The sequence below is a fragment of the Chelonia mydas genome, chromosome 4, assembly GCF_015237465.2.
Source record: "Chelonia mydas isolate rCheMyd1 chromosome 4, rCheMyd1.pri.v2, whole genome shotgun sequence".
NCBI classification, from domain to species: Eukaryota; Metazoa; Chordata; order Testudines; family Cheloniidae; genus Chelonia; species Chelonia mydas.
This window is the reverse complement of record NC_057852.1, coordinates 55,215,225-55,359,403: the sequence shown is the minus strand read 5'-3', so window position 1 is coordinate 55,359,403 and position 144,179 is coordinate 55,215,225. Positions and strand designations below refer to the sequence as shown.

Here is a 144,179-nt window from a genome sequence, read left to right as displayed (position 1 = left end):
AATTATGTTTTCTCTGAAATGCTTTTGTTTTGAATAAATAATAGTTTGCTTGATGAGAGTTGGCTAGTCACCAAAACATTTAGAGAACAGGATTGTAAGTGCTAAATTGAAGTCAGCCCTGCTGAGGCAATCACAGCGAATCACAGGTTTCAGAGTAGCAGCCGTGTTAGTCTGTAGCCACAAAAAGAAAAGGAGTACTTGTGGCACCTTAGAGACTAACAAATTTATTTGCTCAAATAAATTTGTTAGTCTCTAAGGTGCCACAAGTACTCCTTTTCTTTTTACAGTGAATCACATGACTCTAAAGCCATTGAAGAGAGTGAATCATGGGATTCTGCCATGAGAAATACGATGGCTAGAGACCTGATACTTAAGTGGGAGGCCGCAAAGGGTCAGAGGTACAGTTAACTAGAGATATGTAACAATATCCGCTATGACAGTTAAGTGTGAAAGTCATAGGACAGAGATGATGTTACCCCTTTTGACCCAGTTAGCCAAAATTTGGGATCTTGTGGGTTGTACCTGTGAGGAGGAGAAATTGACAGGATCAGGTGGGATTTTTGGTTTTGTTTCAGATCCTGTTTATTTACAAAGAATGTATATAGGGACCTGTTTTCCTGAACACAGGAGGAATCAAACACCAAGAGACAGTTTTTTAGTCACAGTTCCAAGTCTTTCTGCTAGCACTTTACCCAAACAAACTCTCTCTTTTAGGTTTTTCTCAGGGTCATACTACAGATGCATCCCTGGATGTCTGTGGGGCTTCTTTGCTTCCTTCTCTGGGTGCTTCTCTGGTATTTTTCTCCTGCCTGTCCCTCACATACACAGACACAACTGCAATCAACCCAATCCCCCACCACTGTGTTTGTTATCAGGCACCCAGTAAAACTCTTGTACCATATGGTCCAGCTACTGCCTAGGTTGCATGCAGTCCAGTTCCTGGGTGGTGGTCTTCCATTGTTTTGGCTATCACTAAATGAAGGGGTATTTAATTGTTTGGCCTGAATGGAAGGTGGCTGGCATGCCTAGCAGCCAACCCACAGCCAAACAATGCATATTGGAGTCATTGTGCAGAGCATTCTCATGGCTAACACACCACATGTTTCAAAAATAATTCAGAAGCTTTGGGATAAAACATTCAGAAGACATCAAAAGTTACATTTGGGTTTTCCAACCACTCCAAAATTCTTTATCCCTGCCTTTTATTCTCTTATGTGTCTCAGGCCATGTTACCATGTCTACACTACAGGCACTATACCGACATAATGATGGCACCATAGTTATGATGATGTGGCTCTGTAGTATAGACATAGGCTACAGTGACAGTTTTTCCCAGTACTGTAGGGTTACCGCCTCCGCTACTGGTGGTAGCTAGTTCAACAGAAGCATTCTTCCAGCCACCTAGCTGTGTCTACATAGCTAAAGCACTCAGGGGTGTGGATTCTTCAAATCCCTGAATGCAGTAGCTATGTCAACCAAAATTTTACACTTAGACCAGTCCTATATATCTTACTTAACTCCTGCCCACACAGCAGTTTTCGAAATATGTAGCACTTCCTTCCCTCCGCCCCTCCGACCCCCGTTAATTCAGAAGACCATACAAAATAAATGGCTCTCTCTTTTTCACTGTCTCTCTCTCATATGCACACACACTCACAGAAAAAGAGTGAACTTCTAAATATATAACCGTAAGATGCTAAGTATGAGTAGCAGTATTTTTGACGACTATGGCTTTTTTGAGTGAGATCAGGGACTTAGCAGGGTGCCTCTATATGGGCATAATTTACAGAAATGGAAGCTTTATTTCTCCTTATCCCACAATTTAAAAAGATTATACCTTACATATGGGCTGTGTCTACACCTGGACCTGGGGATGTGATTGCCAGCTTGTGTAGAAATACCCACGCTAGCTCTGCTCAAGCTAGCATGCTAAAAATACCAGCCGATAGGACTAGCCGCCTGAGTATGAGTACAAAACCTGCAAAGTTTTGTACCGGGATGGCGAGTTTGAGCAGCCACCTGCCTACGCTGCTATTTTTAGTAAGCTAGTTTGAGCAGAGCTAGCATGATTTGTCCATGTGGACTGGGACTCACAAACCCAATTCCAAGTGTAGATCTGCCCCTTCTGTTGTTGCTGGTTTCTTGCAGTAAAAATGTGCTCTCAAACAATAGATCCAAGAAAATATTCATTTCAAAGAATGAGAAAGGCGCATACAAGCCAAATAACGTACATGATTTTAAAATGTATAAAAATCACTATAGAATAAAAAAAAAATCGAATGTTCAGCAACTTCATGTAAACACTGAAGTCACTAGAATCAAAACTATCTTTGACACAGAATCTTTGACACAGTAAACAAAATAATCTGGTGGTTGGTAATTTCCACTCTATAAATAATTTCTAACACAATTAAATTATACAAAATAAATGTTAAAGGACTGAACAACAATATAAGAAGACCACTCTTTGGGCCGTGAAAACCAAGGGTCTGGGTCTGTGTCTTCTACATGTGAACATGCCTCAAGAAGGAACTTAGCAAATATATTCAGGTAAATTGGTTCTACACCCCACAGGTCTCACTTGTCATGTCAAACAAAAGAGGAGTAGTAATCATTATTGCCAAGCACGTACTATTCTAATTAAAAGATAAACAGATAGACAAGGATGGTAGAATCATGTCAATTAAGGGTTCAGCTGGAGGCAAAACGTTAATTTTGGAAAGCATCTGTGACCCCAACGAAGGTCAACTGCCTTTTTTCAAAAACACTTTCCTAAACATTGGAAGAGTTTGGTGTAGGGGATGTTGCAATTAGTATGTTCCACAGACGGAGCATAAAAGAGGATCTTCTATATAACATGTAATTAAAGATGATGGAGTGGGCAAAACAGGGATCTGTCCACTGCCCCTGTACCTATGCCTCACAACAGAAGAGTGATAGATCTGTAAAAGCACACCTGTGCATTGTTCATGTCTAGTTAGCCCATTCAACTCATCAGGAGACACAGTTAGATTCCTCTTGATAGTCACTTTCACTATTGAAAAAGAACCTTTTTGTCTTGAATGTGTTCTCTATAACCTATTCACTAAGCAGCATTTGAAGTCACTAATGAATAGCCATAAGATTCTTAAACACTGTGGTCATTTTTAGGGCAAACCATGTAAATTAGTCTAAATTAATGTTACATTAATGGGAGGAATCAAAATTCTGACTAATTTTAAGCTACTTAATCAGCATGTGAGTAAATGCTCTTGGAAATTTTAACTGTCACATGGTGTTGCAGATCCTTAATAATAATCTCCTGCTGCATTCATTTGGCTCTGGTAAGGAAGGGTTAAAGCACTCGCGTATTTCTGTGCCTGAGGGAAAGCATTGGAACTCAACATTTCACAGATTTCTGGGAAGTTAATAAGACGTCTGGGTGCTGCTGCATGCCAAGAAATGGGGAAATGGCATCAGAAAATCATTTCAAGTCAATTCAGAATCTTTGTTGAACCATATCAGTTTCAGTGTGTGTGTGAGCATGTCTGTGTGGATTCCACATCAAACTTAAACTACTAGGAAGGATTTTTGCCTGTCTTAAATATTTTTATAGCTAATTTACAACAGCTGGCTAAAATACAAAACAAAGTGAAAAGTGGAGACATAAAACTGTGTGTCTGAAAATCTATCATGGCCAATAAATTAATGGAACCAAACCCATTTGCATGAGTGGCACTGCCAACCTGCAATATTTTCCTTATAGATTGTGTGTAAAATGGTGAAACCATCATCAGTACAGACAAGTCAGAATTATTACAGTATACAGTTTCTACTATTTCATTTTTGTTTTGTAACAGAATAACGGAATAATCTGTTATCATCCATGTCTTGTCTGTTTTAGGCCAAGATGGTGGCTTCAGGCATAGCCCTAAGCAAGGAGGGGTATGTATACTGCATTACACCAAGGGTAGGAGTGGGAGGCACTGTGACTCAGAGATAACCACTCTGAGGCACAATTCCATCCTGGCTTTCCCCATGCTCCATGGAAGGAGGTAGTCACTTGCTGCTTGCCTATAGAGCAACAATTACGACACCCCTCTGTCAGCTCACCTGTGCTGGCTGGCTTTTTAGGGAGACAGACCCAAAACTTCTCCCTTTCCCTGCTTCTCCTTGTTCACTCTCTACCCACCTGTTAGTGGCGGGGGGGGGGGGGGGGGGAAGGAGGGGGAGAGAAGGAGTTAATGGGCACACAGCACCCACTGAATCCTGCATGCCTGAATTAAAGGTCCCAATATCCAGTTCAGGGTAAAGGGGTGGGGGCACATTCTGCATCAACATAAGTTTCTGGGTTGATTTCAAGAAGGAGCCCAATGCAAAGTGCATTTCAATAATCTACTCTTGAGATGATAAAGTTAGATAAACAGGTCTGCATCCAAAAGAAACAGTAGCAATCTCCTGACCAGACTCAGATGGAAACTAAGCCTTCCTAGAAACTAGTGCTATATGATTGCCTAACAGCACTGGGGATCTAATAGTTCCAGACTGAGAGTACTAGCCACAAGTGGCAGACACACCTCCTCAATGAGAAGAGTAGATACAATCCTTCCCTGATCTCCTGTTTGCTTCCCTCAACCTACCAGTATTACCTCAATCTTATCAGATTGAGCTATCACTAACTATCCCTCTTCTATACCCTGACCTAACCCAGACATTTGGCAAGACTTTCAACCGTGTTGACTGAGTCAAGAGAAAAAGAGAGAAATACAGGCCTGAGTGTCATCAGCATACTGAAGCATTGTAACCCAGGTCCCCTTCCCCACCAACAAAAATCCCCTATGCATATGGGACACAAAGGCAGGCAAGATAGAACCATATACAACTTCACAGGACAGCACCTCCAGGGATGGGGAGCCACTGCCCACCATGACTGACTTTTTGGCCACCATGAGCAGCCCTGTCTCTCCTGCTACAGTTGACAGATGGCCTGTATTAGATCTAAGAGTGTAATTTTATAGGGGTACTAGTTGGACACTTTCAACCTCACTTTTTTGTTTATTATTATTATTATTATTATTATTATTATTATTATTTATTATATTTATTTATGAATTTTCCTTTGCTTTAGCAAGTGCCAACAGTTTAAAGTCAGTTTGGCATATAAACAGATTTAGGGGAGGGGAGATCATTCCTGCAGATTTTAAAACATCCACAGGAGGGGTAAGTGTGGGTGTTATTGGGGTAGTTGACCGTGAAGAGAAATGGAGGGAGCAAGGAAGAAGCTTTTACCCACAAGGAAATTGTTTAATGTTTTTACATCTAGAAAATATTAAGCTGTGCTTGGATGTAGTGAAGAATCAGGACCTGTAATGGGAAGCTCCTCTCAACCTTACCACTCCCATTTTTTTAATATAGTTGAAGGTGGGCCCTAGTTAGGTAGAGTATTTCTCTGGAGGGGTTCATTCTGCCAGAGATTATTTGTGTATCCTTAGCTTATAAAGACACTTAGAATAATGGAATATAAAAGTTATAGATGGAAACTCTTATTAAGTCATTTAATCATTGCTCTGACAATGCAGGAATTATTCCTGTAGTACGTTTTGTCCAGTGTAAAGGCTTCCAGCCCTTCCCTTGGGAGATTAGTCCACAACCTATAAAACCTCTCAGTCAGAAAGAATTACCCAATATTCTGCCTAAATTTGACCTTTAGCACATTTTCCAAGTTGCCTCTATTAAACTGCATCACTTCTAAATATCATATTTCCTGTTAGTCTTCAATTTTCATATGCTATATATTTATCTCAGGCTCCAGGAGTAATCATTTGGCCCCATTTACACTGCAATAATTTCTGTGTCAGGGATCCAGTTAAAACACAGTTACTCTCTTAAGGTGTGTCCACACTAGGAAAAAAGGTGTGTTCTTACCTGGTATGACTGCGTAACAAAATGGCAGATGAAATTCAATGTTGATAAATGCAAAGTAATGCACATTGGACAAGATAATCCCAACTCTACATATAAAATGATGGGAACTAAATTAGCTGTTACCACTCAAGAAAGATACCTTGCAGTCATTGTGGATAGTTCTCTGAAAACATCCACTCTTTGTGCAACAGTCAAAAAAGTGAACAGAATGTTGGGAATCATTAGGAAAGGGATAGATAATAAGACAGAAAATATCATATTGTCTCTGTATCAGAAGTGGCCAAACTTATTAACCCTCTGAGACTCATACAATAATTTTCAGACTTTCAAGAGCCTCTAGATATGCACAACCTGCCCAGTAGGGCGGCACCTGCTGTGGTGCGGGGCTTCTGCCCCATATCCCTCGCCCCCGCTGGGCTAAAGCCCTTAGACCCCCTTTTCGGCAGTGCAGAAGCCCCTTGTTCCACCACTCTGCTGGGCAAAAGCCCCTAGTCCCAGCACCCCAACACAGGGCAGAAGCCCCGAGCTCCCCACGCTCAGTCTTGTAGGCGGAGAATGGGGTGTGTGGTTGCATAGGGGGCTCCAGGAGCTGCACTTTAACTGTAAAAGAGCCACATGCAGCTCACGAGCCACAGTTTGGCCACGCCTGATCTATATAAATCCTGGTACGCCCACATCTTGAATACTGGCTGCAGATGTGGTCGCCCCATCTCAAAAAAGATACATTGGAATTGGAAAAGGTTCAGAAAAGGGCAACAAAAAATGGTTGGGGTATGGAACAGCTTCTATATGAGGAGAGATTAGTAAGACTGGGACTTTTCAGCTTGGAAAAGAGACGACAAAAGTGGGATATGATAGAGGTCTACAAAATCATGACTAGTGTGGAGAAAGTAAATAAGGAAGTATTATTTACTACTTCTCATAACACAAGAACTAGGGGTCACCAAATGAAATTAATAGGCAGCAGGTTTAAAACACACAGAAGGAAGTATTTCTTCACACAACACACAGTCAACCTGTGAAACTCTTTGCCAGAGGATGTTGTGAAGGTCAAGACTATAACAGGGTTCAAAAAAGAACTAGATAAATTCATGGAGGATAGGTCCATCAATGCCTATTAGCCAGGATTGGCAGGGATGCAAAACCATGCTCTGAAGTGTCCTTTGTCTCTGTTTGCCAGAAGCTGGGAATGGGTGATAGGGGATGGATCTCTTGATGACTACCTGTTCTGTTCTGTTCATTCCTTCTGAAGCAGCTGGCGTTGGCCACTCTTGGAAGACAGGATACTGGGCTAGATGGACCTTTGGTCTGACCGAGTATGGCAGTTCTTATGTTAGCTAAACATATGATAATTAACATATGGTAAAATCCTAGTGAAGACACAGCAATTTGTAGTTTTCACAAGTGTTAGTCTATCAAGGGAAAAACTATGGGGGAGTCTAGCGTTTAACCATGATTTGCTAACCCATCTTCAAACCACACTGGGTCTTCACTAGCATTTTGCTTCTTATTAGTTACCATTTGTTAACTAAAAGATGGGCAGAACATACCCTTTTTCCTTGTGAAAACAAGGCCTAACAGTTAAAATATGATGACATTTTGCAATGTGGGCAGAAATGACCTGTGCTTCCAGGTTGTGCTAGGATAGGAGCTGCATCTCATAAAAGTAAAGGGAAAATCAGAGGCCCCTTAAATGTTAGCAGGGGACGAACAAGACTGAACTGTGTTCAACTACCACATTGTTAACAGACCTCCCTGTCATTTCTACTGTGTAGGTAGGACCTTTGTGGGATACAACACCCATGGAACTTATCTTGAGAAAATTCACAGGAAAGCATTCAACTTTCAGTGTTTTCTTTGTCAGTATCCCATAAACTATAATTAGAAGATGATTTTAAAATATTTTTCTTGTAAACAAATAATTAATCAAAACCTAACCTTTAATGTCATGTTGTGAGGTTTGCTGCCTAACAATTGCAATCCTGGTCTAGTTCTTACAAGGCAAAGATATATTTTTTCCATTAAAAAGAAGAAAAAGCAAACTCTGCATAGATCAGAGGAATTTTATACAAAACCTTATTCTCAGGTGGATAAAGATGTGTAAAGTCTTCAAAATCAAAGGAAGTTGATACCCAGGAGGGCAAGGCAGCCAAAACAGCCCATCAGCTACTCAACCACATGAAAGACCACAAAGAAACTCCAAAGCCACCCACACAGCTGCCTGAGGAGTCTGCAAGGAATGAGAGGCTGTTGTTTAGCTCATGTTGCTGCTGGAAGTATGTTTGAAGAGTTTGGCAATGGCATCTGGATTTTATGAGTGGCACACAAAGATGAGAAAAAATGAAAAGGGGTGGGATAATGTGCCACAGTGCATTAGCAGTGTCACATCTGAGTTAACTAGCATACATTGCAAGAAAATTGAATGGTATGTTGCATTTATTCCTTCTATAAATGTCTCAATTACATGTTACCACTTTAAGTAGAAAGTGAATAAGACAGAAATGCAAACAAGAGTACAGTCTTGTCATGATACCCCAGCCTGCTACATACATTTTTATTGAGGCATCATGAGAGAGCCTTTTTAGGAGGAATGAGAAGTGAACATTCAGGGCCTGGTTCTCTCCCTTCCACCATTACAAATATAGAGTACGCCATAGATGTCAATGGAGTTACAGGAGCATAAAACCAGTGTAGGTGAAAGGAGAGCCATGCTCTTCATTTTCATACCTTTCCTGCGGCTTATCTGTGCTTTTGGCAGTGTTGCCATGTCCCCTCTCTCTATTCATCAATATTTTCTAGTGATGGAAGACATAGGGAGGTAAAGAGGCTGGCTGCCTTGCCTCCCCACCCACAAATCTAAAATGCTTTGGCTCCCCAAATTAAAAAGGGTATTGACTGTGCAGAGTGTCACATGACACTTCCAGCTTCAGAATATTTGGCAATAAACACTCAAAATGTACCGGGCCAAATTCTGCTCTGCATTACAACATTGCAGACCCCTTCTCCAATGAGATTTTTAGAGTGTTTTGGAAAGCAGGTTTTGACTGATGAGGAGACAATACTTTAAAGTGAGTTTTAAACAAATCTTTTTAGCTGCCTTCAAATATTTTGGGGGGACTGACACATATTTTTATTCGTCTTAAATGCTTATTATATGACTACCTTTTGTTTCGTTTAATTTGTGAGTCTGAAGTAAAATGCAGAGGATCTTGAGCAAATGATGTATGCTCCTTACTCATTCTCTGTTTAATCTTCAGCAACACTTTGTTTAAATTTGTGAGTGACTCATAGCAGTGGCTTGAGCCAAGCCTAGTGCAGACAGATTCTGTGCATGCCCACACAACTCTGCTGAGGCATCTATTCTCGGTCCTGGCTTGCAAGATTCCTACTACTGTTGTCTTGGGCTTCTTCTGAGTAGAGATTGTTCATTGTGGAGAACTGGGCTGAAGTATGTAGTGTTTTTCTGATGTGAATATATGGAGACAAGGGACTGTATAAACTCATTCACATCTAAAATCGGAGATTATTTTTACATTAGAGAAAGCAAAATAGTTGTGCTGTATGTTATGCTCTTCCATAGCTTGATACTGCTGCACTTACACTGAGTAGTACCTTGCTTCACAAGTAGCTTTATGAATTACTTGTGGTGAACACTATTCTGCGTAAAGAAGGCAAAAACAGCCTTCTGTGATTGAAATAATGACAGCTGAGGTTTTCTTCTCCATGTATGTTCAAATACTACATTTGTACCAATGGATTCTTCATAAAATGGTAAAAGAGGAAAAGAGAGAGGAAACTGTTTGGAACTGTGTTCAATATGCACATAGCCTTCCAATGCTCAATTTGTAATGAAAGAGGTGCCGGGGCTCAAACAATTAGGTGCTAGGGCTCATGCAATTTCTTTACATTCATAACTGATGCAGCAAGCTCAGAGGTGTCAGGGCGAGGAACTGCCAAGTCTAGAGGTGCCAGGGCTCAAACCTGGCAAGCCCTGGCAAAAATTAAGCACTGCAGCTTTCTCACACAAGGACAGAGAAACCCTTTCTGCCATATGATGATGTCTATAGTGGACTAATATTTCAGTTCTAGTCCTTTTTGGCAATAAGAATTTATAAGAACAGGAGCTCTTAAAGGCCCACATCTTTAGTTTGTGTGTCTGTCACATGAAGATTATCAGGCTTGTATGTGTGTGTGTGTGTATGTTTTTAAAACATTAAACAAAAACAAATTCATGGGGATCAGCTAATTGTGACATTTGTTTATATCCAAACCAAATTCTTTATGTCTTTAATTTGAAAGGCTGAAGATACTGGAGTGATGTCAATGTATACCAGCTGAGGATCTAGCCAATTATCTCCAGTATATGCCAAATCACTATGAGGGGATGTTAATCTGATTCTGTTCTCAGTTATACAGATGGAAAACTGAAGTGTGAGGAGAATGTGACCCATAAGGTGTAACGGCATTATAGCTCACAGCTGTCTGTGCCAACTCAGAGAAAACAACCAATTCTTGAGTCTCTCACTAATGACAGTGCAGTGTGAACGACTGCAAACTCACAGATGCACAAGAAAGTGTGCGTGTGAAGTATTTTTCATTTCTGAGACAGCTTTTCATTTATCTGGCAATTTTAGATCATGATCAGGACCACAGAATTATATATTTCTTTTGGGGGAGATCACCATTAAATGCTTACACAGAACTTCACAACTAAATGCAGAGGAAGGTGCCCATAATCCTTACATATTTTTGACTTTCCCCCCCATGCTTATTGCTCTCCTATTGGCAGTTTTAAAGGTGCAGGACCTTTTAGAGAACACAAATGTGGCTAATCAGGATGTTCCCCAAATGAGAGTATCTACATGGCATTAGCTACCAGCCCTTAACTTATCAGGCCATTCAATGGGGAAACCATAGTGACCAGATTGATTTGCTCATCAGCCTCTGCCAGTCCAATGAAGAGCATGAATCTTGTCGCAGCCATACATCAATAAGCCTAGAGTGCCCTTCATTGTGCAATTTGCCATCTGGCATTAAACGATTTATTCTACATGTCCTGCATTATAGTGGCACCTGAAGTTCTTGCAATAATTAAGTCAGAATCATTGTTTCTTCTATAACTCTTATTTTTAAGAGTTCATAATGCAAATGTAAGGCAAGGCCTGACTATCCATTAGGCCTACAAGGCCCATGCCAAAAATCCTAGTGGTCTGATGTGTGTGTTAAAGACTGTTCTGCTGTACTCTATTTAAGTCTAACTGCAGTTCCGGCTTGTAGGGTGCTGCTGCTCTTTGTGGAGCTGGATGATTCTTGTCTCAACATCCTTGCTCCTCTGTGCTCCATTTCTGCAAGAGTCTTCCCTATACGTTTTACACTGCAGATGTGATGAGGTGCCACTGTTGAGATCTGTACTGAGACTAGGATTAGGTTGTGGGTAAAATGGAATATTGGGATTTGAGGCCAAATTTGAGGTAAGGTTTGACGATGCTGAAATTTCTTTAAGTGCTTTCTGTGAGGTTTTGGCTCAAACCAGTGGATATTTTGATGGATTTCTACCATCCTGAAACATATCTGAACTGGATCTGATAAACAGGCTCATTCTAGTTCTGAATCTGTGTCAGACTCAAAAACATAGTGTGGGTTTGGATTCAGGGGTTGAAATCCAAGCCCTTTCCCCACCCTGTGAAATTCGGTGGAGGCAGGTCAGATTTCAGGTTCCAGATTTCAGCCCTATTCTACTTTGTACTTACATAGGTAAGCCAAGAATGTTACAAAAGATCTGGGGGATACCCAAAACATTAATAAAATTGGGTTTCATAAAAATTCATGAAGATTACAATAGTCTAGGACAGCGGTTCTCAAACTGTGGGTTGGGACCCCAAAGTGGGTCGCAACCCTATTTTAAGGGGTCGCCAGGCCTGGCTTAGGTTTGCTGGGGCCCAAGGCAAGAGCCGAAGTCTGAGCCCCACCACTGGGGCTGAAGATGAAGCCCAAGCCCCACCAACCGGGGCCAAAGCCCAAGGGCTTCCGCCCTGAGTGGCGGGGCTCAGGTTACAGGCTCCCTGCTGGGGCTGAAGCCCTTGGGCTTCAGCTTTGGTCTCCTGGCCTGGGGCGGTGGGGCTCGGGCTTTGGCTTTTGCCCCACCCCCCAACTCGGGGTGGAGGGGATCAGGCTTTGTTTCATGCTTTGGTCCCCCCTTCTGGGGTCATGTAATAATTTTTGTTGTCAGAAGGGGGCCGTGGTGCAATGAAGTTTGAGAACTCTGGTCTAGGATGAGGCCTGGGGAACACAGATGAACGTCTAATAAAAGGGAATTTTGAAAAAATTGGAGTTTATTAAATCAAGGTTTCTCTGCACTGTTTCTTTTCTAAAGATGTCAAAAATATGTACAAATACAAATCCTCAAAATGCCACTGTCAGGGTGATAAATAATACTATGCACTCTACAGATGGAGACACTGAGACATAGAGCGGATACATCTCTGCGCTTCAGTCATACACACCAACATCATACACAAACAAACAGAACCCAGGAATCCTGACCCTCCCCCCACAGTCCATTTCTCTATTAATTATATGACATTCACTCTGCCATATCTATTTCTATAAGTTTGATTTATTAATTGCACTGGAATTTTTGTTTTTTTATATAAGTAGTTTATATAAGAAACCTAAATTTGATATAAAATAACATTGTACAACATAGCATAGAAGGAGTGACAGTAAGGAAAATATCTGAAAGGCATTCATTTGTTTCACCTCTTTACCATATGTTATATGGAGACACTAACATGTAAAATGAACAAAGCAAAAGACTAAAGTCCCTGTGAGTCCAACCAATTATGTCAGTCTTCCTTCTGTCCAGTTTTTGGCATTTTGTTGCCAAAAAAGGTAGATAAAGAGATGTGGTTTTGCTATTTTCCTTCTGGAGAGATCCTTTTCCTGTGTTTTCATTGAATGGTAAGTAGGACAATAAATAATAATTGGCCAGTATCTTTCCTGGATAATTTAATTTTATTCCTAAATACACTATCCCATATATGTTTAACCTACGAAAAAGAATCCAAGGGAAAAGGGAATCTGATTATTGTGTACTGGAAATTTATACTTTTTAATATGAATGCTTCTTTTAATAAAGAATTCATGTGAAAGGGCTTCTGCATATATTCAGCCTGGTTTATAGAAAATGTTTCTTTTTACAAGGTTATTACTGCTAGTTTCCTGTATTACCACTTCAGTCCATACCCAGCAGTCAGCTTCATCCTTTACAAACTACTGAGGAGACAGGAAAAAGTACATAAAACTCTTTGTTGATATCAAATAAGCTTTGGGTTCCACATCAGTAGTACTGCATCATTACAACTATGTGTTGCATAGTGAAGGGGGAAAGAAAAGGAAAGCATTTTCAAATTTTAGTTGGTTCACATCATCCAAATGTCTACCATATGGGGTTCTAACCAGCCTGGAGGTCCCAGCTAGGGAGTTACAATTCCCCCAGCCTATTAGAGCAGGATCATTTGGATGAATGGATTCTCTGTGTCACCTCTCCCTAGGCTGCAAAATCCAGCTGATCACATCTGATGACAATCTTGTTGGACTATTGGAGGAGAAATAAATGGATAACTCATAGATACACGGAAAGCGGCTACAATGTTTCCTAAATTCTCTGGTAGTTCCCTAAACCATATCTCTTAGATTACTTATTAATACTCTGGGATTAGAAGGTGAGATTCTGTGTTGGGAGAGGGAAGGATGCTTTCAATAGCTGCATGGATATTAGTGCTTTCCTACCAGCTAATCCAGAGGGAAGGCCAAATATTTCCTTCTCACCCAGAGTTCAGGAGTCATAATGGGAAATGAGTACAAAAAGAGTTGTGTGGGAGGTCAAAGTGGAAAGGTTGGCCAAAATGAAAAGGCAATTATCTAGGGAAATGTTACCAGAATTACAAAGCTTTGTTTTTTCACTCATGTAATCAGAGCTGCAGTTATTTTTCCAGTACATATAAGGAGGGGCTGGTGCTTACAGTCAGCAGGTGTACAATTCCTCCAAGTGATCATTAGAGACCAGCAGGCTCAGATTTTAATTCATTCATAGTATAGAGAATGTATTCAAAAATCTGCAAAAACTGCTCTTTATACTCTCAGTATTCCCCATAAAGTATCTCAAATGTTTTGTCTCTAAACATTTTGAAAACAATAGAACTAAAAATAAAACTTTCAGCTTGCTCACACATATGGTTTTGTGTGTGTGAGACCAACTGTTTTGGTTTGTGTTTCATTTAGGACTGAAAGTCTACCTGTGTACAATTAATTCCTGGGAATTTGTTGTGGTTTTTTAGCCCAGGTAAATGCAGTAAAATGAGAGGTGGAAAATGTAGATAATTTCTTGGTAATAATAAACCCAAATAATAACATCAAAAATGCAGTAGGAGCTCCTGTGCCTGTCTGACCTGGATCTGGAACCCAATGGCACCTCTTGTGAACTGAGAGACTGCCTTTAGTATCCTGTCTGTGAGCAGTAACCAGGCAGTCCCTCACTCCAATTAAATATAGCTTGAAGTTATACCGCTCTGTGCTCGGATCCAGCTGACAGCTCACCAGCTAAGCAGGGTCAGGCCAGTTCCACATTTGGAAAGGTGGTTTCCCACAGCATCTTGGTTACAGGGATGGAGATGCTGATGACGCTCATTAAAAAAAAATGCGTTAATTAAATTTGTGACTAAACTCTCCCTTGGAGGAGAATTGTACATCCCCTGCTCTGTTTTACCCACGTTCTGCCATATATTTCATGTTATGGCAGTCTCGGATGATGACCCAGCACATGGTGTTGTTCGTTTTAAGAACACTTTCACTGCAGATTTGACAAAATGCAAAGAAGGTACCAATGTGAGATTTGTAAAGATAGCTACAGCACTCAACCCAAGATTTAAGAATCTGAAGTGCCTTCCAAAATCTAAGTGGGATGAGGTAAGGAGCATGCTTTCAGAAGTCTTAAAAGAGCAACACTCCAATGTCGAAACTACAGAACCCGAATCACCGAAAAAGAAAATCAGCCTTCTGCTGGTGGCATCTGACTCAGATAATGAAAATGAACATGCATTGGTCTGCACTGCTTTGGATTGTTATTGAGCAGAACCCCTCATCATCATGGACGTATGTCCCCTGGAATGGTGGTTGAAGCATGAAGGGATATATGAATCTTAAGCGCATCTGGCACATATATATTTTGTGATGCCGGCTACAACAGTGTCGTGAAAAAGCCTGTTCTCACTTTCAGGTGACATTGTAAACAAGAAGCGGGCAGTATTATCTCCTGCAAATTGTAACCAAACTTGTTTGTCTGAGCGATTGGCTACACAAAAAGTAGGACTGCGTGGACTTGCAAGCTCTAAAATTTTACACTGTTTTATTTTTGAATGCAGATTTTTGGTACATAATTCTATATTTGTAAGTTCAACTTTCATGATACAGAGATTGCACTACAGTACTTGTATTAGGTGAATTGAAAAATACTATTTCTTTTGTCTTTTTACAGTGCATACACTTGTAATCAAAAATAAATATAAAGCGAGCACTGTACACTTTGTATTCTGTGCTGTAATTGAAATCAATATATTTGAAAATGTAGAAAACACCCAAAAATATTTAAATAAATGGTATTCTATTATTGTTTAACAGTGTGATTAATCACGATTAATTTTTTTAATCGTGCCCTTAATCGCAATTAATATTTTTAATAGCTTGACAGCCCTACTAGAAACTAACTTTTGTTAAAGGAAAGCTGAGACTTTGATGTAATCATAGGATCTTAAAAGCTGGGGCTGTAGAAATGGGCTTATAATGCCGGTGCTTTAATCCATCCCTGGCTGGTTATCTATGAAGTGGCATTCTTCTCTCCGACCAAATCCTGAATTCAGAAAGTTGTGTGAGTCTGGAAGTGTCGTCTTTTGAAGATGATAAAAAACTGGGTTCCTGATCACTTGTGGTCTTTAAAGATTGATGTTACTTTTTGAATGAGTAGGGGTTTATTTCCTGCTAAACCAAACAAATTCATTTGGATAATTACATTCAGTTGATATACTGTTCTTTATTTCTGGTTATAAACTGTTATGTATTACTGATGTGCACTAATAAACATCTACCATATTTAATCCCAGAAATTTGCTGGATTTGTGTTATTAGATTAAAAAATGATTCACGTATCTCTTTTAAACATTGACTGGGAACTGTGCTGAAATACCAAGATAAAGAGTGAATAATTCCAGTGGTAGTTCCAACCCAAATGAAACCAGAATGTACTTGAAATCACACAAGGGTTTGTTGTTTTGAGGTTTCCTCCAGCCTGATTTCCAAATCAGAGGGTTCAGATGCCTGTCAGAGAAGAATTCAAGCTTCTGGATCCTCATTGAAGCTGAACCTGTAAATCTGTTAGGGTTAGAGAGATTTATCTCTTTATTAAAGCAATACCAGAACTGCTGTGATTTAACTTGATATTTGTACTGTCCTTTGTTATATACTCTAAGTAGACAAGAGCAAGAGCAGGCAACCTCTAAAAGTTTATTTATTCCAGTTACTTGTAACTAATAACAAGGATTGTCCTTCAATCACATTAATATGATCAAAATGTATGATCTAGAGACATCTTCTCTGTTGTGTATTCCTTTACTAAGAGTTCAAATCAAGAAGGAACAATTTCCAGGAACTCCTGCAGACCACAGTTAAGCTCTCAGCAGTGGAGTACAGCGTGGCAGTAGCTATTAAAATGGGAAAAAGAAAAGGAGTACCTGTGGCACCTTAGAGACTAACCAATTTATTTGAGCATAAGCTTTCGTGAGCTACAGCTCACTTCATCGGAGTAAGCAGTGCAAGACTGAACTGATCGGTACCTCAGAATCACTTTTCTTTCCTTACTACTGCCTTTACTTTTAGAATTTACTTTCTCCTCCCCTTCTAGTTCACTCTTTTGGTGTCTCAATGTTATTTTTTTCTTTTCCAAGTTGAAACACAATTTAAAAACAAAAATGAGAAATACTGAGGAAAATACTGAGGATACCTGGGGCACTTTATGGTAAATATTGTTTCATTTAGACAGAATATTTCTCTGTACTAAGGAGGTTTCTCTTACTCTATTTGTTGTTACTCTTATTTTGTGGGAAAATGAACTTCCATTTGTATTATTGTGAAAATTACAGTGGTGCTGTACTCTTTTGTTTTGTTATGTCTGCACCTGTTGCCCAGATTTGCCTATGTTTAGAGACCCCAGGTCCCTCTAAGAAATATCTACTTTGTATTTTGTGGGAATAAAACTTTATTTTATTAAAGTTTTGACTGGTCTGCAATCTGAAAGAGAGAATAGAACCTAGTTGTTCAGAGGTTTGTCAGTTAGGGGCTGGCAATACACTTGGTGCTGTACAAGATGCAATTAAATGGTCCTGCTCAAGGAATTTACAATCCAAAAGGCAGACACAGACACAATAGGATGCATTGAAAAACACTAGTTATCAGTGAATCTACATGGAGGAGGTTAATGTATTTCTAATTTTCAATTTTCCATGTATAGACAAAAATGCACATGTTGATTTATTTGGCTGGTATTCATTTAACAAAATTCCTGTCGCCTGCTTTTTTGATAAACATGAAGCATCTTTAAGCAAACTGAGTGCTAAACTGAGCAATTCAATGACTAAGAATGATGAGGGATGTAATGACTTGTTCCTACACCTGGATCACACCAGTAGGCTGAGTGAATCATTATGGGTTAAGTTCTTGGAATGTGCAGGAATTAAAGAGCCCATGAAATGGGGAGCCGTAAAAATGTTGGCACTTCTCAAAGGAAAAGATACAGTGCATGGCTTGAAAAAAAGCACAAAGCTGACAAAAACAGAACAAAAACTTTCATGCCCTTTTATTAGGACAGGTGTTCCATGCCTCATTTAATACACCTGGAAGAATCGTATGTATCCTAATAATTACTGATGAAAATGTATTCAGATGGGGATGGGAGAAAGCTGCTAGGTTAAAGGTGAGGTTAGAAGGCAAAGTTTCACTGCATCTAATGAGTGCAAGTCAAACTTTTACAAGCAGCAATCAGGGGAAAAATCTCTAACTGAAGGCATTCTTAGAATCTCTATTGCTGGTGATTTTAATTGTCAGAAACCGTCTCTGGGCTAGATTCAGTGCTGTGCCTCTCAGGAAGTGCAAGACAAAAGGCATGTCTCAAAAGGAAGGTAGCAAAGATGGCTTTATTCCACTTTTTATGTCTCCCAGGTTCTGGGCTATCTAAGGTATTTACATGTTGCCCATTGCCATAGTATCTGAGAGCCTCACAATCTGTAATGTATTTATCCTCACAACACCCCGAGAGCTAGAGAAGACCCGAGTTCCCCATTTTACAGATGGGAAATGCAGATGGAGAGAGACTATGGGTCAGGTTTTCAAAGGTATTTATTTAGGAATCTAAAGATGCAGAGGGATGCCTAATGGGATTTTCAAAAGTGCCTACCTTGCTTAGGCACCTATCTACATCTTTAGGCACCTAAATACATTTGAAAATCTGGCTGTGACTTACCCAAGGTCACACAGGGAGTTTATGGCACAGCAGGGAACTGAGCTCAGGTTAATGCCCTGACCACTGGACTATCAATTCCTCTCTTCCAGCTACTGGGGCTAGTCCAGCCCTCATGATAAGTAAGAATAGGCACACAGGCTGCTCTCGCAGCAGCCTTTCTACAGGTATCAATGCGGTTTTCTGCAGGCCAGAATAATTGGATCATAGCACTCCTGTCCCTCACCCTCTCACCCTCAGCACATCCATATGACAAGGACTCCTCCCACTGTGGCCACTTTATGGCCCCAGCTTACCGCCAGAATGGCATACAGGGGACAGACTCTGGCCCACTTATTATAAGAAACCAAATGAGTGTGACCCGCCACATAAAATCATCTACTCATTCCTTATTTACATAGATATGTGTAACTTAAAAATACCTCAAAATGTTACAAGCAAGGAAGAAGGCAGAGTTCTTAGAGGATTGTGACAATGAAGCAGCTATTTATATTATTGCTATTCAAAAGAAACAATGAGAGGAACTTCTGGACATAACAAGTGAGTTGTAGCTCATTTTTAAAATAAAAGAAACCTAGGCTCAGGGGGAAGATCTCAGCGTGAACAGCAAGTTGTCTGAATAGCCAGCTGGCTAACCAAAGAAATGCAAATCATGGCTCAGAAGAAGCTGGAAAGGCATAGGGAGTTAGGATGGATATGGACTGAGATCTCAGCTTATCCCTGCATCTCAGCTTATCTCCCTGCCTCTCGAGGACTAAGGGTGAAGGGGGTCTTTGTGAGAAGCAGAATAGAGGAAGTAGGAAGGCTGGCTAGACAGTGTAAGAGAAGAGGAATAGATAGTGGATATACATATATCCATTGGTTTTTCTTAGCTCACATGAAAAAGTTTGATGAATACGAAGGATTCACTTTTTCCTAACGAACATTGGAAAAATATCCTGCATCTGGGATGGGATGATAACAAATGTGTGGACTTTTGGCTTTGTGGTGACTAAGAGGTGAGAGGAAACATAACCTTAGCTATGAAGTCTCTACTGCTACTCCATCTACAGATATATTTCAGTATGGAAAGAATCTTTTTATATGTTAGTTATATGTTATGCAGTAGGGCCCTGATTCAGGAAAGCACATGCTTAAGTCCTTTCCTGAATCAGGGCCCTAATTACTAGCACTGCAAATGATGAGCAGGAAGGACATGCCATATTGGTATCAACAAGGTAATGTTCCCATTCTAACTGAATGCCTCTCCTTTGAGAGAGAAAGACACACACACACACACACACACACACACACTTTTTCTGGTTATTCATGCTTAAATAATATTAATACAAGCTTGTATATTCAAGACATCCATAATACTGTATTAGCAAATTTAGCCAATGACCTACGTTATTTCTTTAATCCCAAATTGACTCCCAGTCTTATTCATTAGCAGGTTTAAATAAGCTTATGATTCAACATTTACAGAAAATGTATTAGAAAAGTTATAAGGCCAGTTTCACAACAGTCTATATGGAATGCCTGCCTGGAAGCTGTGAATAGGAACAGAGATAGAGCATGTGAGCTCTAGCTGAAGTGAGGGTAGAAACATTTATCACATTTCAGATGTTCCAAACTAATAATAGTCTATGACTGGCTTTCAGAGAGAGATATAGCTGTGCTTAGAAAGGGTGAGAGTCCTGTGTATAATTACTGTAAATAAAAGCTATGGTTTCTTTCATTCTATTGCATTCATCACCCAGACAAAATTACTTCACATGTAGTACATAATAATTTGGCAAATCTAACGAAAACTGTTAGCTATAGGCTGACTGTAGAGCACCAAACCATTAGTATAGTCAGCAGTGTACTGTGGCTTACAGATGTGATTCCTATAATAGTAAGTGAGCTCATCCACAGTGTAGAAGATTATTCATTAGGGAGAGAATAATGTAAGTGATATGATCATTACATCACCTTTTCCTGTACATTATTCTCACTACAGCTGACAGGGAAAACATCTCCCAGTTTTAAGTTACATCATTTTCAAATTTTGTAGAATAATGAGTCTAGATACAGACTGCTTTGAAACCACATCATTTTTTAAAAAGTTTCATTTGATAACTTTTAGACAATGAAAAGCTAATGCTAAAATGTTGGACTAGTTGCCTTTATCTGTTTTCTTAGATAATTTGTTCACAGTATTATAGCAGACTTGGTTTTCCTTTAGCACCCTTTTCTTAACAACTGTCATTTTTATTCTCAGATGACCATTTTGGAGAAAACATTTGAGTTGTGTATAATGAAGGCTAGTGGCTAAAGAGCTATATATTTTAAAAAGCACTGTGAAGGGATCAAGCCTTTCAGATTAAAGTGAAATAGATCTTCATAATAAGTTTTTAAAAGAGAAAATAGTACCATTTTCCATTCTAGGAAAATCTGTTTGGATTACACCAAGTGCAGGTTTTATTATTTTAAAAGGTGTCTATGGAGCCAATGAAGGAGAATAGGTGAAAGCTCATCTTTCCTTTCTCCTTGCTTTTAGAAATGGAAATTTACATCCCTATACTCAGGGATAGGAAGGAAAGCATCCATTAGGAGCATAAGAGGGGGTTGATCACGATAAAGGGTGTGGCGGACCTGAAACCACCATATAAAGAGGTGAATAATGTCAGGTAATGGATATCCTCCTGGTTTTCAGATTGCCTGGCTCTTCAATTTTTGATTTCGCTACTGTTTGTTCTATTCAGGCCCCTAGTGCCCAGTGTACTAAGCACCTCTTAAAACTCCCATCAGAGCAGGAATCATTAACAACCTATTTTAAACACTTGTTGCCTATGGAAGGGATGTGTATACATAGATGTATATTCATGCAAACAGCTTGACTGTCAGAAGCTTTCACTAATTCTAAGTGCTGTGTTTATTTTGGGGTGCCCAACTAGAGATGTCTAGTGCCAGATTTTCAGAAGTTGGACCCTCAGCTCCCACAAACTTTTCATTTATTCAATATTTGGAAAAGAAACAACAAATCCAGGAGATTCATAAGCACAAACATTAAGCATGTTTGATGTAGGCAGCTAACAAAGAAAAGCCTTTACATGAATATGTTTAATATAACTGATAACCCTCTATGGCTCAATCTCATATTTTTATCCTGTTATGTTCTTTTTCAGATAACTCAGGATTTAATTCTGCTGCTTGCACCTGTATGTCTATTTAGTACTTCTTTGCATGACCCTTTATCATCATTAACATTTTTTTAAAAAATTGCTCACCTTTTGGCTTATCATTGGAAAGTGAAATTAATCCAAATATTCAATTAAGGGAAACCATCACTAAATATTTGTCTTCTTTTCGTCTCCCTGGCTGCATACTTACGTACCTGGTGTATTATCTTTTCCATCACCTCCAATACTTTTGTGAACCAAGATGTTCTAGTAGATGGGGCCTTTTGTTTCCAGTACCATGCTGTTACTACCATGTAAACTGCTATCAGCCAGTGCAGTATCAACTCACTTTGCCAGCTAACTGCCACAGCATCATTAGGCAATCCACCAAACAGGACCAAGTGGTGATCCAAATTGTATGTGGATGTCAAAGTCTATCTATTTATTATCGTATCACTAACCACAATTCCCAGATGCATGGAATAGGCAGGGTTTTGTTTTTTTAAAATGCAGACAAAGTAGGCACTACTGTACAATCACCCTTGATGACTACTGTCAGTTGTCTTTCAAGCTCTATGTTAAATGGATGTAAGATACTCATTAACTGAAGATATTATTACGATGTACGAGGTCTATGGTTATAGAGTTGATACTCTCTAAATGTAGGTTTACATGATAGGCCAGTGGTTCTCAAAGTACCCGTGGTAGGAACAAAAATAGAAAATATGGTGGGAAAGGTTGTGAGCATAGGTGATTCATGAAATTCTCTCCTCCCTTAAAAGGGATTTTCCAACTACTGAGATAGAAGGAGTGCACCCCCCCCCATTAAAAAAATCAAACAATTGGGATCAATTTTGTCAAATTAGAGCCTAGACTAAACAGATCATCCAGATCATGTATATTCCAAAAAAATTCTAGATATTTGTATTTATATAATAGACCAACAGTTAAAAATACACGGCCAAATTCTATTCTGCAAAGCATCCAAAGGCAGAATTTGGCCCATAGCATGAAAAAAAATTGCTCATGCCTCATGTATTTTTATGAGCAGTAGTTTTATACATACTCTGACATTACCAAAGTATATATGGAAATAAAAAAAACATGCACCAAAATATCAATCCTATATGCTACATATCCCCACTATCAGCCTGAAAACAAAATTCAGCACATTAACCCATTTCTTCACCTCCTTGTGTTTTTAAAAGTTGTTTTGCAGTCCTGCTTGCTGGCTATATTTTGACACCCCAGAATTAATCAAATTGTGATTAAATGGCTTCTAGAATTCTCTGAAGGAACATATAGTCAGTCCACAAGAAATTAGATAAATTCATCTTTAATATAGAAATAAAATGCAATTTTCATTTTTTTTTATTAGTAGGACATACAATAGACAGACTAGTGAGTAAAATCAATAGACACCAAGTGAGAACAAACAAAACATACAAAGTAGATTTATCATCCCATTTTAAGACTCTGACAGTTTAATTTAGTGGAATTTAAATCTGTGATAGCATATAAACAAATAAACTATTAGTTTTCAAAATGCACCATTAAAATTACAGGGATGGCAGAAAGGATGTGCTACAAAATATGCAGAACCTAATTTAAGATAAGATTGCAAGACCTAGAAATACCAGGTGAACTGGCAGGGCCCACCTTTGGGGCTCACCCTGAATTGTGTGTCCCTTTGCAGTGTCAGTGCTGATCAGAATTTCCCTTTTCACAGGGAAGTTTGATTTATACTTTGAAGGCTATCACTAGGATTGAAAGTTTGTCATTGGAATTTTTCCTTAAAAATCATTGGTTATTTACAGATCAGTCCCCCAAGGTTGTTTTTTGGAGTCACAAAGCCACATTGCCATATGTCTTTGGGGGTTTTATTGGTGTGGGGAATTTGTAGGGACGCTTCAGTTAGGCTTGTTCTGGCAGTGTTAGGGCCTTCGGTTATCTGAAAACTCTCAGTTACCAACATGGTCTACAGCCATCGAGATGGGAGGATAGTGGAGGTGATGGCTTATCTTCAGGTTGCTGGTAAATGGGGTGAAGATGTAGCATGAACCATAGTAAAAAAAGGCTGGAAGGAAAGAGTAGGTTGACAGTCACCCACAGGTCTTTCCTTTACCCTTTTTTATTTAAAATGCACCAGTTAATTTGATAGGATCCCAAAATGTATCTTGCAAGGCAGGCCCAATAGTATTTGGGGTCCCTTTAGCATCAGTGACAAAACATGAAATAATGTAATTGTGGAACAAAATTTAGTTTGTAGAGCACTTTCAAAATGAAGAGCTAACAATGATAACGACTTTGTTTTTTGCACTGTGAAAAATTCTGAAATGTGCAGGGTTCTGTGGTTTGTGTGGGAAAGTTGGTTACTTTCCTCAGCCCTGAATTGAGCAATTGTTCCAGAATTATGCAGGAGTAAAAGTCTGACATACAGGAGTACTAGTAAGAAACTGATTTTCATTAGCTGGCCCCAGTCATATGGGTCAGGATTACAACAGGTTATGGCAAAGATTACTATCCACTCACTCCAATGGTTACTGTGACAGATACTAGAGAGGAAAGGCATTATGTATGAGAAAGTTGTACCCATTTTTCTAAATTTGTTTAGAAACTGTTTTAAATAGGTACAACTCTGTTGTTTGGCACACTTATTTCAATTTAAGAGTGTCATATCAATATAGTTTAAGTTTTCAGCTTCAGGAATTTGGGCCTTTTAAAGCACCTAGGTATACTGGACTGATCCACACTTTAACCGCTAAGGTGGGCTACCATTTAAAATTAGGTTGGGAACCTAGTTATATCTACAGGGCAGAGAGAATTTAAAACTGAAAACTTTTGGAAAATATTGTAAATAAAATAGCAGCTTGCAAGGGTGGTTAACCAGTGGGTGATCCAAGTACTAAAGGAAGTGATGGATTCACCATCTCCTGCTGTCTTCAAATCAAGGTTTTTACATGTTCTATAGTAATACAAATAAATAAGAAGACTAGATACCTCGCTGGAAGAGATCAAACCATTGAACTCAGTATAGGAGTAACTGGGGGAAATTTAATGGTTTGTGATATATAGCAGTGGTTCTCAAAGCCGGCTGTGGGAAGGGTGGCCAGCATGTCCTTTGGCCTGCGCTGCTTCTTGCAGCCCCCATTGCCCTGGAGCAGCGAACCATGGCCAGTGGGAGCCATGATCGGCCGAACCTGCAGACGCGGCAGGTAAACACACCGGTCCGGCCCGCCAGGGGCTTTTCCTGAACAAGCAGCGGACTGGCTTTGAGAACCACTGATATATAGGAAATCAAACTAGATGATCCAATGACTCCTTCTGGCCTTAAAATCTCTCATCTATGATAACAGATCTGTGTAAAATTGACACTTCTGATTTGCAGTGGATTAAAGCATCCATTTACTTTGCTTATTTCCATCTACATGGGTTTGCATCCCAGAGAGCCCCAAATGATACAAACACTTAGCTAGACAGAATCCAAAAAGTAACATATGCATCATTGTGGTATAAAAAATATTCAAGGCAAAACTTAGATACACCTGTAATATGCCTCATTTGGGACTGAAACCATGAAAAACCAAAGGGCTGGGGGGTGGGGGTGGGAAGAGAGGAAATATTGGAGAGGAGATTGATGAAGGAGATATAAAGAAAGTTAATCATGTCATCTGTTGGGTCTTTCATAGGTCTTCATGGTAAGAAGAATCTAAGCAGATGTATGCTTATTTTTATTTCCGTGACAAAAAGTAACTAGATTACTGCTAACCCCATATGTCCAAAAATCATGAATCAGGTCCCAAAATAATCATAACATTCGTGTAAAAATAATGATTGAAAAAATATTTGGCATTCTTTTCCCTTGTCTTTTAGCCCTCAGGGTTCACATTTTCAAGCTTTTCTCCACAGCCATGAGAGCCAGAATCTTACTTTTATTTTTTAAATGAAAGCTGAGATTCTCTTGTAATCACCTGACACCAGGATCTTGGCTTTAAGAAAAACATCAAAAATTTTGAGGCTCATGATAAAAATCACAAGAGCTGACAACAGGGAAACTACTCACAAAAATATTTTACAAAATAAATTGTTGGTCATCTTGATATCTGGGTTGAAATACATTGAATCCTATGTTTGTAACCAATCATGTAAATCTTCACTCATGTGAGTAATGCCACTGAATTCAACGGTCTTCAGGATTGGGCCTATTATCTAAATAAAAAAAAGTGTATTCAATCAATCCCCTTTTGTCTGTTTAGCGTTTAATAATGTGTACTAAGGCACTTATAAGGCTTCCTTTATTGTAGCAGCTGAGGACCTCCTAATCTTTAATGCATTAATTCTTGTGACACCCTTGTAAGGTAGAGAAGTATTATTATCTCCATTTTATAGATAGGAACTGGAGGCACAGAAAGACTAAGTGACTTGTTCAAGATTCTAGCCTGGAACCCATGGTCTCGTGGTCACTTTAGCCATTGGACCATCCTTCCTCCCTCATTCATTTAGCCCTGGTCTACATTGGGGAGAAAGGGGGGAAATTGATCTAAGTTACGCAACTTCAGCTATGTGAATAATGTAGCTGAAGTCGACATACTTAGATCGACTTACTGTGGTGTCTTCACCACGGTGAGTCGACTGCTGCTGCTCCCCCGTCCACTCTGCCTGCGCCTCTCGCGGTGCTGGAATACAGGAGTAGACTAGACGCGATAAATCAATCCCCACTGGATCAATCGCTGCCCGCTGATCCAGCGGGTAATGAAGACATACCCTTAGTGAGCTGTACACACACACACACACCCATCATTCTGACTAGTTATATCTATTTTGTTAGTTCAATAATAATATTAACAGTAAAATTACTGGGAAACCAAATATTGATTTAAGCCCCAGCACAAAGATTTTTAGTTGCATCTGTATATTAAAAATAGTTGGATTAGAAATCGATTTGGATGTGCGCATTGCTTCCATAGAGCTTACCTGTCTCTTAACTTCCTTTCCAATTTTCCCACCTTCTTTTTGCCAGAGACTTAAAATGTTTCTTCCATTCCTCCGAGACAAAAGGCAGTGATCAGCATTAATTAGCCACCTGCACCCACAGCAGAAAACTAAAACTTGTTTGTCTTACATGGTTTGTTGAACCCCAGGGGCTCCACCGCATGTGTTGTTTTAACACTTCAACTCCAGTTCCTCCAAGAGATGTTTAATATCTTATGCAATGTTTTGTACTATTAGAAGAAAAAGTCTCTTCTTACTTCTATATACAAGGAGGAGGATATACTCTATGGATTCCATGGAAGAATGAATAAACACTCTACCTCTTATCCCCTCCCCCCCTTTTTTTTTAACGTTTTCCTTCGATTTTCTCTTTTCCTATTGTCTATCTGCATTTATAATGCTAAGTGACATATGCCATGAAGGTTATTAGCTGCACCACTCTTCCTTTAACTGGAACTGTTGCCATGAAAATATGGGCCTTTTGCAGATAAAACTAATACTTAACATTTATGTAGCTCTTTCCCTCTTCAAAGAGCTTTATTTATGTTAATCGGATGTAAACACCGCACTTTGTTTTCACTGAAAATATTAAAAACAATAAGAAATAATAAAACAAGTGTCGTTTTAAATCTTTAACAGTGACATTTAACCAAGTTCTTAACTCTCAAATAATACCTTTTTAATGAATAATTGTATAACAAAGATTATTTGTTGGAATATTTATAAACATCATTTTTCACCTGGTTTGCCATTTCTCATTACTGCAGCAGGTTAAGAATGATAAAAACACATTATTCTGCTGGGTTTATCTCTTAAGGACCTGATCCAAAACCCACGGAAGTCAACTGGAGTCTTTTCAATTACTTCAACAGACACTGAATCTGACCTGAATTGCAACAATTTACTTGAATCTGGGGCAAAAGCTACAGACACAAAAACAAATTATTTGTGTGTTACTGGATTACTGGAAGTGCAATTTATGATGTCAGCGTGACGCTGGCAGACCAGATGTCAGCTCTTGCCAAGGCTTTAGACCTCAGCCAAACACTGACAAATTCATTGCTGGAACCCAGTCCAGTCAGTCTTCACCTGAGTGGTAGTATGGTTATGGTGGGTTTTGAACTTATAACTATGTTTAGACTTTATGAAATCCTTGAAAGTTGCTACATGTATTAATCCTACTTACAATATCTGTATCCCACGCTATAAGGGAATACTTAAGTGTTTGCTATATAGCTGTAAAATTAACTATGTAACTCACCAAACAAGAAAAAAACATTACCTATACAAAATGCTAAATCCCTTTGGGCGGGTCTATACTACGGGACTTGTCAACCTAAGTTATGCAACACCAGCTACGTGAATAACGTAGCTGGCGTCGACGTACTTTAGGTAGACTTATTGCAGTGTCTACACCGTGCTGGGTCGATGGGAGAAACTCTCCCGTCAACTTACCTTATGCTTCTCATTCCGATGACTGGAGTCAACAGGAGAGCAATCGGTGGTAGACCCACTACATAGACCCCCGAGTGGATCGATCCCCCAGTAAGTGGAGACAAGCCCCAAGAAAGGTATAACCTCTTGCCCATCAGGAAGGACTACCAAAAACTCAATAGCCATTGTGGAACACCACAATACCAAGACTTTGCCCCTGAACACCTATGAAGAAGCTATGTGCAAAAGTGCTTGTCCCATCAGCTTGAATTCTGGAAGAAAGAAATAAAGATAGTTGATAAGAAAATTTTTCTTCTGTTTGCTATAAAGGACACCAACAGGCCAGAACCATGAAACAGAAACAGAGATCCCCAGGGTCAACCTGAGTTAGCCCTAAAAGACATTCCGAGCTGACAGATTATTACAACTCTGTTACCTTTTAAAACCATAGACTGTGACTCATTTGTGTATATACATTTGCTAGCTGTAACCTTGTTATAGCTCTCTCATTTATTTTTTCTAATTCAGTGGTTCTCATCCCACGGCCCAATTAGCACACAGCTGCGGCTCAGCTGTGTGCTAAAGGCCGTTGGGCCTATGGGGTCAGGAGTGCGGGCTGCCCCACCACTTGGCACAGCGGGGTCCATGGCCCCAGTTGCCCTGCCTGGCAGGGTCTGGGGTTGGGGCTGCCTTGCTTCATGCCCCAGGGTCCGAGTTCAGGGCTTCAGGGCTGCCTTGCCCCATGGTGCGGTCTGGGGTCAGGGCTGCCGAGCAGCCCTGCGCCTGGGGTCTGCTCCTGGCCCCACTCTGTGAAGGGGTCTGTGGGCGGGGCCGGGGCATTGGGGTTCTTAACCTACAACCCAGGTAACACATTGTGGGCTGCATAGAGAGTAGGAGATCATTTTCCAGGATAGGTTGTAGATTGCTGATGATGCGCTGGAGAGGTTTTAGCTGGGGGGGCTGTATGTGATGGTCAGTGGCGTTCTGTTATTTTCCTTGTTGGGCCTGTCCTGTAGTAGGTGACTTCTGGGTACCCGTCTCGCTCTGTCAATCTGTTTCCTCACTTCCCCAGGTGAGTATTGTAGTTTTAAGAATGCTTGATAGAGATCTTGTAGGTGTTTGTCTCTGTCTGAGGGATTAGAGCAAATGCGGTTGTATCTTAGCGCTTGGCTGTAGACAATGGATCGTGTGATGTGTCCTGGATGGAAGCTGAAGGCATGTAGGTAAGGATGGCAGTCAGTAGGTTTCCATTATAGGGTGGTGTTTATGTGACCATCACTTATTTGCACTGTAGTGTCCAGGAAATGGATCTCTTGTGAGACTGAGGTTGATGGTGGGGTGGAAATTGTTGAAATCCAGGTAGAATTCTTCAAGGGCCTCCTTCCCGTGGGTCCATATGATGAAGATGTTGTCAATGTAGTGCAAGTAAAGGAGGGGCGCTAGAGGACAAGAGCTGAGGAAGCCTTGTTTTAAGTCAGCCTATAAAAATGTTGGCATATGGTGGGGCCATGTGGGTACCCATAGCAGTGCCACTGACTTGAAGGTATAAATTATCCCCAAATCTGAAATGGTTGTGGGTAAGGACAAAGTCACAAAGCTCAGCCACCAGGTGTGCCGTGGCCACATCAGGGATAGTGCTCCTGACAGCTTGTAGTCCATCCTCCTGTGCAATACCAGTGTAAAGAGCTTCTACATCCATGGTGGCCAGGATGGTGTTTTCAGGAAGATCACCAATGCATTGTAGTTTTCTCAGGAAGTCAGTGGTGTCTCGAAGATAGCTAGGAGTGCTGGTAGCGTAGGTTCTGAGGAGAGAGTCCAAATAGCCAGATAATCCTGCTATAAGAGTGCCGATGCCTGAGATGATAGGGCGTCCAAGATTTCCAGGTTTATGGATCTTGGGTAGCAGACAGAAAACACTTGGTCGGGGCTCTAGGGGTGTGTTCGTGTTGATTTGTTCCCGTGCTGTAGCAGGGAGTTTCTTGAGTAGATGGTGTAGTTTCTTGTGGTACTCCTCAGTGGGATCGGAGGATTAGTGGCCTGTAGAATGTGGTGTTGGAGAGTTGTCTGGCAGCCTCCTTACAAATTATATCACTGTAGATATATTGCTCAGGACAGTGAAGAATCCTGTACCCTGAGCACTATAGTTAGGTTGGCCTAACCTTCAGTGTAGATATGGCCAGGTTGACAGAAGGATTCTTCCGTTGACCTAGCTACTGCCTCTCCAAGAGGTGGATTAACTATGGTGACGGAAAAACCCCGCTCTTAATACAAGAGACGTCTGCACTGTGGTGCTGTAGCAGTATAGCTGCAGCGCCGCAGCTGTACCACTGTAGCATAGACATACACTTAATCCAAGAGCTGGTGGAGGGAAGTTGAGTAATTTGACAGACAATTAAGTGATTAATCTAGCAGTGAGAAGATACTGGCTGTCTCACTTAGTCACCACGCTTCTGCCTCAGACTAGCCACTGGGATGAGCTAATTGTCCCTATCATGTCAGCAGAAAGCTGTCACTGCAGCAGTCTAGGAGAGGATGCCCCTCTGGAAATGCTAAGAATTCCAGTGACCTGAGCTGAGTGCAAAGACGAAAACAGATTCTAGGTGCGGTTGCTGCCAGAAGAATAAGGATAAGGTGTTAAAGTGGTAAAGAGAATTAGATAGGAAAGGGACTTAAAAATCAAGCTAAAATAATATAAAAAATGAGTGTGTTTTTTTTTAAACTGAATATCCGGAGCCCTATTTACCTAAAGGATGTACTGTCTGTATGGACATGTTAACCAATATACAATGAACTAAGGATTTGTTGGAATCCCAGCTAACCCAGGCTTGCTAAAATCTGTACATCTCAAAATCTGAGTTTGGCCTTGTCTACAAAGAGGAAACTGAGCAGCATAACTATTCTGGAATAACTCCCTCATGGGGACACTTATTCTAGAATAATAGAGACTTTATTCTGGAATAATTACCTCTGCTTTGTAAGCACAGGTTTCAGAGTAGCAGCCGTGTTAGTTTGTATTCGCAAAAAGAAAAGGAGTACTTGTGGCACCTTAGAGACTAACAAATTTATTTCAGCATAAGCTCTCGTGAACTACAGCTCACTTCACATATAAATTTGTTAGTCTCTAAGGTGTCACAAGTACTCCTTTTCTTTTTGTGAGCACAGTAATTATTCTAGAATAAAGTCACTTTTATTCCTGAATCAAGTGTCCACAAGGGATACTGTTTTGATTCAAGCTGCTCTCTACAATACACATATTTCTGTATATTTCAAATATGCTGTTTAACTGTCTACAACATTCAAAAACCAACAAAGTATTAGTATTTATGTTTACACAAGATATTTTGTAAGTACTAAAAAAATGTTAATTTGAGGGATCGAATGGGAATTTAATGCAGATAAAGTAGCATTATATCAGAGAGAAATATTACAGCATATACTATGTAACTAAAAGACAAAAATATTTTGTTTTCATAACCACAGGAAAGATTTTCAAATAGTAAAAATCATATTTTAAAAATCAGAAAGATGCACATTGAACTTTTCAAAATAATTCTATGGGTCCAAATTTATGCCTTGCATAACTTCAGTTAACTGATTTCTTTCTGATTGATTTTAGTGGAGTTATAGCAAGGATGAATTTAGTCTGGGATTTTTATTTTTTGTAACTAGAGCTGGTAGAAATTTTTAAGTGACTTTTTTGGACATAAAATGGCCTCTCTCAGAGTCAACATTTTTTGTGAATTTTTTTTTTTTTAACTCAACTGGAAAAGAAAAATCTGTGTCTGGTTTTACTTTCCTCCTTTCTCCATTTTTCCACCCGTCCCCTGCTTTTTTTTCAGTGACGAAAAAGGAAGTAGAGGGAAATGGTATAAAAGGAAATAAGGAGAAAAAAAAAAAAGAGGAAAAAAGAAAAAATAAATCCCGCAAATTTTCAAAAATGAAAGTTATTCCCTTTTGAAATCCGTGAACAAAAAAGACTTCAAGAATTTTTTTTTAAGGGGAGGGAGGATTTTTCCTCAATTTCTCTACCACCTGTAGTTGTAACCCCCTCTTACTCACCTAGCCTCCCATTATCTGTTCTATCAGACATGCTGTTATAGCTTATATAGGGTTCGATTCTGTGAGGTACTGAGCACTCTGGCTCTGATCCAATAAAGCATGTGCTTAAGCACATATATAATACTACTGAATTGAAGCAACAGACTGTAAACTGTTTGATGCTAGGGCTTTTCTTATCATTTTGTATAGAACTATAGAAATATTTTTTGTAGAAATTCCATGCAGGACTTGTGAAGAGACATCTTCCCAAATAGAAGTGATTTATTATATGGAATGAAAGTTCTGTCAAAGTCTCAAAAAAGGTTTAGTTAAATTTGGGAGCCAATGTGATCTAGACAAAAAGACAAGGAGGCAGAAGAGTAGAGCATTTTCAGGCAGGGTGAGCCATTGACTAAGTGACTTTGGGCTAATTACTTAACTGCTATGTTCCTTAGTGAAACCAGATGTAATACTGGGTCAAAACATTACATCCACACAAAATGTCATTGAGAAACAGATGCTGAAGTCTTGTTCAATTTTCCAGAGTAAATAAATTACCCCGCAACCCCCCCCAAAATAAAAGAGAGTTAAACATGGCATTAGAACAAGACATTCCTTTAACAGACTTACTGAGCCAAACTCAGATGTAACTGCAAAGAAAGCCAACACAACTGCAGTGTTTTATATCAGAGAGCCAAAAGCCAGCCAGAGATACACACTTCTCATTTGTACTTTAGTTCTAAAATGAGTCTTTCATAATAAAGGGCCAAATTCAGACTGGTGTAAGCAGATGCAACCTCACTGACTTCATGAATCCCAACGAAACCCATGGAGTAGCATCTGATTACATGGAGTCTGAATTTTCCCAAAGTGACACAAAGATAAAAGAAGAAATGAATGCTGACAATGTTGCATAGATTCTTTTTGTGTGCGTTTCAATGCTGTTAGGTCATTTCGGACCTTTAAAATATTGTAAAGGCCTTTTTTTCCAATCTGGACCTAGAAATAGGAGAGAGAATTTCTTAACACTGCAGAGGACTCCTCCACTGCACTGAACAACTGCAGCAGTACGTAAAGACCCATGTTAAATGGAGAATTAGCCTGGCAGTTAAAGCACAGGACTAGGAATTGGGAAAATACATAGGCTCTAAATTCAAATCTGACACAGACTTTCTGTGTGACATTGAACCTGCCAATCTATCTCTTGGTGCTTCAGTTTCCACATCTGTGAAGTGGGGATAACACTTCAACAATGTGCTTCAGTTTTACAGATCTTTGAAGAAGGGCATATTCCTAACTATCATAGTTGGAGTTCTATTCCCCAACATTTAAGGCACGCACAATAGCATATCGTTAAAACAGATTCTTTGTTCAAGGGAGTAGAAAGGTGTACAACATTAAGATCCCTTAAGTGCTCCATCAACTGAATGTATGATGCAATTTACATAAAAAATGAACACTTGAGCTCTATGCTTAGAAAACATGCACGAGTCCAAAATTAAATAGAAATGTCATATACTGGGAAAATAGTTTAAAACTCAATTTTCTAGAAGTGGTTCATACAAGATCATGTGCAGATGCACAACTGTATTTTCAACAAAAGTGTTTTGGGTGTTACACTTCTCTTTGCCATCTTAATCTTGGATCCTACCTTGTGCACCCACTTTACACACCGACAACAGATCTGGACCTACCATGGCATAACCAGCCATTGAAGCATCACTCTGGCATACAAGGAAACTCTGATGGCATAGATCCAGCATAACAGCTCAATATTATGCCTCCCTGCAGCAGACACAGGGAGAATGGCAGGGAAAAAAACAGGGTATAGGTGGGTCCTCCCTGTACTCTGGCAATCCCCAGCTGCTCTATTTGCCCCTTGGGATAGTTAACAATTGGTGCAATGCCTGAGGACTGACCTGGACCAGGATTGTCTCCTCTGAACCCTACACTCCTGAATTGTGCTGCCTCTTCCTTGCCTGCAACCAAGGATCTAGGCCTTTATTTAATACTTATGGTTTCCTGTCAACAAGTATTGGCTGCATTCCTTCCAGCAAAGTTACTGTTGTACTCATTTACCCTGATCTCACACTTCAATGTGGTGAGTGTTGTTATTTTTCTAACATGTTCAAGGATCTAATGCCACCTAAAGGATAATGTATTGAACTGCAAAAATACAGTGCTATTAAGGACTATCAGAACCACATGACCCTAAGGAAGAATATACATCTGCAACCTGCCTACCTGGAACTAGAGATTGTTACTGTGGCAGAGAACAGGAGGAGTGCCAAGAGACTTGACTCTGGGTGTCAACGGGATGAAAAGTACAGTTCTTGTTAGCTAATGAGATTGCCTCATTGGAGTGTTATTTTACTCAGACATCAGGCAACCCTAGAGCTTTATCAGCAACCTGAAATTTCTCCACACTCATTTTAAAAAGTATTAGTGAATTTTACTGCATTCCCACTTAATTCAGCCAAGTCTGTGTTAGCACTAACTGCTGCCCATTTAAATACTAAAAGGAAACAACATCTACACAGACCATATACATTATTTTAAAAAAGCGTATGTGCTATAGCTGTGAGAGGACAGATATAGGAACACAGCAGTCAGAACACAAACATGGGAATCAGAAGCTCTGGGTACTATGTGCGGTTCTGGCGCAGACTTCCTGCATGAGCACTGGCAAATTGATTAATATCTCTCTCTCAGTTTCCCCACCTGTAAAATAAGGATAACAATTCTTAGCTGCCTCTTAAAGGTGCTGTGATCCTTAATTAGTTTGCAGAGTGCTTTGAAATCCTCAGAAGAAAGGCTCTTAAGAAGTGCCTAAATCATTTTCTGTATGTCTCACTAATAGGATACAAGCGAATAAGTTTTTAAAATTTTCTTTGAATCTTGTTCAATTACATTACAAGGCAAACAATAAATATTCTGTAGTGGCATTAGACACAAATATATTTGAATCCATTTTTGCGCCTTTCCAAGTAGAAAGTCTCCTCTAGTCATCTACAGCCTTAGTCTGTGGATAGTCTTAGTCTGTCCATATCTAGTCTGTGGAGAAAAGCAACTTCTCTCTCTTAGCTCTCTACATACATTACCACAATTGTCAAAATTTGTTAGTTCTCAGGTAACTTCCCCGCTCTATAAAATAGGTCCCTGTCCACAAACTTTGGGTACATGGGGGAAGAAACCCTCTCCCCTTGACCTCAACACTAACTACTACAGATTTCTCACCTTCTGTTTCTTATCACAGTACCTGAAAAAAATAACCATCTTCTATCTTATGATCTTACACATCATAATATCCTAGACTGATTTGAGCTGGATTTTTTTCTGAACAGGAACAGAAATAGTTTTTCTCCACATAATTAAGATCATACATTTTGCTGAAGATAACCTCCCTTTTCTCCTCTCATTTTCTTTGGCCTCAATATAGCCTACACACTGTGGAGCATTCAAAACTCTTGGGCTTTCACCATTGCCTTTATAAACATCCCCCCGCCCACTACATGTTAATGGTGTCTTTACTCATTGTATTTGTATAGATTATAAACACCTCTGGGCAGAAAACTTGTCTTCTTTTATGTTTAAAGTGCCACTAATACCTCTAGCACTATATAAATATAAGCATTTCTATCTTGAAATGGCTCTAGAATCTGGTCATAAATAAAGTTTACAGACATAAGCATGAACTTCTCATATCCAGTAAATGCTTAGCTAGGTTTTTTAAAAATTAATATATTCCTTTTTATAATGGCAGTAGGACAACTTTACACAGGATTATTGCTGTTATAAAGTTGTATTAAAAAGATCACTGAGCTTCTAGACAGGTGTATTACAATGAATCTGTAATTTTTTTAGAAATACCTGGGGGGTAGTTTCTTAATGATTAATGTATATTAAAACATAAATAGTACTTACTCCACCTACAAGAAAGTACCACTCATCATATGCCCCAATCAAAACCAAAATAGTTAAGTCTAACCAAATGCTGCTGTGTTTTAATTTATTAGGGATTGTGAAAGGTTACATAGCCACAAATGTGCATATTTGAAATTATTTCCTATTCTTCTGTGAGAAATAATGGCTTAAGACTAGTAGTAAATAGTTATTGATTTTACTTCAGGCTTATACTACATGCTCTTTTCCTCTTTATTAGCCAATATAACATCAGCAAAGGAAAAACCACAGGAAGTGAGATAACCACAAACAGCAGAAGTGCCAAACAAAACCTTTGTCACTTTAGATTTAGGACATGCACAAAAGTTCAGATCTATGCTAAGTTTGGACTCCTCTGATGCTCTACAAGGTAAAAGGCAGTGTTTTTCCTGGCCAATGGTGTACATGTATTCCTCAAACTCTAAAGTAAAAAATTTTCCATGAGAAAAAATGAAATTAGAGTGTCTTTAAGGAATTATCTGGTTTCTTTTTAGTTTTCAGGGAGCTGAATGTATCACTTTTCTAAACTTCAAATACTAAAACTCAAGACATGGTTTCTGATCCTTCCCTTTATTAATACTCTGAACGTAGACACATTATTGATTACCAGATGCTTCTGATTTTGATAAGATGAGAAAAGTAAGTGTGCCTTTGACAATTCAAATACAAGAAAATTACTTTCCCCAAATTAGGGACTGATCATGAAATGGGATCAGACCCTGCTATTCTATTCAGATTCTTACTCTTCACCCCTCACTGTGGTATCAGAGAGAATAAAATTCGGTGACTAGCATGTCACATGTAGTTCTTTTCTTCTCTCTTTTCCTGTCTACTTGGAACATAAGGTGATGATGTTTGTCGTGGTTCTTAGCTTTAACAAGAATTTATTGTACAGTCTTGGTCCTTGTAGTACAGTTTCATTGTGCCCGAGGAATAGAGCTGTTGACTGCAGTGTTTGTCCCAGAGCATTAAGTAATCCTTTAAATATTGCCCAGATCATTAAGCTCCTTAAAAATAAGAACTGAGACCTTGAATTTGATTTTGATATTCTATAGGGAGCCAATGTAGTGAGATGAGAATAGGTCAGCAGTGCCTGCTGTAGCCCATGTTATTGAGGAGGTAAACTCCTGCAGGTTATACAATTAGTAGTTTTCTGAAGGCTGACGGTTTCATATCCAGGTAGAATGCATTGCTGTTGTCCATCTGGGAAGTAACTAAGGTATGCAAAACTGAGAGTACTGTAGGTATTTTTTACCTGGATGGGATACTGACTCCGCAGGCAGTAGAATTATTCTTAGATCCTCTGTTATCTATTATTATCATCAGTAATATGCGGTGTTCATCAATGTAAGCAAGAAATCCAGGCCCTTTATCAAGGGCCTGCCTTCCTCTCTGACAGAATTACAGAAGATGTCAGTGAACACAAAGGCTCATAAATTCTCTACACTGATTGCTTTGCTCATCTCTCATGTTTTAAGCCTGATCCAACACCCTCTGAAGGCAATGGGAATCTTCCCATTGAATTCAATGGGTGTCAGAATGAACCATTTGTTCTACTTTAGAGGGTTATGGTAGGGATTTAATATTTTCCATCAGTTATGTTTACAGTTAATAGTCAGTTAAGAATGGTTTGAGTGTGTGTATGCCAAGGCTCATTCCCCACTCTGGCACTTCGAGTACAGAAGGTGGGGGTCCGCAAGGATTTTAAAAATTAATACTTTCCCCTCCAGGCTTGTATTAAACTCCCAAGGTTACAGCTTTTCTCTGACCTTGGCTTGATAAACCACTCAAATGCAAAACCCCTTTTGGAACCCAGGAAGATGCACTTGGGAATTCCTTCCTGTGGGGTACCCTCAAGCCCTTTCACGCCCCCTGAGGGGAAGAGCTGAGAAAGAAAACAAAGGAAATTAGCTGGTGGCAACAGCTAATTAAACAACATATGCACAAACCTCTCAGGACCCCAAAAATCCAATCCTGTTCTTAAAAAAAAAAAGTGTAAATTTTATTAAAACCAAAAAAAAGAAAGAAAATACATTTGGAACTTAGGCTTTTACTAGATTTTAAAAGAGCAATTCCAAAATTTAAGCACCTAAAATAGCTTTCTTGGGGGTTCAGCTTAAAAGTTACAAGCAAACAAAAGCATCTGGGGTTAGCACAGAGGAGTCCATTAGCCATAACATATAAATAGAAATAACCCTAATTGCATCTTTCTAAAGATTTCTGATCTACTTACACATTTGGGAGTTCCAAATAAGTACTGTAGTTCTAGGTATGATCCAATGATTTATGATCATACCTGGCTTAAAGCTTCTCATAGAATAACTGCTCCCTGTTCCCCTCTTTACGGGAGAAAAAACAACAGACAGGGAAAGTTTTTCCCCCCCATTTTAAAAAGTTCTAGCCTTCCATTGTCTCTTGTGGTCAGGTGCCTTTACCTGCAGGACTTTGTTAACCCTTTACAGGTAAAGCAAGCAGAGAACCACCACCAAGAGGGACTTTATAGCTAGCTGGCTGGGTGTCCATAAAAGGGAGTTCCCAGCCCCCCCCCCCTTCATTTATCACAGTGTGTGTGTACACCAGTTAAAAGTATTGTATAGGGAGAAAAATACTGCTTTTTTTTTTTCCAGTAGAGGATCTCTATGTCATCCTGAGTTCACACAGAGCAACAAATTTTTGGAATCTGTTGCAGACATTAAAACCAATTAACAGATCCCTAATTCACCAAGATGTATTCTTCTGTTGAGGGTCAGTATTCAATAAGAAGAATTACACCCAAAATTTAAAATGAATTCTTCAGATTTGGGAGAAAGATTTTGGGAAAACCCTTGCTTGCTATTTGTTACATTCACAACCGCCTAGAAACTTATGACTAGATAGTGATACCCTTACTCACATTGAGAAATACCTTATTCTAAAGCATGAGGGTTGATAATCCTATTAACATTTTCCTAGGTAGTTTAAATGCTTATATTGGTTTCCACTGCTTTCTTGACTCCTACTAAACTCTTTGGTTCATTAATATTTTGTTGTAGTGAATCCAGAGGTTAAAGACACTTTTAAAAAACAACCAACCTTTTATCAGTTTTAATTTGTTGCTTTTAAAATTAATCGAATGGCCCTTTGTTCTTGTATTAAGAGACAAGTGTGTCCAATTGACCTTCTCAACACCATTCATTATTTTATATATTCTATTACTTATTTGTCTCCTCTCAGCTAAACAGACTGGTCTTTTAGATTCTCTTTATAAAGGAAGCCTTTCACATCTCTAATCATAATCATTGCCTTTCTCTGGATCTTTCCTATTATTTTTTGTCATACAACAAAGATAAAGATTCACAAAGAATCACCTAAAGAAAAAAACCCACAACTATTATCACACTAAAGCTATTCCCTTGATCTCCTGTCTAGAACTTCCCCTAGTTCCATTTCTCCCAGTCTTCCTAATACAGATTTAAAGAAATTGTACATATATTCTCACATTCTTACTGAGAAAGTGCAACCAAAATTAGACAGAGTGCTCAGTATAAGAAGGTACCATCTATTTGTGTAATTACACTTAAAATGAGAAAAGAAAGTTAAGGTTGCAAAGTCAGGTACTCAAAAGTAAAAAATGCCAGATTTAAGGCTATCCATGCAACCTTCATTTGCTTCCTCATTGTTACATTAATTACATAATTGCATACTATCCCCTACCTCCTCATATAATCTCAGTCTCCCACAAGCGTCCTTGCCCCAGTGTGTCTCAATATTCCCATATCTCCCGCTCCTTCTACGATCTCAGTCCTAGGCTCCTTGCCCAGCCAGTCCCAGTCTTTCTCACCTCCTGTGATGTGCATAGTAATACCCAGGTCTTTTTCCTGTGTGAATATTTTTTTAGCATATATCAATCTGTATAAATCGTTAAAATAGTTCTTTCCAATACACGTTACTTGCACATCTACATTGAATTTCATCTACAGTTGCCTTGTCATCAAAACAAACAAAAACAAAAATTTGGTACCTAATGACATTTGTGAATCATCAAATTGTTCACTCTGCTTGTAGGTCATATAACTTCCCCCCAACCCTTTGTCTTCAGCAGGGACTCTTTCTTTCTGTATGTTTGTACCACGCCTAGACAAAGGGGCCCTGATTTCAGCTGGAATCCTGAGGTACCGCTGTAACACAAATAAGTAATAATAAATAGCTTTGTTCCATCCCTCTGGAAAGATGCACACTCTTCTCTAGCCTTGATTAACCTAAATAATGTTTTCTTGCTGCTTTTCACTAATGGCTTGTCTACATAGGAAAGTCATACCATGTAAGCTAAGGTGTGAATTGAAATCAATAGTTAGGCTTGGAAACTATTTGCTAGTAAACATGAATTCCACTGTATCCATAAAAACAAAAAATATATTTCTATAAATAAATATTTAAATGTAGGCAAAAGTAAGAGAACTGCTGCTTGAGAACTTATTAGTTTCATGTAAGGCTATTTACTTAGTATGTTTTGACATGTGATGTTGACAAATTGCGTTTTAATAGTTACAAAGCTTTTACTTTTTGAATCTCAAGATCTACTGTCATTAAGTAATTATTGTCTGACCACCCATAATGTCCCAGGGAAAGGAAGTCAGACAATTTAAATATTTTAAAAAAATGTTTAAAATAAACATAATTATTAGCAGTCAAAGTTATAAAAAAAATAAAAATCAAATTCTGCCAAGCCTAAATATAGCAACAACAGAATAAAGCCTCAGGCAGACACCCAGTCTCTGGTGGAAGAGACTTTTTCCCATTCGAGTTATGTTGTTTCGGAAGGGATTTAAACTAAACAAAAAAGCTACTTTAGTCCACAAGAAGAGCGCGCGCACAGGTGATTATACTGGTCTAACTATATCAGTTCAACTAGTAACACGTGCTCATGTGAACAGCCCCCCCCAGTAATATCGCAGGCCAGGCTAATCCTCCTGGGATCGCTCCGGCTGCTCGCCCCTCCAGCTGAACGCCTCGCCCGGCACTCCGCATTAACTGGAGCGCTCAGCGATACCCTGCGGGAGCGAAGTAGTCTCCGGATGGTACCATTAGCGGCTTCCGCGGGGGTGCGTATAAGACCCGACGCTTACAGGGGAACAACTCGACTTGTCACCACACCCCGGAGAGACATGGTGCAGGCCACAGCCACCAGCACAGGTGCGGCCGGTGGAACAAACCAACAGCAAGCGACGGGGGTGGCGGCAGCATCATAGGAAAGCGACGCGGGAGATTGAAGTGTCTGCGCCGCCGCCGCTAGCCAGGGGCCTCGCGAGGGGGGGGGAGGAGGAGGAAGAGGAGGCGGCGGTGGTGGCAGCAGCGGCGGCGGCAGCAGCAGCAGCAGCAGCAGCCGGGGAGGAGGAAGGAAGAGTCAGAGCCTGCTGCGCCCGCCCCTCCCTCGGTAAGTACCAGTCACTGCGCAGGGGCAATTCAGGGGGCTGGAGCCAGCGCCTCGCCCGGCGGCTCCCCGCCGGCGGGTCCCCCGCCCCCCCGCCGGCGGGTCCTGCTCCTGCTGAGTGAGCGAGGTCAGGGCCCCGCAGTGACACACACACGGCACCCGGTGGCTGCGGGGATAGCCCGGCTAGCCCGGCCGCCGCGGCTCCCGCGCTCCGGCTGTGCCCCAGGCCTAACACACCTGCCCCTCCCGAAGGCGGTGCGAAGCCCTCGCCCAAGCCTGCAGCTGCGCTGTTTGCACCGCTTCAACCTCCGCGGCCGCTGCAGGCAGAGCTGGGCGCTGCTCTGGGGCGGGCCGGGCCGCCGGGGAGCTTCTCTGACCAATAAAGCAGAATGTATTCGTGTGTGTGCTCCTTTTTTGGGGGCGGGGGAGAAGGTGTCACGGTGTTTCAGTTGGTGTTGTCTCTTCCCCCCGGCTGAGTTGTACGTGTGTGTGGACTTGGGTGCTCCAGCGTTAAGCTATTTCCAAGTTCATAGGTCCCCCGCTGTAGGGAGACTGGGCTGCAGCTTGCATGGTCCCGCAGCAGACAGGGTTTATTGGCCTTGGTGCCTAGTTCGATAAGTTTAAAAGACAAAATAAGTAAACCTTAGTCAAATGACATGTTTCAGAGTAACAGCCGTGTTAGTCTGTATTCGCAAAAAGAAAAGGAGGACTTGTGGCACCTTAGAGACTAACCAATTTATTTGAGCATAAGCTTTCGTGAGCTACAGCTCACTTCATCGGATGCATACTGTGGAAAGTATAGAAGATCGGTGGGAGGAGGTATTTTTTCATGCTTTTTGTGTGTATATAATAAGATCTTCTATACTTTCCACAGTATGCATCCGATGAAGTGAGCTGTAGCTCACAAAAGCTTATGCTCAAATAAATTGGTTAGTCTCTAAGGTGCCACAAGTACTCCTTTTCTTAGTCAAAAGGAAACTTGGTCTGGCTCTGCTGGGAAAGTGCGTCTACTTATCCCCACGGAATTTATACTTTGCCACGTTTGTGACTCCAGCCCTTCTTCTGTCTCCTGTGATCACCCCTCAGTGTTCTCAGATATTTTTATTGGTCTCTACGGTCCTATGCTGGCTGGGATTTGCCTTTCCTTTAGGCAAAACTCGAATGTGAGTGAAAACACTTAGGGGAATGAAAAAGGAAGAAAGGTCCTGAAGAATGCCAAATGAAATGCAAGAAGCTTCTAAGGAACTTTATGGGTGGTTATTTGTAATTTGCTAGGCCTCAAACCAGTTGAAATTTAAGAGTACAATACAGCAAAAATGCAACGTACCCTTTTGGTAGAGGACTGACTGTTTTGCATTGCTGTTTGAGAGCACAATACTTGGAATATCACTAATTATTGACCGAGGTTAACTTACTTTCCAACTATACTACCTTATACAAGTTATAGAACTGAAAAGAAAATTGACCTTTCCAGTTCTCTTGCTTCTGTTTTTTTTATTTTTTAAATAAGACTTGTGAAATGCCACATGAAATTTAAGCCACTTAATTTGTAATGGGAGTTTAGCTGAGGAACTATACCCAGCTTGTAGGACAACCCCAGAAACGCATATGGCATTTCTGATTGATCCAAAGACATGATTATCAGAAGTCCCAGCAGCGTTTTGCTGTAAAAAGCAAGGCAGGATCTAGGCAAGGAAAAAGTCTGTGCTACAAGCTACATGCCTGCCCTCTTCTTGTCTCCAGCTATAGACAACACTAATGTGGGAGGAGTAACAGAAAGAATCGAAACTTCAAGTGCACTGGGCAGGTTGCTAGACCAGATAGTGAAACTAGAGTCCTAAACTGTGAAGTATTTAGAAAGAGGGCGGTAGTAGTTTGATATGAAAAATCTAGTTCACTTCGTGGTGTAAGCGTTTTGCATCGGAAAAGGGGATTGTCTCTTCACGTCATGCCAGGGCTGCTGTGGTGACCTGCTTGTACTAAGCACATCGGTCCTCTCCCCCTTCCTACAGGAGCCTTTCTGGCTCGGAGGGATTCCCCTCCTCAACCCCTGTGCTTCTACTTCCTGCTTCTGTAGAACTACAACTCCCAGTAACATCTCCGGCAGCGGTTTGAAAGTGAAAACAAACTGCAGGTTACCATTTCTTGGCAGTAGTAGTAGCAGCACATGTCCTTTCTCTTTTGTTTTCCTCCTTGTAGCTTGGGTGTGTACAAGAGGAGCCAGCAGTGATCGTCGCCCTGAAGAAGGGGTCGGATCTGGATCCCTACGAGTTACTTTCCAGGAGCAGCTGTCGGGCCCTCTAGGGAGGCGAGAAAGCGACTCTCTTTAAGGAGCTTTATGCAGTAAAAATCTGCCGATGAGTCCCACATGCAATTTGCCAACGTAAGGCCAGCTGCTGTTTCTGCTGCTGCCGTCCCGATTGCTGAGGAGGGAAGCACTCTTCACCCCCACCTGCCGCGGCCGTTTCCATTACCTGCCTGTGGGGCAGTCTTGCCATGTGGGGCTAGGAGAGCTGCAGCGATTTTCTGCAGTATTAAGCAGTAAATATGGAGGCTGCTTGCAAAACAGATGGCGGGGAGCAGAGTCATCCCAGCAGCGGCGTGGAGGCTCCTGGGGACGCTTCTATGGACAGTTACTTGCGATCTCAGGGTTTATATAGAAAGCGGGTTGCCAAGGATGGATCCTGTCTTTTCAGGGCTGTAGCCGAGCAGGTAGGTAGTTATTTAATTTAAGTAACCAGAAGCACTTTGCACTTCAACGCTGGCGATACCTGGAGGAAATGGATCCCATTAGTGGGTGTTAATGATGAGGGTGAAAAAACGAGAGAGTGGGGATTAAAGGAACACTAGCTGTGCCAAGGGAAAGCACCACATCTCAGGGAGGGAAGAGTTTGACATATTGGTATGTGTGCACAATCTTCCTGTTCCACTTAGGGAATTTAGGTTGGGGTTTTGAACACCCCTTCTGCCCAGTCCCAGCAGTGCATTTTTAGTGTAAAATTAGCACAAACTGGGATTTGCCACCTTGTATAAAAAACAATCCAGGAAAGATCTTGAAAGCCCTTCCCTGCTTTAGATTGTGTGAATGAGTTTGCTGAAGTTTTGGAGTAAGATCATCATTATCTTCATGTCACACTTTCCCCCTTACTTCAGTGAAAGAGCATTTTGAAAAAATAGTGTCTTAAATACAAATAGCAGTGGGAGGACTAGTGCTTCAGATTCTGAGCCAGGTATCCTGCTCATTTTGAGTGTTGATAATTATGTGAGTAATGTTTTCTTCCACTAAACTAAAATTTGGACTCCAATTCTTTAAAGTTATTCTGATAGTGGGAGTTTTCTTTTAAGGTGATGGTACAGGAAAAGCGGGAAACGAAGTCTGATGGACAGCTAGTACTCTGTCAATAAATAGTCATTTCATATTAAATTTCTAAATTTACTGTAAATTTTGACTTGTCATTTAATTTTCAATAAGTAGCTGATTTAATTTTGTACAATTGTCAGTTTTGAAATAAATATTCATCAAAATTAATTTAAAAAAACTGATTCTTTCCAAGCTTACATTTAACCTATATTCATTACATCATCCAATCGTTAACTTCCATCAAGAGTCTTAAGAAACTGCCGCTTCTCTCTTCCTTTCCCCCTGCCCCGTAGGTGTTACACTCACAATCTCTGCATATTGATGTTAGGAACGCCTGTATAAATTATCTTCGGAAAAACAGAGAAAAATTTGAAGCAGTAAGTAAATGCCATTTTTTTTCTTAAGTATTTTCTTGCTCTTTTCCTAGCTCTGCTCTACTGTTTTGTAGCAGGGTTTCTAACAACTAGATTCTACCTAGGTAGGTGTTTAAAGCAAGTGCTTTAAAAGGAATTGCTGCTTGTTCGCTACGTTGGGTGAAAAGCACAGTCCACACCAATTACTAAGCTTAACTAGTAAGAAAATTTTAGGGCAGTATACTACCACTTTAATGAAGCATAAAGCAAAAATAAAACAGAGCAGGATAGAGCAGTGATCAGTTACCCAGTCTTGGGGGGCAGGCAGGCTGTTTCTGTCATCATGAGATCGGATCTGGTGAATGTTCTGCATTTATCCCCCCTCCCCCCCTTTGTGCCTGAATGATGTTACAGGATATAAAGGATGCGTACATAACAAATTATTAAAGCTACCATATCTTTAAATATTGTCATACGTATATCATAACTGACCCCAAATCCTTCTAATACATTATTACTTATTCTGATAAAACTCTAATTGGCCTTTTCTTATCTTTTTTTCTCCTGTGCTACCCTCCTCCTTACTCAGTCCAATCATTTTTTTCAATGCTTTAATGTGTTCCATTATTTCTTAAAACAGTTGTCTTATTCTTATGTATCTGTTTCTTGTGGCCTTGGAGTTATTTGGTTATTTTTCTCCAGTCAGTATCCATCCTCCCTAGTCTGTCTTACTATGGAGATCCACACCTGGCTAGTAAATCACACATTTGTCTGGTTTGCTTTGCCTCATTATCTACACAGACCAAGAATTCATTGAAGATAAGGCACAAACCATCTTTATGATTTTTTTTTTTTTGCAACCTTTGAAGTTTTTTTTAGCAGATTCTAGAGCTGTGTCATAAAACATATACAGAAAGCAGAAAAATTTGCTTTTACATTTTCTCATAACACTATTAAATATATATCTACTTTTCTAACACCGTTCATTATACATTTCTTTACAACTAATAACTAGACCCCATGAGCTTATTGGAAGATATACATTTCTTGGAATGTGCCCTCCCCCTCTTCCCCCCCGCCCTTTAAAAATGTGTACTAACCATACTAAAATAAAAAGCTATTCAGCTGTAGGTTTCCTGTGGTATTGCTCCAGACTATTAATAGATTGCTGAAGAATGTTCCCACTTACTTTATAGCAGTCATAATATAATTGTGTAAGTAAATTCTCACATTTTGATGAGTATTACGTTTTTACCATGACTAAGACTGAGATATGACTAATAAGGTGTCATTGATACTAATGGATTTTTAAAGTGACTTTTTTTATTTTATTATGTGGTGTGATCATGTTACATGGAGCTTTTCAAACATGTAAGAAACAAAGTTCCCCAGTAAGGGGCCTATAGTCTAATTCTTACAAGCAATTTATAGTTTTATAAGGAATACCATGTCTGTAGATGTAAATTCTGTAATTGCAAACCTCTGAAAAAAATCATGGAACATGATTTTTACATCCTATAATAATCCTATAGTAGCATTTGATGATTGTAATCAAAGGTGGTAGCAGCAGCATTTAGAGTTTGTTTACATTTGATAAATATTTGATAATTTAAGGTAACTTACGATGATAGGTCAATGCAGGAAGGAGTACACTGTTCATGTTCTTATTTATGTGTAAAGGTCATCATAGGTAACACACAAAATCAAAGGTTCCATTGCCCACTCCTTAGATTTTCAAATAAGTACCTTTTATGCTTTCTCCCATGCTGCTCTATGTGCTTGAGAGGTACTCCTTGCAGACATTCACAGATTCTTCTTAAAACCTCCTTTGCCAAGATGCTTACAAAAAACTTGACAACAGTTAGGCTTTGGTGTGCTGAAACCTCTACCTGTCATGCTGACCAATATTGTCTCATTGTTTCTTTGTACTCCTACATCTGTCTCTCAGTATCATGTTAGACTGTAAGATCTTTGGGGTGGGGACCATCTTTATGATCTGGTATTTGTATAGCACCTCGCATAGTGGGGTCCTGGTCCATGACTAGGGCTCCTGGGTATTATGGTAATTAATAATCTAATAAACCATTTTCGGTCATATTTTTACAGTTTATAGAGGGGCCATTTGAAGAGTATTTAAAATGTTTGGAAAACCCACAGGTATGTATTACTTAATTAAACTTGCATTATAGAATATAATATCTATTTATTTTGGCTGACTGAAATTTAGCTTAAGATATCTCAGTGCATTATATGTAGAACGTGTACAGACACATTTGATGTATGCATACACTGTTTTGGAGTTTGAATTTATTTGAAAAAAATTCTCTTTCAGAAATGACAATTTTGAAAGATCATAAAATTACATGTGGGCAGATGCTTACTTCTGTATTTGTTTTCTTTTTGTGTGGTATGACAACAGTGTATGGAAGAAGAGGACTATGGCCCTTTTCTTAAGCAGTTTTTGTTCAGTCTCTGGCTGCGTTTCCTTTTTTAATTATGTCATAGTCTTTGCCACCACCACCAGCAGTGGTACCACAGTTGGCACAGGTGGTAGGCCTCTGCTTCCCACATGACTATATCTCTCTTGTTGGTATGTGAAATCTATGGAGTGAGAGAGACTGGTGTTCCAGGGAGTATTAACTTACCTACAGTACAATTGTTATGTTACTCTGAAAGGGAAACACATTTTTAAAAAATGAACCAAAACAGTTGTGGTTTTTTTTTTTGTTTTTGTTTTTTGTTTTTTTAAATTTTAAATATTCTTTTAAAACCCAAATGTCGCTCCCTTGTGCTAGTGGACAAGCATCAGAAAATGAAACTGACCAGTTTTCTTTATACAAGCTTAAGGAAGTACAAATGGTAAATAAAAACCTAAATGGAAATTCTCTGTTATCTAAGGTGCTAGCAAAGGTGAGGAGATTTGGCTTTTGAAAATATGATGTTTAACTCTCCAGAGTATAGGAAAAACAAAGTAAAAAGAAAGTGGTGCAGTAACTACATTACTAGATCTAGCTAATAAAATATTTTTTTAAGAGCGAGACATTTTTAATAACATGTACATGCACCCATTCTGAGAGGTCCTACCATGACCTTTCTGCCATTCCAAAAAGGTCATGAGACTGTATGGCCACCCAAGTGAACTTTTGTTCTCAGCTTCTAAAAATGATCTGCAAAGGAAAAAAAATGGATTTGTGTCTCTTTTACTTCTTTATGGCCTTATCTGCGTAGGGGTGTCTAGTCACTGGTGAAACTATAGTGATGTAGCTGCATAGTACAAACTCCTAGTCTAGATACTGTGCACTGATACTGTAATCCATGACTTTCTCCCTTAAACTAATTTAAATCGTGGTTTACAGCAGGGCAGCATGTTTACAGTAGAGGTTGCATTGATGCAACTACATTGGTGGCAAAACCCCTTGGCATAGACATGCCCTATCATGTGTACAAAAGTCAGGAGAGCTCTACCTGTATAATGTAAAATGAGCTGTTTTGCTTTTTATTTTTAAAGAAGCCAAAGAGGACACACGGGGTGTTACTTTTACTCCTCTCAACTACATTTCAGAAAATAGGCAACTAGAAATTCACCTTTCAGCTCTGTCTTAAATGAATTTCAGTTAATTTAGTTTAGTATGAAATTAACAAACTTTTAAAAAAAACCCCTGAAGAATAAAAATTAAAGGTCCAGTCACATCTTATATAAGAGTTGTTGGACAGTGCACTAGGGTGGTAATGAATACAGCAACTTTTACTTCTTAGGGCTTGTTTACAGTAGGAGTTTATTATGCCTTGTTAGTTTGTGTGCATTAAAATGACGTGCATCCACACAACACAACTCTGAAAGCATACTAACCAGTTAGTTAATATGTATTCTTTAATGCACTTTGAAAATGTATTAAGTTAATTGCATATTGAGTTAGAGGTTTGAATCTGGCTATGTTAGTACTGACCACAGCTCTTTATCATCTGTCAGCTGTTTGATCTTTGAGAAGCAAGGTGTTAGTCTCATTCTAGATACTAGTGGATAGGTGTGCACATAAAAATAACACCACCAGAACCATGATTGTTGTTTTTTGTTGGCAATCTCTGCAGAACTACATGGTTATCTCTGAAGTGGTCCCTCCAGTTAAGCATTAAGGCACTCCACCAGTCATGTTGAAGAAGCTTGTGTTTGTTTTCTGTGTCTGTCTTGGAATTTGATTAAACAGAAGACTTGAATTCCAGGACACTCATTCCAGTACCTTTTTGTACCTACATTAAACAACAGAATTTAAAATGTAGGTTTTGAGTGCCAGGTTGTTTTGATATTACTTCTCTAAAGGAGAATCTTGACAACCCGTTCAGATTTGTTGAAGGAATAACCGAGAATGGATTAAAGAGAGCCATTAGAATTAATTTGGACTTTCAAAAAGTCTTTGATAAAGTTCTCACTGGAAAATATTGGAGTGTCAGAATTGCTTCTCTGCTTTACTCTTGCACTGGGTGCGGAATTGCAGAAGTTGGTAACTTACTGAAGTCCATATGTGCCCCCTCTCTGTCCTGTTTGTGGCAGGGAAGTAATGGCTGCACAGAATCTACTGTCCCTCTTGCACATGGACCCAAGGTCCAGGGATGCTGTACAGGGGATTGTAGGTGGAGAGTATGATTTAATCCTCTTTATAGCCTATGTGGCTGTGGTAAGATCACTCACAAGCTGCAGTTACACTAAATAGGAACAAATTTTACAAGGCATGTCAACTATTGTACTTCAGGACAGTGGGCCCCTAAATGCCTGATCCAGCACTCCCTGAAGTCCATGTTAGTCTTTTCATTGATTTTTAATGGGACGTGGATTGTGTCCTAACTGCCTGGAGTTTGGAAGACTCTTCCCTCCCTATATAGGCAGCAATATTGTGTAATTGTCTAGTATGAGTGATTTATACTTTCTTCTGAAGCATCTTGATACTTACAAACAAGGTACCAGACTGGATGGACAAATGGTTTGTAGGTGGAGAGTACAATTTAATTCTTTTACATCCCATGTGGCTGCAGTAAGATTGCCCACAATCTGCCGTCACACTACATAGGAACAAATTTAACAAAGGGATGTTATGTGAATTCCTATTACATTATGCTTTTTAAAGCATATTCATATGATATTGAGTTTAGAACATCTATTAAAAAAAGAAAAAAGGCATAGCGGGGGAAAAAAATGAACGCTGATAGACATGATTTTCTTATCTTCAGGGTAATAACCATGTACTTTCTTCTTGCTGATTAACTTAAGGGGCAGGGAGGGAAGACAGCAGATTCTTATCTCGCTATGATACTTATAGGTGGATGTATGCAGCAACAGCAAGTGGGCAATAACTGGCTGATATAGACAATAAGTTGTCTGTCCTCTTTCCCACTTCTCATTGGCAGTAATAATTGGTTATGAAACAAAAGATCTTTCAGGGTAAAAGGCAAGATTTTTGCACTGTCTAGGCTGTAGTATCTTAGTTCCCCATTGTATTTAGAAATAGTAGTATGACACCTCTCAGAATGGGTGCTTATTTAGGCCTGTTTCTCTTTCTTTAATTTAAGACCTGCAAGGACAGTTTTAAAGGTATTGGGTAAAATTTTCAAAAGCACCTAATAGACTTAGGAGTGGTGACTTTTAGTGGGAGGTAGGCTTCAATGTCAGTTTTCAAAATTTTACCCATTGGTTGCCTAGGTTGACTGAAGTACCTTTACAACTTTATTTTCATTGTGTTTTGATCCCAGATTACATTTTCTTATGCATGATCTTTCATTCTCTAAATTTGTGAAGAGAACAACTGTGAAAAACCGTTTCTATACACTATTCCAAGTTACAAAATCTATGATTTTGATGTTCCATATTCCAAAATGAGTGTGACTACACAAAGTAAAACCTTTGGCTGAAATTTAGAATGTTGTGTATTATCTCATGGAAGTGATTTTTTTTGCTTTTTTTTTTGTTTTTTGTTTATCCAAATGTGCAATAAAACTTTAGTTTATTTGAAAGAATTGCTTTGTTTTTCTTTTTCCATATAGGAGTGGGTTGGACAAGTGGAAATAAGTGCCCTTTCTCTTATGTACAAGTAAGCAAAATTTGAATACTATTTAATGAGTTGTATAATGGGAAAAATGCAACCTATTTCAATTAATCAGGTGTATATATGAAGTATTTGGCTAATTAAACATTAATTGAAAAATTTGCTCTTTAAATAATGGATCATTCATGTTGAAAAACCAAACAATGTCAATGAAATATTACTTTCAAAGTACTAGTGAGCTTTAGGTGCATGAAGTTGCATGTTACTTTGTGTGAGGTTCTATGCGGTTTGCATTTTAGGCAGCCAGTGAGACTCAGTTTTAGAGCCATGAACTCTGGACAGATGAAAGATGATAGAACTGCTGGTCAGGACATATTTAATCTCTAAGGACAGGCTGCTGGTGGTCTTGTTGCTTCATTACTTTTTGCTGGCTAGTTATGGGCCAGATTTATCCCTAGTGTAGACAGGCGCAACTCCATTGAAGACAGTCATTTCACTTGCTTGCACCAGTACTAAATCTGGATTTATGTCTCTAGACAGAACCACTTACCTGCCCTCATAAATGGAGGGGGAAGTCTGGTAGTGAAATAAAAATAGATAAATTGCTTTGAAGGCAGGATATATTTGCATCCAGGACCCCAAGTGTTAAACACCAAGACAGACACACACAAGGGAACCTCCTCTTCTCATTAGCAAGTGGTGGGAGGAGTGTGGTGCTGGTATTTCCCTGCAGAGTGAAAAATGCAAGCATCTTTTCAGCTTCAGACCCCTACTGGGAAAGCAGCAGCAGCAGAGGCACTGGCATGTTGAGGGGAAACCACCACCTCCTCTTTCTGGAGGAGGTGGGAGGAAAAATCGTGTTTCCCTTCCCCCTTTCTGAGAAAAGAAAGGGAAGCAAGAGGAGGTATATATTTCCAGGCATAGGGAGGGATGACAGGCTACTCTTGCCAGACACTAAAGAAAAAAATGGAAGATCAGACCAGTTTCTGCTCCATCCCAATCTTTGTTACTGGCCTTTTGTTGGCTGATGTCTGGTAATTTTTTCTAGATCTCCTGAAAAAAGATGTCTTCCTTGAAAGATGGAAGAACTTAACGATCAAGGAGATTTAGAATACATTTTTCCTTTCCAAACTATTTCTTCTTGATTTGTTTTTAGAATATTTTTCTCTCTCTAAAAATTTACCTATGAACACACTAATCTTGCAGAGTTTATTAGTGTTTCTGATTTGATTAGGAGACTAAGAAATTGGAAAAAAACAATAGTGATTACTGAACAAAGAATTAAAATAGAGGGAATTTTATCCAAAGGATAAATACAAAAGATAATGATTGATTGATGTTCTCTTTCACTCATACTCTTGTGGAACAGAAAAGGCAAATAAGATAGCATGTGGGTTTTAACAGTGAATTTTCCAGTTTTTGTTAGTTTGTATCACATTTGACATTTTATATGCTACTTTTTATGGTAATAAAAGAAAAAAACTTCTTTTTAAATGCGAATTTGGAATAATATAGTTTAGTTAAGTTATAATATGGAATAGGCTCTTTGTGTGTTTGTGTTGAATCCTTCTAAGTGTGATATGGAAGAGTTATTTCCACTTGAAAAGCCATCACTGCATTTGTGCAACATCTACTTGGCAACACATACCTTTGTACAAGGTGAATCTAAGTGCTGGATTGACCGTTTTGGAGATGGAAATCCTCTAACTGCACAACAGTTCAGTGTGGCAGGGATAGTCCAAACTTCCTCATGTTGCCTCACCAATGTTCTTCAACTCTGTTATAGGAATAAGAAAGCAGCCCAGTCTCCATGCCTGTTAATATATTATTAATATTTGTATGCAAAGCAACAAATGAGTTTCAGCTGGTTACCATATTACATTAGCCATTTGACAAGAAATGAAACAAAATTAAGAGGCCTCTATACACTGTTTTTACTTCTTGATTATAGTACCTTAACCATTCTAAACTAGTGGAGTGAGAAGTTCTATGAGAATTTTGAATAGTTACTTGGGAGAGAGAGGGAGAAACATTCTGACTTAAACTAAACTACCTTCTGCATTTGTCCAGATTGTTAATGCTTTGGTATTTATAACTCTGAATTTTATGGTCTGATGTTTCCAAGTTTAACTTTTACTGGTTTCATACAGAGAGATTCTACGTTAACTGAGTATAATGGATTTATATATCATGTTATTGTTTAGAGGAATAGTATTGTATTCATTTGAAAGGTTCACTTGTACTTTGGGCTGGTCGAAATTCTCTGAATCTGTTTTTGGGCAGAAAATTGAGCATTGTGTGTGGTGTTTTTTTTTTTTTTTCTTTAGTGCCTAGTTTCCATGGTGTGTGTGGGTTTGTTTTTAACCAGAAAACTGACATATTTTGACTTAAAAATACTACTGTGGTACTGCATGGAAGTCATAGTTCAGTTGCCTCATGACCCCATTGTCCTCTATGGACTGGGTTTCCCCAAGACGTAATGTGGCCTAGGATTCCCATGGTGCACTGCTTTCCCTCTCCAGGCAGGTGAAGGACCATAGTGCACCATAAGAGATGTAGTCCAATCAGAGAGCTTAGCCTATAGAGGAAAATAAGACGAGGCAACCAAACTATAGCTCCCATGAGGTACTGCACCAGGAGTTCCAAAATATTTTGGTATTTGAATTTCTGCTGAGAAAATCAAAATTTTCTGTGGCAAATAAGCCCCTCCATCCCCGCTCTGCTTATACTAATGTTACTCACTATTCTTGATTTTGGTTTTTTTTTAAGCAGTCTTATCCTTAGATAGTCCTTGAATTTTCCCTGGGATTCTCACTCTGAATATATTCACTTGAATTCTTGTTTTTTCTAGGAAGGATTTTATAATATATCAGGAACCAAATGCTTCTCCTTCACGTGTAACTGAAAATGGCTTTCCTGACAAGGTAAAACAAAACCATCCAAAAATGTTTTTATGACTAATGTAAGATGCAATTATCAAATAAAATGTTCTTAAAGCAAATAGGTAATCACAAGTGTCATTACTCAATACACAAGTAATGTATATTTTTAATAGCCTAGGACTTGTTACAGTTTGAGAATGTCACAACAGTCTTCTCTCATTAATGAAAAATGAAACAACAACAGTAAAATTCTCAAAACAGTGTGGCCCCTAGTTTTGGACATTTAATGGAACAATAGAATGAAATCATAACTTATGTCTACAGAAATAACTCAAATTGTAATATGTTTGATAGCTATTTGGTTAGGTATTAATATGTAGTTGGTTTATTTAAAAAGGGGTCTTAAATTCCTTAGTATTGTACATGTTTATAATATCAAATTATCTGCTACAAATCAAACCTCTTACATACATTTTTCTGTATTAGTAGAATTTTTCTATTTGACTAGATCCAGTGAATATCCACAGAAAATTATAGTATATTTTTTTCTCTCTAGTAATTATGAAGCCCTGAAAATTTTTCAGCACAGTATGTGGGCACATAGCATCTTTTTTAATGCAATTCTGTGATCATTTTATAAAGTTAACATGAAAAATCACTTGTTTAAATATCCTTTCTCTCCTCTTCTCTAGATACTACTGTGTTTTTCAAATGGAAATCACTATGATATTGTTTATCCTATAGAGTATACAGAAAGAGCTGCTTTGTGCCAATGTAAGTACTATTTTGGTAGGTAAGCTTTGCAGTAAACTATATAGTTTCACCAAGGGCCCCAAAAAGTGATTGCCATTTATTTTGAGCTATTAACAAATTTTCATGTAGAGCTCTCTTTCTTTGCTTAAAGTATAGTTGTACCTAAACCTACCATTGTAGTGATGTGGTTTTCAACTCATGTAGAACTACAGTCAACAAAGGCTGCATGATCCTGACCAGAGATTTGGATTATGATCTTGTCGTCTTTTGAGACATGATGAAATTGATTGTGTATAGTAAAGGAAAGAGAGATCAGTATTTATCATTTGTAAAGCTAAATGCAAAAGAAATAGAAAAGGATAGCCTAGGTTAGTTCCTCTTTATTGGACCTGGATACTCTATCATTGAGACTTCAACCTCCTAATTCATAGTGAATTGCATTATCACTTGGCCACAATGCCAGTTTTATATCTGTACTCTAAACAATAAGAGAAAATTTGTCAATGTTAATCTTAGAGTCCTTGCATGTCTGAATTTCCACTGATGTTAATGAGCATGAGTGAGAATTGAAGGGTTAGGCCCTAAGTAAAATAAACTGTTTGTTTGTTTTTTTGTTTTTTTTCTTTTTTTACTGGATTTTTATTAGTATTGCAGTAATGCCCAAAGGCCTCTGTCAGGTATTAGGGCCCACTGTGCCAGGCACTCTACAGACATAGGCCTTCATTCTTCAATAGGGCACAGTGTGCATGCCCATCCAGTTGCACGACTGGAGTCAGTCACTACCCCCAAGAGCTGAGGGCTTAGTTTTTAGTAGTGCTGAGCATCCACAGTTGAAATCAGTGGGAACTTCAGGGGCTCTGCACTTGTAAAAATCTGGTGCTTATAATCTGTAAACTGTTGTTCCATTTCTTCTTTACCTAACATTTCAAAAAGTTTTCTTGACACTATTTAAAATAACCTCTCAAATGTTGAGTAAAATCTCATTTACAGTCATTAAATCCTAACTGATTTCCCCCCCAGCTCTTCTTTATGAATTGCTGTATGAAAAAGTGTTTTGTACTGATGTGAATAAAATCCTAGTGGAACTTGGTGTGACAGAAGAAAATAATGGTAGCAGTGAAGTGTCTGATTCAGATTCAGAAGACGACAACTGCAAGTAAGGGATATTTTAAAATTAATTATTCAATTATGGTTGAGCAATTCACAGTGATTAGATATTCAGTAGAGCTCCTGGCAGGAAGCAAAATGCTATGTGTCATTTTTAATGCTGTGTGTCATTATTTTACTTTCAAGAGGGAGGAAAAAGGTCAAGGGTGAATTGTAATGCTCATGAAAGTATGAAATTCGTACTGTTCACTAGATCTTATATAGGATTTTGTGGTGCCTTCTGCAATCAGAGGGGTGGTTTTGCCTGCATTCCAGGTTTGGCTCACCTGTAGTAGAGGAAGTTCTATCCCTGCTGCATGCCCACTCTTCCTGTCAAACCACAGAAGCAGCTCTGTGGGGAATTTGGCAGTGTTCCAGCTCCATATATGAGGGAGGGAATGTAATGAGGTATGAGGGTTGGCTGTGTAGGATTCTTCTCCTGCTGAAAACCATTGAAGGAAACCACTTCAGAAAGAAGGTCAAATTCTGATCTTGTTTAAATGTGTGTAAATAGTGAGTAACTCCATAGACTACAGAGGAATTATTCCAGATTTACACTGGTGTAACTGAGAGCAGAATTTAGACAAGAATCTGCTCTGACTTGTGATGCTTCCTTCTCTGTGGAATGCCCACTGGGAGGGGTCCCAGGGCAACTGGGGGAGCCCTTGGCAGCATGGCTTTTGCAATGTATCAGTATTTGAATCCTTATGAGCATATGATGCTAAATAATAAGGTATTTTTGTAACTGAGAGGGCATATAGTCATTTGAGACTAGACTGAGAACACCAAACTCATCTTTCTTTTTTACTTTATCCAGATTTCCAATGAGAGAAAGCTAGTGCTTGTAACCTTACTCCTGTCTCAACGCAAATTACATACAATTTGCTGCTTTCGTTAAGCAGTATTTTAAAATTATTTTTTCTTGTTTTTAGGGAAAAGTTGAGTTTAGTGTGTGTTTTCTTAATTATTTATCTGGAGGGAGTTTTGTTTTGTGTTTTTGTGTTTGTTTTTTTTTTTTTTTTTTTTGTGTGTGGAAGAGTTAATCTAATTTTCATAGAAATTAAAATTTTTGCCATAGCTGCTATTGTGTAATGAAGAAAGCAGTAAACTGTTCAAATGCAGTTCTTAGAAACAAATGATGTTTTTTTTCCCTCTGTTCATGGGAAGCAAATTTTCTAATAGCAGCAGGTGTAGAAGATGAAGGGAAAATGAGAAAGTAAATATGAGTTGATTAAATCGCCTCATTTGTTTCTTCAGTTGAGTTGGGTTGTTTTCTCTCAGGCCTGTTTGCTAAAGTCTTAACTAAAGGACTTACATTTCCAGTTTCAAACTTTTACTGGGTGAGTTGCTAATCTGATTTGGAACTGTACAGTCTATACTGAATTTTATTTGTGAATGTAATGAGAGTAGCTTTTATTTTGGGGAACTTCATAATTATGCCTCTAAGAGCAATATATTCACCATTGCATATAGTGTGAGATTTTTTAACTTCATTATGAAGGTTATGGGTAATTCTTGTGTACAATATGGAAGGTATTTCTGACCAGTTTGTGAATCCTAATTTTAACGGTGTCATTTAAAGCATCTTCTTTTTTACAGAAGTAAAACTGCTGCAGTTAATGATATGAATGGATTAAAGTCTTTTTCTGGCAACAAGGTATTTTTACATTAACACTTCTTTCCCACTTAGTTGTACTTGGCTGTATTTTACAAAGGTTAATGTTTCTCGAGTAACTTGAGTTTCTTCATTTTTAAATATGGTACATTAGGAGAATTATATAGTTGTTAAAATTATATTCAAATTTGCATTTGAAATCTCAGGGGTTAGGGGCCATCCTTACTGTTGCTTAGTGTCTAGTTTTGTTGCTGTATGTTGAAAGGAAATTCCCTTGAATTAAACTTCCATAGCTGTTAATGCTTTTATGAGCACCTAACTGCTTTACATTCCAGTTTGAAGTTTATGTGAGTGATATGATACTAAATGAGCTGCTATAAGTCTCTATGTATTTGATCACTTGCTATTTTGTTCTGTTTTGTACAGCACCTTAAGAACAATGGAAATCCTATCTCATTTTTGCCTAGAAAAGTTCTTAAATCACTCAATCCGTCATTTTACAGAAATGTTGAATATGAAGTTTGGCTACAGTCAAAAGAGGGTAAGTTTAGTATTTAAGGCCCCATTGAGAGCCCCTTTCTGTCAAGCTGATTTATAAGGGTGGGCCCTGTGGAGTCCCAAAAATGCTATGAGCAGGTGCAGGGATCTGCCCAAATGTGTCAGCTTGCAGATTCAGGGCCAAGATACTAATGGGACAAAAATCTAATTAGATTGTTTGTTTGTTTTTTTGTTGCAGTGCCTAAACTATATTTTTATAACAGGTAGAAAATTACTGTAATCTGACTGCTATATACTGATGTTGTTTACAGATCAGCAAAAACGGGATTTTTCCATTGCTGCTGGCATGCAATATTCAATTGGAGATAAATGTAAAGTAAGTAGTTGGTTGAAATAGTAACTTCTATGCCTTGTGGCCTGGAGACCAATTTTTTCCTTGGCTTTTGGTTTAACTGCATTGTTAATATTTTCTATTTAAAATTTTTTGCTTACATTTAAATGAGTATGCTCATTTATTATGTGAATATCCTGAGTTGGAAACTCTGCCAATAAAGATGCAGTAGGATGTGCTTGGGAAGTATAAAGTGTGATAAAATTTGTTGTGCAAAAGGCCTCAGTCCTGCGGACACTCATGTGCTTAACTTCCCAAGTTACATTCAGTAGGACAGTTGATGTGCTTAAACTGAATCACATGCATAAGTGTTTGCAGTATCAGGGCCTGAGTCCTCATCCAAAAACTAACATTTGTGTCTGTCTCACAGACTTTTGCACCCAGTCTTAATTTTATGATGTGTTTTAGGCCATTTATTGTAGAATAAAATGGTTTATTTAAAAAAAAAAAAATCGGTTTCTAACTAGGAGTAAAGTAGTGCTGTTTTGGGCAAGAACGCTGGGGATATTCACAGTGAAACAAGAAGACACTGAAACAGAGTTAAAAAGATGGAGATTTTGCTATAAGCAGTGTTTCTAAGCATGCCCTGTGGATTCTGTTGCAAGTAATGGAAAGTTTGTTTATCTTATGTTTTTTCTTATATTCTGTACTAATAATGCCTAACTTAATTGTTGTAATATCCAGGCATCACATTATTGGAAAGGGGAAAAGTGACAGCCGTTCTTCTGAATTTCTTGATGAGAAAAAACAGTGATTGGATGCTTAAAAACAATAAATCTTGACATAAAACAAAGTGGGAAAAATCGTAATACTTAACTGTATTTTCATTATACATCCAGCATTCTATTGTATTATTGTAATGCCTACGGGACCATTTGGGATTCAGGGCCCCATTGTGATAGGCACTGCACATGCGCACACACTCTCCATGCTCCTGGGATTTTACAATCTCTGTATATGACAGGATAATGATAGCTGCATTTAAAAAACAAACCAAAAAACCCTAACAAACAAGTGGGATGGGGAGAACAGGATAAGGATAAACAGTGAAACATACGTGATTCGTGTGGTGTGAGACGCCTCAGCACATAAAATGCCTATAAATGTTTTATTGTTTCTTAACCTTAGGAATGTAAACATTTTGTTTGCAGAAACCAGAGTTAATCATTATCATGACTTTTTTTATTTTTTTTTACAGAAAATGAAATATATGTTTTTATTTAAAAAATAAAAACACTGACAAAATGATTGTTTCAGGAGGGAAACTTTTGAAAGGACTGGTATTAGTGTCTCTAGTGTCCCCCGTGAGACTAGATTAATAAAGTCCCATCTGTGTCAAAAAATGTTTTATGCTGGAATCTTAACCAAGCTGAGCATTAGGACTCTTTTCAAAACAGTATGTTGCTATTCTGTTCTCTAATGTGTTACTTTAAGTTTCAGAGTAGCAGCTGTGTTAGTCTATATTCGCAAAAAGAAAAGGAGGACTTGTGGCACCTTAGACTAACCAATTTATTTGAGCATAAGCTTCCGTGAGCTATAGCTCATGCTCAAATAAATTTGTTAGTCTCTGGGGTGCCACAAGTCCTCCTTTTCTTTTTGCTTTTAAGTGTTGTTCTATGTTGGTTTGAAGGCTATGATTTCTCCAACACTTCATAGAGTAGTGCTGTTGGGGACTCTTTTTTTGTATACAGTCATTCAAATAAGTAGTATGGGTTAAAGTTTACCTTTGATTATTTTGAGCACCATCACTGAAGCAACATTTCTTGATGTCTCCCAGGACTTCTGTTATTGCCAAGGGGGCAGTTGCTGACATTGCTGGGTGTTCAAGGGTTAAATCTTCCCTTTTCTTTATGTAATACTCACAACATTTTTTTCCTTATAACTTTTCCACAGGTGCGCTTAGACCACAATGGGAAATTTTATAATGCCCATATCCAAGAGGTTTGCTCTGAGAATGGGCCAGTTATTGTTTTTGTAGAAGAGCTTGGAGAAAAGTAAGTAAACTTTTCATATATAAATTTGTCATATAGAACTTTATTAATGCAGCTTCCCCCTTCTTAGTGTTTGACACCATCTGCGTGATCATTTTGACATAGCACTACTTCAGATAAAGGGCTGGGTGCATTTCAACAGCAGCTTAAACTGTCTGAACAACAGTTACGTTGATATTATAAAAGGATGAACTTACTCCCCAACCCTATCTACACACCGCATAAAAATATCTTGTAGCTGTGTACCTCTGTAAATTATGATGTGTGTGTGTGTGTGTATATGTATATATATTAGGGCTGTCAAACAATTAAAAGTATCATGTGATTAAAAAAATTAATTGCGATTAAACAATAATAGAATACCATTTTCTACATTTTCAAATATATTGATTTCAATTAGAACACAGAGTACAAAGTGTACAGTGCTTATTGTATTGGGTTGTAATAAAAAATAAATATAAAAGTACTCTAGTGCAATCTTTTTATAATGAAAGTTGAACTTACAAATGTAGAATTATGTACAAAAAATAACTGCATTCATAAACAAAACAATGTAAAACTTTAGAACCTACAAGTCTACTCAGTCCCACTTCAGCCAGTCGCTCAGACAAACAAGTTTGGTTACAATTTGCAGGAGAAAATGCTGTCCACGTTTTGTTTACAATGTCATCTGAAAGTGAGAACAGCCTTTCACATGGCACTGTTGTAGCGGCATCGCAAGATATTTACACGCCAGAGGCGCTAAAGATTCATATGTCCCTTCATGCTTCAACCACCATTCCAGAAGACGTGTCCATGCTGATGATGGGTTCTGATTGATAATAATCCAAAGCAGAGCAGGCTAATACATGTTCATTTTCATTATCTGAGTCAGATGCCACCAGCGGAAGGTAGATTTTCTTTTTTGGTGGTTTGGGTTCTGTAGTCTCCGCATCAGAGTGTTGCTCTTTTAAGACTTCTGAAAGCATGCTCCACACCTTGTCCTTCTCAGATTTTTGGAAGGCACTTCAGATTCTTAAACCTTGGGTCGAGCGCTGTAGCTGTCCTTAGAAATCTCCCATTGGTGTCGTCTTTGCATTTTGTCAAATCTGAAGTGAAAGTGTTCTTAAACAAACAACATGTGCTGGGTCATCATCTGAGGCTATAACTTGAAATACATGGCAGAATGTGGGTAAAACAGAACAGGAGACATACAGAAGTACCCTCAAGAAGTTCAGTCACAAATTTAATTAACGCTTTTTTTTTTAACGAGCATCAGCATGGAAGCATGTCCTCTGAAATGGTGGCCGAAGCACGAAGGGGCGTATGAATCTGGCACGTAAATACCTTACAACGCCGGCTACAAAAGTGCCATGCGAACACCTGTTCTCACTTTTCAGGGACATCGTAAATAAGAAGTAGTCGCCAGTATCTCCCATAAAAGTAAACAAATTTGTTTGTCTGAGTGATTGGCTGAAATAGAACTAAGTGGACTTGTAGGCTCTAAAGTTTTACATTGTTTTGTTTTTTGAGCGCAGTTATGTAACAAAAAAAACCCCTATATTTGTAAGTTACACTTTCACGATAAAGAGATTGCACCACAGTACTTGTATGAGGTGAATTGAAAAATATTTCTTATCATTTTTACAGTGTCAAATATTTGTAATAAAAAATAATATAAAGTGAGCACTATACACTTTGTATTCTATGTTGTAATAGAAATCAATTATATTTGAAAATGTAGAAAAACATCCAAAAATATTTAATACATTTCAATTGGTATTCTATTGTTTAACTGTGCAATTAATCACGATTAATTTTTTTGAGTTAATCGCATGACTTAACTGTGATTCATCGACAGCCGTAGTATATTTATTCTTTAATAAACTCAAATTAGAGCATTTTCTGTACAAACTCCAAATCTAGACAGCATGATATTGTCCCACCAGGGAATTACTGGTACTGCTTCTGTAATTGGATGCTAGAACTGAGGCTAATTTTTTATGTTAAAAGTGTTGTGAAAGGGAATAGTAGACTCATGTAATAGCTAATTAACTCTTTAGTCTGCCTGATTTCATACAGAAAGAGCTGTGTGTTGATTGAATTAATAGACATGTCTTTATCCCCAGATAGCATGACAACATAATGGCTCAGTTATCTGAGCCATCTCCCTTAAGTTCTATTTCAGGTGCTGTAACTTCTTCCTCACACTCTCTCTCACAAAATAACTCCTGGTCACATGATAAGGGCTGAGGATAATTGCTGAGGGAAATCTCTCCAATGCTAAGGTTTGAAGAGAGGAATCCAGACAGGGAACACTTTCTCTTTCATAGCATTGGGAAGGAAGGAGTAAGACACTTGGCAATTGGTGATGTCATCTTGCAAGATTGTATTTTATTTTGCAAATTTGCTCGAGTTATATTAGAACTACCTTTAAATAGGTGCATGGAGTAACAGTCAGTTACAGTTCAAGTTAAACCATTAACTCATCCACTCCCCACCCACCAAACTGAATATCTTCATTTCGGATAATTCAAATGCCACTTTCAGTTCATGCTACCTGCCTAGATAAAAGCAAGCAATGCTCACTAATTTAAAGTTAGTTTATATCCCTAAATCTGTAATGTTCCTGGTGAATTTATCTACCCAGTTTGCTGCTCTTTGACATTCTGAAAGATTAAGATGGAAAAGCCCTTTAGTTTCCAAATCAGGGATATATGTATGTATTTGTCCACAAGCTTTAGAAAGTGCTGATAAGTTGTCTGTCTTGACTTGATATTTTCTGTAGTTTGCTTTAAAATGACTACTTAGTGAAGGGAGGAAAGGTAGACGTTAATAGAATGTTCTTACTACCCTTCTGCCTTGTCTTTTGTGTCAGGATGTTAAAGTATCTATTTAATACGTAAAAACAGATAAGCTGTTCTCCCTCCCTTCTCTATCTAATGAAACTTGTGTTTGGGTTATTTTCATTAGCATCTTTGAGTTAAAATTGTGTATGTTCTGTACAAATTGTTGAAAACTGTTTCAGTTTGGAATCCTGTTTCTGTTTGAGAACTCAAAACCATAATACTTTTAAACGTGTGTGTGTGTGTGTATATCTATATATGTGTGTGTGTGTAATTTATTTTTTACTGTCCTGGTTAAGCCTCATGCAACAGGTAAAACACAAGAGCAAAGGAAACTTGAATGTAATTCTCCCAGAAACAGAAGAGAGGCTTCTGTCATAGTAAACATCTGGTGTTAATTATACAACCCCAGTCCAGTCTACAGACCTTTTTATCTTTTTTTTTTTTTCCCCCCCTCCCTCTGTTATGCAGGCATTCTGTTTCACTGAAAAGCCTTAAACCACTTCCACAGGCATCTCCTATGGAGGGCTGGAATACTGTGTCAGGGAAGAAGATAAAAAAGTTCTCTACAGCATGTGGGCAAAATGTTCAGCCTGGTAGGATTCTTCCCTCTTCTAATTGTAGAAACTTTGTCTCTAGTAACTGTGAGAAAAATCTTATGAAATGGTTTTTGCATCTATGTCACAGAAGCAGACTGCAGAGGGCCAAAGAATCAAAGCAAGCCAATAAAAACCCAGTCAGTGCTACCTCCTCGGCAACAGTATGCTGTGGGAACCAGACAGCATCAGTTCTCACAGTCTCAGCAGACATCTACTGAGCACAAAACTCCAGGCAGGAATCCCTCCCAGTCTGTAAGGTAAAATGAGAAATAAGATCTTCATTATCTTGGACCTTGGCCATTTACAGCTCAAAGGCTTTTGTTTCTTGTGCATCCCAGCTGATGTTAAATACCAAATGTGACAGATATGGCAATATCCTTGAAAGACCTTATTGCATTAAGTTTATGTATTATTGTGGGCCGGGATTGTATGCAATCTCTTTAGAGGGGAGATGTGAAAGATGTGAGACCTGGGAGTTCAACAGACTATATTGAAATTGTGCCAGGCAAGTATGGACTTTTGGGACAATAAGTGTTAAGTGGATTTTCTGGGGAATCCCTAAGGAGGGGTTAATGCAAATTCCCCAACTCTGGTTCTGCAAAAATGTAGCCTTTTGAAGTTACTTCCTGAGGAGAGGGTCATTATCTGCTGATTACCTGTTACAGAAGGCCAAGATCAAAGGCCTGAGCTGCATAAGGAAATGGCTGATCTGCCCATTCTGGGGTCTGTTTCTGGATCTAAAATAGATGGACTTGTAATCATGGGGAAAATCCAGTTGTGGGTTTTGAAGGACTAAAACCAACCAGATCCCTGTCTTGGAGCTGGGTGTGATGTCTGGTAAGCTTTTTAGCATGTGTGCAGGTTCTTTTATTGTTTTCTCTGTAATGCTTTAACTCCAGAATAAATTTGCTTAGGAGAAGCAGTGTGGTAACTTAGAACTGCAGGTAATATACTGATCATAGCCCTCACAGAGAAAGCGGAGCACTGGTACTGTCTTTTTTTTTTTTTTTTTTAAGGCTGTCTGGCTTGCTGGGTATATCACAGTGTAGGGCAGGGAGCTGTGCAGCCTTAAAATCCCTGGTCAAAGGGAAATGAGATGTGCCCCCACCTTATAGAGGGGATGGCTGGGAGCTGGAAGCCTAAAGTGGTTGCCCTTGGTGGACCATGGGTGGGGGAGGGAATATAGTGTGTCAGTTTCAGAACCCATTACATGATTTTATTTATTTATTTATTTTATGGCTAAAGGCTGTCTTGAGAGAGCCATTTAAGTTTCCAACGTAGCCATTAGGGAAAAGAAGAAATAGAACTTTCAAAAGAAAATCCTTAAGTATAAAGTTAATCTCCATTGTAGAGGTCGGGATATGTATGTAGATAGGAACAGATACGAATACTGGCAGTTACTTTAGAAATAGTAGTAAAATGATTAATGTCATTACATAAGTTGTTTTCAGTTCCTTTTTATATTGTTTGCTGTCCTGGTCTTTTGATTTTGCTATAGTGTGGAGGAGCACATGTACTATCCCCAGATCTGCTTTTGTTTTTGACAGCACATGTCCAAAATCACACTATAGCTATAGATTTAGGTACTTGGCAGATGATTTCTCTTGGGTTATGACGACTCTTTTTTCAGATGTTATCCAGGGACAAGACACACAGATTTTATTTTGTAATTAAATAGCAGTTTCACTTGGTGAATTCAAAAAGTGCAAAGGATTAAATAATCTTTAGAAAATATTCTGCATTTGTCTGTATTGTTTCCGACTAGTACCCTATTACCGAGAAGTAAAAATAAGCTTGTAACTGTCAAACTGTACATGTGTATACTTAAGCAAGGATGCATATAAACGTTAACATATTGAAAGAATTAATAGGAAATGTAGCATTGTTTACTGATGTATTTTTTTTTTTTTTTTTCTGTTGTGACATTGATTCAGATTCTTAATTTGACAGTCTTGTCAAACAGCAAAATACAGAATCTTTTTAGAAGCACTTCTAACTTTTGGTTCTGTACACTATTACTCATCTTTATTAGACTGTGATATTGAAATAAAATTTAAAATACTGAATTAGGTTACGAAATCTTGCTCTAAAACGAATCTTGTGTATAGGTTCATCACAGGACTTTGACATGGTGAAATGTTTGCGTCATTACATTTTTATGTAGTAGGCTGGAAAAGAAGGTTTCTGCATCTTCTATATAGTGAAGAAAAGTACATCACACTTATAAATAGCATTTCCAGTGCTGCCTTAATCTTAAAGGATAGTGTATGCCTCCACCCTTCTTAAGGGATGTGAAACTAGCATTTCAGCCGCAGTGGACACTCACCAGCAGGCCAGCTCTGAACCATTCTTCTACAGCAGAGTTTCTGCTCACTTTTTTTTCTCACTTGGATATAGTGGGTAGCTTTTAGTCTCAGACGTGGCCCAGAATCCTTTGTTTTTTCTCTCTTGGTACCCTCTTTGGAGCACAACTGCAGCCAGAGCAAAGCACTCGGATGAATATTTGGGAATTTATAGGCACCTCTTGCATATGATTGAGCAGAAACAGACATTTTTTTCAAGGGGAAATGAGTTTGGGGATGAAGGGAGTTATTCAGGCAGTGGAGGGGCATTCATTTCCATCAGTGCCTACGTACCAGTGCATCTAGGACAAATCTTAGGTATTACATCATTTCAGAATAATTTAGAGAATACTTTGAGGCCCTCTTTCTCCACAATTCTTAAGTATTTTCTCCATTTAAAAGTTGGACTTGCGTAGTGTTGTAGTCCAATGACTGTCTCAATTAATTTTATATTTATCCTCACTATCAGAATTTTCAAAGTGCATCTAGTCCTTCATCTTTACTGAATCTGTTTCAAATTTGCTCTGCTTTTGCCAGCAGTCTTATGTAACTTGCATTGGCTGACAGTGTGGGATTCCCAAAAATGCTGGAGGGCAAAAGACAGCTCTGAGTTGACATAAAGATTTTATAAATCTAATCCACCTTTTCAATTTCTAATGTCTGAGATTCTATGGGTTTTGATTTTGGTATCTGAGAGAGGTGTCCTCTTTTCAAAGCACACAGCTCACTTTGGGCAGAAATGTAGCAGGTGGTGGGCATTACTGAAAAACAAATATTCTCTTACTGTTCATGACTATCAAACAAGGGCTTAATATGAAGCTTTTCTCAAATATTGGAATGCTTAGTTGTCCTCAATGTTTTCTGATCAATCTAAAAGTAAAAACATTTAATCAACTCAAATATGAAATAAGTGTTTCATTTGTCAGAATGGTGAAAGCTACGGTCCACGTATTAACACAGATACTTTTTCCCCCTATTTTGTGTCCTTGGATGGACAGAGGAAACTGGGTCTGTTGAACTGGAAGCTGATTGTCAGGATATTCAGGGCTATAATCATCAGTTTGGATTAGGCAGTTATGACCATCTAAAGTAGCTTATTAGGTGTAGCAATAAAATTGTTAATGGGGCCAGTCAAAATTTAGACTCCAATAGCCATGAATTCTTTGCTCTTGGTGGACTTCTTAATCTACTTTACCTGTGTCACTGTGCCTCGGTGGGTCACAGCTGAGGATGTCAGTTCAGGACAAACTGTGGAGAAAAAGGGCACACTCTCACCCTAGCCTGGTGGTTATTCTATCATTAGATTATACCAAGCCAGTTTAAAAAAAGTAAATTTCTGTCTCACCACACTAGTTAACAAGAAGCTAAAGATGCAGCCTCCTTAGGCCTTCCAGCCCTTGTCTCACCCCCTAGGCATTGGACTTTGGTTAGTTACTGAAAACCAATGTAATCAAAGAGAGGGTTCTTCTAATCCCAAGATAGCCATGTCAATATGTAACCCAGATTTTATCCAATAATCATGCTGAGGAAAGTTTTAATAATAAAATAGAGTTAAAAACTGTTAATCATATACATACAAATAACTGCAAAGTCCTTATAAGGTTTGTAGCAGTGATTGAATAGACTGCTGACTTGTAAAGTCTCTCTGGTAATTTCCAAAAGATTGGAAGGTCCTCAGTCCATAGTTCAAAATGTTCCTTTTAGTTGTAAATCCACAGTCCAGAGAATCAGGGCAGGAAAAAGGCAAAATGGAGATATCTCAGGGGTCTTCTATATCCTCTGCCATGTGCCTGGAAATGTACTGTCCCAAACAAAGCCCACAGCCCCTGCGTATGGAAAGTTACTGGCCCAAGATGGAGTCCAAAGTCAAATGAGCATATGATATGTCCTTAAATGCTTTGACTCACAGGGGTAGCCATTGCCCATGTTCTTGCTGAGGCATCCACAAGAAGAGCTATCTGGGCAAAAAGTTTCTTTTATGGTCCATAGTGAGAGCTAAGTGTCCTTGATGGGCCATCAATACATAGCTGTCTGGCCTTAATATAAATTTTACCTGCCGGGTGTTACCTGGGAATACAGCACATGTGTATGCCTGTATGTAGCCAAAATTCATAACTTCAGATATGAAAATGAAACAGGCATATAAATGGGATAATCATAATTAGAAAATCATAACTTTTCCATTGACACCTTACATGACATATGTTGTACAAGACTTGTAGCTATTGTATAACAGTTGGTAAAATCAATGACCTAAATGGTCATATTCAATCATTCATCATCACAACCTTTATATTTTATGGAGTATTCAAGTTTTTAGCCAAGAACAGGTTTACAGAGCTGTTTACTAGTCACCTTAACTTCCATGTGTTGCACAGTAATAAATGAGTAATATCTATCTCCGTATAAGTGCAGAACCACTACAAGAAAGAACCTAAGCATCCTCTACACACAGCAGTGGTTCTCAACCAAGGGTCTGGGGCAGGTTTCAGGGGGTCCGCCAAGCAGGACCAGTGTTAGACTTGCTGGGGCCCAGGGCAGAACGCTGAAGTCCCACTGCATTGGGCTGAAGCCTGGGGCCCTGAGCAACTTAGCTTCACCGTACCCCCCAGTGGCATGGGGCCCTGAGCAATTGCCCTGCTTGCTACCCCTTAAAGCCGGCCCTGGCTTTTATATGCAGAAAACCAGTTATGGTGGCACAGGTGGGCCATGGAGTTTTTATAGCATGTTTGGGGGGCCTTAGAAAGAAAAAGGTTGAGCACCCCCTGCTCTACAGTGTCTCTGAAATTGTAGGGGTTCTCAGACAAACATTCTGCATTCTCCTGTGGATTTGCCATTGTCTTGAGGCATCAACAAATCACATGTTCTTGGCCGTTGTTTGCTGTGGTGTCGCAGTGACTATGCAAAATTTGGAAGACTTAGTCAAGAAAGTAAAGTTGTGAGGGTTTTGTGTTTTTAAGAGTACTTAGTCTTTTACTAGCTGGCATTTCAGGGAGAGAGGGAATATATTTTGTTGCTTCATCAGAAGTTCAGAATAACGCAAAATAACTTTAATAGCATTAAGAAGAAAAACATGTTTGTTTTGTGTATTCTTTTATTGAAATGCATTTATTAGCACTTGAATGTATATATTTGCCCTCTGCTAGGATGTATAATACCATGTGAAATAACTAAACAAAGGGAGAACACTCTTTATAAATTATAGGAGAAAATGCTCATGATCCAAACTTCTGTTTTAGTTTCTTCCCAGGTGGAAATAAAATGGAATATGTTGTAGATGGAACACACTTTTTTTTCTCTTAATCCTGATATTTGCAGTTACTATTTTACTATAGGCATAATGGGACCTGAATAGCTAGTACATTATGCTGTATTCTTTCAGCTTTCCCCAATTGTAATTCTGGGGTAGTTGAACTCTCACACTTGGTATCCATTTGACTATTTCTTTGACAGTTTTTTGGTCATCTTCCCCTACAGAAAACCAGACCGGGAGAGAGCTGAAGATCTAGACTACACTAGCAGAGATTGTAACTACTTTGGCCTGTCTCCAGAGGAACGCAGAACGAAGCAGGCCATAGAAGAATCTCGCTCACTTTATGAGATTCAGCAAAGGGATGAACACGCTTTTCCTGCTCTTTCTGTATGTATGCTTCAGTAATTGTAGGTAATAAGGTATTTTTTACAACCTGCCAGTGAATCATTAATTTGAAATTTAGTTCTCCGCTCTTGTGATCTTTTCTTATTACTTTTGAGAAGTTAAATGACTTGTCTTGCATCTCTTCTGTATAAAGTTAAATAAGTACAATATATAGAACTGTAGATCATAGATCAAGACACTTAGCAGTTTTCCTTAGAGAATTACAGATATAAGCATTGAGATGTAATGACTAGAGTGGTCACTGAAGCCAAAGAGCTCCTTGCTCCATCCATGTAGAAATGGACCATGTTCCAGCAGATCCTTTAGGCTTAGCTAGGTTTCATGCAGGGAATTTGTACATCCCCTGTACAGTTACCCAGTTACAGTTATGCTGCTTTTCCTTTGTGCAGAACTACTCTAGTTCTGTTGCTGTGGACCCTCTATACAGACAGAGTTGGGAGCAGGATTTGTTCTGAAATACAGTTCTACTCTGTCTCAATTTGTCCAGGTGAAATCTGTTTACTTAGAAGTAAAACAATGGCTTTCCTAACTGCCAGTTCTGCAAACTCAAGCTGGGATCTGAAAATCAAGCGGTGCTCTAACTTATTCATGTATCGTCCTCAGTAATGAACATTCCTTAGGTTGAATTCTGTTCTTTCTTACGTGGAACTCAGTTATCTTCAGAGGAGTTGAATAGGTTTAACTGAGTGTGGATTTTAGTCCTTCATTTGAAAGTTGGTTGTCCCTTCTGTTGATGCATGAGTCAGGATGGAATTCAGCTTCATCTCCAGTAGCTTGTTGCCTCTGCTGAACTAACAGGAGTATAAAAAACATACTTTGCTTTGTAAAGGAAGCAGATATAAGTCTTAATACACACAGGGAACAGATCTGCTGGATAAGAAGCTGTTGTCTTCACATAATCACGCTTTAGAATTTTTAGTTTGGATTTTTTTTTTAATTTGTATTTCAGTCCGGCAGAAAACAGAAGTAGGGGAGACAGGCTGAAATACTAATAGGTGTTAGATTGTGAGGGGAATGGGATTTGAGAGAGACCTTGAGTGTCTTGCTCTTTGGGGATGACAATTTCCAGGCAGAGGGCCTGATTCTGCTTATCTTAAACTTTTCAATGGTGTTACTCCTGACTTCCATTGTTCTTCATAAGAAGCGAATCAGGTCCAGGAGAGCTTTCTGGAACCTCCTAGTAAGTAAAGAGCAGAACTAGACTGGAGGAGACCACCATCTCGTTGTTGCAGTGTGGGAAATGCTGTGATGCGCCTGCTCAAATATGGAAGAATATTAGGATTTTAAAATGGAAGAATTTATAGATTTTAGAAGTGGAATAGAAACCCCCTTAGGACTGTCACCTGATGTGCTGAGGCTACCTCTAAGCCTGTTTTACCTGGCAGCTTGGGACTTCAGTACCCTGCCTGGTTGTGCCAGACACTCTGGCCTGCTACAAACACAGACCCAGGTCTGAACCACGTCCCCTGAAAGCTGCAGGCTTAACTGAAAACAGCTTAAGAAGTGCTCCTGTCTCCGACACCCAGTTCCCAATGGGATCCAAACCCCAAATGAATCCATTTTACTCTGTATAAAGCTTATACAGGGTAAACTCATATATTGTTCGCTCTCTAACACTGATAAAGAGAGATGCACAGCTGTTTGCTCCCCCAGGAATTAATTACTTGCTCTGGGTTAATTAATAAGTAAAAAGTAATTTTTAGTAAATAACAGAACAAAATAAATTACTAAGCAAAATAAAACAAAAACATGCAAGTCTAAGCCTAATACAGTAGGAAACTAAATGCAGGTAAATCTCACCCTTAGAGATGTTTCAAGTAAGTTTTCTTTGGCAGACTAGACTTTCCTAGTCTGGGTCCAGCAATCATACCCCTGTAGTTACTGTCCTTTGTTCCAGTTTGTTTCAGGCATTTCTCTGGGGTGGAGAGGCTATCTCTTGAGCCAGCTGAAGACAAAATGAAGGGGTTTCCAGGGGCTTATATAGTCTTTCTCTTGTGGGGAAAATCCCCTCCACAAGATGGAGTTTTGCTGACACCTGGGGAAGTCACATGTCTATGAACGATTCAGCTTTTTGCAGGCCGATGCCGTTGTTTTACATGTTTGTTTGAACATTCCCAGGAAAGCTTAGATGTGGATTGGCATCTTCCAAGGTCTGTTGTTAGCTAAGCACTCCCAATTACTTGAATAACCCCTTCACGCTATGTTGACCAAATCTGCCTTATGTGCTTCCTACAGCAAACACTTTAAGTACAAGCATAGAGCCAATGCTCATAACTTCAGATATAAAAATGATACGTGCATACGAATAGGATGAATACATTCGGTAGAACATAACCTTTGCAAATATGTTACATGGCATATCTAGCATAAAACATATTCCATTTATGTCATATTTGCACTCATAAGCATATTTCTGTAAAGCATTATGGGGTGCAAAGTCACAAGCTTAATAACCTGAGCTCTTGACTCAGAGGTGAGCCACACTCTCTCGGAATGCAACAGTGAATTGGGTGGGTAGAAAATTTGAGATTAGAAGGCTGCTTCTTTTCTCTGCCTCCTGCTGAAAATAAACTTGCATTCATGGAGGCCAAGTGAGGTAATTTTAGATGATGGCACATTGTTTTATACGTTCCTGTGGCCAAGCCTTTTTATATGAAATGCTGAATTTTGCGTCTCTCAATTTCTTTAGAACCATTTAGTTTGTCAGGCTGCTATGCAGACTGCTGATACTTGCGTGAAGATCCGAGCTGTTAATGAGAAAAGAAACAGCAGGTGGAAGGCAAATGTGGAAGAGCGAAAGGATAAAGGTAGTGTAAAAAATGTTTTCTGGACTAAACATTGTTAGCTTTTATATTAAGTAACCAAGTCTGAGATTTTCAAAGCTGGGGATGTGCCTATATGTGGATTTATGCATCTGACTGGGTACATGAGGGTAATTTTTGTGACAGTGGTCAAGTGCAATGTAGTTGTATGCTTTGGGGAGAAGGTGCTTGTTTTCTTGATTTATGGGTATGGTCTTTGGGTCAAACACCTTTCATAGGAATTTTCAAATTATGTGGGATGGCACACAACAGGAGCTAAATGCTGAAAAGCTAGGTCTTCTGACCCACATCAAAATAATTAGGTGCCAGTTTATATTGAAATTAGCGCCAGATTAGAGTTGCAGAAACTGCTGATGGAGAAATGCCAGAGATACTTGCTCAGGTGGAAAGAGGGTTCATCTAAGAAAAAGCAAGTAAAAGGGGTTAGTGCCTAAAGTGACTTTATCTTATAAAATTGTAAGGGTAGGGGAAGGAATTGAAAGAAGAGTGTGTGAGTGAGAGATTGAATTGCAAACATATTTTTAAATTAAATAGTGCTGGAGAAGGGTGAGAGGTGTGAGATTTCCTTCTCCCATATTCCTCAATTCTTTGTGTATTTGTCAGGTAACTCTTGGAGGAAAGATAGGGTAACTAAGCTCTCCTACTTCTGGTGGGGTTCATTTTGTGATGGCGATGGGGAGGAAGGTTGCAGTTGTATAGTGGGAGAGCAGACAATTGTTGTGTCAACACAACATGCAGCTGGTAATCTGCTTTCTGGCCTTTGTCTTGTTATATATGAACTCTGTGAATCTGTTCCCTGCTTCCCCTTTCTTTACTGCATCATGTTGAAGCTCCTTGATCTTGATTTCAAGGATCTATCCTTCCCCATGTACCTATTTTTGCCTCTTTTCACCTGTCCCCTTTTCTCCTCTGCTCTGATAAAGACAAATAGGCATTGAAGCTCCTATATCTGATTCACGTTTTTTTTGAAAGTGCCTGCATCAGGCAGAGCAGGGACCTGAACTTAGGTCTTCCACATCCAAGGTGAGTGACCTAACCACTGGGCTATTGGCTTTTCTAAGCTGCGTTGGTCTCTCTTTTTTTTTTTTTTGTGCAAATTTTCATAAGGTCTTGGTTTTCATCCCAATGCAGAATGAAAACAAATTCTGAAACCTTGAAAATTTTTGTGAAACAGAAATTTTGTTTTCCAGCCAGCCCTACTTATTTTGGCTTATTCTGCTTTCCACGTTTATGCTATTTTGAAGTAACGTATAATTGAGCTGAAGTAGAAAGGTCATGATGTATCTGAAGATTTAACTTTGGAAAGACAAGTTGTTATACTGGCTGAAGTAGTCTCTCTAAGGTGCCACAAGTCCTCCTTTTCTTTTTTTGGCTGAAGTTGTGACTATTATAAATGATTTGATGCTTCATATACGATGTTATATCTTTTGGTATTACAGATTCAAATTCCAGGCAGGTCCACTTCAGTCAGAAGTTTGAGTCAAATTCATCTGAGGTAATTTAAAGAAAAGACCAAAGCAATTCTTTCTCTCTCTCCCTCCCGTAATGTGCATTAAGCAGCACAGCGTAAGGTGGCTAGCAGAGAGGTAGCTGTCTTCAGCGCCAAGGCTGCTACTGCTGCTTTAGTACTTTCTGTAGATTATTGTAGGAGGGAGACTTGTCTTATTTTTGAACTTCCTCAGAACCTTTAAGAGTCTGTTTATGTGGTCTCTCTCTGCAATGTAAATTCTACAACTTGGGCTATTAAGAGCACTTCTGAACCTGGATCTCTATTTGCTAGTGTACCCCATATGTTCACAGTGTGAGTCTCTGTTCCCCTCTAGTGGTTGGACCTCACAGGTTTGAGTCTGGCCTGGTTTAGGATCTAGAGGTTCTCACTGTGATTCCCTGCTGCCAACAGATCATCAAGAGGCATCACATTAGGCTTGCCATAGTAGCAATCTGATAAACACTCATCTGATGGCCAGCCCACCTTTTTAACAAAGTGTTGTGTGCTTAATATCTTTTATTGGCCTTTTTTTGTAGAAAAAAAATAGAGTAGCATTGACTCTCCATTTTAACTTTTGTAATAGAAGAATGGTGGAGATACCAAGTATCCAAAAGCTTCATCTCCTTTGAAACAAGGAAAGACACAATCTCAATCTCCTGCTGAACAAGTAAGAAATGTTTGTTTAACTTCTGGTTTTTTCAGCCATGAGGCCTCCGGGCATTCTTGCCATCACAGCCGTATAGCTATTGAAGACAATTACTTGGTATTGTGGTAGTGCCCAAAGCCCCCAGTTAGGATTGGAAACCCATTATGCTAGGTGCTATATGAAGACCTGGTCCCTATCCAAAAGATCTTGCAATTTAATTGTAAGGGTGATCCCAGGAGTTTGTGAGTAAGGGGTTAATCCACATCCACCTTTTAAGTGAATGCTACTTGGGTTAAACACTTTTTCTCTTTTTTCCCCCTCCAGCTATTTCACCTTCTATGACTTTCCCAGTGACCAATATCATTCCCTCTACAACATTCCCAGCTCCTGCTGGTCTAGGAAATTGTTCAAACAACTTTGGTTATGTTTTGATAGCATCAACAGGCATTGTGGTTGTTACCATCCTCTGATCTCTTGTATTGTAGCACAGTATCATACATGATGAGTATCTGAGCAGGCCCACTGCTTCATTTAATCAGTGGCTTTTCTTTTTGGAGGTGAAAAACAGTAAATTTTATTATTGTGAGAGTTGCTGAATTTACTGCCTGGAGATGGGAGCTTGATATTCATTCATGGTATCAACTTTTTCTGGAGGGGTGACCCCTAGGATGAGAGGGTAGTTCAGTCTCCATGCACAGTCAATGAACAAGACTAAAGGTGGCTACGCAGTTAGGATTCCTATTTTGTCAGTAGCTTGTTAGCTAATGTTACTAGATGGTGTTTTGCTACTGTGACAGTGGCAGCCTGGTTAAATCTAGATTGTCAAACCTTTGTGAATGGAATAGAATTTAGGCTCTTATTCTAAGTAAGCATTATCTGTGAGCCCTACTAACTTCTCTTGGTCTCTTTGCTTTATAGAAACTGACAGCATGCTTACCATGTGTAAATCCAACTCCCCCTCCTGCCTTCTCTGAGGTGCATTTGCCTCCTACAGTGCCTTCTATTCCAGCCATTGTGCCAGCTTGGCAAAATGAGCCAACTTATCGACCAACAGGTTTGAAGAAATCTTCTTTGGTCTACTTCAGAGACTTATTGTACCATGTTCAGAACGGTCTGTCTGTAAAAAATGACTTCAAATTGTCTGAGTGGGATTTTGAAAAACAGACATTGAAAGATAATTAGAATACTCAACTCTCCTAGCTGCTTTTGAAAATCCCAGTTAGCTTCAGTTGTCCATATAAATGTCATTGCTAATTAAAATAGTTCACGTGACCCTTTGCCTCTTAAGGGAAGAGGGGTTGGGGGAAGTATTACTATTCCATTCCAGCCTGGGTCACTTAAAGATTCAGCTGTAAAATTCAATTCCCTTTTGTCTTCTGTAAGGGTATTTTTAAATAATGCAAGTGATAAGATTTTTGTTAGCACTTTTGGATAGACTGTTGTACAGTCCCTTTCTGAAAACTGTTTTTTGAATTGAGCCTTCGTTTTCCTTCAGCTTCATTTCAGGACTCATGCCCCTCTTTATCGTCCTAAATAATTAATCTTCCTGATGGTTTAATCCTACAGTTACTTGCTATCTTATCTCTCATTAATGTACTTTAGCCAAATTCTGTGTACTCATGTCTTTCGCTCTTCCCTCTTTTTCTTAGGTATTCCAACCCAAATACCTGTTTCTTCATTGATGCCGGCCCCGACAACTGGACCTGATTCTGTTGTATCCCAGGCAACATCTGCTCCAGTTGCCGGAGTTCCTGTGTCAATACAAGCAGTTAACCAGCCTTTGATGCCTTTGCCTCAGACACTGAATCCTTATCAGGACCCATTGTTCCCTGGATTCCCTTTTAATGAAAAGGGGGAGAGAGCCATTGCACCACCTTATTCCCTGTGTAATACTGGGGATGATCTACCTAAAGGTAGGAAACTGTTATATTTTACACTCTTTCTAATGGAATGTCTTTGTTTAAAATCTGGATGAAGGAGAAGGAAATGTATTCCTTTAATTTGTTTTGATAAGTGCTGAAAGATTTAACAGTTGCTGTGCTACTATTCTTTGTATAAAAAATAAGTAAATTGTACTGTTCGTTTTTAGCTTGTGCTGCTAATGGTAATTTAAGTGGTGATATTCATAACTCTATTGTGAACTTTTCATGGCTCATAATCTGATTCATGAATTTACTTTCTTATATCAGAAAGTCTGATTTTTGTGTAGCTTACGTTTAAAAAAAAAAAAAAAAAATTTCCTTGACCATATTGTATATATCTGTTGCCTGTTATGGCAGTGAAAAATAGCAGATGGAATCTTGTGTTGTTTTAATCAGAAATTTGAACCTTACTCAGCAATTTTCTTACTGGTCTGGGAAAAGGCATATTTTAGCATTTTAAAAAGAAAAATACAAGGAGTTCATGTAGAACATACCACACCTGACTGGATGGTGTGTTCATTTTGGTAGCATTCTCTCTTACATTTGTAAACGGAGTTCGGTTCCTTGAGCTATTAAAACTGGAATTTAAAACATGCAGTTGAGTTTCAGATCATCTTATATCAGTCCAAGGGGAGTCGAACCAGCAGGCTGAAGTAGCAATATAAAGTGTTGAAGTTTTCTCTACTAGAACTGTAGCTGAAAATTTGCACAGAATGAGATTGATTGCTGGGTGGGAGGAAAAAGTGCGTTTTTCTTGGTGTTAATTAACTTGATGTTTGTTTTTTTTCTCTAGATAGAAGTATTCTTCGATTTTTCTTTAATCTTGGTGTGAAGGTAATTATCCAAACTCTCATCAATGAGATTTTTCTACTTAACCTCCATCTCCCACATCCCTAAATGGTAACTTTAGTAGGGGAAAATCAAAAACAGATTGATTTTTATTTTTATTTTTTTTAAATTAATACTAATGATAGTAACTTTGTATGGGGATTGAGTGGCTCAAGGTACTGGTAATGAAAAATATAGATCTGCTTACCTCTGAGTTGCTGCTTTAAATACAGCCCAAATCAAAAGTGACTGAATAGCATTTCCATCATATGGCTGTTTGACATGTGTGGAAAGGAGCTTGGTGGACAGTTTTCAGAAGACAGATGTTCATGTCACAGAAGTCACCACCATCACAATTCACAATAATTTTGACTTTTTTGGCTGGCAGCAGAGAGACCAGAGATTGAATGGATCATGGGGATGGAGCTCTGAGACTCCTAGAAGTGGTCCATCTATGTCAATGGTGAGACATCTTGACAGGGCAGCTTGGGGGGGGGGAGGGTGGGGGGGGAAGCTGTACGGCTGCTGTTTTATACTGTACCATTTGTGTGGTTAGAGGACTTCAGTCTCTACGACTGTCAACTGGATATTCTTCATAAGCAAAAACAATTCTTACAGATCTATAAAATCCGTATGGAACACTACAACTTGTTCAAGCTGTTAATTTTTTGGGGGGGCCTCTGTTATGAAAATGCTATATTCTATCCATAGGTAAGGCTAAGATTTTGCTCTCCATTATGTGCTTTTTCTTTTGCACATGCCCCCACTTCTAAAATTCTCAGTCCTTTTCCTCTTCAAGTTTTTTGTTGGCAACAGACTCTGTTTTAACCTAAATTAGAAATGAGCTGGACAAGCCATTGTTAAATACAGGACCGGGGTTTGGGGGAAATAGGTGTTAATCATGTTTTGAAAGGTGTTTTTGTTTGTTTTTGGATGTCTTCTCTCAAATATAACTTCTTAGAAACTTCAGATAAGGTTTATTCAAAAGATTTTGGTGAATGAGACGTAGCACACAAGACTAATGTTCAGGTTTCCGCCTCTGAGTTGTTTTTGAATTCCAGTATCTCAGAAATGGCTAGCTGAAATCACTTCAAATTTGAGCAAGGTGTTCTCTGCTGGCAGCAGGCTACACGTGCAAAATTTGGAAGTGAAAGGCATGTTCACTGAGGTTTTTAGTGGTGACTCCAAAATTAGGCATATAATTTAAAGCAAGCCTCAAGTAAGAACAGGCTACCCTCTCTACCATATTTTGAAAACTTTTCTCTTATCTCAAATTTTATATCAAATAGTTTGCTTGATAGGCAGGGCAGAAAAGGTGGGGGAGTAGCAATGTATGTAAGGGAGCAGTATGACTGCTCAGAGCTCCGGTACGAAACTGTGGAAAAACCTGAGTGTCTCTGGATTAAGTTTAGAAGTGTGTGCAACAAGAGAGATGTAGTGGTGGGAGTCTGCTATAGACCACCGGACCAGGGGGATGAGGTGGATGAGGCTTTCTTCCGGCAACTCACGGAAGCTACTAGATCGCATGCCCTGATTCTCATGGGTGACTTTAATTTTCCTGATATCTGCTGGGAGAGCAATACAGCGGTGCATAGACAATCCAGGAAGTTTTTGGAAAGCGTAGGGGACAATTTCCTGGCGCAAGTGCTAGACGAGCCAACTAGGGGGGGCGCTTTTCTTGACCTGCTGCTCACAAACCAGGTAGAATTAGTGGGGGAAGCAAAAGTGGATGGGAATCTGGGAGGCAGTGACCATGAGTTGGTTGAGTTCAGGATCCTGACGCAGGGAAGAAAGGTAAGCAGCAGGATACGGACCCTGGACTTCAGGAAAGCAGACTTCGACTCCCTCAGGGAACAGATGGCCAGGATCCCCTGGGGGACTAACATGAAGGGGAAGGGAGTCCAGGAGAGCTGGCTGTATTTCAAGGAATCCCTGTTGAGGTTACAGGGACAAACCATCCCGATGAGTCGAAAGAATAGTAAATATGGCAGGCGACCAGCTTGGCTTAACGGTGAAATCCTAGTGGATCTTAAACATAAAAAAGAAGCTTACAAGAAGTGGAAGGTTGGACATATGACCAGGGACGAGTATAAAAATATTGCTCGGGCATGTAGGAAAGATATCAGGAGGGCCAAATAGCACCTGGAGCTGCAGCTAGCAAGAGATGTCAAGAGTAACAAGAAGGGTTTCTTCAGGTATGTTAGCAACAAGAAGAAAGACAAGGAAAGTGTGGGCCCCTTACTGAATGAGGGAGGTAACCTAGTGACAGAGGATGTGGAAAAAGCTAATGTACTCAATGCTTTTTTTGCCTCTGTTTTCACTAACAAGGTCAGCTCCCAGACTGCTGCGCTGGGCATCACAAAATGGGGAAGAGATGGCCAGCCCTCTGTGGAGATAGAGGTGGTTAGGGACTATTTAGAAAAGCTGGACGTGCACAAGTCCATGGGGCCGGACGAGTTGCATCCGAGAGTGCTGAAGGAATTGGCGGCTGTGATTGCAGAGCCCTTGGCCATTATCTTTGAAAACTCGTGGCGAACGGGGGAAGTCCCGGATGACTGGAAAAAGGCTAATGTAGTGCCAATCTTTAAAAAAGGGAAGAAGGAGGATCCTGGGAACTACAGGCCAGTCAGCCTCACCTCAGTCCCTGGAAAAATCATGGAGCAGGTCCTCAAAGAATCAATCCTGAAGCACTTACATGAGAGGAAAGTGATCAGGAACAGTCAGCATGGATTCACCAAGGGAAGGTCATGCCTGACTAATCTAATCGCCTTTTATGATGAGATTACTGGTTCTGTGGATGAAGGGAAAGCAGTGGATGTATTGTTTCTTGACTTTAGCAAAGCTTTTGACACGGTCTCCCACAGTATTTTTGTCAGCAAGTTAAGGAAGTATGGGCTGGATGAATGCACTATAAGGTGGGTAGAAAGTTGGCTAGATTGTTGGGCTCAACGGGTAGTGATCAATGGCTCCATGTCTAGTTGGCAGCCGGTGTCAAGTGGAGTGCCCCAGGGGTCGGTCCTGGGGCCGGTTTTGTTCAATATCTTCATAAATGATCTGGAGGATGGTGTGGATTGCACTCTCAGCAAATTTGCGGATGATACTAAACTGGGAGGAGTGGTAGATACAGTGGAGGGGAGGGATAGGATACAGAAGGACTTAGACAAATTGGAGGATTGGGCCAAAAGAAATCTGATGAGGTTCAATAAGGATAAGTGCAGGGTCCTACACTTAGGATGGAAGAATCCAATGCACCGCTACAGACTAGGGACCGAATGGCTAGGCAGCAGTTCTGCGGAAAAGGACCTAGGGGTGACAGTGGACGAGAAGCTGGATATGAGTCAGCAGTGTGCCCTTGTTGCCAAGAAGGCCAATGGCATTTTGGGATGTATAAGTAGGGGCATAGCGAGCAGATCGAGGGACGTGATCGTGCCCCTCTATTCGACACTGGTGAGGCCTCATCTGGAGTACTGTGTCCAGTTTTGGGCCCCACACTACAAGAAGGATGTGGATAAATTGGAGAGAGTCCAGCGAAGGGCAACAAAAATGATTAGGGGTCTAGAGCACATGACTTATGAGGAGAGGCTGAGGGAGCTGGGATTGTTTAGTCTACAGAAGAGAAGAATGAGGGGGGATTTGATAGCTGCTTTCAACTACCTGAAAGGGGGTTCCAAAGAGGATGGCTCTAGACTGTTCTCAATGGTAGCAGATGACAGAACGAGGAGTAATGGTCTCAAGTTGCAATGGGGGAGGTTTAGATTGGATATTAGGAAAAACTTTTTCACTAAGAGGGTGGTGAAACACTGGAATGCGTTACCTAGGGAGGTGGTAGAATCTCTTTCCTTAGAGGTTTTTAAGGTCAGGCTTGACAAAGCCCTGGCTGGGATGATTTAACTGGGAATTGGTCCTGCTTCGAGCAGGGGGTTGGACTAGATGACCTTCTGGGGTCCCTTCCAACCCTGATATTCTATGATTCTATGAAAGATTTTGTTGAGATCTCATGCACAGCACCACTTTTGAGACTGGAGAAGTCATATTTAGGCAATTTAATTCCTGGTCAATTAAATGTGTCAGAATAATCCATTTGATGCTGAACATGAAAATGGAACCAAAAGACTGAAGACATGAGCTTTCTTTCTCTCTCTTTTCAAAGTCTATCTTTTAGCTGGAGTTAAGGTTGCAAGTATGTGCCAGTAACTTACAAGTAAAACAGCTTATATAAGAACGTTGTTGACTCTTCCTGTTGCAGTGGCATGAATCTGAATTGGGGTCCCATTTATCAAAAAGCAATTGTTAGAAACAGGGAATTTAAACTTTAATTTTAAATTAAAAGAATTTAAAACATTTTGAAAACTTAGGTATGCATAGGTAAAACACCCAAACAAAATTCAGTTCCTGAATTGAGGAACAATCAAAAATTCTGAACTGATCCATCAAAAAACAGATTCATCTTGTTGGTGTCCACAAACACTAGAAAGCTTTGATTTGAATACTGCATTGGTTGAACTTGCTCTAGTTTTTATTGTGGCTATAAACAGTCCACAGAAGAAATTCTTTACAAATTCACAGTTACATCAGTATCCTACTGAAGGCAGACATCCCCCATTCTTCATTAAGATTGCATATGCCACCAGTTAAATCAGTGTCATTACATGTTAGTGTATCAATGCAAACATCATAGGCCCAGATCAGGAAATCAGAATACTTGCAGAAAAGAGCAAAAGTGAGGGTGGTGGTGAAACATGATATACCAGATATGTGTATATATATTAGTGCTCTGTGCTGCGGTACATTCAATAGCTCATCTGCAAGCATTTTAAGTGTAGTGCATCTACAAACTTAAGATGTCTCTAGTTGTCTGCAAAGTACTTTAAGCTATTATGAAAAAGGATGACTAAGGGGAAATGGGAGGATGTTTAACTGTACTGTCACTGTACCAGTACAGTGGCCTTTTCCCAACATCAGACATCTGCAGCACATGGCTGTGGATTTCCAGAGTCCTTTAGAAAAATTCATGGTTCAAAAATAACAAAACTTATGTTTGAAAGAAACAAAGAAGGGAAGATAGGAGACTGGTGTTGCTATGGGGATAGAATTAACAATGCTGTGTGACCATAACTGATTCTTTCCATACTCTACAATATTTTGGCTTTCTTTCCTATATTACCTTATCAGGTAGTTTCTTGGGTTTCTGACTGTGGTTGTTTAACGGGAGCATTCTTGTAAGGGCTAGTCTAAGTGGGGAAATTTATCAGCGTAATTGTATACCAGTATATCTACCCAGGTGAACACACTTGTTCTGGAATAATAATGCCTTTTTCTGGTTTAGCCTTTCACTTTGGAAGTGGTATAAATTAAACCAGAAAAAGGCAATGTTTTTCCAGAATAAGTACCCACATGGGAAATTATACAGCTATAATATATTTGTGTGTGTGTACAGTAAATTTTCCCATATATTCAAACCTAAATCACCCCCATGCCTGCCTATTCTACCCATCTTAAGTTAATGACATAGTCTCTCAATTTTAAATCCATCTTAAATAAAGATGTTTGTTTATCTAGAGAAGCATTATGTATACCATTGTAGTAAATGCTGTAGCAGCATTTCCATTCTGCACTTACAATTTTAAGGGAGGTAATTTTTTCAAGCTTTATTGTAAAACTACCTCTGGTGTCAGACTTGGTACATCTGACTTCATCTGTGGAGTAAAATCGTTTGTGGTGTTTTTTAATGACCAAATCTGGAAAAAAGATCTCTTCGGCTATCATAATTTAAAGAATGAAAAGAGAGAGAAGTTAGTGGTTTTGATAACTTTGTGTAACTAGTCAAAGTCTCTGGTTTGGTTCACAGAAAATTAGCTGGCCATTAGTCAATGTGGTTGCTATGTACGTTAAAAATATGCTTTTGTTTCATAGACCTAAATTTGAAACTCGCTTTGTGGATCATATGATTTCCATTGCTGGCAGTGTGCGTTATTTAGGATGTAGTCTGTCATCTTCTGCGTAAGAACTGTCTACTGGCTGAAGTACACTGACCAAAGAGTAGAATTGCTGACAACCTTGGAGGGCAGCTATGTCTTTTTCTCTCTTATAGAGAATCTCCTGGTCTGGAAACTGGCTGTTGGGTTACCATGCCCACTAATGCCACAGAAGTAGCCACTGGTAAAATTCTCGGTGTCCTACAGGCTCTTTCCATATAGGCCTGGGAAATGTCAGCACCTTTAGTGGACATGATAATCCAGCAGCTCCCAGACCAAAGGAGAAGACGTACTTGCAGTAAGTGCAAACTGTCTATTCTCTGTTAGTGCATATTATTAGGTGGTGACAGAAATCCAGTTAATGGGCTGCAGAATGTGACCTTACTCAAATATGGCTTTTGAATTTTGTGGCAATGAGCCTCACTTCAGATGTCTGCAGATCTGTATGTGCATGTTTCAAGATGAGGTAACACTATTTTTTCCTCAGGATTTTGACAGAATGGATATGTGGGTTAAGTGTCCATTTAACACCTATGATTCAAGAAAGTATCTAGAAAACCTGAACACACTTAAAAAGCATAGCTACAACTTAACTCGCTCTGTTATGCTTTCTGTTGGTCTGTGTTTAAGCATTTTGACAGTGTTCTTTCTGTATAGTCAAACTGTTTCCCCTTTCACACAGCAATAGGAATTTAAAAAAAAAGATTGTAAAACTGTAAAAATAGGTCAAGGGACTTGCAGGCAGATATGATATATAATAAAAAACTACTTTTATCTCTTTTAAAATAAATTGACTGGGTTTCAAGTTGACAAATGACTTTACAGTGTGATATTTTACATCTGTTTGTTTTAATTCCTTAGTAGACTGAAACATCTTTGTTTTGCAGGCATACAGCTGTCCCATGTGGGCACCACATTCTTATTTGTACCCTCTGCATCAGGCTTATGTAGCTTCTTGTAGAATGTACCCAAAAATTTCAGTTCCTGTGTATCCTCACAACCCTTGGTTCCAAGAGGCGCCACCAACTCAGAATGAAAATGAAATGGCACAAACAAACAGACACTTTCCTATGCAGAATGAGGCCAGATCCGATGATCAGAGTCTGCAAGTTGACACTAGGTCTCCATCATTGCCTCTGATTATATCTACAGCTCAGGTGTCAGAAAGTCAAAGACAGGTCTGTGTAGAATCCGAGAACCCAGTGCAAGCTCTTCAGTCAGATCAAGATGAGTCGGTGAGAGGAAAAAACATGTTCCTGCACCCTCCATTTGGACACAATCAATTTTTAGGAGCTGTTCCAATAGCACCTCCTTTTTTCCCTCACTTTTGGTATGGGTGCCCATTTCAGGGTTTTATGGAAAATTCAGTAGTGAGACCTAATGTTATGTCACCTGAGGACAAAGGGGCAGCTGTTAGCCCCTTAGCAAATATATATCTGGCTGAAGAATGCAGTTCTCCAGTTCCAGTAACAAGTTGTGTGGAGCATCTTCGGAAGGTAGTGAGTGAAAGTAGCTCCAGTGCCATACCTCTCCCTGTGGCCAGTTTGAGCAGCGAATCTGATGTCCTGGATGAAACCTCAGCCAGGATGCCGAAGATGGAGCAAATATGTACTGCTGTTTCTCCTGCTAAACAAGTGAAGGCTGCACTACAGAATCATTCTACACAGATGCAGGGGATCGAGAGGCAGACACTGGTGTCACATGCTTCACCATCAGTAACAGAGCCACCAAAAAATGAAATGAAAAGTAATATTCCCGGTCATAAGGAAAAGCCAGAGAAAGCCAGAGATGCCAAGGCTACTGATAATTTACAGGCCAACTTGGTAGAAAGCAGGACACACAGAGCAAGGGAAGAGAGCTCTGAAGATGAAAATGAGGTGTCTGATATGTTGAGAAGTGGTAGATCCAAGCAATTTTATAATCAGACTTATGGCGGTGGCAGAAGGCCAAGAAATGAATGGGGCTACCCTTCTAGTCGGGGAGGATACCAGTACCCAAGAAATGAAGAAGCCTGGAAAGGACCACCGAACAGAAGCAGAGATGAAGGTTACCAATATCACCGAAATTTTAGAGGGAGGCCATATAAAAATGATAGAAGAAGGGCAATCATGGGAGATAATCAGAGGGGGCATCTAGCATAGGCATGTCTTATTGGAAAGTTTCAAATGCCAATACAAATTTCAAGGAGAGACATCTAAAATCTTCCCAGTTTTTTTTGTTTTGTTTTAAGATAGGGTACACTTGTAACCTCAAAGTAAGGCCTGGGGGAAACGAACTCCTAGTCCTAGCGTTAAGTTTCTTGGCAATTTAAATATTAAGTTTTTTGGTTGAGGAATTTTTTCCAATTTCTGGAAGTAGAAAATAAAATTGTTTTAAAGTATAAAAACAATACAGTTCAATATTGAACTTTTTTCCATAGAGGTTTGAGTTTGTGATACAATAAAATGTTTACTGGAATGATACAAATATAGTATTTGACATGATCTAGGTTCTAAAACTGATGGTAGTGTTGCACCAAATATAAATGTATATTTTATCATACAATGCCTTAGTTCTAAACTGAGCTAAAGGAATTTTCAGCCTACCGCACTGTTGTCTTTGACATGCTTCCAACCCAAAGGCCTTTCATCTCAAAATCTGTCAAACTTGAATGTTTCTCTTTAGTGTGTTACATCTATGGCAGTCAGCTAACTGTGTCTTAGATATGTTGTATATAGTTCTTTTAATATTCATAGGGTATATTTTTTTGAATTTTAAAAAGCATTTGTTGAAATCAAAATTGAGACAAGCAGTCAAGAATAGCTGTGTGTGCATTGATAGAAAATTCAGTGGAATGGCTGTTTCCACCAAGAATTCTTAACACTGGTGTGACTATAATGGTGCCTATGCCAATTAAATATTTACAAAGACAATAAAAAATGTAGATGCTATGCATTTCCAAAATATTCTGCATCTGTTATAATAGCAGAAGTTTTTTAATGCCACTTTAACACTAATGCACTGACAAATCCTAAATATTTTGTGAGCAGAAATGCATAAAATACAAGTTACATTTTTTTTAAGTTTGTATGATGAGCTACTGTTCAGCTTTTTTGTTGTTGCACTGTTGATGCAAATTGGTTACGCTTTTGCATGTACAATTCATTGCTGGAACTCCTTTTTAAAAACAAGATGTGGTTTTCAAAATATATTCTCTAGAGTTCAGAAGAAAGCGGCTTCTGCCTTATATTTTTACACTGTGTGTCAGAGTTCTGATTGCTGTTTCTTCTGACTCTTAAAGATGATCTTTGCAGTGTTCCTGATTATTGCCTTTGCAGTTGGGATATTCAGCTATCCAAACTCGAGAGTGCAGTGTGCACACTATTCACTCAGCTCTGTTGCTTTGTAAAATTAACAGTTGTGTATATTTTTATATCTCTGTATATACCAGTGTAAAAGGTGATCGTGCCCTTTTATTCATGTCTATGAGATTGTATACCTTTGATCAGGAAACTTGAGTGATACTGTTATATATATGACGAAGCAATTCTTTTCAGATGCATGCCATGTATAAAACACCTAATTAAAAATAAATGTTTGTCCTTTCACTTTCTTTTTAAACTATATAAAACCACTCATAATCATCGTCAATCTTCTGGTTCTGTTGATATCTACAAATGGCATATCAGTAGAACTTGGTGAATTGCTACTATATTTGTGGCTACTGACCTGAACTCTCAATCCGCACTGTATAGCAATTAACATTTAGGCACTTAGCAAAATATATATTAGAGTGCATTTTATAAATGGAAATTGTAAAGGCAGTACTGTTTTTACCAGAGCAAGAAAAATATTTAAATCAATTTGAGTGGAAATATATTTAGCAATTAGGTTTAGTCTATAAGGTTGCTATTAAAAACGAACACTGGAGGGATGTACTAACTAAGCTCTTGCTTCTCTATTCATATTCAGTGATTACATAAAATAATGGGGTGATGGTTAGCTAATAAAGTTAAGAAAGCTTCTCTTCACAAAGTGTAACTTCCCCCTGCTCTTTACAATGCTGCTCTTTGAACTCAATCTAATGCTTACTGAATTCTATAGGCATTGGAACAGATGTGTAGTCATATATGCCTTTGTATGTATTATGAGGTTTGAGTAACATTTTGATTTCCACAGATTGAGAGAAATTTAAAAGTGCACTCTCTAGAGAGAAAAGGAGTACTTGTGGCACCTTAGAGACTAACAAATTTATTTGAGCACAAGCTTCCGTGAGTTACAGCTCACTTCATCAGATGCATTCAGTGGAAAATACAGTGGGGAGATTTATATACATAGAGAACATGAAACAATGGGTGTTACCATACACACTGTAACGAGTGTGATCACTTAAGGTGAGCTATTATCAGCAGGAGAGCAGGGTGGGGGAGTCCCCCCCACTCAGCTGGGGTCTCAGCTCCCCCCTTGCTCAGTGCTGCCCTTGCTGTCCCAGTGGGGGCAGGCAGCAAGCTCGCTGCTTTCCTCACTGCATCAGAGCCAGCGTGAGCCCCCTCTCCGGTGTGCAAGGGGGCAGGGAGCATCTCTGTCCCATTTGGCCCCAGGGGTCTGGTTACAGGCAGGCAGGTAGCCTAAGCCATCCATCCCACCATCAACCTCAGCCTGGACCAGACCACACAAGAGATCCACTTCCTTGACACTACGGTGCTAATAAGCAATGGTCACATAAACACCACCCTATACCGGAAACCTACTGACCGCTGTTCCTACCTAAATGCCTCCAGCTTTCATCCAGACCACACCACATGATCCATTGTCTACAACCAAGCTCTACAATACAACCGCATTTGCTCCAACCCCTCAGACAGAGACAAACACCTACAAGATCTCTATCAAGCATTCTTACAACTACAATACCCACCTGCTGAAGTGAAGAAACAGATTGACAGAGCCAGAAGAGTACCCAGAAGTCACCTACTACAGGACAGGCCTAACAAAGAAAATAACAGAACGCCACTAGCCGTCACCTTCAGCCCCCAACTAAAACCTCTCCAACGCATCATCAAAGATCTACAACCTATCCTGAAGGACGACCCATCACTCTCACAGATCTTGGGAGACAGGCCCGTCCTTGCTTACAGACAACCTGAAGCAAATACCAGCAACCACACAACAGAACCACTAACCCAGTAACCTATCCTTGCAACAAAGCCCATTGCCAACTGTGTCCACATATCTATTCAGGGGACACCATCATAGGGCCTAATCACATCAGCCACACTGTCAGAGGCTCATTCACCTGCACATCCATCAATGTGATATGTGCCAGCAGTGCCCCTCTGCCATGTACATTGGTCAAACTGGACAGTCCCTACATAAAAGAATAAATGGATGCAAATCAGACATCAAGAATTATAACATTTTAAAAACCAGTCAGAGAACACTTCAATCTCTCTGGTCATTCGATTACAGACCTAAAAGTGGCAATTCTTCAACAAAAAAACTTCAGAAACAGACTCCAACGAGAGACTGCTGAATTAGAATTAATTTGCAAACTGGATACGGTTAACTTAGGCTTGAATAGAGACTGGGAGTGGATGGGTCATTACACAAAGTAAAAGTATTTCCCCATGTTTGTTCCCCCCACACCCCACTGTTCCTCAGACGTTCTTGTCAACTGCTGGAAATGGCCCACCTTGATTATCACTACAAAAGGTGTCACCCTGCCCCCCCTCCCCGCTCTCCTGCTGGTAATAGCTCACTTTAAGTGATCACTCTGGTTACAGTGTGTATGGTAACACCCACTGTTTCATGTTCTCTATGTATATAAATCTCCCCACTGTATTTTCCACTGAATGCATCTGATGAAGTGAGCTGTATGTAGCTCACCGAACCTTATGCTCAAATAAATTTGTTAGTCTCTAAGGTGCCACAAGTACTCCCTTTTTCTTTTTGCAAATACAGACTAACACGGCTGCTACTCTGAAACCTTTCTAGCGAGATTTTCTCAAGGGCTGATATTAAACAGAGTGTGATAGCATTGGTAGGAGTGGACTTTTCCTTTGAAAAGTGACTTGCAGGACACAAACATTAAGCTTGTGCCTTGTCTTTCTGCTTTATCATGTATAAAAGAGGCTGAAAAGTTTGGTGTTAAGATTTTTTTGTTTCTGTTTCAGCTTTAGAAATAATGGATCTCTTTGGTTTTCCTGGTAGACTTGTTGGGAGAAGGGAGGTCTCAAAGCTTTTTTTGTCAACTCTAAGGCTGTGATTCAGCAAGGTGTTCTTAAGCATGTGAATTCTGTTGAAATCTAGAGGACTGCACGTAAAGTGATGCCCAGGCTTAAGTACCTTGCTGAATGGAGGCCTAGAGTTCTGCACCGCAGCCAGAACCTGAGGGGACCCAAATACGGTTCTGGTTAGGTTGGAAAATCATCCAGCCTGCTCAGGTGGGTTGCCTCTTAAGAACAACTCCTATCCCTCGGCTCAGCACGGTGGCAGCTGTCTCTCCTGCTCTTGCCTGCCACCTTGCTGCGCTCTGTGTGCTGAGGAGTCCCAGCACCTCCCACTTTGCAGCTCACACAGTATGCAGTGGGGCAGACGGCTGTTGGTGCACCATTCCCAAGGGCAGGAGGAAACAATACCACTGATTCAGTTCTGGGAGAAGGGTCGGATCAGGTTGAGTGGACTTGGGTCTGGTTTGGGTCCAGGTCTGGCTTTAAAAAGTAGTCCTGCGCAGACCCCAATGGAGGTCTACTACCTACAAGTGGCAAAGAGCTGAGTCTTTAATAATATCTCATCTAAATGATTAATCATTGAAATAAATAGGAATTGACAAAAACAAGACCCAAAGAGTTAGTCTGAGTAAAAACTCCTCCTCTCTGTTGCTCCGCTTTCATTTTCAACAGTGATGCTATAATTTGTCAGTAGTTCTCTAGTCTTCTGAAGCTTGTTCTGCACTTGAAAGTTTTGGTGACATAGCTGTGCCTAGGGCCCTACCAAATTCACTGCGCATTTTGGTCAATTTCATAAGCATAGGATTTTTAAAATAGACAGTTTCACAATTTCAGATGCTTACAGTGTTGTAACCTTGGAAAGCCCGACCCAAAAGATAGTCGGGGAGGTGGCAAAGTTATTGTAGAGGGATTGCCACCCTTCTGCACTGCTGCTGGAGGGCGCGGTGCCCTGCTCAAAAGCCAGTGCTGCCACCAGCAGCAGCGCAAAAGTGAGTGTCGCAGGGTTGGGGGGTGGGTGGATTGTCATTTCTGGGGGGGGGGGGGGGGGGGGGGGGGGAAGGGTAGGGCTGGCCTTATGGTTGGGTGACCACTCAGGGTCTCATGGTCAGGGGGTGCCATGGTTCTCTCTCCCCCTCTCCCAGCCAGCCCAAGGCCCTTTAACCTCCTGAGCACGGAGCAGGGGAGGGGCAGGGCTGGGTTGCCCTGGCTGGGGGTGCCCCAGCCATTGGCCCAACTATGCAACAGGTTCCAGCTGCCAGTTCTGATCGGGCTGGGAAGGGATGGGACTTCCTCTTTCCCTGCAGGAGTTGATTCTGGTGCTGGGTCAGACCCATCTCCAGGAGCCTCCCCTGGCTGCAGGAAGCTGGGCTCTGAAGGCAGCGCAGCCATGGAGCTTCCTGCAGCCAGGGGAGAACTCAAAGTTGGTTTAATTTTAACTTACATTTTCAAGTTGAAATTTTCACTTTAGAAGTGTATTGTTTCAGAGTAGCAGCTGTGTGTAGTCTGTATTCGCAAAAAGAAAAGGAGTACTAGTGGTACCTTAGAGACTAACCAATTTATTCAAGCATAAGCTCACGAAAGCTTATGCTCGAATAAATTGGTTAGTCTCTAAGGTGCCACTAGTACTCCTTTTTCTTTTAGAAATGTATTGGTTCCTTTTCAGTCAAGGACCTTGGTTTAAAAAGCCAGTTTATTTGGAGGGGGTGTGTGTGTGTGTGTGTGAGAGAGAGAGAGAAGATGCCCCCCAGCTCATTTTTAATTGTTTATCAATAATGGTCCAAATGCTTTTTTATAGTACACTGAAACTCAAATGCTCTTTTATTTTTATAGATTTTACTCTTTGGAATGGGGAGGCAGTCTGATTTAAGGGGTAGGGCAGGGAAGTGGAAGTTAGACCCACAGATATCTGCATCTGCTCTAGGAGTTAGACCAGTGTGATTCTGTGCTCTGCTATTAAGTGTTGGGTGAGTGATTAATTTAGCCTCAGTTTCTTACTCTATAAAACGGAAATAGGATGCTCCTTTGTAAATCACTTGGAGATCCATGGATGAAAGTACAGAAGGTTCCCCCCCCCCGAAGGAAGTGGTTTCAGTGTCATTGGAATCTTGACATAATATGGATAAGAGAATAGAAACCCTTTGTAAATGTAACTGGGAAGTTACAGAGAAACCTTAAGTACAAGGATTAAATAAATGCAATAATGTTCTTATGTTTTATGTTTCATGTTGACCAAGCAATGGGAGTCCACGTCTAGGCAAAGATCTTAATTTTTGTTGGGTGATGTTTGCACTTTGCTTTCTTCTTTTCTTTCCTTCTCTTATAACTACTGACTGTTTCATTATCTTTAAGCTCTGCATGCAGATTCCTTTAAAAACTGCAGCATAAACTGTTAGTGTCAGGGCTTGTCTTTGTTTACTAAACTTTCACAGCTATGGTACAATGCTAAATCCCTGAATACTTTCCTGCCAATATGCTGCTGTTTCTGCCATGTCTGATTAATCTCTTTGTCCCTAATTATTGTTGCTAACAATGCCTACAATTATTGCTGGTGGATTCAATAGGCTAAAATCTCTGAACCACGGCTGGCTAATGTGATTTTTATTTATTTTTTTTAAATGGTACCAGTTACTGAAACTGCTATTAGGCATGCGTTAGTTTAACAACTGTTTTGACAGCTTTGTCTACAGAGAATTTTTTTTAACAAAGAATTTCTACTGTTGCTAACATTGCTAACAGCAGGTGAACCAATGTGGGGAGCTCTGGCAGTGCTATACAAGTTAAACATTTATAATCAATAAGATGCTGGAAATGGTAAGGCATCAGGGTCTAGGTGGGCACAGTCCATCCCAGTACTGAAGTTTACACCACTCATCCTGTTGCAAGAGATCTGTGACTCAGGAAATGGAATCTCTGCTCAAGTGTGAGGCTGAATATTCCAATTGAAGTGCAGAGGGCCTCTCCTTTTACCTATATCGTATGTCTCCATGAAACTACTGAGCTGACTGACTGCAATCTGCTCTGTCAGGAGGGGTAGCATTCCCTCTCTCCCCCCCCATTTAGTTTTAGTCCTTTCTCTACAGATTCTCAGTGCTGTACAGCTTTTCATAAGTCGAGGGAAGTTGGTTGGTTTGTTTTAATCAGTGTAATTTTCAGGCCAGAAGGAACCAGTATGATTGGCTGTAGTCTGACTCCTGCAGAGGCTTCAGCACCTCATTCACTCGCTCCTGTAATAGGCCCATAACCTCTGGCTGAGTTTCTGAAGTCTTTAGTCTTCATTTTAAAGACTTCAAGTTACAGAGAATTGACCATTTACTCTAGTTCAAACCAACACGAGACCCAGGGTTCAAGTTGTAGAGGACTATGGAACCCCCCCAAAAAAACTCTCTGCCAATCCAATGGGGAAAAATTCCTTCCTAACAGCAATTGCAGCTGGGCCATATGCCACTGTAGGCAATATCATCCTACCCTCCCATCCATGAATTTTTCAAGACCAGTCTTGACACGGGTTAGGTTCCCCCCGCCACATCCCTTGGAAGGCTGTTGGGTAGAAACCTGTTTACCTAAAGCTGTTGGTGTCCATTTTATAGCTATTTGTTCTTGTGTCTACTGTGGCTCTTAACTTAAATAACTCCTCTTCCTCACTGGTGTTTATCCCTCTGATGTATTTACAGAGAGCAAGCCTCTCTGTCCTGAGCCTGCGTTTTGTTAGGCTAAACAAGCCAAGTCCCTTATGTCTTCTTAAAAGGAAGGTGCTCCATTCCTCTGATAATCCTCAAAGCCCTTCTCTGTACTTGTTCCAGTGTGAATTCATTGTTCTTAAAGACGGTAGACCAAAACGGCAGGTGTATAAGACACTGGTGACAGTAGTAATAACATATCCCTATGTCTATTGGAAATATTCCACCAGATGCATGCTAGGATCATATTAGCATTTTTCATGGCCACACCAGTGATCATATAATACAATAAACTTTCTCCTCCTGTTTCTGACTAGGTCTTCAGCTTCTAGGAAAACTTCTTGGGGTGGGTCCCTAAGTTCATGACTTTGCACTATTAAATTTCATCCCATTTCTACTACTATATTTTCAAGGTTGTCCAAATCTTGTATGATTTTCTGGTCCTCCCCTGTGTTGGCAGTGCTTCCCACCTTTGTGTAAATTTTTACTAGCACTCTTTGTGCCAAGCTCATTAAAGAAAATGTTTAATATTGGTCCAAGACTTATCCTTGAGTAACTCCTCTAGTAACCTCCCTCAAGCCTGACAATTCACCTTTCAGCATGATGGGTTGTAGTCTCCCTTTTAATAATTTCCTTACCCATCTTTTGATTCTTCTATGAATCCCCATCTTCTCCAGTTCAAAGATTTCCCATATGGAACTGTATCAAGTGCTCTACTGAAATCTAGGTAGATTAAAACTACTTCATTTTGTCTAAAAATTATTTTCTCAACAGGAAAATGAGATTGGTCTGGCATGCTATACCTTTTGTAAAACCATCTTACTACTATTTACCCTCTGTCTTTAATTACTCTTTCAAAAAGTTGTTTAAAGACCTTACATACAACTGAGCTCAAACTAACAAGCCAGTAATTTCCTGGATCCCCCCTCCTCCCTTTAAATAAAGGTAGCATATTTGCAATTCTCCAGTCAGAGGGTATGACAGATAGCAAGGATTTTTAATGAATGAGGCTTGCAGTTTCATGTGCTAGTTCCTTTAATATCCTTGGATGAAGATTATCTAGGAGCCCAGTTCGGTCCTATTAAGCTGTTTAAGTTAAGCTACCACCTCAGATGTGGGTAATATCTACTTCCTAATCTGCAGTCACATTAGCCACCTGGCTGCCTCCTGCTCATTACTCTTATTACAAACTGAGGCAAAATAGGCTGTGTTAGGTTATACTTATTAATCTTTAATGTCCACCTGTCCTCACTGTTTAGCAGTCCACTTCATTCTGTGTTTTCTTATTTATATGGTTAAATCTATTACTGGTTTTAATTTCCTTTGTAAGATCCAGCTTTGCTTTGGGCAGTTCTCACCTGAAAGAGGTAGCTTTCCTTGGTCATCCATCCCATCTTCCATTCACTGAAGGCTTTCAGCTTTCTCAAACTGTTTGAGATGCCTGTTCATCCAGTTTTGGTCTGCAACCCTTTCCAGTAATTCCCCCCGCCCCTTGTTTGGGATGCAGGCTCCAGCTAGTTTCCACAACTTTGACTTAAAAGTAATTCCAAGACTTCTCCACACTCAGATCCTTGAGTTCTTCAGTCCAGTCCACTTCCCTAACAAGTTCCCTTAAACAAATTACATTTGCCCTTTTGAAATCAAGGACCCTTGCTGCAGTTCTATGTTTGTTTATCCTTTGTGACAGGGTCAGGCCAGTTGGCTATAGGAGAGTAATAGAAGGCAGATATATTAGCGCCAGGCTAAGTAGGTCCCTTTTCCCTGGGTAAGGTGACAGGGAAGGTACCAGAACAATCAGGAACCTTCTGGAGACAAGACAGACTGATTAGAACAGCTGCAGCCAATCAAGAAGCTGCTAGAATCAATTAAGGCAGGCTAATCAGGGCACCTGAGTTTAAAAAGGAGCTCACTTCAGTTTGTGGTGTGCATGTGAGGAGCTGGGAGCAAGAGGCACTAGGAGTTGAGAGTGAGAATGTCGACTGTTGGAGGACTGAGGAGTACAAGCATTCTCAGACACCAGGAGGAAGATCCTGTGTTGAGGATAAAGATGGTGTTGGGAGGAGGCCATGGGGAAATAGCCCAGGGAGTTGTAGCTGTTGCACAGCTGTTCCAGGAAGTGCTCTAGGCAGCTGCATTCCACAGGACCCTGGGTTGGAACCCAGAGTAGAGGGCAGGCCCAGGTTCTCCCCCAAACCTCTCAACTCCTGGTCAGACACAAGAGGAATTGACCTGGACACTGGGTTCACAAAAATGGTCAAACTGAGGGCTGCCGTGAAGCTCCCAGGCAAGCAAATCCACCAATAAGAGCAAGACCCACCAAGGTAGAGGAGGAGCTTTGTCACACCTTCCATTTAGTTTAAATTGAATTATCATGATCACTTAAACCAAGGTTCTCTTACAGTCAATTCTGTGAAATTCTTGCTGCTTACCAATACTAAATCACCTTTTTGTTGGTTTAGTGAAGAAACATCAACTTTTGTATATCCAGGAATATCTAGGCCCTCTTATTAATATAGGGGAAATTACAGTCTCCCCTAATCACAGTTCCCAGTACTATTAATTAAAAATATTAGGTCTTTATCCATATCCAAATCAGACATGGTGGTCTATAGCAGAACCCAAGCACTAGGCAAGTGGAGCCTCTGTTACCATTCTTCCCCAAAGAGATTTTGACCCAAATAGTTCCAATTTCTGTATGTTAATAAGGTAGACTATATAGTCTTACTCCACCACCTTTACTTTCCCAAGTCCATTTCAAGGGTTTGGTTCTGATTAACACTGGCCTTAATAGGGAAAGGCCTACTTTCTCTCCCCTAGAACCTCTCAAGGCAGTTAGGCTTGCCTGCTGTATACTATGGGGATCACAGTGGCATAACTATGTCAGCACAAGCCAATAGTGTAGACAAAGCCTACAGTGCTAGAAGGATTTTTTCCATCGCTGTAGGAGCACTATCTACCTGAGCAAAGGCAGCCAGGTTCAGGAAAGTATTCTGTCAACCTACCAGCATGTATACCATGAAGGGGGCAGGGTTGTTAGGGCAGCATAGCTACAGTGGGCAAGGATGTGTTTTTCACAGCCTGGAATGCTGTATCTGTGTCAACCTAAATTTTAAGTGCAGACCAGGCCTATGACGGACAGGAAACACATTTGTGGCAGCATAACAGTCAGCTCAAACTCTGGAATGCCCTCCAGAAGTCAAAATCATCTTGCCCTTGCAGTTGCAGAACGAGACAAGACACCTCTTCAATACGGCATTCTTTAAAAAATAAATAGAACCATGCAGTAAAGCTTGCAAAAAGTAGAAGCCAACAGTTCAGTCAGCTGTGCCTCCTGGACAGATCCCACCATTTTCTGTAATAAATATACTTGAACCTAACTACAGCTTACTTCAGAAAAGCTACATAAAGAAAAGTTATGCTGCTAAAGAGCCATACACGTGACTAGCACGTTTGAAAAATTACAGAGTCCTTCAACATAGGAGATTTAAACTTCCTTGGACAATACAATATATGCACTTCTATTCTTAAATCTGCTGTAGGAGCAAAAACACCTCATCCTTTACAAGTTTATGCTTCTCCAATCATCTTTAGATAAGATGGCACTGAGGACCAGGTCTCATTCCTTTCATGAAGTAGATGGAGTCTTATTGAGTAACATAATCCTACCTCCTATACTTTAAAACCTGCTTGTACCACAAGCAGCTGGAACCAGAAATCAAAGCAGTGACTCATCAGCTAAATGCAGTATCCTATCTGTATTTAAGATGTTGTATGTCAGTTACAGATTGTTTAGAGGGGAGTAAGACTTGTTTGACTCCATTAAGACTGATCAATAAACATTTCAGATAAGATGATCTCTTGAAATATATACCAGTACTGAAAGTATTTGAAAACTCACTGCATAGTTGTTTTACAAATAATTTTTTCTATAAAACAGGAAAGGATATGTATATTACTTAGAAAATAATGATCCAAAGACAATTAAGTATTGTACCCCTGGATGATCAAAGACAAGAACCATATTTTAGATGGATATTTATTTATGAAACCCTCAGCCAGTGTGTCAAACTTGCTTTTTAAAATCAGAGCAGTGTCTATATCTTGACATTCTTTGAAACCTTCATCTTGTACAGAAAACAGCTTTCAAAGATTTTTAAAATTGAAAAACACTGGGCAGCATTTGTTACTTGAATAAGTTACATTTAGATTGAAAACCTACCCTAAATTTTGAAACGTCTGGAGGTTTATTCATATAACAATTAGAGAGGTATCTGGTTTGGAAAGTTGCATGGAAAATATGACTATCACCAAAATACAGAAAGAGTGGCAGTTTCTGTTGCTCAGACTAAAATTTAGACTTCTACTGGCTTCTGTTACACATGGCAATAACATTTTAAGCTCCAGAATGAGGGGTGTTCTAAAACCTGATTAAGTGTTTTTATATAACAAAGTGTTCAGATTTCAATTTGCATTTTTATAAAGTGATTATGAAGATTCTTAGTCATCCAAGAAAAAGTAGTTTCCACTCTTCTTTTGTTCCACATCCTTTAAAAACAAACAAAAAAAAAGTCAGCACACTTTCCCCATTTACAAAACTCACCAACAAACAAAATTTGATGTGCTGAAATAAAGTATAAATTCAAGTACTACAATTAGGGGGTAAAAATAATTAAGACCAGCAACCTTGGCTTTGCCTCTCAATTCTATTTTGCCCACTATGCAGCAAAGTACAAAGAAGGTATTTTTCACTTCATTACTTATATTTCAGGCTCTTACTTTCATTAGATAGAACTGTGTTTAACCTGCTTTAAGGCAGTTTCTTACCTTGATTGAATTGAGTTTGTTTATTCTTGGTCTGAAATTGTTGGGGTCTCTTCTGAAAGTAATTTCAAGCTGAGACAAAAACTTATTCATACCAGCCAAAAGAGTCTGAGGACTATTCAAAAAAAAAAAAAAAGAGAGAATGGAATTAAGTGGTGCACAAATATGACTTAATACACCTCTCATGATTATGTCTACTCAGGGTTCAAGTTAAATCTTCAACCAATCTTTTTAGAGGTTAGGCAGCTAAATAAACTGCCTGGTTTACAGAGGCTCCAAGCACCTGCAATTCTTATTAGAAATTTAGTAAGAACTACAGTGTTCAGCATCGCTGAAAGTCAGGCCACTTGGAATTCTAACTCTGGTTTTACAAACCCACTATTAAGGTTCTTAAATTTGAAAACTGTAGTTTTTGTCATCTTAGTCTTAAGGAAATTAATACAAGGATAAAGACTTCAATTATTGTCAACAGACCACACCTCCTATTATTCTTGCTAACGCAGTCAAGATTGATATTTTTACATTAACTGTGGGGCACAGAGATGGACAAATTATCTTGTTTTGTAAGTAAGACAGTCCTAACGATAGATGGAATTTTCAGTGGGACTCCAGCTCTGTTATAAACCCTTGAACACAGGAACATACCACTCACTCATCTTTTATATCAAGTTAACTAAAAACAATTTCAAGAGAGACACCCCACCAGGGTAAAGTGTGAGAGTATATTTACTGCCCACAGAGCAAAAGCTATGTTTAAATATAACCAGAAAAAATTGAAAACAAAGTCCAGTCACTTTTAATTATGTGCTGAATGTCCAGGCATACTATCATCCTTGAGTGCTCCATTAGGATCTTCATAGTCTAGTGGCACCACTGATCGTTTTGGCTCAATATTATACATTTTAAATACTATATGTAATTAGGCTGGTTTAAAAAGGTAGATTTTCAGTATGGCTGCTCCAAATACCTTCTCTGAATAAATTCACTGTCTTCAAAGTAGAGCTGTCAAGCGATTAAAAAAATTAATCGCGATTAATCATACTGTTTAAATGGTATTCTGTTTAACTATTTTTGGATGTTTCCTACATTTTCAAATATATTGATTGAGATTAAAAACCACAGAATACAAAGTGTACAGTGCCCACTTTATATTTTTTATTACAAATATTTGCACTGTAAAAAAACAAAAGAAATAGCATTTTTCAATTCACCTCATACCAGTACTGTAGTGGTCTCCAACCTTTTTATGCACAAGATCACTTTTTGAATTCAAGTGCAACCCAGGATCTACTCTGCCCCTGAGGCCGTTCCCCACTCACTTTCACAAGGCTGGGGCAGGGGGTTGGGATTCGGGAGGGGATGCTGGCTCTAGGCCTGGGTCCGAGGGGTTTGGAGTGTGAGATGGGGCTCCAGGCTGAGCCTGGGACAGAGGGTGAAGGACGGGGTGAGGGGTGCAAGCTCTGGGAGGGAGTTTGGGTATAGGAGGGGGCTCTGGGTTGGGGTAGAGTGTTGGGGTGCAGAAGGAGGTTTGGGGTGCTAGCTCCAGAAGGGGGGCTCAGGCTCTCACCAGGCAGCACTTACCTCAGGTAGCTCCCGGTCAGCAGCACAGTGGGGCTAAGACAGGCTTCCTGCCTACCCCAGCTCCACGCCGCTCCCCGAGGAAGCGGCCAGCATGCCGTGGCGGTAGCAGCGGCATGTGGCTCCACACACTGCCCCTCTTTGCAGGCACCACCCCTGCAACTCCCATTGGCTGGGAATAGGGAACTGCAGCCAATGGGAGCTGCGGGGGTGGTGCCTACAGAGCCCCCTCCCCCGGGGCCGCAAGGGCACACTGGCTGCTTCTTGGAGCGACATGGGGCCGAGGCAGGCAGGGTGCCTGCCTTAGTGGCAGCTTTGCTACATCGCCAGACTTTCAGTGGCTGGAGATGGCGATGGACTGGGAGAGTCTCCAGGATCGACCAGTCGATCATGATCTACGGGTTGGTTGACCACTGCTATAGTGCAATCTTTTTATCATGAAAGTTGATCTTACCATGTAGAATTATGTACAAAAAAAACTGCATTCAAAAATAAAACAATGTAAAAAATGTAGGCGTACACTCAGTCTTACTTCTTGTTCAACCAATCGCTCAAACAAACAAGTTTGTTTACATTTGCAGGAGATAATGCTGCCCGCTTCTTGTTTAGAGTCACCTGAAAGCGAGAACTGGGGTTCACATGGTACGGTTACAGCCGACGTCACAAGATATTTTTGTGCCAGATGCACTAAAGATTCACATGTCCCTTCTTGCTTCAGCCACCATTCCAGAGGACATGCGTCCATGCTGATGACAGGTTCTGCTCAATAACTATGCAAAGCAGAGCAGACTGACGCATGTTCATTTTCATCATTTGAGTCCGATGCCACTGGCAGAAGATTGATTTTCTTTTTTGGTGATTCGGGTTCTGTAGTTTCTGCATTAGAGTGTTGCTCTTTTAAGACTTCTGAAAGCATGCTCCATAATCCATCTCTCTCAGATTTTGGAAGGCACTTCAGATTCTTAAAGCTTGGGTTGAGTGCTGTAGCTATCTTTAGAAATCTCACATTGGTACCTTCTTTGCATTTTGTCAAAGCTGCAGTGAAAGTGTTTGTAAAAACTAACATCGTGTGCTGGGTCGTCATCATCCGAGACTGCTATAACATGAAATATATGGCAGAATGCAGGTAAAACAGAGCAGGAGACGTACAATTCTCCCCCAAGGAGTTCAGTCACAAATTTAATCAGCTTTTTAAAAACACAAAAAAAAACCCCACAAGTGTCAAGGAAGCATGTCCTCGGAAATAGTGGCCAAAGCATGAAGGGGCATATGAATGTTTAGCATATCTGGCACGTAAATACTTTACGATGCCAGCTACAAAAGTGCCATGTGAACGCCTGTTCTCACTTTCAGGTGACATTGTAAATAAGAAGCAGTTATCACTATCTTCTGCAAATGTAAGCAAACTTATTTGTCGTAGTGATTGGCTGAACAGGAAGAAAGACTCAGTGGACTCAAAGGCACTGAAGTTTCACTTTGTTTTGGTTTTGAGTGCAGGTATGTAATAAAGCAAACAAATCTATATTTGTAACTTGCACTTTCACAAAGCCCTGGCTGGGATGATTTAATTGGGGATTGGTCCTGCTTTGAGCAGGGGGTTGGACTAGATAACCTCCTGAGGTCCCTTCCAACCCTGATATTCTATGAATAAAGAGATTGCACTACAGTACTTGTATGAGGTGAACTGAAAAAAATATATCCTATTTTTACAGTGCAAGTATTTGTAATTGCAAATATAAAGTGAGCACTGTACACTTTATATTCTGTGTTTTTAATTAATCAATATTTTTGAAACTGTAGAAAATCAAAATATTTAATAAATTTCAGTTGGTATTCTATTGTTTAAAAGTGCATTTAAAACTGCGATTAATTTGAGTTAATCGTGCGAGTTAACTGCCATTAATCGACAGTCCTAATTCAAAGCATATTGTTGATATCAAAATGCACCAGAAGTTATTTACAGGAACTAAGTAACAACTTTATCAGCATGCCACATTTTAAGAGCTTTCCAATTACAATATTACACTTTAGAAGCTTGCCTAGGTATACAGTATATAATTTGGCTTGTATTTCACACACCTTATTGCTCACCTGCCTAGAAAAAGATCCCTCAGCTCATTCCTTCCTACCTGTAAAAAAAATCTGAAAATAATTCTTCCAGGAGGTATGTTAGCCTCTCTATAGAACCTTCTTACAGTTTAAAAAAAACCAAACACCACACTGATGCTATTTATGTGTTCAGATTTTTGCATACTGCAGTTTTCTAGATAGCAATTTATTTTGATTGCTGTGCAGTGAACCTAGTTGCTTGGGGGGGTACTATACAAATTGTTAATATTTTTACCATTAATTTAGTTTATACATTGTCCTTTGATCTTCCCTGAGATAACCAAGTTAACATGAGCCTGTTACCTGTTTGCAAGCGTGTTCTTGGATGGAATACCATCAAAGACAATGACACGATCTGCTAGATAGGTCGCCATGATAAAGTCATGCTCTACCACAAAGGCTGTTTTTTTAGCATGGAGAATGAAACTGAAATAGAACACATTTGTGAGATATTTAGAAATAAACCTTTAAAAATAAAAGTTAATGAAAGCTTTCCCTGTCCTTCTATATGCACACATTACCGTTTGACAACTCTAGCAGCCATTAGACGCTGTTCAGAGTCCAAATATGCTGAAGGTTCATCAATTAGGTAGACATCAGCAGGCTTACCAAGACAGAGAGCTAGTGCAACACGCTGCAACTCACCACCAGACAATGTCTGCACCTGTTAGGAACAACAACATTTAACAATATTTAGTTGGGTGCATTAGAGAATCGTAAAAAATAAGATGTTAAAACATCTCAGTGGGTTAATACCTCTTGATCAATGATGTTTTCTATCTGAAGAGGCTTCATTACATCAGTCACAAACTGTGGATGTGTATAGGCATCTCGGATCTTCTCATGGAGCAGCTGACGGACACTTCCCTATTCAAAGACAAAGTGACTACTTAGTTTGCTTCACTGCACCATGGAAAGGTAAAAAGAAAGATTAAAATATTTAAATAGTGTTTAAACTCAAAGCAGACAAGATTCTCTCTGCATCTCTATAACATGTTTTATGTTGGAAATACGTTGGATGTATACAACATAAAAGTGTAGTGACACAAAGAAACTAAACTTACTGTGGACTTAGGACTGATCTTCTGTGGCTTGTAACTGACATTTAGAACTGGTACCTCACCTATAAATATAATTATGTAGTCAAAACAATGGCCACCAAAATAAAATTGTCAAAATATGCTTCAAATTGATACATTAAACAATACCTCCTTCATCAGGTGCAAGTCTTCCTGCAAGCATTCTGATAAATGTAGTTTTGCCAGTTCCTAACAAACAAAAGTTTCATGTTATATATAGGAAGTTACTTTAGACTGTCATTGCAGTAACTTAACTAATCTCTGGAGCTTTCTTTAATACCTTCAATTTTTTCTTAATGTTACTTTCCCATATAAGTCACTGATGTAGTTCCTACGGATATAGGGATAGCACAGGATCATAAACAGGGGAGTTGGTCCATAGGACAATCACTGTATTACATATGGTCCACCACATGGAAATAATCTAGTAATAAACATTTTAGAAGGAACTCAGAGTGATAACGCTTAGCCCAAAAACTGCTATTTTTCCTGTACACGGTTATGTGGTGGTAATAACTCAATAAAAAACTGAATTTTTAAAAGTTCAACTTTCCTTGTATGACTGGCTAACAGGTCTGTATTAGAGACAGTGTATTTGCTTGTGTTGGAGTTGAGAAGCAGTGTATACACTTACTGCCTGTATTACAGGGAGTGACCTAATGTAGTGGTTTTCAAACTTTTTTTCTGGTGACCTAGTTGAAGAAAATTGTAAATACTCGTGACCCAATGGAACTCGGGATGAGTGGGGTGTGGGAGGGGCCTTTGGGCTAGGGCAGAGGTTTGGGGTGCAGGAGTGCGGACTGCAGTGTGGGACCAGGAATGAGGGGTTCAGGATGTGGGAGGGGCCTTTGGGCTGGGGATCAGGGCTGGGGCAGAGGTCTGGGGTGTGGGGGTGAGGACTGTGGGGTGGGGCCGGGAATGAGGGGTTCAGGGTGTGGGAGGGGGCTCTAGGCTGGAGGTGCAGGCTCTGGAGTGCAGAAGAGGGCACCAGGTTTGGGGGGGGGGCTCAGGGGAGGGGGTGCAGGCTCTGGGGTGGGGTAAGGGATGAGGGGTTTAGGATGCAGGAGGTGGCTCCGGGTTTGAGGCAGGGCTCAGGGCTGGGGATTGGGGTGCAGGTTTACCTCCTGCAGCTCCCTGTCAGTGGCGCAGCTGGGATGCAGAGGCAGGCTTCCCACCTGTCCTGGCACCGTGGACCGTGCTGCGCCCTGGAAGCATGCCAGCCCAGCTCCTAGACAGAAGCGTGCAAGCAGTTCCACGTGGCTTTTGCCTGCAGGCACCCTCCTTTCCCCCCCAGCTCCAATTGGCTGGGAATCAGCCCATGGGAGTGCGGAGCCGGTGCTCGGGGCCGGGACAGCAAGCGAAGCCCTGTGATCCCCCGCTTAGGAGCCAGACCTGCTGCTGGCCACTTCTGGGGTGGGGGGCGGTGTCTGAATAGGTAGGAACTAGCCTGCCTTAGCCCGGCAGCACTGCTGACAGGACTTTTAACGGCCCGGTCAGTGGTGCTGACCAGAGCTGCCATGACCCAGTGCCTTCCATTCTGCGACCCACAGTTTGAAAACCACTGACAGTGGATAGCACTGGACTAGGACTCAGGAGACCTGCATTGTATTCTCTGCTCGGCAACCTTGGGCTAGTCAATTCACTGCTCGGTGTCTCAGTTTCCTTATCTGTAAAAATAGGTATAATGAGGCTTACCTCCTTTGTAAAGCACTTTGAGACCTACTTATGCAAAGTGCTAGATAAGAGTGAGGTACTATTACAGACAGACAGAAGTACTCCCATTAATGTGTTTAAATAGGATATGTTTACAACTAGAAACATCATATTTAGTAAGGAAGATCTGCTCTTATGTTGCGTGCACAATGTCAGAGCTGTTCAAAGGCACAGTTTTTAATAAGATACTGTTTTATTTTCCGTGATCCAGACCTCAATACCACACACTTGTTTTTAATAGTGTTTAGCACACCACATTAGACACACTAATTTCTACATAGGAGAACACTCACCATTTTCCCCTAGCATTACCATGATTTCAGAGTCAGTGAATTCTCCAGCTACTATGGCTAGTTCGAATTCTCCCATCTTTTTTTTCATTCCTGGATATTTATACATACACATCTTCTTAACTTCTTCTTCATTAGCTGTCTCAGCCACTTTAAAAACCAGAGATGCATCTCGAAATCTTAAATTTTCTGTTGGAACGTAACCATCCAAGAAAATGTTTATGCCTACAAGAGAAAAGTAAGCTACATTAGTAAAATCATGTGTAAAAAACCCCTAAAACTGCATGGATACTTAGTGTTTGATTGTAAGTATCAGATGGACCAGGACTGATAAATGACCAAAGTCCTGTGTCCTATGTGACATGTTAGACTTATTCAACAAGGACTCTTATTAGCAAGAGATTGGAAATTATACAGCAAGGTTAAATGAATCTGTCTGCAACCTCTATTAAAATAACTATAAAATATCAAATGTATAAACAATGCATTTTATTTGCACAGCAGTAAGACTCAAGAACTAGACAAAACTCAGAATTTCAAGGAATTTCAACATTTCGAAAACTGGTTGTGTTCTGCCTCAGAAGAAAACCATCTTTCTGTTTTTTGAAGTTTCACATGAACCAGAAATAAAAAAAAAAAGAGGGTCTGGAAACCCCATCACATGGCATTTCCAAAACAAAATATGCTTTCCATACCCACAGCAGCTGCTGACTGAAACTGACATAATTCTTGTCAGTTTCACTGCCTTCCCTTCCCTTCCCTCTTTCCCCCCAGTAGTAGTGGTGAAATGACAAGAATGGTGCTCCACAGAGTTTGTGCCTTCCCCTATTGTACTGCTCTTCCTAAGCACTGCAGGAACGATGCTATGCTCCTAAGCAAGTTTGTTCCTTGATCCTCCAGACAGTACTCCCCAAGATGGCCCTTCTTCCCCTATTCTGAGTAATAATTCAGTGGACAAAGTTACTTTCATCTTTAGTGCCCTGAATCTCTAAAGATCTTCCTTTAGTTGTTTCCAATTCTTCATTGCCTCGAATTCAGCCCAGGGCAACAATGACTAAGTCAGTATAGTCTGACAACTGTTCCATAGCTTTCTGACTGTAGTAGTCAATGGAGTTACATCTGTTATAGTCATAAAACATGTCACTTTTCTTTGACTCTAGATGCAAGACTGAATGTTTTCAGAGCATGGAAACTCAACTGAACTCATCTCTCGACCTGTGTCTTGTCTATTGTTCCCCCCCACCTTCTTTGTTTAAATCCCTAGCTTACAAACAATTCATGGTATCAAACTCATTCTATGGCGAGAAAGCCAAACTGCATTTTTAATTATGGCTTGTGGGTTGGAGTACAAGTTTAGGACTATATACAACCCTTGCTACATACCAGAACTCCCCCACTGATGTCAATGAAAGATGTGCACAGAAAGCAATGTTAGAGTATGACCTTTGTCATAATTCAACTTTCAGTTAATAATTACCTTATTATTACATTCAGCATACCTCAAAGGAAGATATGCTCACCTTAGGACCACCTCCTTGTTTCTCCCACTCAAAGGGGCCTTTGAGGGTATGTCTACACTGCAATGAAACATTGCCCAAATCAGCTGACTCAGGATTATGGGCTATAAAACTGTGGTGTAGATGCTTGGGCCCCAACATCTACACTGCAATTTTAAAGCCCCATAGCTAGGGCCTACCAAATTCACGGCCACGAAATCTGGTCTCCTCCCGTGAAATCTGGTCTTGTGTGTTTTTACTATACTATCTATATACTATATAGATTTATCTATATACTATATAGATTTCATGGGGGAGACCAGTGTTTCTCAAATTGGGGGTGCTGACCCAAAAGGGAGTTGCGGGGGTGGAGTGTCATAAGGTTATTTGGGGAGTGGGGGTGGGGAAGGTGCCATGGTATTGCGCTGACTTCAGAGAGCAGCGGCTACTGTTTGGGCACCCAGCTCTGAAGGCAGTGCCCCACCAGCAGCAGCACAGAAGCAAGGTGACAATACCAGACCATGCCATCCTTCTGCACTGCTGCTGGTGGCAGCTGCGCCTTCAGAGCTGGGTTCCCGGCCTGCAGCTGTCGCTCTCCAGCTGCCCAGCTCTGAAGGCAGCGCCGCCGCCAGCAGCAGCCTAGAAGGGCGGGCAGCAGTACCGCAACCCCCCCTACAATAACCTTGTTGCCCCCCACAACTTCTTTTTGGGTCAGGACCCCTACAATTATAACACTGTGAAATTTCAGATGTAAACAGCTGAAATAATGAAATTTACATTTTTTAAAACCCTATGACCATGAAATTCACGGTCCATTTTGGTCAGTGCCCTATACATAGCCTGAACCCTGTGAGCCCAAGTCAACTGACACAGGCCAGCCATGGTTGTTTAATTGCAGTGTAAACATACCCCAAGTCTTCTTTCCTGCCCTGCTGCAGCTCGCAATTCCAACCTCTACCCGCCCCATAGGCATCACTCCCACCCCTTTAATTGCTGATCACTTTTATGGATGGAATAAATAAATAGTTAATGTTGACATGCATAGCATAGTACATTTAGAAAAAAAAGAGGCTTTCAAATTCTGCATTTTAAAAGATATATTTGCTTAAAACGACCATGCCGATCACATTGTGCATGCTTTCTCATTTTTGAGGGCAAGAGGAATGGGGGTTGGAGAGAGCCAGGGGTCAAGAGTTACCTTCTCTTACACTGAAAGGCATAGTGACGACACCATAAGCACTTGGCACACCATACAGGCAGCAGATAAAGTCAGAGAGATAATCTAACACACTAAGATCATGCTCTACAACAATGATATATCTGAAAAATAAAACCAAAATTATTTGTTAAACTTCTACATAAAGAATGAGATCTGTGTACGTTTGTTTTTGTTTCTGTCAATGGAAAAAATAGTTTGATATAAAAATGAAATAAGTACACTTGAGATTTTGCCACTAGTCTCACATACCAAGAAATTATCAATATTTTGTTTAAATTAACAATATAATGCTGCTTTTGGTATGGATTCTTAGTTTTAAGCTAATATGGATAAAATTCAAACTTCTCAGTACAAATGTTTTGCTAAATGCTCAATAAATGGATACTGGGAGCAACAACTCGGGAAGTTTACTCTCCATTTGAGCTGACAACTTTTTTTTTTTTTTTTTTTTTTACACACACATAAAGTAGTGGAAAAGACAGTTTGGTCACGGGGAAAATAAAACCACAAATATTTGAAGGATGTAAATCCCGGGGGAGGGGGGAGAGGAGGGCGGAAGAGAGAGAGAGAGAGGGGTGCAGAATTATAAATAGTGTTGGAGAGAAGTTAAGAAAAGGAAAATTTAGGATGACTAAATGGAAAAATAATCCTGACAATGTGATCTGTTGAACTGTCTTCAAAAGTAGACTACACAAAACACATTAGAAAATATACTATAAGAAACAATCTGCATTAGCAAGGAGATTGAAGAATCACCCAGTCAGTCAGTCTATGAACTACAATCTAGTGTCACTACAATCTAACAAAATGTAAAATTTGTACTTACCTGTCTGGATTTATTAGAGATCGAATAGTAATGGCAGCCTTCAGACGCTGCTTAACATCTAGGTAGCTAGAAGGTTCATCAAACATAAAGCTATCCCAAAGAGAGGGGAAAATATCAATGAATGAATCAATGAATTAATTTTCATTTCTATAACATTTTAAAATCTAACCTGTAAACCATCTAAATTTACCCTCCAAGTGATATTTTAAAATGTCTATAGCAGGGGGTCGGCAACCTATGGCACGCATGCCAAACACAGCACGCGAGCCAATTTTTAATGGCACGCTGCTGTCTGCTGGACCCGGGCAGACTGCAGTGTGCCACTAAAAATCCTGCCCGGCCCGCTCTTCTCTGCCCCCGCGCCCACCGTTCTCTCCTTGCAGGACAAGCAAGCTTCCTCCTTCCTCCCACCTCTTCCCCCAGCGTGCTGGGTTCCTGCCCCTCCTTCTCTCCCTCCCTGCGGCCAATCAGCTGATGGCCCTTGCTACAGAGGGGGAGAGGGAAAAGTGGAGCCTGCTCCGGGGACCTTGGGGAAGAGGGGTGGAATCCAGGCATATCCCCTCCAGCACCCTGCCGTGAGCCGCTCAGAGCAGGGGGCTGAGAGCACCCCCACACCCGCAGCCCTTACCCCTGCACCCTCTTCACACACCCCCAGCCCTGACTCCTGCACCCCCCCACACACATACCCAGCACCCCCCACCCCATGCCCTGACTCCTGCACCCCCCACATCCCCACTCCCATCCCTCGCACCAAACAGGAGCTCCTGCACCCCCCCCCCTTCCCACATTCCCACCTGCACCCCTTGCACCAAATGGGAGTTGCCCTGGTAAGTGCTCCACACCCAAACCTCCTGCCCCAACCCTGAGCCCCCTCCCTCATTTAGCTCCTGGCCAGACCATGCACCCCAACCCCCAGCCTGCTCCTTCACCTCCAGCCCTGTTCTCAGCACACTCCCACCCTCATCTCAGTGCAGAGAGGGTAAGAGAATGGCGAGAACCAGGGAAAAGGTAGGTGCCTACTCTATGTGGACACGGCTGGGACCCCAAACTGGCAGCGGGCTGAGTGGGACTGGCAGCCTGGACCCTGGCTGGCAGGAGCCGGCGGACGGAACCCCAGACCGGCAGCAGGCTGAGCAGCTCAGCCCGCTACCAGTCTGGGGTCCTGGCCACCAGCCCCGCTCAGCCCACTGCTGGTCTGGGGTTCTGGCTGCCTGCCCCTTGCCAGCTGGGGTCCCGGCCGCAGGCCCCGCTCAGTCCGCTGCCGGCCTAGGTGAACCGAACCCCAGGCCGGCAACGGGCTGAGCGGGCCAGTGGCATAAGATCAGCATTTTAATTTAATTTTAAATGAAGCTTCTTAAACATTTTGAAAACCTTGTTTACATAGGACAATAGTTTAGTTATATAATATATAGACTTATAGAGAGAGACCTTCTAAAAAACGTTAAAATGTATTATTGGCATGCGAAACCTTAAATGAAAGTGAATAAATGAAGACTCGGCACACCACTTCTAAAAAGGTTGCCGACCCCTGGTCTATAGTAATAAAAATAAAAAAAAAATCATTTTTCTAGCGTGCTTCAACACCTTCCCTGATTCTTCTGCCAACTGCCATGTAAAGTTGTTAAACAGTCCAAATTAGCTATTCCTTTGACAAAAATTTTGACCAAACTATATAGTGTTAACTTTCTAACTAACTATTTTAGCAATCCCATGACTTCTAATTCAGTTTAAATTTAAGCAGCCTTGTGACATGCACTGCAAAGTACAAAAATACCAAATTTTAGGAGAGTGGAATAAGATTTTTCCAAATCAGAAAACCACCAGTCTTCTGATCTTGCTTTCCTGCTCTCAAGACCAGCTGAAGTCAGGAACCACTCGGAAGGGGAAGGAAGGGGATCTTAGTTGTGATAGATTAGGAGAGGCAGCAGTAGCTTGTTTGGCTGCTATTGGACAGAACAGTAATTTCCTGGTTGCAAGACGGACAACATTCCCAAGGGGGTGGGCACCTTCTTGTCCTTTTCTGATTCAAGGAGGGTAAGGGATGTGCATGGTCAAACAGGATATCTTCCCTACCTACTCCTTTCAACTAGGATTATCATCAAGCAGCAATACTAAACCTTGGCTTGCATAGACCCTAAACCCCAGAGGTCTCTGCTACATGTGAGAGTGGATGAAAGAGCAAGGAACAATAAGAATTCCTATGAAAGAATCCCAGACACCAGTTGTGGGGAACTGGTAAACTATATTGTTGAAAATTTCTGCATTTAACATTTCATCCAAAGAAGATCATCTCTATATGCTGCCATCCACTCCCTAGAAATAAAAATTACTGCACTCTAATATTAAGCACCAAATTTAAAAACAAATCCTGAAACAGCCTTTTGGGATTGAAGGTGCAATAGAAGTATATGGAACATACATATCGGCCCTTTGAATGCAAACGACAGCACAAGCAAATCTCTGAAGTTCTCCTCCCGAAAGGTCTTCAATGTTTCGTTCTCTCAGATGAGTTAAATCTGGTGATAAAGATTATTTGTTATGTCCAGCCTATGTAAATTAAATAAGATGATAAATATCCTACTTTGAAACAAATTAGACAAAGTTTATGCTAAAGAAGGTATTTTAAAGCCTGCTCATAGATGTATCCAGTATACAGGGATCACAATAATGCTTGCAAAAACCATAGCAAGACATAAAACTGTCAGCAACATTAAGTGGCAAATTTGTACTGCTGCTTTCCTTCATGGATAGGGATCAAATTTCTGGTTTTGGTTGCTGTTCTTGGACTTGTGCTTGAAGAAGTTTATTGGCCCTAAAAATCAACAGTACTATTTTAAAAAGTTCCTAATACAGGCAAAACCAAGACAGTAGACCTTAAAAATCATAATATTCCAATTACCAACTAATATGTCAAAAACCGCTAAAATTCTACAAAGCATTAAGTCTCATTTGAAAGCTGAGGATTCTTCATCTTTGGGGTAGCATTTTCTAGCTTCAATGGTTCTCAAGAGACAAGATGCTAAAATCTTGTCAAAATTGATCAAAATTAATCCAAAATTTTCCAAGCTTTAAAAATAAATGTTTTATACCATGGAAAGCTAAGAACCTCAGTTCCACAATGATGTGATTTATTAGTTTCTAATCCAGATTTGCAAGATACTAGACATCAAGAGTGCCACTAGCAGTTATTTTTTGGCATTGGTCCAGAAATGAATATACCAAGTCCTGGCCAAGTTTGGACCAATGTAAATTTCAATCCTTGAACTAGACATAATTTAAAGTTTTCCATTATGTTAGACAGTGATCATTTTAATTTTTAATTAATATGAATTACTCAAAACTCTTTAAAGTGACTTTATGAACTGTGGTCTTACCAAAATTTATTTATTTAACAAAGTCACTTACCAACAAGGTTCCCTGTAAACTGTGTAGAAGTGCAGAAACCTTGTATGTATGGCATAGGTCAAAAACCATGCCTCTCATATCTCCTCTGTGGAGTCCCAGCAGGGTGTGCCCTCCAGGGTGCATATGATCTCACCTCCTCACTGCAGGGGAAGTGGAAGCATCTCACCATCTTAGGAACATGCTCAGGCCTGGTTGGCTGGGATACACCTTACGCACGAGATCCGGTGAGGGACCCGGCTGGGTTCAGGGGCACCAGCCCAGGTCAGCGGAGGCTCCAGAGCTGCAGCCTGACAAGGCCAAAGTACCCCTACCCCCCCAGCAGTTGGTTTCTATGGTTGCTGCTGCCAAGAGGTGGCGGTGGAGGGAAGTAAGGATCAAGGCCCCTTCTTGGGAGCACCGGGCAGGGCGGGGTCCTGAAACCCCCAGCCTCGGGGAGGTGCAACCTGTCACACAGCCCTGAACAGACTCCTGGCTGGGCTCCTAAGGCTGCTGCAGCAGAGTTAATTGCTTCCCTTTGGGACCCCATGAATGGCGGGAAGGGGACTAATGTGTGATACTGGGCAAGAGACACCCTAGGGCAGCCCCCATATGCACACACAACCCCTCCTGTATACACTCCTCACTTTAAAAAAAAAAAACGTGAAATCTTGTCCACATTTCCATGGTATAAAACAAGGACAAAAATGCAGCGCTGTAGCCTGGTCAGTTAAATAAAAAACAAACAAACAAATAAAAAAAATTGGAGGGAACATTGCTTACCAAGCTGCTTACATACAATAGTCTGTGTGTCAGTTTCATCCTTTCTGTCCAAAATAGACCCCACTGTCCCCTGCCATTATAAAAAGAAAAAATCAACCCTTTTCTAATATTTAAGCATTCAGATATTGCAAACATGAGAAATTTTTCTCCATTAATGCACGAAAAGCATAACATTTTTACATAGTGTATTTTGTCTTTAAAGGCTCATATTGGGTTCTCTCCAACTGGTAACATCTCTTACCTTTGCAGCCTTAGGGATCTGGTCCACATACTGAGGTTTGATAATAGCCTTGAGGTCATCTTCCAGGATCTTGGTGAAGTAGTTTTGCAACTCAGATCCCCGAAAGTAAGTCAAGATTTCTTGCCAATCAGGTGGATCCTACAGAGAAATTAGGTACTAGCACTTATATAAGCATTTTAAATATTCAAATTCATTTAAACTATCAGTAGATCTAAAAGTAAACTGAAATGTTTTAATTTTAAAGATTCCAAACACAAATGAGTAGACATCAAAGATACATGCAATAAAAACAGAGCAGACCCCAAAAGGTCAGTCACTACTTCACTTACTTTCTAGGCTTCCACTTAAATAGTTAATGACATGAAACACCTGAAGCTGTATAAGGAGTGCAGGTCCTTGTACTCTTTCAGGTGTGCGATGTCACTTACTCTTGAAAGAAAAAGCACCCTAAATAGGTCTTGGCAGCAGAAACACGTGATATCTTCAAGAAACAAAAGTTAAAAAGGAGTGTACTATGAATTTGTTTTAATAAGCCAGCGTCAGAAGTCAAACCATTTCATATGGAACGAAGGATATGGGTCACTCTATTACTCAATTCTTTCACAAAACTGAAATATATGTAGTCTTATGGTTGCCTGGGCTAAATGGAAAAGGTTAGCCTGATAAAGTTTCACTTTCAGAAAAAGGTTCAAGAAAAATGTGTTTCCTACTTCCCAGCAGACATTCCCAAGAGATGACAGTAAGAGAGGACGAAACAGAGCAAATTTAACGTGGGCAAAAAACTTGTTAAAAGGGAACTGCAACTCCTGGTTATCTTGGGAAGTCTGACCGGGCCCTTGTGGTAGACTAGAGTGGAGATGGAGGTCAAGAGATTGGTTTCATTTTGGGAATAATGCTAAGCATTCTCCAGGAGAACCAGAGCTGGAAAAGGCAAACAAATCATAGTTGAAGTAGATTAGAAGAACAGCGCAGACACCTTTAACACCACTTCACTGCACCTACACCAGTGTCTAGCTCAGCAACACTTCCCCAAAGTTCAAGCCACGTGAAGCACTGATATCAATGTGACAGTTGCAGGAAAAAAGTTACAAGGACAGACTGAGCATTTATCATCAACAAACCATAATCACCTATTTCCCAAGCTCTTTTTATACATACATCATATTTTCCAAGGTTTGGCTTCTGCTTTCCAGCTAGGATTTTCAAGGCAGTTGATTTTCCAATACCGTTGGTTCCAACCAATCCCAGTACTTCCCCTGGACGTGGAATAGGCAACCTGTATATAAAGTTATTATTCAGTGTAATCCAAAATTCCCACCACAATTAACGGCAAAATACTAGGGCACTTTTTTTTTTTTTTTTAAAATACTTGCCGAGTGATTCAACCCATTTCACAGTGTCTCTACCTCAATATTGCTTGAACTTATATAGATAAAAGAGCCAAAAATTAAGGGAAAAACATTTAAAACATTTAAGACCACAACCAGACACTACTAATGCCAGGTTTATCTCTCTCCATTTTCTTTCAAAGAGAATCACTTTGATGTGACACATTTATATGCCAACTTCTTTATAATGCTTGTTAACACAGAGAGAGTAAGAAAATATTTTGGGAGAGAAAGTTCTTGAGGTAAGGGCACAGGACTTGGAACACAGATCTAGGGTCTGCCACAGACTTCTTGTGTGACTTTGAGCTAGTAATCCAACATTTTACCTTAGTTTCATGATCTATAAAATTCAGGTGCTGTGAAGATAAATTAATTGTCTGCAAGAAGCTGACACACAAGTGAGGAATACCATAGAACTGCATAAACAAATAAAATGCTCCAATTCTAGAGACTGCTTTATCAGTGCCAGACCTGTTTTATTTATGTTTTTATGTCATTCCTCCTGCCCTTTGAGATGACAGACCAATAATCATTTGTCACCAGGAAAGCTAGATTCAGATTTAAAATAGTGTCAAAATGACAATATCTCAAGAATTTTAAATTACAGGTTTTTGATTCAGTTTATTATAACAGAAGTTCAAGGAAATTGTTAAACTAAGCCAAAAAATTATCTGAAACTAGTATTTGATAACCCAAAAGACTATGTACATTTAAAAAAAACCATATAGATTCATCCTGTGTCACATCTCCAACAACGTTGGAAATTAGGAGTCCAGAATATTATATACATTTAACATTAATTTAAAATTGGATAGGGTAAAATAAAGTTGGCTTGAGGAAAAATAAAAGATACCTATGAAGTTTGAAGGCATTGGCACAATATCTGTGTGTTGTTTCTTTCTCCAGGTTGCTAGGTAAGTTAACAATTGACAAGGCTCCAAAAGGACATTTCTATAATTTAAACAAACAAATTTACTACTTACTAACGCACAGTGAAACAAGTTAATGCAGAACAAATTACTCTGTAGTGAAATTCTTCTACGTTTAGTTCTTCACCCCGAGCATGTTGTTTACAACTGTGAGTGCCACACTTCTTACCTTTAAGCAGGTCAGTACTAAATATTTATACATATTCTTGAATTTATTGATTTGTTAATATGTTTAAAAAATTCCTCCAAATGCTAACTGATTTGCTTAGATTTTTGACCACAGAAACTACAGAGAGAAGCGATCAATGTTCTGGTTGTTGTTAGACTAAGCTGTCCTATAGATAACACTGATGGGTAAAATTACATCACTTTCTGCGCTTAACAGAGAAAGACAACATTTTCAAAGTGAATCCTATGCTCACTTTTTCAAAGCTAAATATGGCAATTTAAGTACTGACTCTAGAATGGAAATAGAATTGGAAGGATTAGACTTTTACTGGTAAATGTCTCTAAACATCAATTTCACTGCACCCCCCCTCCCCCCATGAAAAAATATTTCCATTGATAATAAGCAAAATATACAGATAGACAAAGTAAGAAAAAATGCTGCTTGAGAACTTAATTTGATATAAGATTACTATGTACATTTTGACATGATGGTAGCAATTTCTGTTTTAAAGGTTGTAAAACAACTTTTTGAATCTCAATGTCTACTGTCATTAAATAATTGTCTGACCCTTCTATACTTTCCCACAACTGTGAAAATTCAAATAAAAATAAAAGATATGGATTATTTTTAAGTATCTGTCAAAACTAAATACAAAAAATAAAATTCTGTCAAGCTGAAATATAAAAAGGTGCACAGGAGATAAACTGTTTGAAGTTATATTACATATTTTTTCTCGAATTCTGAAGATACATTTTTTCTTATGAGAAGTACATACTTTCAAAGAAATTGAAATTGCATTTTTAAAAAGTTTATATAAGTATCTTTTACCTTAATGCAAATACCGCAACCAATACAGAGTGTTTCAGAAATCCATGCTATTTTGCTCTGTGGTACGACTTCTATGCATAGTTTTCCTGGTGAAAAAGAATGTATGTTAAACACAAGACACAATGCTGATGAATCAGATTTGTTATCAGCATGATCAGTAAATGCCGCACAGAAATCCTGTAGTTGCCTTAAAATTCCCCAGCAAAAAAGGGCTCAAAAGAAGCCCTGAAACTGAGTAGTTAATATTTCTTAGCATTATTGCTGTGCACAATTTTCAGACCGTTTTAATCATATATATTACAAAATGTATTCATAGTATGATCCAGAAAGCTCTCTAAGAGTTTCTACTAGTAAATTCTATTAAGGTGGACAGCAAACAACTAGGCACATTGTTTAAAGTCTCTTGCATTGTTTAATTATGTTTCACTGCATATCTCACCCATTCGAACCACAGGACAGCTCTTTTTGCACTCCTGACGGCATTTCTTTGGCTTACATTTGTCATTGCTGACAATAGCAATTCTCGTTAACTTGTCGGCCATATTGTGCAATTTAGGTTTATATATACACCAATTAGAGATTCCAAGATGGAAGTGAACACTTCAGGGTCTAAAAAACAAAAACATACAAAAAAGAACTGGATCATAATCACCACCAATAACGCGGCAAAGCTGTATCTAGTTCAAATTACTAATAGAAGTTCATGTACCCAAATAAAATGTGTGTTGTTCTTACAGCTGATTGAACAAATTCAGAAAGACAATTAAATGTTGGCAGTTTTAATATGGTAATAATTGCAGAATGACTTTAGCACAAACTTTCAATTTCATTACTATTTTCCCCACTACAAAATGAAGCCAACATGACAACTGCAAATCATAGAAGATTAGGGTTGGAAGAGACCTCTGGAGGTATCTAGTCCAACCCCCTGCTCAAAGCAGGGCCAACCCTAACTAAATCATCCCAGCCAGGGCTTTGTCAAGCTGGGCCTTAAAAACCTCTAAGGATGGAAATTCCACCACTTCCCTATGTAACCCATTCCAGTGCTTCACCACTCTTCTAGTGAAATAGTTTTTCCTAACATCCAACCTAGACCTCCCACACTGCAACTTGAGACCATTGCTCCTTGTTCTATCATCTGCCACCACCGAGAACACCCTAGCTACATTCTCTTTGGAACCCACCTTCAGATAGTTGAAGGATGCTATCAAATCCCCTCACTCTTCCCTTCTGCAGACTAAATAAGCCCAGTTCCCCCAGCCTCTCCACATAAGTCAATGCATACTCTTTTAATGCAACTCTATTTACAAGAAAATTACATCATATTAGAAAGTATTAAGGCAGTGAGTGGGCATATGTATTGCTGACAGAGTAAATTTCAGTTCCACATGGTGATTCATTCACACATTTATGCCACCTGCTAGAAGGTGAATTTGTGAGAGCTGCATGCTTGCTATTTAAAGTAAAAACCATAAATAGTTGTGACCATTGCTATGAGAATATGAAATTGTGTGTGTGTGTGTCTATATGCATAAATACATAGATGTGTAATAAACAGTGTGTGTGTGTGTGTGTTATAGACAGATACACACAGAGGCCAAACTGATTTGATTTTGCTAGTTTAAGTTATACACGAGTTATAGCAACTACACTGACATATTGTATTTCCCAGGCAATTAGTGCCCCTATGATAAGGGCTTAAAGATTTCAAGAAACCAAATAAAGGAAAACAATTGGAGGTTAACCAAATAATTTTTAAAAATATTTTTAAAATTCTAAGATCTTGGATTAAATATCCTTGAAGTTACAAATAAATATATGTTAAGAGGTGAAATAAAAGACACAGCTTAAGTGTAGAGTTCTGTTTCTCCCTACAGTAGTTGTTAGCCTCACAAATAGCTAAAGCAGGGCAAGAGGTGCAAACATTATATTGTATTAGGTGTTTACCAGGTCATCAACCATAGCAGAGGAACAGAATGCTAAGTTTAGGTCTTGACAGGTAATGGATTTTAAACATTTTATTTTAAAGAATGTTTATAATTTTTTGTCCACAATATTCTGATAATGGGATATTTAAAATAGACATTGATCTTCTCTTTTTAAAAAGCACTTCACTTCACCTTTATGGACATCCCTTATTCACTCCAATCTAAAATAGAGTAAGGTTGAGTTATGAAGTCATCAGCATTTCACAAGATGTTACTGTTTGGAGACAGACTGAAGAGCATAATGACAAGGCTTAGGAATCCTCACTGCTGTACACCACCTCTTGAAGCCTCTGGTCATGACTGCTTGCTGGGGTTCAATGGCATGAATACAACTCTTCTAGGTGGTGATTAGTTCTTGAGAAAGGGTTTAAACCTTGGTTACTGCTGAAAGACTCATCACCTTAAATAATTTAAAGGTAAGTAAAATATTGGGCCTACATTGTGGCTAGCCTCTCTTCCGGCAACTGAAGGAACAAAGCATTTTCAGTTACAGTTTAACATTGCTGGGTACTAACAGTTGGGACCATGCAGAGAAGTTACCAATTTAAAGCAAGTGTATTGTAGTATCCAGCATGCCAATATTTATATTCCAAGATAAAACTTGGACATAAAATTTGACGTTATGAACAGAGAAGTTGTAATGTACTAATGTGGTTCAAACCATAAATATCAGGTCTTGAAATACTCAAAGTTCCAACAATCTAAACAGTCTGCTCACTGATGGAAGAATTCCACTAGTTCACATTAAACAAATAAAGTCTTTCCTATTGTATATATGAAATGTTATTTGAAGATATGTTAAACTTTCTCGTCTAACCTATGCTAAGTATAGGGAGTTCTCAAACAACATCTTTCAGGAGTTTACAGATTGCTCTTTATACGCAGAAAAGAAAAGGAAAATATCCGATTTACTGAAACATGGAAGAATAATAGGTGTGTGGTGCATATCTAATTCATAAGCAGGTAGGGATGGGACAGGGTCTTGTGTAGATCAATCATGAAGGATATTATATGCAATACTTTAGTTTGTGCCCCATACACTGAAGGTGGGGAAGGGACTAGCCTTCAGCCTTTAACTGGTGGTAAGGGCAAAAATAAGCTTAGTGCTGGAAGTGTGAACTGAGTATTTCTAGACTTTCTGATATTTCAGGCTTTTTTTTTTTTTTTTAAACATACTATTTCTCAATTTCCAAATGTATTTAACCATAAACATTAATTTTAAAAAAATTCTAATAGGTATTTACAGCAGCTCCCTCTTTTAGGGAAGTCTATGAGGGAATTTTATACTTAAAAAAAAAAAAAAACACAACCCAGACAATTCTGAAGTTTTATTTCTCTCGCTTCCCAATATAATTTTAAAATATTAGTTTTCTTGAATAAGTTGTCAGAAATTTTTGAAGGAAAATCTTGTGTATTTACATATAATACAGATGTTACAATCATTTAAAAAATAAATCAGTAGATTTACAGACTATGGGCCCAAGTCTGCAATTGGATCTATCCAGGCAAACCCCCTGTGCCAGCACAGAGCCCACTGATATTAGGGGTTTTCTGCCTGAAGGGAGGGGTCCACCCCCCCTTGGGTCCAGTTACAGGACCAGGGTAGAAGGTGTCCTGCCTGGGGATCCCAATACACAATAATGAATGTCAGGCCTAGAGAACATAAGAGACACTCCTCAGAAGCTTAGTACCTGTAGAGCTTAAACACTCAGCTGAGTAGAAGCTCATTATCTCAAACCTGTAAATTTGAATCATAGAATATCAGGGTTGGAAGGGACCTCAGTAGGTCATCTAGTCCAACCCCCTGCTCAAAGCAGCACCTATCCCCAACTAAATCATCCCAGCCAGGGCTTTGTCAAGCCTGACATTAAAAACTTCCAAGGAAGGAGATTCCGCCACCTCTCTAGCTAACCCATTCCAGTGGTTCACAACCCCTGCAAGTTTTTCATAATATCCAACCTAAACCTCCCCCACTGCAACTTGAGACCATTACTCCTTGTTCTGTCATTTGCTACCATTGAGAACAGTCTAGATCCATCCTCTTTGGAACCCCCTTTCAGGTAGTTGAAAGCAGTTATCAAATCCCCCCTCGTTCTTCTCTTCCGCAGACTAAACAATCCGAGTTCCCTCAGCCTCTCCTCATAAATCATGTGTTCCAGTCTCCTAATAATTTTTGTTGCCCTCCGCTTTCCAATTTTTGCACATCCTTCTTGTAGTATGGAGCCCAAAACTGGACACAGTACTCCAGATGTGGCCTCACCAATGCTGAATAGAGGAGAATGATCACGTCCCTCAATCTGCTGGCAATTCTCCTACTTATACAGCCCAAAAGGCTGTTAGCCTTCTTGGCAACAAGGGAACACCACACAACAGAACCACTAACCCAGGAACCTATCTTTGCAACAAAGCCCGTTGCCAACTGTGTCCACATATCTATTCAGGGGACATCATCATAGGGCCTAATCACATCAGCCAAACCATCAGAGGCTCGTTAACCTGGACATCTATCAATATGATATATGCCATCATGTGCCAGCAATGCCCCTCTGCCATGTACATTGGTCAAACTGGACAGTCTCTACATAAAAGAATAAATGGACACAAATCAGACATCAGGAATTATAACATTCAAAAAACCAGTTGGAGAACACTTCAATCTCTCTGGTCACTCGATTACAGACCTAAAAGTGGCAATTCTTCAACAAAAAAAACTTCAAAAACAGACTCCAATGAGAGACTGCTGAATTGGAATTAATTTGCAAACTGGATACAATTAACTTAGGCTTGAATAGAGACTGGGAGTGGATGGGTCATTACACAAAGTAAAACTATTTCCCCATGTTTGTTCCCCCCCACACCCCACTGTTCCTCAGACGTTCTTGTCAACTGCTGGAAATGGCCCACCTTGGTTATCACTACAAAAGGTTCCCCCCCGACCCCACTCTCCTGCTGGTAATAGCTCACCTTAAGTGATCACTCTGGTTACAGTGTATATGGTAACACCCATTGTTTCATGTTCTCTATGTATATGAATCTCCCCACTGTATTTTCCACTGAATGCATCCGATGAAGTGAGCTGTAGCTCACGAAAGCTTATGCTCAAATAAATTGGTTAGTCTCTAAGGTGCCACAAGTACTCCTTTTCTTTTTGCGAATACAGACTAACATGGCTGCTACTCTGAAACCTGTTGATTCGCAGTAGCATCCCCCACTCCTCCCAGCCATGATGACATCAGCCAGGAGGACTGAGAAGTCACATTCAACTTTTACTTGTGATTCACAGTTCTGGACACCCTAAGTAACATCTTCATACAAAAAACTGAGCCAAGATAATGTTTATATACAATTACTAAATACACTTATTTTGGCTGGATTTAACTGCAAAGTTCTACACATCTTGAGAAAGATTGTTTGGGCTCAAGGCTGAAATTTTGGAGCTCTCAAGCCTACTCAACAGCATAATGTGTTACATGAAAATGTTAAGTATAATTAATAAATATTGTGGAAACAACAAGCATTTAGAAGCATCTAATTTATAGTCAATATTGCTTTTTTCAATTTGTTTAGGTGGCTCAGAAAATAGAAAAGTACTCTACCTATTCAATTTTTACTAACCACAGAATAAATCTGGATTAGTAAATTCCATTTGAAAGGCAACCTCAAGAATGTTTACCAGAAGATTACGATGATGAGAGGTGAATCAAACTGAACCTAAAGAGAAAATGACTAAGGCTGACAAAGTATTTAAGATTTTGGCAAACCATATTCATTTCAAGTCAAAATTGTCTGACTACCTTAACATGATTTCTAAAATGTGCATCTAAAAATTGTAAAGCATACAAAATGCTAGCCGTAACAAAGTGCATATCTAGACGTATTTGAGCAACACTCACATGGCTCTTAGCTCAAACGCCTCCTTGAATCTTTGATTCTCCCCACCCTCCCCCCCAAAGCATTTTCTTCTCAAAAACCATAAACAAAACACTTTCTCCCACAAGAATTTATGGAAGACAACAATAACTCCATCATTATACTGTAATACTTAAAAAGCAAAAACTTAGTTTACTAGAATTTGGATCATCCATAATTTTTACATCTGCTGGATCGAGATATGAGTACATTACCATAAAAGACTTAATACAATCAACTGCAAAGAGAAAAAAACGTGAAACAGCATGCTGAATTACTATGTAGAGTGCAACTTACTATAAATATAGAGAGAAATATGCAACTGTTAAGACAGAAAATTGAATGACAGGACAATGCAATTATATCAAAAAAGTAAAAAAAAAAAAATCTGTACTCAGAACTGACCACATTGTATTAAAAACATTTACTTTGCAAAAAGCAGATGGAAGTGTTCAACAAATCATATTTTAAAAGCACTAACTAGTAAAAAGACTGAGAATAAGTAGTATTTACTTTTAGAAGAAAACAAATAATCTTCAAGAAACATCTCAACTATAGAACTAATGAACCAAACCTGATAAGACCATCAAGACAATTGTAAAGTTAGAATACCTGACAAAAGTAATTTATAAAATAGTAAAATACATATAGAACCAGTTGTCAATTTACAAAAGCCGGAAGTATCGGTATGTGCTAAAAGTCCGAGTGTGTAAAAAAGGACACATACTAAGGGCTGGTCTATGTACAGTTTTTGTACTGCTTTAACTATATTGGTTTCTAAACCATTATTACAGTGAAAGCAATAAAAAAAAACGTGTTTAGACAAGCCCAAAGTTCTGTTTCTTAGGCCCTGTGTACACTGGCAAGTTTCTCCGTAGTAAAGCAGCTTTCTGCCCTGTAACTCCTGAGTTACAAGCCACTTAGTGTGCAGAAACTGCGCAGTTGTAGAACTTCGAAAAAACCACCCCAACAAGAGGCGTACAGCTTTCTGCGCCAGGGCTACAGTTCTGGGGTGCCAGTGTAGACACCTTGGTCAATTACAGTGCTGCAATTGGCCTCCGGGAGGTGTCCCACAATGCCTGTTCTCACCTCTCTGGTCACTGGTTTAAACTCTACTGCCCTGCCCTCATGTGACCAACCGTCATCCCCACCCCGTAAATTCCTTGGGAATTTCGAAAGTCCCCTTCCTGTTTGCTTGGTGATGCGCGCAGTGGTCTCAGCGCACCTTTCCAGGTGGTCATGCCTATTCCAGACAATCTCCCACTTGGGGCAATGCCAAGCTGCTGGATCTCATCAGCATTTGGGGAGACGAGGCTGTCCAGTCCCAGCTGCACTCCAGACGTAGGAGTTTATACCTACGAACAGCTTTCACGCTGTATGACAGAAAGGGACCATGATCGGGACACACTGCGGTGCACGGTCTAAGCAAAGGAGCTGCCGAATGCCTATCACAAGGCACAGAAGGCAAACGCTACTCCAGTGCTGCACCCACGAGCTGCTGGTTCTACAAAGAGCTTGATGTGATACTCGGCGGCAACCCCACCTCCACTACAAAGGCCACTGTGGATACTTTGGTGGCTCACGTGCCAGTGGAGAGTGGACCGAGCCAGGAGGAGGAAATCTTTGACGAGGATGTGGATGAGGCAGAGAATGGACTTGGAGGTCAGAGATGCATGTAGCCAGGAGCTCTTTTCTACCCTGGAGGAGGCTAGCCAGTCACAGCTGTCGGAGATTGGTGAAGTGCAAACAGGAGGGGAGGTCCCTGGTAAGTGGATCTGATTTTGGGAATTGCTGAAGCAAGTTGTTGTGGGCAGGAGGATTGCAGAAAGAAGGCTTGTCTCCCACCACATGCCTAGTCTGAGCTGCAGAACAGGCTGTTGATTGACTCCCTCACTTTATGGGAATCTCCCTGAGAGATCTCCAGGAAACTCTCGTGGAGATACTGGGCAACTGGAGGTTCTTCGGCAGAGCTGCTTTGTTTCTTGTCCCATTAAGGGTAACTTTCCTGTGCCATCGCAGGGTGGGGGAGGGAGGGGGAGTGGGAGGAGAAGAACCATTTCTGCACACAGGCAAGCCACATAGGAGTCAGGGCAGAAGCCGAAGTCTTGGAGAAGACCCTTCTTTGATTCCCTGCTCACCCTCAGCAGAGGGATATCTTCCATAATGATCACATCCTGTGGAAAGTGTGGGGACAGGAATGATCATCAGGCCACCCTACAGTGCTGGCTCTCCCCAAGAGCCATGTGCCCAGTGTACAGCAGGGTCCGGGAAGAGCAATTTATCCTGCCCCTGCGGCTATTCACCATTTTGGGGGTCTTGTGGCTCCCGTGTGCTTGCCTGGGGTCAGCCAGTTAGTGACAGGTGTGAGAGTACTGGCTGTGTTTTAAAGCACTGAATCAATGTTGTCTGTGTTGCAAACAATACTGCTTCTGTAAAACGCTGCATTTAAACTTCACAGAGATGACCTTGGGAACCCAGCCTCCCTCTTTGTTATCGCTGGCTGAATGGCTGCGCAGAATTAGAAAGCGGCCAAGAAGAACTAAGGAGGACTTTCTGCGTGATGTTATGATGCACTCTGCTGCCGAGAAACAGGAATTGAAGGAGTAGCGGGACAGTGAGAAAAGCCAGATGAAGCCACGGAGCGGCTCTTAAAGGTTATGGAGTGCCAAGCACACACGCTCCAGGAGATACAAGCTCTTCAAAGCAAACAGCTCAGCACCCACCCTCCCCTGCAGCCACTGTTGCAAAAAACTCTTTCCCATGCACCCCCAGACACCGCCAAAACACTCTGATCAACCTCCTGGCTCCAGTCTGTACCCACAGCATTCCACTCCTCCCCGCCACAGTTCAGCGCTGCGGACTCCCACACCCATCCCTCTGCAGTTTGGCCCTGCTGAAGTACAGTTCCCGTTGCATTGTACTACATCCCTGGACCTCTTCTCCCAGGACCTTCCCTTATCCACCCTACTACTGCTTTTTGTTTGACTCTCTCCTCCAGCTGTAGTCATCTTTTAATAAAGTAATTGTGTTGGTTTAAAAGCAATCTTTATTCTATTAATTGAAAGCAAAAAGAGCACTGCAAAGCAACATACAATTAGGTTAAACCCACATATTGTATCACGTGCACCAATCATTTCCTGGCATTTCAAGCACTGCACCCCCGAGCACAGCAACAAATATTAGTGGCTTTCAGCTTCAAATTGCTGCCTCAAGGCATCCCTGATCCTTATGACCCCGTGCTGTGCCCCTCTAATAGCTCTGGTCTCTGGCTGTTCAAACTCAGCCTCCAGGCGCTGAGCCTCTGCGGTCCAGCCCTGAGTGAAGCTTTCACCCTTCCCTTCACAAATATTATGGTGCATACAGCATAGGAATATTGGCTTTGCACAAATGAGCAAAAAGCATAGAAATATTGTCATTGGCCAGGTCCAGCTTCCCATAGAGGCAGCACCAACGGGCTTTTAAATGGCCAAAAGCACACACAACAGTCATTCTACACTTGCTCAGCCTGTTGTTGAATCGCTCCTTGCTGCTGTCAAGTTGCCCTGTGTATGGCTTCAAAAGCCACAGCATTAAGAGGTAGGCAGGGTCTCCCAGGATGACAATGGACATTTCGATTTCCCCTTCAGTGATCTTCTGGGCCGGGAAGAAAGTCCCTGCTTCCTGAAGAGGCCAGCGTTCCAAAAGATGTGTGCATCATGCACCTTCCTGGACCAGCCTACATTAATGTCTGTGAAACGCCCACAGTGATCCACAAGTGCCTGGAGAACCATTGAGAAATACCCCTTGTGATTAATGTACTCGGCGGCTAGGTGGTCTGGTGCCAGAATTGGAATATGACTGACATCGATCACCCCACCACAGTTAGGGAAGCCCATTTGTGCGAAGCCATCAACAATGTAATGCACGTTGCCCAGAGTCATGCTCTTTCAGAGCAGGATGTGATTAACGGCCCTGCACACTTCCATCAACACGAGTCCAACGGTAAACTTTCCCACTCCAAACTGATTAGCAACCAATTGGTAGCAGTCTGGAGTAGCCAGCTTCCACAGTGCAATCACCACGTGCTTCTCCAATGGCAGGGCAGCTCTCATTCTTGTGTCCTTGCGCCGCAGGGCTGTGGTGAGCTCATCACACAGTCTCATGAATGTGGCTTTCCTCATCCGAAAGTTCAGCAGCCACTGCTTGTCATTCCAGACGAGCATCACGATGTGATCCCACCACTCAGTACTTGTTTCCCGAGCCCAAAATGGTGTTCCACCGTGGTCAGCACCTCCATGAATACCACAAGCAATCTCATGTCGTAGCTACTACACATGATGAGATCAATGTCACACTCCTCTTGCTTTTGTAGTTTAAAGAATAACTCCACTGCCACTCGTGACGTGTTGGTCAGAGTAAGCAGCATATTGGTCAACAGTTTGGGATCCATTCCTGCAACCCAAAGAGGCAGGACGTGCAGTACACAAACAGTTGAAAGACAGTGCCAAATGCAGACGGAAGCACAGGGATTGCTGGGATGCAAAGCAATGCATCACGGGTCATTGGAACAGGACCCAGGATGCCTCACAATCCCGTCCACCTTCCCACAAGTCTTAGCGGCAGAAGAGAAAGAGGTGCTCTGTGGGATTGCTGTTTAGAGTGCACTGCTCCGAATACTGCTGCAAGTGCCAGAAGTGTGAACACGCTATTGTGTGTGCAGCTGACAGCGTGAACACACAACAGAGGTTTCCCTTCAGCGCTCTCTGAGCAGCGCTGTAACTCCTGGAGCTGTAATTCTGCCAGTGTAGACATGCCCTCAGTTTAATCTTAGACAGCTCACAAGGCACATTCTACATATGGAAGCAAAGAACTCAAGGCTAAGGATTAACTTTCTGATTACTGGAAAGTGGCATCACATTGTCAAATAACACATTGAAATAGAAATATGTATGAATATGTTTAATAGTGTTGAAAAATAGGAATAGTGACTCATTCATACAGCAACAAAATATACAATGTAAGAAGCCTCATCCTCAAATATTTCCTTAGAATGGAAGAGGAGAAGTTGAATATTATATATTGTGATATCTGCTAGCACATGAAAGCTATAAAGAGATACATGTCGGGAGAAAAAAAGACATTTTAACTCCTTTGCACTAAGAGTTTGAAGGAAAAAGAGTGATGAATGTAATATCAGAATCAAAAGACTTCTTAGACAACTACGCATCAGGGGACTAAATATGTTAAAGATGCATAAGACAGCACTTTTAAAAGGTCCTGGAGCAAAGCCTTTCCCTATTGTTGGTAAGCATCTTGCTGCTCTCTTCATTACTCAGGATGCTGGACCATGCTTGGCAGATCTCCATCTTTCATAACAATCTCTGGCTATTAGGTATTTTATAAATTTGAAGCGCCCCCTCCCCCCCCGCCTTACTGCAAGGACTTGTCTTCATTAGGGAAAAGGGTGTGTTCTTACCTTGTGTTAAGACACCACAGCATAAAATTATAGTGGAAAAAAAGGGAGTTGTAGTATTCACACCTTAGCATGTAGAGGTAAACACTTATCTCCCCACTAGTATTAACACTGAAAACTACAACTGCCTTTTCTTCGCTCAGATTTTATGCTATGTTCTTACCTTCTGTTAGTTAATACATCTTTCTTCCTTGAGTGGATGCACGCATAAAGAGAATTTCTCTCTCTTTTCCCTATTTTAGAGATTCCTGACTTTTACTGGAAAAATAACATATGGTAGTCTCTCCTTTAAGATGGTGTTCCTGCAGAATCTACCTGTATTGCCGATTTCAAGAACAGCAACAGCTTTTGTTGCTGCATGGCAAAACCAGGATGAGCCAGGTCTGTGGGCAGACAGCACAATATCTTTCACAGGCACAAGTTCTAGAATTAAAAATAAAATAAAAATGCACATTCTGCAGAAACTGATAGTTCTGCAGGTAAACACCATCCCAGCAAGGAAAGCTTCCTACTAGACATTTACAAATAAATTTTTAGAGCCCTCACTAAATTATAGGGACAACCTCCCCTAGAGACGTTTGGCACAAATGATACAGCAGGTGAAAAAGACAAACCGGTTCCCTGTGTGAATATTACCCTTATTATAGCCCTGCAACAGGACAAATAATCCTTTGCACTTCACTGGGGTCCACTTACCATCCAAGGAAAGGAGTTGATGTTTGTAACGTTCTCACCACAACGCCCTAATGTGACTATTACTGTGTCCATTCTACAAATGGGGAAATTAGAGCACACAGAGATTGACTCGCCTTGCCAAAGACACCACCAGATGCAAACTGGGGAATCGGGGCCTCCCCTCGTTGGCAGAGTAGGTGGCGGGGGAGAGGGGGTCTGTCACCCATCCCCACTGTCGCGGCCGTGGTCTGGGACAACCCAGTGGAGCTGCGTGTTTGGTGCCCCCGTACACGTTCAGTACCGGGGCGGGGGCGGGTCTGGGACCCAACACCGCAGCGCCTGGGGGCGGGGGGGGTGCGGGGAGCTCTAGGCAGGAGGGGGAGGGGGCCAGGGCCTCGCACCCTTACCGGGCTGAGGGAGGGGCTCTGCTAACAGCACCCGGCGTAGACAGGAGCCCCACTGGGGACAGCCGGGCGGCTGCCGGGCCCCGTTCGGGGGTCGTTCCTCCCCCTTCGTAGACACGGCGCCTCTCGCCGGTACCAGCTGGTGGAACGACTCGCCAGTGCCGCCCGGCCCTGACCAAGGCACGGGTCTCCCAGGGGCTTGTGTCGCTCTCCCCGGCCCCGCTATTGACTCCACTTACCGGAGGACGGGAAGGAAACCACCCAGCCGGGACGAGTAGGTGGGTAGGGGACTAGCCTGGTCCCGTTACTCACAGGCAGACGCACAACGTGCTCCTGCTGCCACCCGGCCAAAATGGCCGCCACCCCCCGAGAGGAGCTGGAGCCACTAACCATAGAGACGTAAGGAGAGAGGGGAAAAGACGCTCACCATAGAGAACAGGGGGACGCTAAAAGAGCGCGACGCCTCAGGGCAAGGGCGTGGCTAAGAGAGTTTCGGAGACGCTTCTGGACGCGTCTGTTGCGTGACGTCATGGCTGAGTGACGGCTCTGGGGGCTGGAGTGGCGAGCGAGCTGCGGAGTGGGTGGGGCGGTTGTAACGTAAGCGCTCCCCCTCCTCTCCTGAGGAGGTTCCGGGTGGACTGTCTCCCATATTCTCCCTCCCTCCCTGTAGCAAGGGGCGGGCCCCGCGCCGGGGCCCATGTGCCGTGGCCGGCGCGGCCCAGCAGGAAGCGTGGGCAGCTGGTGCCCGGAGGCCCGAGAGTCTCTGCGCTCTGGCGCGTTTGGCAGGTGAATTCATCGCTCGTGGTTTCTCAGGGGCCCCAGCCTGCGCCTCTTCCTGGTTACTGCACAGGTACGGGCAGTGCCAGCTTCCCCGCACGGGGCCGCCGGCCTGAGACCCCGCTGCCCGGAGTGAGAGCGAAGCCCCTTCTGCACGGCTCGTTCAGGCCTTCCTCGGGACTGCCAGGGTAGTTTTTTTTGCTAGGTGCACCACTCGGTGTGTCAGACTCTGCTCTGAGGGGACCCTTGTATTTCACAAACCACTGACATGGGGGTAGGGTCAGAAGTCTGTATCTACGTATCAGTCCTCTCTCTTAAGCCAAAAGTATGTGACTCTGGTTAAACCGCCTGAACAAACTGCCCCTCCCCGCCCCCTTTGCAGGGCTGAGTTTGGATAGAGTTAGTTGGCTGCGTTGACTAGACTTACAGAGTTTATTTTGTCTATTGGTCGTATTTTTACAATTCCCAAAATGTGATTTAGTTTTTCTCTTAGTACCTTTGCCAGATTGCGTTTAGGAGAGAAACATGGTCGGGCTTTCAGGATTCCACAAACCTGATACGACTTGAAGGTTGGCTAAACTATTTAATTTCAAATCCCATTATCATGAATGTGATGGAGGGCTTGGGGATCTGCCCATAATTATATTTTTTAGTAAAATAAATAATAACTTGGTGGAGTTGTAAAAGAAGCCTGACCAAAACTAGGTATGACTGGCAAGAGCTGTGAGAGACCACTCTGATCTGTGCTAGCCTTTAGAAAGACTGTTGTTAATTACAGTATTGTTAATGGGATTTTTGCTAGGGCTCTGCTGCCCCACAGTTGAAACTACAGTGAACAGCAGCATGCAACAAAGTGTAACTTCCTTGTGTGGAATACTGCCAGCATGAACTAAAAGGCTCCTAGTTCATATTAACGTAGTCCTCTTTGAAGAGGACTGTACTAGGAACCTTTCAGTTTGCCCCCACACAGGGGAGTTACAGTGCGGCACTTTGGTATGCACTGCTGTTCACATCAAGCTAGTCCAAACTGCAGGGCGATGTAGGTGACCTCTTTGTTTTCAGTGGTCTGTCTCTTAGGCCTCATATAAGTTTGCAGTTCTTGTACTGATTTTAACAGTTTTGGTGAGGAGTGTATGTATTTAATTTTAACCAAAATAAATTTTGGTACAACCCCTAATGTGCAAGCAATTATACCAATATAGCTTATTCCTTTACGTTTAGGGTAGGGGTGGCCAATCTGAGCCTGAGAAGGAGCCAGAATTTACCAATGTACATTGCCAAAGAGCCACAGTAATACGTCAGCAGCCCCCCGTCAGCTCCCCCACCCCGCTCCCAGGGCCTCCCATCCGGCAGCAGCCCCACTGATCAGCACCTCCCCTTCCCACTCCACACCTCCCAATCAGCTGTTTTGTGGCATGCAGGAAGCTCCAGAGGAGCAAGGACACGGCAGGCTCAGGGGAGGATGTGGGAAGGGTGGAGTGGGGGCAGGGCCTGTGTCAGAGCCAGGGGTTGAGCAGTGAGCACGCCCTGGCACATTGTAAAGTTGGTGCCTGTAGCTCCAGCCCCAGAGTCAGTGCCTATACAAGGAGCTGCATATTAGCTTCCAGAGAGCCGCATGTGGCTCCGTAGCCGCAGGTTGGCCACCCCTGGTTTAGGGGAATAAACCATAGTGGTATAAGCACTGCATAATGATATAACTGTGTTAACACTAGATGGTTGAACCACTTTAACTATATAGGTTTCAAACTAATATAGTTAAAGTAGTATAAAAGCAGTGTGTAGACAAACTCTTGGAGAAACCAGTGAGTTCAAAACTGTGGTTTGGGATGGGGTTGTAACAAGAAAAAAATATTTGGGAAAACAGTTAGTATTCCGTATCTGATTGGGGCTTGACAATGAGTACCAAGGGAGATGCATCTGTCTCTAGACAGCAGTATGCTCTGATGGGCAGACTAGAGTGGTCAAACTATTCTCTTTCCTGTTTTCCCCTTTGTTTTCTGTAGCTAAGCTGAGAATGCCTTATCTAGTTTTCTTATGAAAAATGTAAGTCTAGATATGTTAAGCAAGCCATTCATTTTATTTTAATTCCATGTTCTTTGTTAATAAATCTCATATTTGTTAAGATTACTGCTGTTTGGGTAACTTCACAGAAACATCCCGAAGAGAACTCCTTTACCCTTCAGCCCTGTCCTTAGAGGTTATGAGTTTCTGGAAAATACATATCCTTCTTAGTCTTGGCTAAGGGTATACCGAGGTTTCTTTCCCCTGGTGAATTGTTTTGGCATCAGGCTGCTGTGGAATAGCACAAAGGGAGGAACTGAGAGGTGGAGGGGGTGGTGTTCATAAGAAACAAACCTTTTTATATAGAGTTTAATGTCATTTAGAAGTGAAATTGTTAAATTTCAAGGTTATAATGCTATCACTAGAAACTTACAGATGGTCTGGTGGTATTAGGGGTTCACTTAGATAGAGAAGATGCATCCTTAGAAACTTCAGCTGTAAGCATTCCCCTCCTCCCTGTTGCTAAGGTCTGAGCCATGCAGGGAGAGGAGAGGAAGAGACTTCCAGCCAGATTAATTGTAATTTTTTTCCATAACCCAGGGAGGAAAAAAGTGGAAATTACTCTTACCTTGCTATTTTCTCTCATCCCAAAAGAATTATGATGGTTTCATAAAACATTTGATCTGAAAAATCACTTGGTAAGCATATTTATTATTCAGAAATAGACGCACATTGGCCACAATGAATAACTTGCAGTTCTTTAAATAAAATACAAGAACCCATTAATCAAGTTTTCATTTTGCAGGCCTACAACTCTTTTGTTATGTTTTTGCCTTTACACACTAATGTGCTCTTATCACTTGATTACTTTCCAGGCACTTATCCTATTATGAAGCGCCAAACAGACCAATCAGAGTGTGATTAAAAATGTGCTATATAGATGCTGAACTGGTTGGACAGACTGCAGCTCATAAAAAGTGACAACATTCTGAATTCAGCTATTCTGTTGTCAATGATTTTCCTGTATATTTTTCTCACCATTTTAGTGCAGTGAAGTGTGGCAATCTCTTTTGCAGTCATAGATTTGGAGTGGACATCTCTGGGTCTTCAACAATTCTTTGTGCTAAAAGGGAAGTAATTCAGGTTTATATTGCAATGGCCACATTTTAGCCTCGTCTTCATTTTCTGACCCTAACCTTTGTATTTGGGGTCAATTTGGGGCTTAGTTTTGGGAAAAGTTCCATAGCTTCTCTGAATAACTATTATTTTTTATTTTATACTCCTTGTGGCTCAGTTCTTTATTGATTAGATCAAGCCAGATCTTTACTGAGAGTACAATGGCAATATTGTTGCATTATCATTTGATACCCCGCTTCGAAATCTTTAATTTCTTTTGTAAATTTGATGTCTCTCTTCAGAACCCCTTGTGTAAAATATGTTTGATCAAACTCTTCCTCGTAGTCACTGCAAATTTCATACTTATTGGTTGAAAATGTAGAGAGAGTCTTTTGAGAATTCTACCAAGTGTCATTGGGAGGCTTGGGCATCAATTGTTTTTCAGACAACCGATCTTCAGTATCCTTGTGGTTGCAGGAAGATCGAAAGTTCTTCACAATATGCTTTAGATCTGTATTGGGTGTTAATTTTTTCTCACTTAGGCTTCTGAACACCCATGCCTCAGAAGTTTAGGATAATTGCACCTGAGTAGTTCACCCATACCTCTTGTCTATCTTTCTGCATATTCTTGCATGATATTTTAAGCAACTTGGAATTTATATTCTGCAGTCTTCTCTTCATAAAGATTTCAAGATATATAGGGTTAGGAGTTGGAAAGGGCTGTAGCAGATCTGGAGGGCTAAGGAGATGGGGAGGCAGGAGGGGAAGCAGAAGTTGTGTATGACTTTTCATGCTCCAGTCCTGCCAAGACTTATGCATCAAAGTCAATGGGACTACTCACAATGTGTAAAGTATGCCTTTGCTAGGTCAGAGCCACAGTATTTGATCAGGCTCCATGTTGAAACATAAAATTCTTATGAAAATATAGCCAAATAATTGCTTTTTTTAGTTTTAAATGTTACCTTGTTTTGGTGTTTTCTGTAGTCTGAGTCTTGTGAGAAATTTCAGAGTTGTGGCTTTGAGATTGTAATGTATTTTCAAACATCAACAAACTCTGGGAATATTTCAGGAAGAAGTGATTTTAAAATACTTTACAATTCTGCCAGGAAGTCTCTAGAATGAGTGAGCGTCTAGAATATGTTTATCCATCTCCTTGAAATAGTCCCCATTTGCAAAGTGATTTGTTCTACTTGTTTAAAGGGTTTATAGCCCACTTTTAAACAGGAAACATGACCACTGGAAGGAAAAACAAAGGTATCTGTGCAAGTGGAGATTTGCCTGTGGAAACTATGGGGTTTCCTTTTACTTCAAGAAGGGAAATTATTATTAAAAAAATTAAGAATGTGAGGTTTTTGTTAGAGACTACGTTTAAAGCTAACATGATAATAGCTCTTGAAAATTGGAGTAAACTGATATCATTTTCTTTGGTGGAGTGAAGATGTATTATGTCCCAAACTGTTACATTAGTTGTGACTAGGTGGGAGAGAGTAGCAAGGTTGGTCTCTGTATAAATGTGAGAATCTCCAAAGTGTATTTAAAATCTCATCTACTATGGAAAAAAACACACCCTGGAGCTACATAATTTTCATCGACAGAAGCTGTGGACAGCGCTATGTTCTCCCGCTGACATAGCTACCGCTGCTCGGGTAGATGGTTTTATTATGTTGATGGGAGAACTCTTTCCCATCAGTATAGAGCGGATACATGAATGATCTTACAGTGGTGCAGCTGGATCGGGGCAAAATCTCTTTAGTAGATTTTTGGTGTCATTCTTGATGCATCATATAATTTCTGTAGAGAATAAGGTATGGATTCTGTTCACATTAGTCCAGTTCAGTGTATACACCCTACCTCATTCTCTGCAGTGTACTGCAAGATACAGGATCCTGTTGGGGTGAAAAAACACAGTGTGCTTATCACGCATGCAAAACAAGGCAGCAGAATTGAGGTTGTACAGGCAACCTTGATGATGTAATTCCTGACTTTTGATTATTTTACTTTACAAAGTTAGTTAATGTAGTTTTTTTAAAATATGGAATTTCTTGTTTGTTTTTTAAAAAAACAAACCAGATAAACGAAGAAACAAAAATTCAACCTTTTCATCTGTTTGCTAGAGAGACCAACCCCGCTCAATACAGGGTGAGTGGGTGGGTTGGCCCAGTGTTCAGGGCACTAGCTTAAGACTTGAGAGACCTGGCTTCTTCAGTTCCATCCTCTGCAACAGACTTGCTGTGTAATCTTGGGGAAGTCACTTCCTGTCTCTGTGACTCAGTTCTTCTCTATCTGTAAATTGGGGTTAATAGCAATTCACTACCTCACTGGGATGTTGAGGATAAATAGATTAAAGATTGTGAGTTGTTCAGATACTACAGTGATGGGGGCCAATAAGTACCTGTTCAGTATGCGTCGATAACAAGGCAGCTGCAAATGTGCCATTCCATGCACAGCCTTGCATATATCAGTGGATATAGTGTACTTAGATTTTCAGGAAGCCTTTGACAGGGTCCCTCACCAAATGCTCTTACGTGAAGTAAGCTGCCATGGGATAAGAGGGAAGGTGCTCTCATGGATTGGTAACTGGTTGAAAGATAGGAAACAAAGGGTAGGTATAAGTAGTCCGTTCTCAGAATGGAGAGAGGTAAATAGTGGTGTCCCCCAGGGGTCTGTTTTGGGACCTGTCCTATTCAACATGTTCATAAATGATCTGGAAAAAGGGGTAAATAGTGAGGTGGCAAAATTTGCAGATTATACAAAATTACTAAATATAGTTAAAACCCAAGCAGACTGCGAAGAGCTACAAAAGTATTTCTCAGAACTGGGTGGCTGGGCAACAAAATGGCAGATAAGTTTAATGTTGATAAATGCAAAGTAATGCACATTGGAAAGCACAATCCCAACTATACATATAAAATCATTTACATTAGCTGTTACCCCTCAAGAAAGAGATCTTGGAGTCATTGTGGATAGTTCTCTGGAAAACATGCACTCAATGTGCAGCAGCAGTCGAAAACGTGAACAGAATGCTGGGAATAATTAAGAAAGGGATAGATAATAGGACAGAAAATATCATGTTGCCTCTATATAAATCCATGGTACACCCACATCTTGAATATTGTGTGTAGATGTGGTCGCCCCATCTCAAAAAAGATGTATTGGAATTGGAAAAGGTTCAGAAAAGGGCAACAAAAATTATTAGGGGTATGGAATGGCTTCCGTATGAGGAAGGCTTAATAAGACCGGGACTTTTCAGCTTGGAAAAGAGACAGCTAAGAGGAGATATGCTCCATGAAGGTTGTTAAAGAAGTAAAACCTTATTCTTATGTGTATTTCTAGGAACTGACAGTGTAAAACTCGTAGCTGAGCTGCTCAAAATCTATTTTTCTCATCAAGATGAGCACGAGAGAGAACCTTACAATCTTACACTCCATCTTTACTTCTTTTATTAGTGGGAAATGACTACACCTAACAAGACACCACCGGGTGCTGATCCCAAGCAGTTGGAAAGGACTGGTACTGTTCGGGAAATAGGCTCTCAAGCTGTTTGGTCCCTTTCATCCTGTAAGCCAGGTAAATTGTAAAACACAACAAAACAAACTAATAATTGTGAAATTCAGGGAGGGTATTTTTGCTCTGAGAAAAATAAAACCTTTTTGACCTTGCTAAGTAAAATTGTATGATGATGAAATTACACATACATAAGCTAGTGTTAGTTTATAAACTAGAGAAATCAGCAAATGATCACTGTTATATCCTCTGTTTCTTATCTTCAAGTGAAGAAAGAATGTATTATAGTCCATTAGAAATAACTTGGGTGTAGTCTAATGTAGACATAGTTTGCTAGTATAGCTATACCCAAAAAAGTGGGTTTTAGCCCACGAAAGCTTATGCCAAAATAAATTTGTTAGTCTCTAAGGTGCCACAAGTACTCCTCGTTGTTTTTAGTGTAGAGACAGTTATTCTGGAAGAAAAGTGCTTTCCCAAGTATAGCTTATACCTGTTCAGAGAATGAAATAAACTCTACTGTCAAAAATAATATTTTGCCAATGTTGTTGTGTTGACATTGGGGCTTTTGCCAACATAGCTATGTAATTAAAAAAACCCCAAAACTATCCCCCAACCGACATAGCAGCAACACTTAAGGGTAGGCCTGCCATTACAGGCGGGTGGTGGTGGTCGGGGACTCTCTCCTCCGGGGGACTGAGTCATCTATCTGCCGCCCTGACCGGGAAAACCGAGAAGTCTGCTGCTTGCCAGGGGCTAAGATTCGTGATGTGACAGACAGACTGCCGAGACTCATCAAGCCCTCAGATCGCTACCCCTTCCTGCTTCTCCACGTGGGCACCAATGATACTGCCAAGAATGACTTGAGCGGATCACTGCGGACTACGTGGCTCTGGGAAGAAGGATAAAGGAGTTTGAGGCGCAAGTGGTGTTCTCGTCCATCCTACCCGTGGAAGGAAAAGGACGGGGCAGGGACCGTCGGATCGTGGAAGTCAACGAATGGCTACGCAGGTGGTGTTGGAGAGAAGGCTTTGGATTCTTTGACCATGGGATGGTGTTCCATGAAGGAGGAGTGCTGGGCAGAGACGGGCTCCATCTTACGAAGAGAGGGAAGAGCATCTTTGCGAGCAGGCTGGCTAACCTAGTGAGGAGGGCTTTAAACTAGGTTCACCGGGGGAAGGAGACCAAAGCCCTGAGGTAAGTGGGAAAGCGGGATACCGGGAGGAAACACAGGCAGGAACGTCTGTGAGGGGCGGGCTCCTGCCTCATACTGAGAAGGAGGGGCGATCAGCAGGTTATCTCAAGTGCTTATATACGAATGCACAAAGCCTTGGAAACAAGCAGGGAGAACTGGAGGTCCTGGTGATGTCAAGGAATTATGACGTGATTGGAATAACAGAGACTTGGTGGGATAACTCACATGACTGGAGTACTGTCATGGATGGTTATAAACTGTTCAGGAACGACAGGCAGGGCAGAAAAGGTGGTGGAGTAGCACTGTATGTAAGGGAGCAGTATGACTGCTCAGAGCTCCAGTACGAAACTGTGGAAAAACCTGAGTGTCTATGGATTAAGTTTAGAAGTGTGAGCAACAAGAGTGATGTAGTGGTGGGAGTCTGCTATAGACCACCGGACCAGGGGGATGAGGTGGATGAGGCTTTCTTCCGGCAACTCGCAGAAGCTACTAGATCGCACGCCCTGGTTCTCATGGGTGACTTTAATTTTCCTGATATTTGCTGGGAGAGCAATACAGCGGTGCATAGACAATCCAGGAAATTTTTGGAAAGCATAGGGGGGCAATTTCCTGGTGCAAGTGCTAGACGAGCCAACTAGGGGGGGAGCTTTTCTTGACCTGCTGCTCACAAACAGGGAAGAATTAGTGGGGGAAGCAAAAGTGGACGGGAATCTGGGAGGCAGTGACCATGAGTTGGTTGAGTTCAGGATCCTGACGCAGGGAAGAAAGGTAAGCAGCAGGATACGGACCCTGGACTCCAGGAAAGCAGACTTCGACTCCGTCAGGGAGCAGATGGGTAGGATCCCCTGGGGGACTAACATGAAGGGGAAAGGAGTCCAGGAGAGCTGGCTGTATTTCAAGGAATCCCTGTTGAGGTTACAGGGACAAACCATCCCGATGAGTCGAAAGAATAGTAAATATGGCAGGCGACCAGCTTGGCTTAACGGTGAAATCCTAGCGGATCTTAAACATAAAAAAGAAGCTTACAAGAAGTGGAAGGTTGGACATATGACCAGGGAAGAGTATAAAAATATTGCTCGGGCATGTAGGAATGAAATCGGGAGGGCCAAATCGCACCTGGAGCTGCAGCTAGCAAGAGATGTCAAGAGTAACAAGAAGGGTTTCTTCAGGTATGTTGGCAACAAGAAGAAAGCCAAGGAAAGTGTGGGCCCCTTACTGAATGAGGGAGGCAACCTAGTGACAGAGGATGTGGAAAAAGCTAATGTACTCAATGCTTTTTTTGCCTCTGTCTTCACTAACAAGGACAGCTCCCAGACTGCTGCGCTGGGCATCGCAACATGGGGAGTAGATGGCCAGCCCTCTGTGGAGAAAGAGGTGGTTAGGGACTATTTAGAAAAGCTGGACGTGCACAAGTCCATGGGGCCGGACGAGTTGCATCCGAGAGTGCTAAAGGAATTGGCGGATGTGATTGCTGTGGTACTCTAAATGCTGTGAGCAAGATAAAACAATCTTAAATGGAGATACAGTGGTTTTGAACGTGTCTCTCAAGCAAGAGTAGCTCTTTGACCATATTGTGTGTGTTGGACATATTCAAGATAGATAGATATCTGTTAGAAAATAATTAAATCAGGTTGCAACAGGTGTGGGAACAGGGATCATTATAGGCTATGTTATTGTGCGCAGGTTGAGTACATTCCTGATCTGATGTCCGCATATATACTTATGTTTTGGGTTACACAACGTACTTTAGATATGGATTATTAATATTCGCTATTTATTGCAGATGGAGCTATGAACACTAACTGTGAACAGCAGCTAATGTGGGGAAGTAGCAAAGGGGATAAAGTTAATAGGTTGAATGGCAGTAAAAGAGGGAAAGAGTAGCAAAGGATTGGCAATGGTAAGGGACAAATCATGATTGGTATAAAACAAAAATCATAAGATTTAGACTTCCTTCATTCGAGATAATGTTAGTGAATAAAAGTATTGCCAGTGAAATGTGTACTTGAGGGGTCTCCCAATTGTGTACTTTGGTGATTCAGTAGACAGCTTTTCCAAAAGAGTGAAGTTATGTAATTATATAAAATATTTTTTTTAAATAAAGAATTAAAGTTGTTTGTCTGGCATTTTATTATAATAAAGTATTTTATCATGACTTAAAGTAATGATAAAGTAAAGATCAGCCTTTTGATTACAAAATAGATGAATGACCTAAAAAATCAGGTATAGTAACATGGCAAACTATTCTGTTTTATGTTACAATTACATACAGGAACCATTGTAAAACTATCTGTATTATACATGTATAGAACTCAATCCTATAAGCATTCATGCATGTAGTCTTCACTCATTTACGTGGGTACTCCCTTTGACTTTATTGGTACTATTCCACTGAGTAAGGGTTTGTAGGATCAGACCCATAATAAACAACAATTTTAAGTAATTTTGGCCCACTATCTCAAATACCTACTATTTATAAAACAACAAAATACAGGGGCCAGGAGGAGAGTGTAGTATCTGTTCTTATCAGTTTAATCTCTTTTGATGAACACTTGCAACACCTGCTCTGAAGATGGATTCTCCTGCTGCCATTTTTGAAAAAATTGATGCTACTTTGAAGATGTATTCCACTGCTGCTACTTTGGAAGAAAATCCTCTCTCTGCTCCTGAGACATCCCCAGCTGCACTGTGTACCACTAGTGCTGCTGCTCCACCGAAGGTCTCTTGGACAATGACTACGAAGAACATCCTAGGTGCCTCCAGGACATTGCAGATCAGCAGCACGAAGGTGAAGAACAGTGGTTCCTTGAAGGACCCCCTCCGAGATGCTGTTCCGGTAAGATCCTGAGGCCGGCCTGTCGGGACATCACAACCAGAAGGAACATCCCCCCGCTCCCCAGCAGCACCGGCTGCCGTGGGACAGCCCCCCCACTTTCCAGCAGCTGCCGACGGAGAGCCCCCCCCGCTCTCCAGCAGCACCAGTTGCCGATGGAGAGCCCCCCGGCTCTACAGCTGAGGCGACCACCTCCCACCCCCGCAGCTGCCCAGGTCCCTGACGCTGGTGGTGCTCTCGCTGCTCTACACACCATCAAGAGAGGAATCTCCATAGACGGAACCAGCACATCTCCAGAGGGTCATGAGCACCTTGCCGGATGCCTGCCCAGCCTCAGAAACCACCCAGAGGGACTCCAGGACCTTACCGGATGCCCACCCAGCTGGACCTCTCAACCCCACCCGCCCACACCAGGAAGAACCAGCCAGTGATACTGCTGATGCTCCTGGAACCCCCCCGCTGCAAGGTAATGATGACACCATCTACCTGCAGTACCCCCTCGCTGCGGACATGCTCATCTGCCCCATCTGCTCTACCCCCCAAAGCTTCCACCTCCTTGGTGGCATCACCAGGTACCTGAAGAGATGCCACAGCAAGCGGGTCGCTTTCAGCTGTGCCCTCTGCAGCCTGCCCTTCGAGACACAGAAGCAATGCAAGATGCACCAAGTCGCCTGCAGGAAACGCCTCAAGGGAACAACACAGTCTCCTGCTCCGGCTCCCAGCCTTCCTGCTGCGCGCTGGCTCGCTGCTCCTGAGCCTCAGCAAAGAAAAATGACCTTGCAAGCTGCCATCAAGAAGCCTGCCTGGCAACGGGATGCTGCGATCGAGCAGGTACCTGCTGCCTCGGGGAACATCACCCAGGTCCTTGCCAGCAGGAGGCCCGTCTCACCCTCTCATGTCACCAAGCAGATCTCTATGCTGAGACGACTCAGTTCTATCTTGCCACCTGTCCACCACCTCCCCGTCCCCAGAACGATCAGCACCCTACCGTGCATAGCTGCTCGAGATCCTGTCACCAGAAGAGCCAGCACCGCCACGCCCCAGACTGCCCTGCGAGCTCCAACCGTCGGAGGAGCCAGCGCCATACCCCGGACCGTCCTGCGAGCTCCAGATGTCACTGGAGGAACCAACCCCGCAGCCACATCAAAGCACCAGCCCTTCATCGCCAGACGGCCCAGCACGGCCCCCAAGTCCATTCTGCGGGACACTGTCTACGGGAGATCTCACGCTCTAGCAGCAACCGCCCAGGCAGCAGCCAATCATAGACGGACCGGCAGTGACCTAGCAACCCCTAAGCTGGATCGCGTCTCTCCGACCACTAGCAACGCCAGCATCCTGCCAGAGATCCTACCCCAGCACCCAACCGAAGGGAATCCTGACCCACGAGATAGACGGCAGGCCGACCACGCAACAGGCTCAAAGCCTGCACCAGATGAGGTCGAGAACCCTGAGGGCCAGCAGCCGATGGTGAGGGTGCCACTCTGTGGCATACTGCCTGGACCGAGGAGCTACAAGCGGCAGCTTCCTTTGATGACTTCGACCTCCTCGTAAACAGGCTCACCCAAGAACTGTCTGCGGAAATCGCTCCCAGGAGAAGTTTGAACCAGGAGAATGCCCCGCCTGCCCACAGAACGCCAGCTCCGAACCACAACACCACCACCAGGGGAGCAGAAGTAGAGATGCGAGCCGCCACTACGATCCAGCAGCAGCTTCAAGGATCCAAAAGCTGTACCAGGCGAACTGCTCCAAGGCCATGAGGAGAGATCCTAGACGGGCCCTCGCCCTACTGCACGATTCCATCTGAGCGTCTCTACAGCTACTTCAAGGATGTATTCGACCGCATAGCCGCGCAGCGCCCAGAGTGCCTACACCCCCTGCCCCGTGTCGACGAAGCAGGTGTCCTGGAAACCGACTATACGCCCAAGCAAGTGATGTCCAGACTCTCAAAAACAAAAAACATAGCTCCTGGGAAAGACGGCATCCCCTACAGCCTCCTGAAAAAGAGAGATCCCAGCTGCCTGGTCCTCACCACACTCTTCAACCAGTGCAAGCGATTCTGCCGGACTCCCAGCTCCTGGAAGAAGGCCATGACTTTACTGGTGTACAAGAAGGGCGAGCGGGATGACCCCAGCAACTGGAGGCCCATCTCCCTCTGCTCCACGATGTACAAGCTCTATGCCAGCTGCCTGGCATCGAGCATCACAGAGTGGTCGGTGAGCGGGGGAGCCATCAGCTCCATCCAGAAAGGCTTCATGTCCATAGGGCTGCTGTGAACACAACTTCGTCCTCCAAACCACCATCGACTCCGCCAGAAGGGTGCAGAGGCAGTGCACAGTAGCGTGGCTCGACCTGGCTAACTCCTTTGGGTCCATGCCCCACCACCACATCTTTGCCACACTCCAGGAGTTTGGGATGCCAGAGAACTTCCTTCGTGTGATCCGAGAGGTGTACGAGGGATGCAGCACCACCATTCGCTTGGTCAAAGGGGAGACCGCTGAGATCCCGATCTGGAGCGGAGTTAAGCAGGGCTGTCTTCTCAGCCCCATCTTCTTTAACCTTGCCATGGAGCCGTTGCTGTGAGCGATCTCCAATGGCACAGATGACTTCAACCTGCACGGTGAGAGGGTGAGCGTTCTGGCTTATGCGGATGACCTGGTCCTGACTGTGGATGACCTAGAGAGCCTCCAACGTATGCTAGATGCCAGTAGTCAAGCTGCCGACTGGATGGGGCTCCACTTCAATGCAAAAAGTGCGCAACTCTCCACATCGATGGCAGCAAAAGGGACTTGGTGCAGTCAACGGGGTTCCAGGTCCAGGGTGAGCTGACGGGTTTCTATGTCCGGCAGACACCCAAGGACGCCATCCAGGAGATCTTGCAGGACGCCGCCAAGATTGACGCCTCCCTGCTAGCACCGTGGCAGAAGATAAAACGCACTGAACACCTTCCTGATGTCCCACATCTCGTTCGTCCTAAGGGGATCCGCCGTGGTGAAGGTACCCCTCAACAAGGCAGACAAGATCGTCCAGCCACTGGTGAAGAAGTGGCTGTTCCTTCCCCAGAGAGCCAGCAACGAGCTGGTCTGCATCGCCCACAGTCATGGTGATGCCAACGTCCCCCGCATGGGCGACCTGTGTGACATTGCAGTGATCACCCACGCCTTCCGTCTGCTGACGTGTCCTGACGCCATGGTAAGGAACATCGCGGGAAACGCCCTCCATGACGCGACAAAGAAGCGGATCGGCAGAGTCCCTTCCAACCAAGACGTCACCACCTTCCTGAGCAGTTCCCTGGATGGCGAATTCGGACGGGACGGGCGCGACATTGCTTCACTATGGTCCCGTGCTTGCAATGCCACGTGTTGCCTGGGGAAGCACATTGGCTGCCACTGCGAGTGGTACGAGGAGCGCCAGGAGCTGGGAGTCCTGGTGTCGCAGATCAGGTCCGACGACAATACCATTGTTACCCCGAGCGCCAGGGTCATGCTGGAGAGGACCCTGAAGGCAGCCATCCACTCACTGTATATGGAAACCCTGAAGCGTAAACCAGACCAGGATAAAGCCATTGAACTGACCAACAAGTGGACACCAGCAACCACTTCCTCGCCGGGGGTGGCTTCACCCATTTCACCAACTGGTGGTTCATCTGCAGTGCCCGGCTCAACTGCATCCCACTCAATGGAGCCGTCTACCACGGGAACAGAGACAAGCATCGCAGGAAGTGCGGCTACTCCAACGAGACCCTGTCCCACGTCCTGTGCAGCTGCAAGCCCCACTCCAGAGCCTGGCAACTGCGACACAATGCCATCCAGAACTGCCTGGTGAAAGCCATCACACCATGCCTGGGGAAGGTCGCCCTGAACTGCGCCATCCGTGGTACTGATAGCCAGTTGTGACCTGACATGGTAGTCACCATCGAGGTCTAGAAAAAGATCATCCTCATCGATGTCACCGTCTCCTTTGAGAACAGGACTCCGGCCTTCCATGAAGCCCGAGCTCGTAAGCTGGAAAAATACACCCCGCTGGGTGACAC

The 144,179-nt window shown here is 40.9% G+C and overlaps 3 protein-coding genes and 1 long non-coding RNA gene across 29 annotated transcripts in view; 2 read left to right on the top strand and 2 right to left on the bottom strand.

Moving 5' to 3' along the window:
• Window positions 1–24,845: 24,845 nt before the first annotated feature.
• On the bottom strand, window positions 24,846–40,978 carry LOC122465640. 3 transcript variants are annotated; one of them, XR_006290629.1, is made up of 5 exons: window positions 40,022–40,978; window positions 39,715–39,878; window positions 26,590–26,659; window positions 26,221–26,291; window positions 24,846–25,824 (listed from the first exon to the last, which is right to left on the bottom strand). It is a non-coding gene; the product is annotated as an uncharacterized LOC122465640 (long non-coding RNA). The 3 variants fall into 3 exon arrangements; XR_006290631.1 differs by lacking the exon at window positions 26,221–26,291; XR_006290630.1 differs by lacking the exons at window positions 26,221–26,291; window positions 26,590–26,659.
• A 306-nt stretch (window positions 40,979–41,284) lies between these two features.
• Window positions 41,285–87,149, top strand: OTUD4 (OTU deubiquitinase 4). Of its 2 annotated transcripts, XM_037897342.2 has the most exons (23): window positions 41,285–41,434; window positions 43,631–44,143; window positions 45,086–45,169; window positions 47,252–47,302; window positions 51,179–51,225; window positions 54,032–54,104; window positions 54,755–54,836; window positions 55,836–55,971; window positions 57,561–57,618; window positions 58,003–58,117; window positions 58,386–58,450; window positions 60,359–60,459; window positions 63,753–63,877; window positions 63,969–64,137; window positions 69,700–69,862; window positions 72,570–72,687; window positions 74,142–74,197; window positions 74,775–74,858; window positions 75,756–75,891; window positions 76,487–76,750; window positions 77,553–77,593; window positions 77,976–78,050; window positions 84,450–87,149. In XM_037897342.2, the coding sequence occupies exons 2-23, from the start codon at window positions 43,979–43,981 to the stop codon at window positions 85,701–85,703; spliced, it is 3,462 nt and encodes a 1,153-aa protein (XP_037753270.1). In that variant the 5' UTR covers window positions 41,285–41,434; window positions 43,631–43,978; the 3' UTR covers window positions 85,704–87,149. The 2 variants fall into 2 exon arrangements, with proteins under 2 accessions (XP_037753270.1, XP_037753271.1); XM_037897343.2 differs by lacking the exon at window positions 77,976–78,050.
• Window positions 87,150–97,470: 10,321 nt separating this feature from the next.
• Window positions 97,471–129,288, bottom strand: ABCE1 (ATP binding cassette subfamily E member 1). Of its 9 annotated transcripts, none has more exons than XM_037897330.2 (19): window positions 128,966–129,178; window positions 127,963–128,070; window positions 116,738–116,907; window positions 116,299–116,384; window positions 115,226–115,323; window positions 114,143–114,260; window positions 112,985–113,122; window positions 112,744–112,813; window positions 110,999–111,095; window positions 108,580–108,669; window positions 107,733–107,854; window positions 105,042–105,263; window positions 103,165–103,224; window positions 103,021–103,079; window positions 102,713–102,823; window positions 102,478–102,620; window positions 102,260–102,382; window positions 98,273–98,384; window positions 97,471–97,993 (listed from the first exon to the last, which is right to left on the bottom strand). In XM_037897330.2, exons 3-19 carry the CDS (start codon window positions 116,838–116,840, stop codon window positions 97,946–97,948), a joined length of 1,800 nt encoding a protein of 599 aa, XP_037753258.1. In that variant the 5' UTR covers window positions 116,841–116,907; window positions 127,963–128,070; window positions 128,966–129,178; the 3' UTR covers window positions 97,471–97,945. The 9 variants fall into 9 exon arrangements, 8 of the variants coding, with proteins under 8 accessions (XP_037753258.1, XP_043401692.1, XP_043401691.1 ...); XM_043545757.1 differs by lacking the exon at window positions 127,963–128,070 and adding an exon at window positions 128,344–128,416 and having other exon boundaries at window positions 128,730–129,150; XM_043545756.1 differs by having other exon boundaries at window positions 127,811–128,070; window positions 128,966–129,150.
• Window positions 129,266–144,179, top strand: part of ANAPC10 (anaphase promoting complex subunit 10) — a 248,243-nt gene continuing 233,329 nt past the window's right edge. For 2 of the 15 annotated variants that reach the window (XM_037897337.2, XM_037897336.2), the window contains exons 1-2: window positions 129,378–129,576; window positions 136,067–136,187. In XM_037897337.2, coding sequence (XP_037753265.1) covers window positions 136,073–136,187 — 115 coding nt within the window. In that variant the 5' untranslated portion in view covers window positions 129,378–129,576; window positions 136,067–136,072. Of the gene's footprint in view, window positions 129,577–129,996; window positions 130,073–132,104; window positions 132,203–136,066; window positions 136,188–144,179 lie in introns of those variants that run through there. The other 13 variants (XM_043545762.1, XM_043545763.1, XM_027832314.3 and 10 more) reach the window with 10 other exon arrangements.

Excerpts from the sequence above, each read along its gene's own strand:
- OTUD4 (XM_037897342.2), top strand. The coding sequence starts at position 43,979 with ATGGAGGCTGCTTGCAAAACAGATGGCGGGGAGCAGAGTCATCCCAGC. Across the intron at positions 44,144-45,085 it reads TCAGGGCTGTAGCCGAGCAG|GTGTTACACTCACAATCTCT; the intron begins GTAGGTAGTTAT and ends CCTGCCCCGTAG. Across the intron at positions 63,878-63,968 it reads TGGGCAAAATGTTCAGCCTG|AAGCAGACTGCAGAGGGCCA; the intron begins GTAGGATTCTTC and ends TCTATGTCACAG.
- ABCE1 (XM_043545758.1), bottom strand. The coding sequence starts at position 116,840 with ATGGCCGACAAGTTAACGAGAATTGCTATTGTCAGCAATGACAAATGT. Across the intron at positions 103,225-105,041 it reads GGTAATGCTAGGGGAAAATG|GAACTGGCAAAACTACATTT; the intron begins GTGAGTGTTCTC and ends TTTGTTTGTTAG. Across the intron at positions 97,994-98,272 it reads ACAAACTCAATTCAATCAAG|GATGTGGAACAAAAGAAGAG; the intron begins GTAAGAAACTGC and ends TTGTTTTTAAAG.